The sequence below is a fragment of the Camelus ferus genome, chromosome 2 (genome assembly GCF_009834535.1).
Source record: "Camelus ferus isolate YT-003-E chromosome 2, BCGSAC_Cfer_1.0, whole genome shotgun sequence".
Taxonomy (NCBI): domain Eukaryota; kingdom Metazoa; phylum Chordata; class Mammalia; order Artiodactyla; family Camelidae; genus Camelus; species Camelus ferus.
This window is the reverse complement of record NC_045697.1, coordinates 48,948,354-49,070,249: the sequence shown is the minus strand read 5'-3', so window position 1 is coordinate 49,070,249 and position 121,896 is coordinate 48,948,354. Positions and strand designations below refer to the sequence as shown.

Below are 121,896 nucleotides of genomic sequence, written 5' to 3'. Positions count from 1 at the left end.
GTCCTAGTTCAGAGCTATTACCCTCACTGGTCTGTGGAAGGCCCTCCCTCCTCTGGTTATTTACTCATTCACTCGTTTCCCCCTTATTCCAAAGCCCATTCCTACCCTTGTGCCCAACAAAGACATTCTCTTTAATCTGTTTAAGAACTGGTCTTAATCATGTACCCTTGAAACCTAAGTAGTGTTATTATGAATGCATATGTATTTTCAATGTATATAAATGTTATTGTACTAGAAATCTTGTTTCTTACCTTTTAATTACCAACATGTATTTAAGATTTAATTACATTACTGTGTGTAGATCCAGTTCATTGCTCTATCTACCTCACAGTATTTCATAGGCATCCATCACATTTTACATACTATTTCATGATGGGCAGTTTGGTGGCCTTGAATGTACTGTTGCCCCAAATAACACCACGTGTCTGCTTACAGTCTTGTGCAAAATTTTCTCTGGGCTCTACACGTTCAGGAGTGGGACTGCTGGGTCCTGGGGTATATGCATAACTTAATTTCACAAAATTCTTTCAGATTGTTCTCCAGATTGTACCTCCTTACTCTCCCATCAGCAGCATCAGATCTTTCTCATATTTGCCTTTCTGGTGGATGTAAAATGGTGTAGTATCATTGTTTTAATCTGCATTTATCTGACTACCAGTGAATTTGAACATTTCTGCTCCTTTTTACTAGCCATTCATATATTAAAGAAAAAACAATCCTGAGTGCCTATTATGTTCCAGGCATTGTTCTAGGCACCTGGGAAAAGCATCTCATCTTCATTTTATATTGGACTTCATGTCTTTTTTTTTTTTTTGATCAATTTGTGTGAGTTCATCTTATATCTACATATTAATGCCTTGTCGGTTTTAACAACACAAAAATCTGCTCCCGCTATGGATCTATCTGCTAACTTTGTCTACAGCAACCTCATTCACCAGATAGCCTTGTTTTGACGAGGTCAAGAAGTGTTTTGGCCTCCTGTGTTATGCAATATCACAGTGATAGTCTCCTGGATTTTGCTCTATTAGCTCTGTACTTTTACCGTTTACATTTAGGACTTCATTACATCTGGAGTCCATCAATTTACATGGTACAAAGTAGTAATCTAACTTTATTTTTCTCTGTACAGTTAGCTCTTTCTCCTAACACAGATTTTCCTTTGCTGTAAAGGTTTCATCATTCAGTGTAAGAGATCTCAGCCTTGAGTCTATTCTGGAACTAAGATGAGTCAGAGGTTTGCAAACGGTTGCAATTAGAAAATGTCTCTGTGAAATCTGAAGCTGGGCAGTTCCAATGTGACTGCTTTGCAGAAAGGTTTGACTTGTGGTTAATGTTATGTGGAGCAGCAGGAGCCAGAGGCTTGACAGCAACGGACAGGTGCTGGTGAGTACATCTCCCAAATGAGGTGTGGGCTTGTGGAGAGGAATTACAAACCAAGAGCAAGGCGGTAATTCACCGTAAATGCTGGAATACTACCACAGAGGTTCTCTGGTGTCACATACATCAATTTGCATGCTCACTTCTAAAATACATGCTTTGAAATTTGGATTAATAGCCATTAGGATTCAGCGTAGCTAGAGTTTCAACCATGAGTCCTGGGAGGTCAGCACACTGGGTTCAAATCCCAGTTTGGTCACTCACCAGCTGTATGACCTTGGGCAAATCAGTTCTCTCAGGAATTTATGAGATAATCCTTATACACCACTTAGCTTAGGGCCTGTGTATATTAGGCATTCAATGAACAAAGACAATAAAAAGGCCTATTGCATAACAGACTTTGCATTCTGGGGAATACAAAGAATAAACAAACTCTGGCCCTTAAGGGATTTATGATCTAATATGGGCAAGGATACACTACAAAAATAATTATACCATAAGAGAAAACCTCATAGTTTGCTCTAAGAGAGTTACAAAATGCAATCGGAGTTCAAAGAGAAGAATGACATATCAATTTGGGGGTTGGGGGGGTGGGATTGGGGGCTGGGGAAAAGTCTCATGGAAGGAAGTGCCTTTTGGAAAATGTCTAGACCAATAAGTGAAGGCTCTAGCGCGGGAGTCCCAGTTTGGCTGGAGTGCTGATAAGTGGAAGAGAAAGGCCTGGAGAGGTTGCTGGGCTGTGTCCTGGAGACCCTGAAGGCTAAAATGGGGTTGAATTTAATCGGGCAGAGGGAGGAGATGCCCTGCTCGGGGCTGTACTTGAGGAGGGTTAAACCAGGAGTGGTTGCAGAGAGGGTCACAGCCAGAGCCAAGGGAGGTGCAAAGATGATAGTGGCATCTGAATAGGGGGCAAGGACACTGTGAATGACACGAAGGGAGGAACGCAACAGGCCTTTGACGGAAGAACCAACAGGACTCCCAAGGGCAACCTTTTCTCCCCGAGGCCATTTCCTTCCTACCTGCTCTGCTGTCCTCAAAACCTCAACCGGATTTCCTCTCTCTCACTTAGCCAGTAGATAACCTGACTCCTCCCCATTTATACCTCCAAGTGTTTCTTAACGGCATCCTCTTTTTTCTTCATGCCTGTCCCCTCCCCTCCTTTCATCCCAGGCCGCCCCTCCCGCTGGTGTTCAGCCTCACCGCCTCCACTTCCTCCTCCCCGTGGAATCCCCACGAGGGGCCTCCTGTCTCCTCACATCCGCTCTTGGTCTGAAAGAGCTTCCCCTGGGCTTGTCTCTTCTCAAGGGGCACTACAATTTCTCTCCTACCTTTTGCCTCCAAATTTCTTAGGGGAGGGCTCACTCAACGTTGGCCTTCACCATGTCCACATCTCAGCCTTCCGAAATCGAGCGCCCACCCCCACAGACGCCGCAGAGCCACCCTGACCGCATACGGGCCGAATCCAGCCATTTTCTTCTCAGCCCTCTACCCACCAACTCCGCTGGGCGACACCCCCGTTCCGCCGCCCCACCACCCGCTCGCATGGTTTTCTGTACCTGACTTTGGAAACAAGTCTCCCGAGTCTCTCTTTTCCCAACTCTTCGTTCCCTCTCGCTCTAATCCTCTCCCACCCCAGCCCTGCAAACAACGCACCAGGAGTGTGCAATCTTCTTGTGTAAGGTAAAGGGGGAAAATGTTTATATAAATATATATGTTACCCACTCTGCAGTGTCGGCTCCCAGGGAGGGTCCTCCTGCCCAGTGCGCTCCAGCCAACAGCCCAGTTCAGCAGCAAAGGAAAGCGTTCTTCTTCCACCAGAAGACAGAGGCCTACGAGCTCCCGCTCTAGAGCACAAGCTCTCATTCGTGACCGTCCAAGGGGGGGCTGCTTTATAGGGATCCCGTCAGTCAGCGGGGAGGGGGTGGAGTTCTCGTGCGGCGCAGGCGCAGCTGGACTGCTGCCGCCCCACAGCGCAGGGCCCGCCCAGCGTCTCTGCGCATGGCCCGTGCCACCACCATCTTGAGATGTTCTGCTCAGTGCTTCTGAACAGGGTGTCTGAGCTGAGGTGTCCTGTGCAGCGCTTCTGTGCTGGGAACGCTGATCTGACATGTGGGTGCAAAGCCTAGTGAAATCAGACGAAGCACAAAAGAAGAGGTTATACCTTATCACCTAGATTCATCTTATTTTTCCTGGGGACCCCTGTGGGCTTAGATTTTTAAAATATCCATCCATAGCTGTATCTACCTATTTATACTCTATTTAATAGAATAATAATCAATTAGAAAATAGCCATTATATTATGGCCCCTAAAATATAACACCAAGACATAATTGTGAATAAGCAGCAATATGGAGGCAGCCTTTCAATCTTTATTGAAATTATACCAGGGGCTGAAGTTAGGCTCATTCTTGATTTCCTCTCAGAATATTAATTTCTACCACGATTTAACTGCAACCTCCCTGTGAGGGATTTCCAATATCTCCAGCCCTGATATTCTTCTTAAAGTATAGACCCCCAGTCCCAACTTCCTGCTAGTATCTCAAATTGAACCCATCTCAGCCGACTTACCATCTTCCTCCCTCGTCCCTATTGAATCTGCTTTTTTTGGTTGTTGTTGTTCCCACCTTCCTAGGCTCAAAGGTCTTCCACACGGAGGCAAAAACATTATTTTGCAACTGTATAGTGATAAACACAGTATTGTTAATGCTATAAGTATATTTTTAGAATGTGTGACTGTAGACTTTTAACAAATATGGCAGTGAGTGGAGTTTCCTTTGAAAGCAGCAACATAGTAATCAGAGTCGACGTTTAAGTTTAGAAAAGCCAAATAAATAATGTTCCTTAAAAATGTTGCATGATACATCTGATACAATGCAAAAAGAATTCTGAAGAGTTGGGAAGAATTGTCTTTTTAAATTATATTTTTAATAAATGAAATAGCAATTGATAACAATAATAAACCTTCATTAAGAGCCTTCTAGGTATCAGAAATGAGTAGTGGAACTTGCATCCTAGGACTTTATACATCTTCTGGAATTTCATTCATTAGCACATTGATAAAAATTTTGATGGATGAAGCAGTAGCTGAAGTTATCAGTGAGGAAATAAAATGTTCAAGGATTTTCATATAAAATCACTCTATTGGCTTGAGAGTTTGTAAAATTTAAGGACAGCCTATGTATGACATCAAGTTTTACTTTGACAAAAGGAAATGGAATAATTCTAAATTTTTCAACGAAATTTTGACTGTTAAAATATTAGATCTACAGTAGTCTTACAAGAACCAATTAGTAAGACAGAGTCCATAAAGGAAATGCTATTTTATATACTGACATTCATTTTCTTAAAGATAGTTTTGCTATTACTTTTCATTGTTTTCATATTCATCTCAAGATTTGTTTTGTTATCTTAAGGCTGCTTGAATTGAGATCTATGTGTGGTTGTCAGTAACTACCGGTCTTTTAAAAAGCCCATCATTGACTCCCTAATTAGTGTAAGACATGAAATCTACTTGACAAAAAAGCAACATCTACATTGTGCTTAAAAAAAAAGCAGGTAGAATCTATACAAAGAAGATGATAATAATGCTGCAGACTGGGAATATATGAAGCTTTTAATTCAATTACTCAACCAGTACTTTTTGAGGGACCACTCTGGGAATGTTCTAGGTGCCAGAAATTCAGCAGAGAACAAAGGACAATAAACTCTGCTTTCATGTAGTTTACATTCCAAAGAGAGGAAAGAGAAATTAAGTAGAACAAACCTGTGGTGGAATTAGATTAGTAGAATGTATTAGAATTGATGCCCTAAATTCTAAGGAGAAAGTAAAGCATAGGGAGTAGGGGTTGTAATTAAAATGGGGATTATCAGGGAAGGGTTTACAGGACAGATGACATTGTGTAAAGATCTGAAGCAGAGATGTTAGGTATATGGATGGATTTTGGCAGCAAGGATGACTCTATGCAGGAAGCCAGGGTGGCTGAAGAAGGGAGAGAGAGAGATGAGCTCAGAGACACCCTGGGGGCAGATCCTGTAGTCTTAAAAGGTTTTTGCCAGGAGTTGTGGAGCAATTAAAGGGTCTTGAGCAGAGGCCCAGAAAATGGGCGTGTTTCAACAGGATTATTTAGATTGCTATTTGAAACTATGTAAGGGCTCAAAGGTGGAAGCAGGGAGAGCTGTGCAAGGTGACGGCAGTAATCCAGGTAAGAAATGATGGTGGCAGGCCCAGGGTGACACTCGCTGTGGAGAGAAGTAGAATTCTGAATATATTTTGAAGAGTGGCAGAATTTGCTACTGACTACTGTGAGAGGGGGTAAAAAGAAGAGTCAAGAACGACTCCAACTTTTTTAGGAACGGGAAAGGATGTGGTTGCCACTTTCCGAGATGAAGAAGTCGGAGCAAGTAGCCCGTCTGGGGACATCAGATTTGAGTGAATTGGATTTGAGACATCTATTAGCAACCAGGAGGAGGTGCTGAGTTGGCGCGGTCTCCTCTCCCATCTTCCCTCTCCCCGCCTCTTGATGGTAGGGACTGCGACCTGCACCAAGGCGCCAGCACCAGTAAGTCTACTGGCCGGTCTTGCACCCCTTAGGGGCTGCTGTACCGTCGAGCATGGGGCACATTTAAACGATTTGTCTTACCAGAGGAGCTATTTTAGCTGTTATTCCAAGGCGGATATTTGCCAGCTGTGGCCGTAGCAGTTGGATGTAGGAGTGTGTAGGTCAAGGAAAAGTCTCACTCTGCTGATACAAATATGGGAACCATTAGCTTGACGTTGGAGTGTGAAGCCTTCAGATCAGTAGAGGAGTGAATTAAGAAAGAAATGTGTATAATTCTTAGTTTCCAGGGTTGTTTTGTGGGGATCAAATTAAACGCAACCATTAAACACCTGGCACACTGACAGCGCTTAGCAAAGATGGTTGCAGTTTTTATTGATAAACCCATCCGTAGTAGCTTGCCTCTGTGTAACATCCAGTCCAGTCAGGAGGGCGCGCATTTTGTGACAACCACGCATCCCAAAAGAGGTCGACTGGATGTGGCTGAGGTGACTGGCATTTAGAGATGGAAGGATCCTAGTCTGATTCTTTTCCTTTTACAGCAGGAGGCGGAAGCTTGCAGAAGCTAAGCGCAGCTAACCGAAGGCCAAACACAGCCTCCACTTCGCCCGCTGTGCTCCTGGTCTACCCCATCCCATCCAGCCCGGCTGCCTCTCCAGCTCCAGCTCCAGCCGCAGCCCCATGTGGTCGACACATATCGGCCCCTTCTGCGCTAAGTTTCTGGAAGCTTCGGTCTCTATCCGACCGCGCCACATCTAAGTGTCTGTGAAGAGGAGGAGGCGCCGAGGTGCCTGGCGCAGTCCCAGGCAGGGACTACCTGACGGGCAGCTGGAGCGGGAAGGGGTAAGGCAGCGGGGCAGGTGCGGGTTTGCGCGGCGGAGCCGTTGCGCCCTTGGGTTCTTTCCGCTCGCGGGACGCACCTGAAACAGGGCGCCCGATACTCCAGGCCGCCGGCGACTGGCAGAATCGGGAAGGAAAATATTGGAGAAGGAGGGCGCTCGTGCGTCCGCCCAGCTGGAGCCTGAGGCTGCAGCCTCGGGGCGGGAAGCTGGGCGGGGCTGGGAAAGTTGAGTCCTAGTCGCGGAGGGCTGGGCTCCGAGCGGGAGCCCCCGCCGCCCGGGACCGTAAAAGGCTGGAGCGGGCTGGGTAGGTGTGGCTCCGCCTGCGTGACCTGAGCCCCCGTCTCGGTCGCCGTCGTCTCCCGCAGCTGCGGCCTCTCAGCCATGGGCGCCGTCTGGTCCGCCCTGCTGGTTGGAGGGGGTCTGGCCGGAGCGCTTTTCGTTTGGCTGCTGCGGGACACGGGAAAGGAGGGGGACGCGGAGCGGGGGAAGGACGCCTCTCCAGGGGAGGCTGCGGCTCCGGGAGGCGATAAGGGTGGCGGCGGCGGTCTGAGCCCTGGACCTTCTAGGCGGGAGCTGGTCACCAAACCAGGTATTCTTCCTCCCCGTGTCTCGAGGGGCAGATCTGCCAGGGGGGCTGTGAAGTTCACTGAGGGAGGAAAAGGCACACCTGGAGCTTTCCTAGCGGCCCATTCCCAAGGACTAGCTTCCTCTCCGCGGCCCGCATTTCCCCTGGCTGGTGCGCACGCGCCGGGCGGGGTTCTCGCCCTCCATCGAGGCCCTGGAGATGCCCTGGCGCTGCGTCCAAGGGCCGCGCCCCGCTGAGTCGCTGCCCTCGGCGCCCGCCCCTGAGGACTTGCACCGGCCCCTCCAGCGGGGATGGGCTCCTCCGCTTGGCGGCGCTTGGTGCAGTGCGGGCAGCTGCAGCGGCAGCACCCCTTCAGGGCCTTTGGAAAGGAGTGCTTAGGTCTAGGGGACCTACGACCCTCTCCAATTTCTGGCCCGACAGGGACCCTGTCTCAGTCCCAGTCCCACAGCCTCATGTCTTCCCATCCCTCACCCCATGGAAGAGCCACGTTCGGGAACACTGGAGCAGTGAGCACCTCCCACTATCTGGACGCTTCTGTCAGGGAGGCAAAGTTCAGGTTGGACTCTGGCCATGAAGGCCTCGGCTGAGGCCCTGGGGCTGCGCGCTGGCCGCCCGTATCAGAGCCGTCGGGCCTCCCCCATGCTCACCCCGGACGGTGCAGGGTTGTCTGAAACCCCAGGGAAGAGGCACACTTAATAGGGGTGCTTAATAGAGGACCCGACTCCGATGAGTAGAACTGATATCTAGGTTTTCATCTCTATATTTTAGACCCTGCATGCTGGGCAAAGTGCACTGACAGAAAACCTTACTTTCCAGTGCCCTCCCTGGGCGAGCTGCCCATGCCTGAATGCTAGTCCAGTGGTGAAAATGACATCTGCAAACTTTTAGTGGAGTGGTGTTCATGTGTGCCTTTCCTGCGACTGGTTTTGGATGAGCACAGATCCCATTTATCTTCTTTTTTGTGAAAGCCAGCCTCATGTTGTAGGTTGAAAGATGGGAAACTCAGTAATTTTTATGTCTTACTTCCAACTCCACCATTAGAAAGAGACAAAATTAAACAAAACTTCCCTGTTCCCACCCCAAACCCCCATCTATACTGATTGTATGGTTGTGGAGATTTCCATCTTACAGAGAGCTATTTGGACCATCAAGGAGGTGGCCAAAAAGGAAACTGAGTCTTTAGGGAGCTTGGATTGTGTACTCTTAAGAATATGTATTTTTAAAGTATACAATGGGAGGGGATATAAAAAGCTGAAGAAGTTTCTGATGCACATGGGATTGGCAGGGAGAATCCAGCCCTCTCCCTGACCCTCACCGCCATTTCTGGCCCAGGGACGCACTGCTGTCCTTTGAATTCTCCCACAGTGACAGCTGCAGCTAATCTGCCCGCACCTGTGAGAGCCAGTCCCTGACCTGCATGTAGTTCCTGGGGGTACGAGTGTACTCTTCTGGTTTACAGAGTAACCATCAGCTCTTCGCCACACAGGCTGGACAACATTTTTTGATGATAGGAGCCAAACTTGACTTGGTTGCACGCCAGTGTGGCCTGGACTGCGGAGATCCAGGACCGTGACAGGGTTACACTTCCGCTTCTCCAGCTTGCCACCTCATTTACACTCTTGTGCTGGTATACTGACACTCTTGGACGTGCATTTTATTATGGGATATGCATGTGTATTCTTAGAGCACAGTGTTGTGGCCATACTAGGTAGTTAAGTACTTGATTTTAATAGAGACAGTCTGTGAACTGCAGATAAGTTAGTAGCAAAGTCTTTAATAACTAAACATATTTTCTCAGCCTAACTTGATTCTTTCTCACATGAACTGCCTAACATTATTATATTTTTCATTATTATTATTATTATTATTTTTTTTTAGAGCATCTTCAAGAAAGCAATGGACGTTTGGTTTCTGAGACCAAAGGCCCTGGTGACCTGCAAGCAGCAGCATGGAGACTGCAGAGTCCTTCTGGAGAAGGTGGTAACTGGGACAAGTCAAGAGCGCATGTTCCTTCTGGACAGTTTCCAGACTCAGAATCTCTAGCTACCTCAGGGACTGGTAATGCTCAAAGTCACTCTAATGTATCAAGACATAAAAGCCTTGGATCTCCCACAGGAGAACAGGGATTCCAAGAAGGCCAAAAGACATCTGCTAAAGCAGCTCCACATTCGGCAGAGAAGCTGCCTTCTAGCAACCTGTTCCTGGACAGAGCAAAAGAAGACATGAACCTTGCACAGCTGGACAGTCAGGCCCGGGCTGACCATGAGGACTGGGAGATGATGTCCCGGCACTCATCTTGGGGAGATGTTGGTCTGGGAGGCAGTCCTGAGGCTCCAGTGTTAAGCTCTAACCAGGGAAAGGACTATGGCAGAAGCACTCTTATGGAAGCGAGAGGTCAGGAAGTGGGTGTGAAACCAAAAAGGGCAGTAGCAGTGTCTGCAGAGTCTCGGCAGGTTAGCATCAGGTTCCAGGTCCATTATATCACAAATGCTGGTGTGCAGTTCATTGCAATAACTGGAGACCATGAGAGTCTTGGGAGGTGGAAGGCTTACATCCCACTCCAGGGTAGCAAGGATGGGCTCTGGTCTCGTTCTGTGTCCCTGCCAGCAGACACAGTGGTAGAATGGAAGTTCGTGGTGGTAGAGAATGGGGAAGTTAGTCGTTGGGAAGAATGCAACAATAGATTCTTAGAGACTGGCCATGAGGATAAAGTGCTTCACAAGTGGTGGGGGATTCACTGATGCAGTCTGCGAAGTACTGAAGAGGCTGTTGCAGAAAGTGGAAGAGGCTAAGGTTGTGGAGCACCCTGAATAATTTAAAATAAAGGAAATGTAGCTCCAAACCTAGCCATCAGAGTTGTTTCAAATTTGCTAGTGGCTTTTGTCTCATGTGTAGATAATGCTTCCAGTGAGCCTGGACTTTTTTTCCCTGTGGTATCGATGGATGGGTTTATGCTGATCCATCATTTCTTTAGGGCTTGGTCGTCTTGGGGAGTGGCTGGCTAAGCTTCAGATGTGCACTGGTCAGGAACCACAGAAACTAACCAGCTGCACAGGATTTAGGCTTGAGCTTTTGGGAGATCCTTAAACTAGGGAAGTGAAACAAGCCTCATTCAAAAAGAGCTGATTTCCTATTGATACAGCTGGAGAAACACTCTCTGCTGCATACACATTTTATATTTAAAAGTAGTTAACACCATATGGAACCGTTATTAGAAAATATCTGGTCACTAGATGTAATTAGTAAGGATATGAGGAATGTATTAAGACTTCCCAATGTTTTTGCTTGATTTTACCTGCCACAGATGGTTTGAAGGTAGCAAGTATATTCTTGTCTTAATGATCGAAGGCTGGTGTAGAGACAAGGGGCCTAATCAGAATGTGCCAGAGGGAGCAGCCCAAGAGAAAGAGAAAAGGACGGGGGTTAAGGTGTAGGCTAAGCAAGGCGGCCTGAATGACACCTCTTCGAGGGCTGGGAGGTACAGGCCAGCCTGACTGCAGGGTGGGATGCACCGTCATGTACTCGTGGGGCCTCGTAGGACCACCTCTCCCACTGCCCCTCTCTCACACTAGATCTGGGCTGACACACGGCTGTTCTATAGCGATTGTTTCACCCTCCTCCTTCTCCTTTCATGCCAGAAGCTGTCTTGAGTAACAAAATTGTAACAGAACAGTGATACAGAAGTACATCTTTGCTCTAGGAAGAAATAAACATTTAAACTTTGCCATTATAACTGAAAAAATAATAAAACCTGAGTTTTAATATCTTTATTAAATGTCTGAATTATTTGTATAAATCTTAGTACCATAACAGTTAGATGTAAAATAAAATTTTCTCCACTAAAGACACAGAAAAAAAGCAGACATTAAGAGGCATAGAAGTCTGCTTTTCTCCTTCTTTTAGAGAAAAAGTTTGAGTATTTATTTTAAAACTTTACCTGTGGAGGGATGCCTGTACTTGAAAATTAATTCTACATTTAAAAAAACCTTTTAATAAGTGTAACATTTATTGGCAAAACAATGTTTAGTCCTGGTGACAGATGGTCTTTGTTGAAAAGAGCATAAACCCAACTGGAAAAGTGTTAGAAAGTGCGTAAAGAACTGTTTTTGGCTCATAGTATTTTTAATGTTAAATTCACATATACTTCTTACCTACTTCATAATGAATTTTATATTCTGCCAGTGAGGTCTCCAGAAGACATTTACCACTGCTGCACAGAATGCCCAAGCATATCTGTTAGGTAAAGCAATTCACAATAGAAATCTGTTTAAAGTTCTCACTAGTCATTTTATCATTACCTGATGAAATAAAAATCTTTCAGTAAAGCCAATTGATTTAAGAGATACATATAATACTAAACTTCATATTTTAAAAACTCATTATTTAAAATTGGACGTGCTTAGAGTGAGGAATAGGAGGGCTGGGGGAGGACTTGGGTCCTACTTAGCTTATTACCCGCAGTGGTTAGGCCGAACGCTACCTGCTGTCACAGACACCTCCATGTCACGCGGTGGCAACAGCAGCAGGGCTGTTCCTGGCAGGAGGGCGGTTTTCCTTGCCCATTGCCACCCAGGCTCCTGTCCCATGGCTCTCCTGTCCCCCTAGCCATCGCTGTCCTCTGTAACCAGCTGGTGGAAGGAGAAATAAAGTAAGGAAAGACACCACGCTTACTAAAACTTTAGGCCAGAAAGTTCCAAGTACTGCTGTGTTCATGTGCCTCTAGTGAGACCTGGTCAGGTGGCCACATGCAGGTGGAGGCGAGGGGGGCTGGGGAACAGCCTCTGGCTGGGCAGCAGTTTCTCAGTGACATCTGTACTACAGAACAGAAGTACAGACTTCTGGGGGCAGGCTGGCTTCTGTGACATTGTTCCTGTTGTCTTTGGCACAACTGAAACATTTCTGTATCTGTTCTTCTGGTCTCCTTTTATTTGGTTGACATCCTGTAGTATAATAAATATATTTCGTTTCTGTCCTTGGTTCCTGGCACAGAGCTCCTCAACCCCTTGGCATTTCCTGAGAGACAGGAGTGCCTTTTGTTATTCATAATAAAGCCCTTTAGGTCACCCTGAGTTTCTGCCAGTGAGGTGACTTAGGTGGGCCCCTAGATAGCCTCCGGCTAGGACTGGTCACCAGAAAGACCAAGTGGTTGGAAGCTTGTGACTTTCAGCTCCACAGGCTGAGCTCCGGGATGGGGAGGGGCCTGGAGATGAAGCTCCACAAAGACCCTTAAATGATGAGATTTAATGAGCTTCCAGTTGGAGAGCAAATCAAGGGCATGGAAGCTCCACAGCACCACCCCTTACCTTGCTCTGTGCATCTCTTCCATTTGGCTGGTCCTGAGTTATAGCCTTTATAATAAACTGTAATAGTAAGTAAAGCACTTTCCTGAGTTCTGTGATCATTTCTAGCAAGTTATTGAAACTTTAGAGGGGGGTGTGGGAACCCCCAGTTTGTAGCCAGTCAAAAAGTACAGGTGGCCTGGGACCTGGGGGCAGTCTTGTGGGACTGAGCCCTTAAGTCTGGAGACTCTGACACTAACTCCAGGCAGTGTCAGAACTGAAGTGACTCACAGACACCCAGTTGGTGTCCACAGAGAATTGGTTATTGGTGCTGGAAAACACACCACATACAAATGCCACTAATTTATTAAAATCTAATTAAGGCAGACTGAATCCATTCAATCTGCAGAAGATACCAACTGGCTAAAGAATAATAAACTTTTTCTTTCTTTCTTTATAGTTATTAATATGTAAAAAAAGAAACTTTTCCAAAAGTTTTCATCAGGGGCCCCAATGTTTTGTTGTGTGATTACATTCACTGATATTGACAGAACAGTGAGTTCAGGGTCACAAAAGGAATCCCTGTCAGTACCTTGGAGTTTGTCCTTCTGGGCATGATACCCCATCTTTCACTTTCATGTGAAAGCAGTTTTTAAGCTGAAAAAAAAGAAAAGGACTATTGCCTCAGCACCAGTAAAGATAACGTAAAACACGTAGTTATTCCAACACACTGGTATTAGCACAAATTAACACCTACAAGGTATGAACACTTTCACATCTGGCTAGTACTGCTTGAAGTTTTACTGTGAGAGCATTCAAGAATAGTTTGTTTCAAAATAGTTTACAGGATAGGGTATCTTTTATTAAATTTTCACATAAAAAGAAAAAAGTACACAGGGCACTAATTATACGTAACACCACAATTAATTGGGCATCACCTCTCTGTAAATAGGCAAGCAATGTATCATTTTAGTAACATTTTTTCCTGGTCTTTCACTTTCTGTATCCTCTTTTCTTGATTTCTGATCATTGAAGACATTGCTGAAAATGTTGATAAAACAGTTAGAAAACAACATTTACTCAGGCTTTAAATTCCATAATGTGCCTCTTAAAAGGTCAGCTTGCTACTATAGAATAAACACATTCTGAGCTTAAGAAGTTCTTACCAATTGTAAAGTAGCGTATTTTTTAAAAGACTGAAGTCATGAAACAGAGATAAGGGCAGATCTTTGCTCTTTCAGCTGTTTTAAATGAGCATGATTATCATTATTACAGAAGTAATACACACTAATTGTAAATAATCTGAACACCTCAGGAGGGTACAAAGAGAGATAAAGGTCATTCTATGCCTCTGTTCCCCCAACCTGTTGAACCTCCCCTCCCCAGGTCATCACTGTAAACCCTTCGGCATATTCACATGTACACACACACATAAGTCTTCTTTACACAAATGGAAATATGTGGTATAAATTGTTCTGTAGCTTGTTTTACTCAACAAAATGTCAACATCTTTCCAGTTCAGCTCATGTTTTGTTATGACTGCACAGTATTTCATTATGTGGATGTACCAACATGTTAGTAAATACATTTTTAAAAGTTGCTTTCTTATTCTTGTTTATAAATAATGCTATAGGACATATGTCTGTAAACAGACTTTTATGTGTGTGTGCAATTTTTCTTGCAGAATATATTGCTTGAAGTGGAGTTTCTGGGTCAAAGAATATGTGCCACTTTAAATTTTGATAAATGCTCCAAAAGTTCTCTCCAAAATATTTGTTTTATAATTTCCAAGAGATATTCCATCCAGACAATGCAACCAACAAAAAGTTTTTTAAAAAAATTTTAAACAAATACAACACATCTTCCATTTGGATTATTACATGATAGGATTACTCAGATAAAGTCAGAAATATAAGTCAAAGTGTGAATAAAAATGGTGTCAGTAAGATAATGCATCCTCCTTAAAAAGCTTACAATAGACTTAAAATGAAATGTTTTCCTTTATGTTTATATACACAGAGATCTGGAATTACCATAAAGAATTTGTAATTTTCTTTAATAACAATTTGGTATAGCTTTAGTATATTAAAAAGTGTGGATTCTGGACTCAGAAATTGCAGAGATCAAGCCTCAGCTCTACTACTCATTGTGTGACTTAGAACTTGCTGCCAGTGACTCTTAGCTACCTTATTACCAAATGACGTGATCCTAGTGCCCACCTCCTGGTGTTGTGAAGCTCATAAGTTAAGGCACTGAGTACAGGGCCTGGCACATAGCTGATAAGTGCTCAGTATTAATCCAAGGGTTAGTCATGCTTAAGACCCTCATATTTTGACCAAGGATTATGAATTGCTTATTCAATATCCTTTTCGGTTGGTCCACAGATAGGAGGCCTAACCTGAAGGGAAGGTGGGTATTCTTTTCAGCAAGGAAGATTGCTCCAAAAATGTTCACCATACCTTGGTTCTTCATCTGTAAATCTTCTACCAGAGTCTGCAAGCTTTCCAGTCTGTTCTGAAGCTTCCTGCATGTTTTTCCGGTTGTTTCTATTGGCTGAGACTGTGAAGCTATTAGAAAATTGCTTAGATGTGGTATTAAAAGTCTATTCAATATTTCTTTTTAGAAATCTTCCAATTACAGGTTAAACAGTCTCTGCTTTAAAATAATGGAATCTTTAAAGCACTATTTTAAAATAAAGAAACGTCAAATCTAAATATTGCAATACTAGCTTATCTGATTGTTTCAAACCAGTCTGATTTAGTATTATTTAACTACATAGCATTAAATGGGATGAGTGGGAGGAACACTTCAAGTTTAATGATACATTCTGCATTGTAAATGACAACTTTTCATACCAAATCTGAGTAGTTCCAGTAACTTGGGGTTTGGAAGAGCAAGATTCAATACTGAAACTGGCAACATTTTTGAATGTGTGTGAGGCCAAGCACCCATTTCAGTTGCTGTCACGTGAATGAGGACAGTATTGTATGATGGGAGAGGGCAGTACAGACATGGCCACAGTGAACATGGAACCTAGAATAAACGTGGCAGCAGCAACTGAGGAGGGCCCAGAGGCATCTTGGCTAGTCTCTAATAGGTAGGTATGCGAAGTTTTGTCAACCTCTAAAAACTAGTTGTCAATCTCAAGATTTTAATTTTGAGCTTAGTCTCTGACTTGCTGTATAATCTTGAAAATAGTTTTGATGGCTCATTTTCTTATCAAAAAATGCCCTTTTAATTAAATATATTAAGTCTAAAAGGCAATCATCTGGGACTTATTTTAGTTCAAGAGAAAAAAAAACAATTTCTCAGAGAGATTTTTAACATAAATAATATAAAATTTGATGTTTGATGACTATCTAACAATAGGGGGATAAAAAAGAAAATGCCATGCTATAACGTAACCACAAACTAATAATGAGGTGACCAGCAGCACTGTTCTACTCCTGCAATAATCACTGCTCTAATAATGAAGTAACTTGTTACTCTGTTTTTTAAATATTAAAGAATAACTTAGAAATATAAGAGATGAAGGAGGATACAAATGCAGAAAAAAGATAGTAAAAAAGAAAATGTATTAAAATCTATCATTAGATTCTGATTTTCTTTTCTTTTTTTTTTAGGATCTAAAATATATTGGGTATAAAATTTCAAAAGACCAGAAACTGACTTAACAATGATGCAACAACTTGCCTAGTTTATTCCTTATCAAAGGGAATGATGCCATAGGGCACTAGGGCAGTGTGAGTCATATATGGTGAAAAACATTTCAAATTCAATTCAATATAGAAGTCCACTTATTTATCAGGCACTTATTCAAAATCAAACATTTTTCCCATCCATCTTAGTGAATAACAAATGAACTTAAAATTTAAAAAATGAGAACATTTTGACAAATTTGTATGATAGATACTTGCACTTTCAAAGGCAAAGACTGAAGAGAGTCATAATTTCAGAGAATGTAAATAAGAAAAAAAGTCATTCTCAGCATTTAAAAAAGACCCAAAATCTTATTATAAAATGGAGAAAAAAGTTCATTATTCATATCAGAGAAAGAAAAAGATAATATTTACCTATAACATCTATGTACATTTACTAAGGGATGTGTGTGTATGTGTGTATACAACAGCTATTCTATTTAAATAAGACCCACATAAGCACACACCCACCACACAACATCAATTAGAGCATACATATAAGAACACCGTGTAAAACCTTATTAATTCCGATTATGGAAAACAACTGTTAATTCATCAGAGTAGGAAATTGATTAATCTCATCAATGATGTCAGATCATTCTTACCTTTAACAGAATCAGACGAATGGACAGGCTTGGTGGATCTATACTGTGATGTGGAACCTATAGAATCTTCAACTGAACTAGTTAGGAGTGAGTGAACTGGAGACTTCTTAGGAGAGGAATGGAATGAACGAGAAGCAGGATTTTTCACAGATGGACTTCCTAAAAGTTGACAAGAACAAAAGTAAAAGGACAAAATTAATTAAAAATAGTATACTGCACCTCTTGAAAAATCAAACTTTCATGAGAAAATGTTCCCAATGATGGGGGTGGGGGTGGGTGTTCTAGTAAATACCCAAGGCTTCGAGTTGGAACTGAAAAGGGCTATGTTTTATGAATAAGGAACAAGATCTGCCCTTAGGGATCCTGAGGTCTATCTTCAAATTATCTTCATTCCTGATTGCATTAAATTGATCTGGGATTGCTGGTGTCCTTGGTTGTGTACCAGAAGCAAGCATGAATGCTGTCTGGAGGAAGGTGACCTTATTCTAAGTCGCAAACCATCTGTACAATTTTTCACACATCTGTCATCCAACAACCAGGCATATGAGGAGACAAAAATAACATGGCAGAAAAAACCAAGAGAAAAAATACAGGTAATAGATATAGACCCACAAGATCTGGATAATGGAGGCACAGCCTACCACAGACTCAAAAGCATTACTCTAAACCCCAAACCAGTTCTTCTTACATAAAGAAAACCACACCTAGACACATCAACAAAAACTGCAGTAAATAAATGAAACTCAAAGACAAAAACAATCTTATAGCTGCCAGAAAGGCAAAAAGGACAGATTACATGTAAATGAGTAACAATTAATTTTAGAGCTGACTTGTTAGTAGAGACAATGGAAGCAAAAAAAACAATGATACATTTTCAAAGTGAAGGAAAAATGTTAATCTAGAATTCTATGCTTAGCAAAAATATTCCTCAAAAATGGGGATAAAATAAAGACAAGTTCAGAAAAACAAAAACTAGGAGAACACACTAAAGGCATAAGTAAAATGTTACCAGAGAGAAGGTAAAGTGTGAAGAGGTGGGTGTATCTAAATGGATATCAACTGTACAACACAATGCAAATGATCCACTGTGATATTTACATTTATGATTAAAATGTGACAACAACTGTATGTAAGTTGGAAGGAAAGTGAATGGAGTTAACACGTTCCAAGGCACTCACAATGTATGAGGAAAGGTAAAGGGACTCATTTATATGACTCTAACAAAGCAAGGATATATGTTGTATTCTCTTGGGTAATCATTAAAATAACATGTAAGTGAAGTAAAACCTGAAGGAATTGTTTGACTTCAAATAAATGCTTTTTTTTCTTCACAAAATATTAGTTCTTAAAAGATTTCTCGTAAGTTAAAGGTTATCTAAAAATTAAGAATTTGCATTTATTTTATGAATGTCATGTTTTGATTTTATATACTAATACTCTTCTACAAAAGACAAGAAAATTTGGAAATTTCTCTTCTATCTCTTTCACCTCACAACTGGATTTTCCCTAATTATGTTATTACTGTCCAAATTTATAGCTAAACTTTTGTTGAATAACCATCATTCTCACAGTTTCATTCTTTCCTATTATTTCATTCTCTTCCATAGGAAGGCTTGATTGCTTGCCTGCTGGTTTGCCTTTGCTCTCCAAATCTAACAGATCCTCTCTATTGTTATCTTTCATCTTTCTTAGTTTTAAAAATTCCTTTTCTATATTATCTCTAGGGCCCATCATGTTCTTGAGTATGATTTCAGTCATGTCTATCCTATTTTTTAAAATTTTTCTAAGGCTTTTCCTGTAATGTTTTTATTTTTTCTTCTGCATTTCTAGTCTGAGTTATCCCATTTGGCTTTTCCACAAATTCTGTTATCTTTCAATCCCCTCCTTGACCTTCTCATTTTATAGAGCATTTTGCCTACTTATAGTCCTTGGAAAGTATATGGAGAACCATCTGTCTCATTTCTTTTTCTTTTCTTTCCATCCATTCAATAAGTATTTAATGAGCACCTGCTACATGCCAGGAAGGTTCTAGGTCCTGGGATATATCAGTGAGCCAAACAATTAAAGACACCTGCCCTTGTGCAGCTTTTGTCTAGCAGGAGGTGACACACAATGAACAACATAAATTAGTAAGTTACACAGTAGAAAAAATGCTAAGTGTAATTGAAAAAAAGAAAAAGATAAGGGGGACTGGAATTGTGGGAGGGTTACAATTTTTATATAAGTTGGTGAGAGGTAAGTCTTACAGGGTAAGTGACATCTGAGCAAAGACTTTAAAGGAGGTGGTGGGATTAGCAAAGTGGAGGGAACAGTGGGTATAAGGGCCCTATTATAGAAGCTGCCCAGCATGTTGGAGGAACACTTCAAAGGAGGACAAAGCAAAGTGAATGCATGGGGAGTAGCAGGAAGTGAGACCAGAGAGTTACAGGACTTACAGGCCACTGTCATGACTGGCTTTTACTCTCATGGAAACGAGGAGCCACTACAGGGTTTTCAGAAGGTCTCATTTCTGTGCTTTCATTGAAAACTCACCTGCAGATGGGAATGTGAAGCAACCAGGTGGGTCTTCCAAGTCTCCTGTGTGTAATGTGACTGGCTCTCTGGAAGCATAAGAATGGTCATGCAAACATTCCATTTCAAAACACAGTGCTAAATTTATGGACAGAAACAAGATAATGAAGGCAAAAGTGATGGCTGAGAACATAAACCCAAGATGGCAGTTATAACCCTAAACTGCAGAAGTCCTAAAATACCCTATGAAGGAGATCCAAAATTTCATCATCCTTAAGTATTCAGTGCCCACAAACATTTTGCAAAATGAAAATATAATAATATGTAATCTTGGTTAGAAAATACATGTTTGCATAATAATAGCTATAAAACCCAAAATTTCTCTCATGGATTCTAAGAGAGGTAACCTTTTTTTTTTTTTAATTGAAGTATAGTTGATTCACAATATTGTGTTAGTTTCTGGAGTACAGCAAAGTGATTCAGTTATACATATATACACATGCATATATATATATTCTTCTTCATATTTTTTTCCATTATGGTTTGTTACAGGATATTGAATATAGTTCCCTGTGCTATAAAGTAAGACCTTGTTGTTTACCTATTTTGTATATAATAGTTTGTATCTGCTAATCCCAAACTCCTAATTTATCCCTCTGCAACCCCCTTTCCCGTATGGTAACCATAAATTTGTTTTCTCTATCTGTAAGTGATATCATATTATATTTGTCTTTGTCTGCCTTACTTCACTTAGTATGATCATCTCTAGGTCCATCCATGTTGCTGCACTATTTCATTCTTTTCTATGGCTGAGTAGTATTATATACGTAATATTTATATATATATCACTATATATATATATATATATATATATATATATATATATATATATATATATATATATATATATCTACTATAATTTCTTTATCCATTTATCTGTCAATAGACATTTAGGTTGCTTCCAAATCTTGGCTATTGTAAATAGTGCTGCTTTGGACACTGAGGTGCATGTATCTTTTTAAATTAGTTTTCTCTAGATACATACCCAGGAGTGGGATTACCGGATCATTGGATAACTATATTTTTAGGTTTTTAAGGAACCTCCATACTGTTCTCCATAGTGGCTGCACCAAATTACATTCCCAACCAACAATGTAGGAGGGTTCCCTTTTCTCCACACCCTCATCTGCATTTGTTATTTGTAGACTTAATAATGATGGCCATTCTGATTAGTGTGAGGTGATACTTCATTGCAGTTTTGATTTGCATTTCTCTAATAATTAGCAATGCTGAGCATCCTTTCATGTGCCTACTGACCATCTGTATGTCTTCTTTGGAGAAATGTCTGTTTAGGTCTTCTGCCCATTTTTTGGTTGGGTTGTTTGTTTATATGTTAATGAGTTCTATGAGCCATTTACATATTCCGGAAATTAAGCCCTTGTTAGTCGCACTGTTTGCAAATATTGTCTCCCAGTCCATAGGTTGTCTTTTTGTTTATGGTTTCCTTTGTTGTGCAAAAGCTTGTAAGTTTAATTAGGTCCCATCTGTTTATTTTTGCTTTTATTTCTATTGCCTGGGTAGACTGCCCTAGGAGAACACTGCTAAGATTTATGTCAGAGAATGTTTTGCCTATGTTCTCTTCTAGGACTTTTATGGTGTCCTATCTTATATTCAAATTTTTAAGCCATTTGGAATTTATTTTTGTGTATGGTATGAGGAAGTGTTCTAACTCATTGATTTACATGCAGCTGTCCAGCTTTTCCAATACCACTTGCTGAAGAGACTGTCTTTTCTCCATTGTATATTCTTGCCTCCTTTGTCAAAGATTAACTGACTATAGATGTGTGGGTTCATTTCTGGTCTCTCTATTTTGTTCCATCGATCCATATGTTTGTTTTCCCCCCAATACCATGATGTTTTGATTACTGTAGCACTGTAGTATTGTCTGAAGTCTGGGAGGTTATGCCTCCAGCTTTGCTCTTTTTCTTCAGGATTGCTTTGGCAATTCTGGGTCTTTTGTGATTCCATATAAACTTCAGGATTATTTTTCCCAGTTCTGTGAAAAATGTCCTGGGTAATTTGATAGGGATCACATTAAATCTGTTGATTGCTTTGGGTATATGGCCATTTTAACAATATTAATTCTTCCATTCTAAGAGCATGGGATAGCTTTCCATTTCTCTGAATCATCTTCAATTTCCTTTATCGATGTTTTATAGTAAGAGATGCAATCCTAATGACTCATTTAAAAATGAAAAAAACAAAGAAAAAGAACCTCTCTTAGCAATAATAAGTATTGCTTTACAAAACTGTCAGGCCCATTGAAATCAGTAAGTTGAAATAAACCACAGAGCTCTCTGTGGGTTGGGGTACTAGTATGAAAATATTATGACAGCAGTTCTCAAAGTGGTACCCTTTCAAAGAGGGTTTGTGAGGTCAACACTATTTTTATTATAATACTAAGATATTATTTTCTTCTTAACTCTCAGTCTCTCACAAGTGTACACTGGAGTTTCTCAAAGGCTCCATAATATCTGATATCACAACAGACTAATGCAGAGGCGGATATGAGAATCCAGCTATCTTTTATTAAGCCACGCATTATATTGAAAAACAATTAAAGAAGAAAACAATGTCTTCTCAGTGATTTTTCATCTGAAAAGTAGTTATTTTTCATATTTTTCATAGTTATTTTTCATGTTATTATTGTAACATGTAATATACTGTTATTTTTAAGTGAATAAATATCAAAATGTTTTACTTTTTTTTTTAATGCTTAAAATTAATTTTCCAATACTACAAATAAAAATGACCTATATTGAAAAAAGCTCTTTGGAATCCTCAGTGATATTTTTGGGTGAAAATGGGTCCTGAGACCAAAAAGTCTGAGACTATTAGGAGAAAAGCCCTGGAAAGGAAGGTCATGCTATATTGGGCGAGGAGTTTGTTCTTGCTACAGTAGGCAACAGGGAGCCTTTGAAGGTTTAGGGGCGGGGAACATAGTCTGATATGTGCCTTAGGCAGATCAATTTGAAACTGATGCATGAAAGCAATTGGAACTTGCAAGAGATTGGGGATTTAAAATATCCACACTAAACACTATAGAGGCCACCACAGTGGACCATGAGGATGTCTCAAAGGCCTATAAAGCAGTGTGATAGGATGAATAATGTCTGTCAAACATATCTGCGTCTAAATGCCAGGAACCTATGAATGTTACTTAAATGGCACTAGAAATGTTGCAGATCTGATTAAATCAGGGATCTTGCAATAAGGAGATTACCCTGGGTTGTCTGGAGATATACCTGCATTTCTTAAATGCCATCATATAAAGAGATTTGTGTATCTCTTTATAAGAGGAAGGCAGGGCGAGATTTTACACAGAGCAGAGAATGTGACGTGACAATTTCAGCAGAAAGATTTGAGGTTGCTATGTCATGGGCTGTGAAGATGGAGGAAGTAGCCACAAGCCAAAGAGCAGAAAGAATGAAGCTCTAGAAGCCTAGAAGCTCTAGAAGAAAAAGGTAAGGAAATGGATTAATCCCAAGGGCTTCTGGAGGCAGTATAGCCTTTGCCAACATCTTGATTGGGCTCTTTTTCAGGTAGCTCAGTCCAGGTACACAGAGGCAGAGCACAGGAGTGGTTACAAGCCTGAACTCAGGAACCAGCTAGACCTGAGTTCAAATCTGGCTCCACTGTTTACAAGCTGTATAACCTTAGCAAATAGCTTGGCAATCTGAGTCTTCATCTCTATCCTATAACAGGGATAATAGTGCCTACATCATAGATTCAATTAGACAGACTAAATGAGATTAGACTAAAACACCCAGATAATAGTAAAAATAAAAACAGCAGTAGATAGCTGCAGATATTATTAACAGGAAAAATGTAGTGTTATACACCCAAGTGAGAAGAAAATCAAAACTTGTTTCTTTTAGGCAAAGAGAAAGTAGTATTTAGAAAGATTCAAGTTCACTGAATATTGATCAAACAGCAGGGAGAGTAAGACAATATTTATAATCTGTCTTAATTCATACACTAAACAAATATTTACTGAACAGCTATTATGTGACAGGGGATATGCTCGGTACTGAAGATACAGGAATGAAGAAGTCTTTGCCTAACTGGAATTTAAACAGTAGAATTCATTTTCATATTCTTATGATATTAAGAGGGCTGTGATATCTCTATTATTTATAGGTGGTAAAAATAGAAAAGATAAAAGTAAATCTTTTTCCAGGCAGTCAATCAGTGAATAGACTCTACGACTGTAAGCAACTTGAGGACAGGGCCCATGTTTGTCTTGCTCACTGTTACGTTCTAAGGGCCTAGCACAGTGTACTGTACATCAAGGGCAACTAACAATGTTCTGAATTAAAGAACGAACAGTAGCAAAGGGGATGTTTTAAAAGTTTGGGGCTGGTCAGATCATTTCTTACCTGCTAAGAGTTTCACTTGATTTGCTGCCTTCAGTGGATTCCCTTAATGAGTTGTTGCTTCTGTTGGCAGAGGGTGGGAGAAGTTAAAGACTACGTGATGTTATTTTAACTCAGTGATAAAACAAAACTATTCTTCTGACTATTGATTTTAGACAAATGCAGATTCAAAAGAGTGAGATTGGGGCACTGGCTCTTCCAGGTGGAGGAAACAGTATGGAGAAAAGCTTGAAGACAGAAGGAAAGGAACTTCTGGGGAATCAGGGGTAGTTTGTTTTGATTAGAGCACAATGCAGGAGGAAAGCAGGGTGGTGACAAGTTAGGGAGATTCTTCAGTGCAGCCTGGGAACCTTGTATTGAATGCAGCAGACAGTCAGGAGCTACTGAAGATCTGTAAGCAGTGGCTTCTGTGTCTGACATGAGAAACAAATTAATATCAACTTTTTTCCTTTTTTGCTAAAGTCAGTTCTCAGAAGTTGCTTTGTTTATGGGCTATAGATTTCATTTCTTTATGCTCATTTTATGATTTTATTTAAAACTTCAGCTATTCAATTATTAATAAAAATAGGATTATTTTCAGTGAGGTTCTTACATGCTATATTGAGGTTGTTATAACTTCCTACAGGACCACCTTCCTCTCAAAAGTTATATAAGCTACTGTAAATATATGTAAATGTAAAAAAAAAGTCTTCCATTTTTGGAATGGCATACTATATAAATATCTTCATATGGGTAATGAAGGTAATGTCAAAGGACAATTTCCAGATTCCACGTATTTTTAGAATAATCAATTGCTCACATGTATTTAACTCTTCTTTAACTCACAACAGTAGATTTTAGGCCCCCAAGCAAATTTTGCAAAGGGCTATGGGTTACTCCTGGAGTTCATCAACTTAGAAATGCTTTTGTTCCTGAACTCTTAAAAGCTTTAGGCTGAATTTTGACTTTGGTCAGAAGGTCACTTGTAAGATGACAATGAATTAACATAAATTCTCCAAAGCTAGGGACCAAATATATTCATCTTCAATACAGTCCAATATAGTCAAGCCCATCATTAGTGGTTGAAGTGATGGAAATTTGATCAAGGAAGTCATGGTAATCTGGAATGATTAGAGCTGGAGCCGAAGACTCTAATGTCTACTTCTGGCTTTGCCTCTTTGCCTCATAGGAGGAGGTGACTCAATCTATGTCTAAATTTAATCATCTGTCAAATGAGCTTAATAATACTGTCCTGGCTTAGAAGGTATATATAGAGTTATGACAAAAATGAAAGTGCTCTGTACATATAAGTATTCTTGGATGCAGTGACAATGGAATGTTCCTGACATGTGATTCAGAGACTGAAATGTTATGCTAGGAAACTGTTACTAATATTTTACTACTATTATTAATAAAAATAGATAAATCAAGCTAATATTTTTCTACCTCAGATTAATAAACACTAATTGAACATCTTAAGAAACTGGACATTGTTTATCTATAAGTATTATGAGAGAAAGTATTATTTTGAGATATTTGTCGTATAACTAGAAAATAAATATTACAACAATGGGTTGTTGTAATACTAACAATTGCATACAACTAGCATTATAATGCTAAGAATATAGTATACACCATATTAAAATGCTCTAAGTTAATCTAATAACAGCACATAATAAACATTTAAAACACTATTTGAAAAGAACATGAGAATCTCACTGATTTTGCAGGTATGTACAGGGAGTGGCTGGTGGACTTGTTGAATCCTTTTTGGATTTGACCTTTTATTAACTTAATATAAGTCACTGGCATGAATGCCTATAGAACAAGGACTCTCTTATTAGCTTATACCTGGAGAGTTACGTAGTTCTCAGGGTTCTAGTTTTAGCTCTACCATATGTGGCTTCAGGTAAGTCCTTTTGGAACTTGTGTTTTTCTCAGTTTTAAAGTGGGATAGGTAAATAAATCCTGCTCTGTCTTGTCCCAAACAGTTGTGATAATCGAATAAGATTACGGATGTGAAATCTGTTGGGAACCATAAATTACTCCATGACTAACTTTGGGTAACACTTCGCCCTAACTTCTGAATAGAACAACTATTATTTTCTCTTGATGTCAAGTTGTTTTACTTTTGCTTAACTTCTCTACTTTCATACTGTTTTCCCCAGTGGCATCAGAGAGCCCTCCAAGTTACTGAAACCTCAGCCTCCCAGAGGTTGTCTCACGCAGACGACACAGCGGCAAACCACGGGTGAGAGAAGCCTTCCCCCTCTGAATTACACTCAGTCTTACACAGCCACATAGGAGACCCCCAGGGACGGCGTTCTCCCATCTTCCTCGGTCTTGCCCAGAGGCATGGCTGGCTCCTCGTTGATCACACTTCTCAATTCTTGGAGAAGCTGTTTCAAGTCCCTTGTTGGATCTTCCTTCATTGTGTTGTGTTTCATAGAGTGCTGAATTAAAACAATTTACAAAAAAAGGACACTTTGTTTTTTCATATTCAAATGCCATTTCATATTATAAAATTAATTTATAGAGGAAAAACAAGAGGAAATACAAAACCACCTATAATTCTTACTACTCAGAGATGATCAATAATAACCAATAAATACAGTGCTATATCTAATTTATAAATGTTTGCATACTTATATGTAAGCATATTTATAGAGTATGCAAACACAGGATCAAACTATACACAACTATTTTTAAATGTTAGTTTATTTTTTCACTTTAACAATGAGGTATGGACATCTTACCATGCTGTTAAATATTAACAACTACATTCAGGCCAAATAATTTCAATATTTCGCTTAGGGCTGAACTAATTTTATAAAAGTACAAAACTTTAGAAGTAAGGAACTCTCTAGAGATGAGTTAATCTACCCCCACATTTTACTGATTAGGAAAGAGACAACCAATATTTTCAAACTGTGTTAGCTGGTATTTGAGAACAGTATTAAAATTGTATATTTTTCAATTTTCAGATATATAATATTCCTTAATGAATATTTATAATGTAATAACATGTATCGAGGGGAATCAAATGATAGTCAGAAGTTGTCCTGTTGAGCAGGTGGACTTCAAGGATGTTCATGGCTAGAGAGGCATCAAGCATCATCAAGCAGTCTTAGGCAGAAGTATCTGTCCCAATGTAGAGTTGTACCTGCTACACAGATTGGTTGCTGAGGGATGAACACTGCAAGATTTCTGTTTTTGGGCTTTCCTTTTAGAGAGCCCATGCCAACCAAGTGTTGATATTACTGGTATAACTTTCACATTCCCCTCCTCTTCCTACTCCCACTGATAAGCCACATGAAATATCCAGCTAAAGATGTCAAGAGTTTTACCTAATTGAATGTGTGGCAAGTAAGGTCTTTCCAGTTTACTGATGGAAATTACCATGATGAGTTCAGAGTTTCATAAATTAAACTCCATTAACTTATTAAGTTTGACTTCATTAATTTAACATATATGAAGATGTGAACCGTTTTTTTAAATAGACTTTAATTTTTAGAGCAGTCTTAGGTTCACAGCAAAAATGAGTATAAGGTACAGAGATTTCCCATATACCTGCTAATTCCACACATGCTGAACCAGTTTCTTAATCATGAATAAGACATTTGTCTCTAAGCAGATCCAATTTCACCAAACACTGGCTTTGTTCTTGCCCTGGCCCTGGTGGACATAATACCTGTTGTGGAATAAAACTTCAATAACCTTATCCTACTGCAATATTCAGTCACTTTAGTTCTAACCTTGAAATCTCAATATAACACCTAGATCTTCGTATCTTCTGCCCGTTAGAAAGTTTACTTAATAAGCTTTGTCAATTATTAAAAATTTTAATCCCTTGATATTTATTAAAAATTATCAATATAATAACCTACAAACATACAAATATGCTCCTTCTCACCCTCAGGATCATGACACTCAGGTTCTTTGAGAGTAACTGGTGCTTTGCAAGACAAAAAAGGTTGAAAAGCATTCAGCTCTAACATTTACTTAGCAATTAGTCATATTCTCTTATTGTGATTTCACCCTAATACTCTTTAAAACTTTTAAAATTTGTGTTGCTCCTCCAATTAAAATGTAAGTTTCATAGAATCAAAGACTGGTTTGATCATCACTGTATTCATATACTGCATTTCAAATAGCCCATACTTTGCCTGTGTATGAAATCACAGAAGTATCAAGTTGGAGGGATCTTGAAGATCAGTGAAGCTCTAGTCCAATCTCCAGTCAGAAGTGATGATGAATTTTCTCCATGGCCCTCCCCCCCAGTAATATATTATCTTGCTTTTGCTTGATCACCAAAAACCAAGGTAGGCAGTTTAATTTTTATATAGCTTAATCCTTTGCAAGAAAGCCTTAAACTGAGTCTCCTCCACACAACTTCCATCCCTGGTCATAGTATTATCCTCTAAGGTCATGAGGGAACAAGTCTAACATGATAACTTTTTAGAAACTTACTTATCATTCCAACATCCCCTCCCCCATCTACACTTTCTAACACACACCCTAAGCTAGATCTCAATTCTTCTATTCTTTAAATGGCATGAGTTCATGATTTCTCACCACTTTGTGCTTCTTTTCGATAGACTCTGGTTAATCAGTGGTTCTCTTAAATGCTCATGCCCAAAAATGAAACAGAGAATTTAGGGAGAGTCTGACCAGAGCAGAAGAGAGAACTGGCTCCTTTCTTGACAGTTGTATTATTTCCATTTTCCACTATTATAAATAATGCATCAAATGAATATCTTCATGCACTTACCTTTATACCTATCTCTAATTATTTTATCAAGATCAAATTCTAGAGATGATATTACTGAATCAGAGCATTTTAGGACATCTGGTAGCTATTTTCTAGAAAAGTCATAACTAACTGATAATCATCAACTCTCCTTAGATCCATCAGAGAACTGAGGACACAGGGCAAACTGCTGCTCTCAAAACTGGAGGCAAATACACAGAATTACAACTTACTGGAGCAGAAGTCCAAGAGCAGAAATCCTCCACTGAAAACTTTAATGAATTTGCTAGAGGCTCAGTGAGAACAAGCTTAAGAATTAAAAACTCCAGGTTAGGGCCACCACATCTTTGTTTTACCTCCAGGAGCCTCATCAGATTCTCAGAGTGAAGATTGGAGAAAAATCCCCTTGTGTTTCCTGACAAGAGTAAGGGAAAAGTAACTATTCTGAAATATGCTCAGAGCCTTCTGTTCTTCTTAATAAATCCAGCCATCCAGGGATAGTATCAAACCAGAGCCTAAATAACTTGGGTTTTACTAAAGCCTGACCAACTCAACTCCCTCTAGTCTTCCTGTCTCACCTAAAGGTGGTAGTGGCGGTGAGGTAACAAAACTGAGAACTTAGGAAGGTTCCACCCAAGGGGCACAGGCTCACTAAAAACCAGACCTAATTATAAGACTATACAGTGCTTCCCTGCCCACCCTCCCAGCCCTGCCAACACACACATCTTACCATGATATCAGTAGGGCTTCTGTATAATAATGAGATTACAACAAAAGAAGTACATGTCAAAGACCTTAAGAAAAAGTCTCTAAGGAAACCCAAAGACAACAGGGGAGACACAAACAAGGACACCTGAGGAAATTTTAGCCTCAGACACCTACAACTACAGTAAAGAGTAAACACAGCCCAACTCCTAGACAAAAACATAAAATCTCACACTAAAGGTCTATTTTTTCTCAGTTCTTTCTACCCAGTACACCATGTCTAGCTTTCAACAAAAAAAATCACAAGACATATTAAAAGACAAAAAACATAGTTTGAAGAGACAGAGCAAGAATCAGAACCAGACTCAAATATGGCAGAGATTTTAGAATGACCAAACTAGGGATTTAAAATAACTATTATTAATATGCTAAGGGGTCTAATGGAAAAAGTGAATAACATGCAAGAACAGATGGGTAATTTAAGCAGAAACATTGAAATTCTAAGATAGACTCAAAAGGAAATGTTAAAAAGAAAAAAAAAACACTGTAAAGAAATGAAGAAGGCCTTTGTTGGACTCATCAGTAGGCTAGACATACCCAATAAAAGACATAGTGAGCTTGAAGATAAGTCACTGGAAACTTCTAAAACTGAGACGCAAAGAGAAAAGGATGAGAAAGATAGTGTGGAATGTAGAACTGTGGATTAATTATAAAGGTGTAACATAAGCATAATGGAGATATCAGAAGGAAAAGAAAGAAACAGAAGAAATATTTAAAGTAATAATGGCTGAGAATTTTCCAAGATTAATGACAGACACCAAGCCACAAATCCAGGAAGCTCAGAGAACATATCAAGCTGTATAAACACCAGAAAAACCAAAACAAAACAAAACAAAAACAAAAAACTACACATAGGTATATTATATTCCAACTACAGAAAATCAAAAACAAAGAGAAAAATTTTAAAGAAGCCATAGGAAAAAAACACCTTACCTATAGAATAGCAAGGATAAAAATAACATAAGATTTCTCTTCAAGCCACGCAGAAGACAGCTGAGTTAAATATTTAAAGTATCAAGGGGAAAAAAACCCCACCAATGTAGAATTATGTACCCTGCAAAATTATCCTTCAAAAGTGAAGAAGAAATACTTTTTCAAACAAAAATTGAAGAAATTTGTTGCCAACAGACAGACCTGCTTTGCAAGAAATGTTAAAAGTTCTTCAAAAAGAAGGAAAATGATAAGGTCAGAAACTTAGATCTATATAAAGAAAGGAAGAACATTAAAGGAGGAATAAGTAAAAGTAAAATAAAACCTTTTTCATAATTGCTCTACTAGCAGTTTGTTCAAATAACAATAGAAATAATATATTTAATACAGTACATGTATTATCTATAATATATAAGAAAATTTATACATATTATGGTATGTAATACTATGCATATATGCTTACGTACAAGTGAAATGAGTAACAACAATTCAAGGGACAGGAGAGAGGAATTAGAATTATTTTGTTAGAAGATACCTTCACTATCCATGACATGGTATAGTGTTATCTGAAAGTGAATGTGAATTAGTTGTAAATGTATATTGCAATCTCTAAAAAAAAAAAAAAAAAAGGAAAGAAAAAAAGAAAGAAAAAATAACATATGCTACAAAAGGAGAGAAAATTAAATCATACAAGATGTTCAATTCAAAAAAAAGCAGGAAAAGGCTGAAGGACAAAAACAGGAGCAAAAACAAAGGCAATAACAAAAATAGTAACAAATATGATAGATATTAATTCAGCTATACGAATAATCTTTTTAAATGTTAATGGTCTAAATTAACCAACTTAAAAAACAGAGATTGTCAGCATCCATCAAAAACAAGACCTAAACATATGTTGTCTAAAAAAACCCCACTTTAAATATAAAAACACATGTAGAGACTGGGACATTGTGCTGTACACCAGAGACTGACACATTGTAATTGACTTTAATTAAAAAAAAAAGCACGTGTAGAAGGAAACAAAAGGTGTACAGATTTGCAAAGAAAAAAAGAAAACTGTCTTTCTTCACAAATGACATGATTCTTTATGTGCAAAATCCCAAACAACAACAGTAACAAAAAAACTTCTGGAACAAATAAGAGATTCTAACAAGGTGTCAGGAGACAAGGTTAATGTACAAAAGTCAATTGCTTTCCTACATACCAGCAATGAACAATTGGATTTTAAAATAAAAAACACAATACCATTCACATTAGTACCAAAGACATAAAATATTTAGGTATAAATCTAACAAAATATGTACAAGATCTACATGAATAACACTACAAAATTCTGATGTAAGAAAGCAAAGAAGACCTAAATAAATGGAGAGATATTCCATGTTCATGGATAAGAAGACTCAATATTGCTGAGGTGTCAGTTTTTTCCAATCTGATTTACGAATTAAATGCAATCTCAATCAAAACCCCAATAATCTTTATTTTGTGGATATTGACAAATTGATTCTAAAGTTTATATGGGAAGGCAAAACTCCAGAATAGTTAAGACAATATTGAAGTAGAGCAAAGTTGGAGAACTGACAGTACCCAAGTTCAAGATTTACTGTAATAAGACAGTGTAGCACTGGTAAAAGAAGAGACAAATAGAACAATGGAACAGAATAAAATAAAGAGCCCAGAAATAGTCCCATACAAATACAGTCAACTGATCTTCAACAAAAGAGCAAAAGTAATTCAATAGAGAAAGGGCAATATTTTCAACAAGTGGTGCTAGAACAACTGGACATCCACATGCAGAAAAAAAAATAAATCTAGATGCAGACCTTACATCTTTCATAAGAATTAACTCAAAGTGGATCACAGACCTAAATGTAAAATTCAAGACTATAAAACTCCTAGAAGGTAATATAGGAGAAAATTTAGATGACCTTTTTAGATACATCAAAAGCATAATCCATGAAAGAACAAAATCAATAAGTTGGACTTTATTAACTTTAAAAACTTTTCTCTGTGAAAGATAACATTTAAAAAATGGAAATATAAACTACAGACTGGCAGAAAATCTTTTCAAAACATGTATCTGATAAAGGACTGGTATCCAAAATATACCAAAAAAAACCTCCCAAAACAAAAAAACCAACCTCTCAAAATTCAACAACAAGAAAACAATTTTAAAAGTGGGTAAAAATTTGGAACAGACACCTCCCCACAGAAAATATGTAGATGGTAAATCAGCATATGAATATATGTTCAAGACCATATTTCATTAAAGAATTTCAAACTAAAATGGTAAGATATCACATTACACTTCTATTAGAATGGCTAAAATCCAAACACTGACAATACCAAATGGTAACAAGGATGAGGAGCAACAAGAACTCTCATTCACTGCTGGTGAGACTGCAAGATGGCACAGCCGCTTTGGAGGACAGTTTGGTAGTTCCTTATAAAACTAAACATGCCCTTACTATATAATGCAGCAATCATGCTCTGTAGTATTTACCCAAAAGAGTTGAAAACGTATGTCCATGCAAAACCTGCACACAGATGTTTACAGCAGCTGCATTAATTTGCTAAAACTTGGAAGCAATCAGCTGGCTTCCAATAGGTGAATAGATAAACTGTGGTACATTCATACTATTATTATTATTCACTGAAAAAGAAATTAGTTATTAAGGAATGAAAAGATATGAAGGAATCTTGCAAGCATATTGCTAAGTGAAAGAAGCCAATCTGAAAAGACCACATACTGTAGGATTCCAATTATATGACATTCTGGAAAAGACAAAACTACAAAGACAGGATAATGATCACTGGTTACCAAAGGTTCAGGGGAAGGGAGGGAGGGATGAACAGGTGAAGCACAGGGTATTTTTAGAGCAGTGAAACTATTTTGTATAACACTGTGATGATAGATACATGTCATTATACATATGTCAAAACCCATAGAATGTACAACACAAGGAATGAACCCCAATGTAAACCACAGACTTTAGTTAATAATAATGTTTCAGTATCGGCTCATCAATCGTAACAAATGTACCACATTAATGCAAGACGTTGGTAATAGGGGAAGCTGGGGTCTGGAGGGCATGGCAAAGGAACCTATGGGAGCACTCTATATTTTCTTCTCAAATTCATGTAAGGCTAAAACTTCTCTAAAACTAAGGTCTATTAATTTAAAAAGAAAAAAAGGAAATTGTGAACTTAAGAAGCAAAAATGAAAACAAAAAGTCATATCAATGTTTATTAGTAGGGTATGATACAAGAGTGGTCATTATGCCGTGCCCTTCCCATTATCATCTGACCATTTTATAGGCAAAATTGGTAGTTTGTTTTTGCTTTAATACATAGTTACTATTATTTGTTTATAAAGAATATGAATATTTTTCATGTTTATTGGCTATATGCATTTATGTGAATTTTGTATCCATATCTTTAGTATACTTTTCTTTTAGAGTATATGCTATTTTCATCTGGAATGTAAAAACTCTCTATATTATATACGTTAACCATTTATTTATTGGGAGTATTTTTCCAGTTTGTAATTTTAATTTTTTGTTTATGGTAGTTTTGTGATTTAAGAAGTTTCATTTAGTCAAAATTATCAATCATTCCTTTAAATGTTTATAAATCTTGTAATACTTTTACTGATTCATTTTTAATGCTTTACTGTTTGATTCATATGGAACATATTTTGATTTATAACATGATCAAGATACACTTTCAGAAATTGGGAAATGAACAATTTAGAAACATTCTTTACATATGACCCTTGACTGATAAAGAAACAGCTACACACAAGCTCCACCTGAGGTCACTGGAGCCCACCAAGGACCCTGCTCTCCCTGACTCTAATCTTTGACTCTTAGGATACACTTACAGGCTATTTCTAGGGGACATACATTTTCAAGTAAAACTTCTACAAGCTTTTTGGTTTCAGGGAAAGAATATAAGCTTATACTGTTGTTAAATTTTAGGTTTATTTTGTGATTTGGTTAGCTTCCTATTACATTTGACTCTGAAGTCATTTTAAGTTAGATTCCTTTTCAACATAAATCACAAATTATATCTCTAATGCACCATTATCTTCTCCAAATAATGTTCCCTCTAATGGCTTTGAGTCCATTACAGGCAAACTTATGAGTTACGATGTAAGATAAGTAATGTCTCAGGAGAGTGTGCGCTTCTCAACTAGTCCTGCTGCCATTCTCCAAAGACAGAAAGAAGATAAATGTAAAAGCTAAAAATAAAAGCTTGATCTCATTCAGTTTGAATTAGACTACTCTATTTTGAGAATGGCTAACCATATCCATCTCCTATAATACTTATATTCCTGTCAGAAGATTATAATAAAAATGTAATATAAATAAACTATTTAGAATATAAATATATTATTTATATTGTATATTAACAATGGGTGAGTAAAAAGCAAGATGAAAGCTATAAAGTCTTGCTGAAAATCCTGCTCACATCATGGGTACTTCAGTGACAAAGATCAAACACAGCTAGTACAAATTACAGTGCATGTGTATGGAATCCGATATATAAATATAATATATCATCCGGAAACTATTTTATTTTTATGTGCTAAAATAGCCTTTATCTGAAACACTAATCTGAAATACTTCTTCTATGTCAAGCTGTCAATTATATGTGTGTGTCTTAGGTGTTTAAGCTTGGATCAAATCACATGATACAATTTTTCTGGTTCTACCATTTTCTCACCTATTAATACTAGGGCAATCAATTGGATAATTTTTAACGCCTTTGGACCTCTGAAATGGTATAATCCTCATTCACAAAGACCCAGCAGACTCAGGAAAAACTTTCACTGTCCCCTTAACTGCCTTAAAGAATTTAGTTAGGGAGGCTATACCAGAAAGAGAGCTATTACCAGAGATAACATTTTTATCTGAAAGACTTACCTGCGTGGCAGGGAAAACATCTGATGACCAAACACCAGATCTTCTTATCATCATGTGAATGACCTTCCTCCCCCTCTGAAGCCCAGGCCCCATCCCGTTCCTTAGCTGAAGATGGCATACAATCCCCAAGTGCTTGACTCGCCTCGAGTCTCCCTGTCTTTGTGGAACTCCCATACATACAAATTAAGTTTGCTTTTCTTCTGTTCATCCTTCTTAGGCCAATTTAATTATTAGACCAGCCAAAGAACTTAGAAGGAAAGAAAGAAAACTTTTCTGCCCCTACACTTGGCTCATACAACAAGTTATATAGTTTTTTTCCAGAGGATTTTGAAGGATAATTATTTCTAGATATCTAGAAAACTAAACAGAGTAAAACAATTATTAAATTGAAGGCAAAAAGTAAATATAGTCACAATTCACTGTATAGTTCAGCTAGTGAATAATATTCATTTAGTCATAATAATTTGAACACTCAGTGTGACTTAACCAAAATTTATGATACGATTATGTAGAGGGAATTAAATAGGGAAAAGAAATGTGTACGTGTATGTGTGTGTGATAAAAAGAAAGCTACATTTTAATGTTCTGTAGAAGTTCAAGGTGCTATCTAAAATTGTATGAGCAAGGAATATGAGTAGAGTTCTTCTTCTGGTACTGGTAGACCAACCCTTCTGCTCAGAATTCACTAGAAAAGTACACAAAATTTTTAAGTCTTCCTGACAACATTAGAGAGTTACTAATGCAGTAAAGAATTATGGAGCCAACACCTGGAACAAAAGCAAATCCAGAGATTGGAGGCATTTGGGGCCATTTTCTGCTGAAGCATTTGTCAATTCTAAAAGAAGCAGTTGAAAGGCTGAATGGGTGAAATGAACTTTTAGCAGAATCAAAAAGTTAGAGGGATAAAAACTGGAGCTGTATCAAAGAAGTGGAGAATAATAGGTAAACCTCAGGCTTTGGGATAAAAGCCTTAATCCAAATAATCTCAATCCTCAGATGAATTAAGGTGACACGGGACTGTTAGTGTTCTTAATTTAGCTACCATTGAGAAGCAAATACAAATCCTTCTTTCTATGAAGAAAAAAAATATCATCTAGAATCCAAAATTATCTCTGTAATTTTTCACAGCCAATGTTCAGAAGTCAATTATTTAAAAAGGAAGCAAATGATTAAAGAATGGTCCAAACACCTTAACAGACACCTTACCAAACATATACAGATACTAAACAGCATATGGAAAGATGCTCTACAGCATATGCCATCAGGGAAATGCAAAATTAAAACAACAATGAGATACCACTACCTTTATTAGAATCTCCAAAATCCAAAACACTGACAACATCAAATGCTGGCGAGCTCTGTAACAATAGGAACTCTCATTCATTGCTGGTGGGCGTGCAAAGTGGTACAGCCACTTGGGAAGACAGTTTGGTAGTTTCTGACAAAATTAAACACATTCTTACTATATGACCCAGCAAGCATGGGTTGCATGCTCTTGATATTTACCCCAAGGGAGTTGAAAACATGTCCACACAAAAACCTGCACATAGATGTTTACAGCAGCTTTATTCACAATTACCAAAACTTGGAAGCAGCTGAGATGCCCTCAGTAGATGAACATATAAGCCATGGTACATCCAGACAATAAACTACTATTCAGTGCTAAAAAGAAATGAACTATCAAGCCATGAAAAGACATGGAGGAAACTTAAATGCATATTTACTTAAGTGAAAGAAGTCAATCTGAAAAGGCTACATACTGTATCATTCCAACTCAACAACATTTTGAAAAAGGTAAAAGTAGGAGACAATAAAAAGGTCAGCGGTTGCCAGGGGTAGAATGGGGGGAAGGATCAACAGGCAGAGCACAGAGGATTTTTAGGGCTGTGAAAACACCCTGTAGCATACGATAATGATGGATAATGTCAATAATGACATATGTATAAACATTTGTCCAAACTCACTGAATGTACACCAAGAGCAAACCCCAAGGCAAACTATGGACTTCAGGCAATTATGATGTGTCAATGTAGGTTCATCCTCGATAACACATGTATCATTCTGGTGAGTGATGTTAATAATGGGGAGACTGTGCTCACATAGGGACAGGGAGTATACGGGAAATCTCTGTACCTTCCTCTCAATTTTGGTGTGAATTTGAAACTCCTCTAAAAAATAAGGTCTTGAAAAACAGAAACCAAAAAGACTAGACAAAAATATGGCTACAAACAAAGAGAAACAATGATCACAAGTCCATAGGAGATTCAGATAATGGAGTTATCACACACCAAAGCCTCTAATATTTCAACTAAAGAGAGTAAAAATGTTTTAAGAGTAATAATCTTTATACTATAAACAAGTTCACATATAGTTCATGAAGAGACAATATATAGCAAATCATTTTCATCCTGGTAGAGTACTAAATGTCCCAATAATTTGCCTTTGGCATTTGAAGTGATGTTTATTTTAGCCATCTCAACATTTGCTTTGTAATCTGAAAATGCTTATGATGGAAAATAATGAATATAGGCTATTAAATAATTTACTTTAACAACTATTGTTAACATTAATCCTGAGTATTTCATGTTCGTTTTTCCAGAGAAAACACCAAACAGGGAAGAAAACTTTTTTGTTCATCTCGTCTATTTAAATCTAAAATTGAGAAACTGAGAATGTCACAACTATAGATGTATTTTTAAATGATATTCTTCTCAACTTAAAATTATTTACATAGTATCCCATTTGCATCATGGACTACACGACTAGGTACTTACATGAGACAGGAAGCTGGCTGTAGACTGGGAAGATGGTACATTAGAATGGGAACGGGCAGCAGATGACGACTGCAGAAGGCGTGGTTTCACAGAAGAATTTGAAGTGTATCCAGGGCCCTGAAGTTCCTGGAAGACAATATATATGTGAGCAAAATAACTGTCAACCTACACTTAGAACTGTGAAATCAAAATGTACTTTTATAAACATCATTTCAGTCTTACATATTGAACTTCTACAAAGTTTTAAGCCAAAGTATTAAGCAAGATGATTCTGGATGTATGTTACTCTTTGGGGAAGAATCATGACCTTAGGAAGATGCCTTCACACTTCTGATCGATAAAAGTACTTCAGATGTGAAAACAGGTCTCGGATGGGATGCACTGGATTCTAACTTTGCCAAGATTCCACCCTAGTTCTGGCATACTACTGAATGAGATCCACCCACCTAAGGAGTGCTCTTGCCTGTGAAAGTATCCAGTATTGAGACTTCAAAGTATGTATGCAACTTTAAAATACACTCAAAAAAACAAACATATATTTCAGTGGTAAATGTACAATTTTTAAAGAAGATGTGTTTTGTCATGCAAATTACATCATGGTTGTTATGCTCCAAACAAGCCAAACATACTCTCACTTCAGGCCTTGCTTGACCCCCTTCTGTATGCAAACCTCCAGTTCCCCAAGGTAGGTACTTCTGTGTTTCCCTCACTCATTATAACTTAACATAAAGCATGGTACTTCAATTTGTTACTATATATGAAAAGGATAGGTATAGTGTATAACAATGTTTGTACAGATTTTCTAATTGCTAACCTCAGATAATGTTAAAAGTACACCTGAATGTATCTAATACATGAAGAAAATATAAAGGTATATCAAACAAAGGCATAATTTTTGCTTAAGCTACTATTTATGATGAAAAAAAAAAAAAAGACCTTACTTTTACATCCAAAGTGTGTTGCAGTTTTAGGCGCACAGATTCTTGTTCCTGACGTTGTATTATGTCTTGGCATTCTGCAAACTGCAAAGATGCCTACAATCAAGCAACCACATATGGTTTGTCCTCCATTCTTTATGCAGTTTTATTTTATTAACCTATAAATGCAGTCACGATCTCTTCAAGGAAAGATCCCCCATTCTTGGCACACTCTTACTACATTTATCTATTGATTTATCTGTTTTATTCAGGAAACAAAGAGTAAGTGGAGGCCATGTCTTTATCCTCTGCATCCCCAGCATCTACATGGCATTTAGTATGTGGAGAGCACTCGAAAGAATGAAAAATTAAGGATGAAATGAGCAAACAGTTTCAGCAATGTAAACACATCTGCATAAAGATAACCATAACTCAAATTCAAGTCAGTATATCATGTTCTAAGATCTAAGTTTGCATAGGTGGAATCACAGATTGTTTTCTGTCACTATGAAGGCTCTGATTTTTCAAGAATAAAGGACTAGTTCTGGTATATTTTTAGGCTTCCAGCGTTTTCAGGTGACACAAAAAGAGATTTACTCCTCTACAGCTAATGGCAATGACAAAAATATCCTTCTCATGATTTAAGCTGTGTTTTCTGCCTGTACTTTCTGGACCCCACAAAGTGCCAGACATTAGCATCACTTTATCTTTTCATTGATAATATTAATAGACTGTATTCTACCTAGCATTCAAGTCCTTCCTGATGGTAAGTTAGATTGGTGGCATTTTTAATTATTCAGACCATGAAGGATACCAGGAGCATATGACTTCTTATATCTCACTGTTCTTGTGACTGTGTTAGCCTGAAAAAAGACAATTTTGTAAAAAGTATGCATTGCGACTGTGTTTTTAAAGCTCAGCCTTCTCTATAAGATAAAGTTTTTCCTTGTAGGACATGACTGGGATACAATATAATTTGACAGATTTGGCTCCTATTAACATAGGGCTTTCATCCAGAATGATTCTACTTAGTTAATAACTATTTAGTTGATAACTACTTAATATATTTAGCTAATAACCACCTTATCAAGAGCAACTTCCATATTAGCAACCTTTTCTTTCAAACGGCGTTCCTGAGATTTCAGGACTTCTAGCTCTCCAGCCATCTTGTTTTTCTCTGTTACAACAGTACTCAATTCCTGGCTTAATTTTGTCTTCTCTTCTTTTAGAAAATGCTTTTCCTACAATTATAGAGAAGCAAATATCAGAAATAATATGCTGATGTAGATGCTGAGGTGTGATGGAAATATAAAACTATTACATAAATATCTGAACTATAGTTTAATTCATATGCCATTTAATTGCTTCTGAGTTGAAGTTGGGAGCTGCTAGAACTGTTACCATGTACTATCTCATTTTAATCTGTACTAGTATTATTACTTCTTTCTAGGCTTAATAGATCTTTGAAAAAAACCTACAAAATACGTAATAACTATGTTGTAGTAAAAAGAGACAGTGTTATGGTGAACTGAGATTGGGTAACCATATACCAAATCTATTGAAACTTGTTTAAATGACACAGGAGATTTAAAGAAGATGCATTTATTTAAAAGCTTTGTGGGCTTTCTATTTTGTTTCCAGGATGAATATTCATGTCACAAATGCCTACTATAGACCCTTTGTCATAAAAAGAAATAGGACTCACAGTTCCCACCCTCAAAGTCACTATGGTCCAGTGATGAGAATGAACTTGCTGATAAACTTATGAAGAATCTTTGGTGTTCAACAAAATTTCATTAATACAAGTTCATTCCTTTAAAAAAACATCATGAAATAGGGAGGAAAAAACAAATGCATAGCAGCCAAGTTAAAATATAGACCTGAACTTACTGAGTCTACATTTCTTTAAATATATATTATTTCAGAAAGAAAATGCTTAATATAAATAAGGAAATAGGGTATCACAACTGTAATAACACATTTTGGATGCCAATAATTTTTCCTTTTCTGCTTAGTTAGGTAGAAGAGGGTGCACAAGGAAAGAAGGATTAACTTTTCAAGCTGCCTCCTTCCTGTCTGAGGGAATGTCATTGAGCTTTGATGAGTGCCTTCCTTTAGTGGGGGCAGGCGTCTCTAATTATAGCAGCAGCGACCTCTTAACGTAAGTACACTCATGGAGGATGAGGGTCAGCCCTGCTTTAGGTTCCAAATAGGCAAATAATGGAAAAACAAGAAAAGAGCAAATTTAGGATAAAAGAAAAGGAGGGGAGAAAAAAATAGGAAAGAGCAAAAACAAAGGAAATAAATAAGTCCATATGATGACGGGTATGCACAAATGTACGTACATATTTGTTAATATTTAGCCTCATTCTAAAAAAGTTACCTTGTTTGCATTTGTCATTGCCTCTTCCAAAAATTGTATCTTGCTCTGAAGGGCATCTATCTGACCTCTTTTAGCTGTGATTTGCTTTTGCATCCCCATTGCCACTTTCATAGCTGGAAAAAAAGGAAGCAAACTGTGCCTTAGTTTTTAAAGTTTCCAAATTTTGAAAGGTGACTATAATATGATGGTCAAACATTATGAGAAAGTGACAAGTGAGATTCCACCAAGGCACCTGGCCAGTTTCAAGGAAGTGTTCATTAAAACGGCCTTCAGATTTCACAATTTTGGGATATAACAATTTTCAGCAATTACTCAGAGATTTTGAGCCAAGAAATGTATATATGAGATGATGTTTCGTGATTTCTGTAATTAATTTCATTGACCATCGTAATTTGCCATAAATCCAACGTAAATAACACTGACCAAATTCACACTTACACATATAGGAAATATACACACAAAAATATATAGTCATATAATAAATAATGTATATAATATTTTTACTGAAGTAATTTTTCTAGAAATTCATGTATAAAATACCACACAAAACTACTATTAGTGATCTTCTGAAAGATTCCAGTGATATCACAAACCATTCAATTTCCAGTCTCATGGATATTGTCATGTGCTTGGAACTCAGTGTTTCAATGGTCAAATTGACAATATAAGCATATATGTGATTATTTTATTAAAACTGGTGAATATTCTAGACAGGTAGTAGACACTGAATACTTAAGACATGGCAGGCCACTGGAAGGATAAATAAAGCTCAACCTTGCTTGGAGAGTCAGATGATCCTATGTTGTTTCTTACAGTCAGCTGAGAAAGAGGTTTGAAAATGCCACTACTTTGAGTCAGGTCCAGGTCCAGCTTAGAGGTTAAGAAGAAAAAGCAAACTTGCCACTCTTTAAAAACAAACCACTGAAGGATGAAAGGTCTGACTTCTTGGTAACAAGATGCAGTTCCTATAGCTAAACTGTCAGAAACAGGGTTAGTACAGGCGCAGTGCATTGACTTATTACATCAAAAGCCTGGCATCATTTGCTCACCACTCTGAAGAATTCTGGTCTGATTAAGTGGATCATAGCTGGCCTTCAAAGGTAATTTTCTTGATAATCTTTTTAATTTTAAGATGATTTTAACAATGAAAATACATATTCAACAGCAAATACAGGATTACCTGCTTAGTTTAATAATTGTAATGTGACTGGGGCAGTTTTGGAGATGCCTGGAGGGCACTGAGGAAAGGACTCTTTCTGGTGGAGGAGGGAGGAGGGAGCAGACTCCAAAGGGCCTCCTGAGTGCCCTTGCCAAGCCCCATCATTTTCTTGGTGTTAACCAGAAAAGAAAGAGCTGAACCTCTAAGAACCACACAAAATATGGATGCTCTAAGAGTCTGTGTGCCACCTTGGTGCAGGGGCCATGATAATCTTTTCAGTATCATTCCAATTTTGGTACATAGGCTGCTGAAGCAAGTACAAATATAACATTAAGATAGAAAAATGTAGCCTTTAGTTTAATATTATATGAATAATACAAAACAGCAACTAACCTTTTCTCTCTGAATTAATATGGGCAGTAAGGTAAAAGGGAACAGGTGTAAGTGGTGAGAAGGGACCCTTCATCCTATTAGTTCAAGTCCCAGGGCTCCTTTCCATTTTTATCTCAGAGAAGGAATCAGGAACTGACAATTAGCCACAGATACATAGTTTATGTAAATAATGAACACGTGAAAAATAAGGGGTTGAATGAAAATTATCTGTAACCTATATTTATATCAACACTTCCTTAAAAGCAATTAATTGGCATTTATGGACGTTGAGGTCTGTTAGAAATTACTGAAATAGCTACAGAAAAGGAAAGATTCAGATACTTTAGGATTAAATTAAGCACATGACAATCCCCCCCACAAAACTGAGAACTTTTGCTACGTAACACCCATCACTGACAACTCTTGTATGTCTCTCACATCATGTCACATTGATGTCACTGAAGAGGTGAAAGACAGTGTATCTGGGCTTGTGTTGTAATAAATTCAGACCTAGGGAATTAAAAACAAAAGGAGAAACATCTGCTAAAGCGTACCGTGACCATCAGATCCTTCCATTGACTTTAACGTATTTCTTGTTTGTTCTAGCTCAGACTGTGCAGATTTTAACTGCATCTTCAGCTTATTTGTAGTAGTTTCCATTTCTTCACTTTTGTTTCGAAAATTCCTTTTTAAGACTTCATAGTCCTCTGTACAACATAATAATCAATCATAGACAGTTACTTTTTTCTAAGCCATTGTTATAAAGTGTATTTTATTTGTAATTAATGATCAGAATTTTAGAGCTGAAAGAAACTCCATTTAGTTACATCATCATTTGTTACAGAAATTAGATGTACATACACATTTCTAGGGATCTAACTTTTTTTAATTTGCTTGGGTGGGTCTTCTTTTCCTTTCTTACCAATAACTGCTTTTTTTCCAGCCGGTGTAATTGGCTCACATCTATTTCATCTTGAGCCTTTTTAGATAGTCATATCCACCACAACAGTAGGTGGATGAACCTCTATCTGTAGGTAGAGGAATCTCCATGACATGATGAGTAACCTGAGGCTGCCTTGTGTCTTATCTGATTTTTCATCTCCAGTAACTATCAAAATACCTGATATTCGTCATTCATATACAAGAATACACACACACTTATTCAATTATCTATTTATTTATATTTATATTTTTATATGTCATCGACAGATTTACATATAAAGGAAACAAAAAGAACCAAGACCTCTCTGCTGAGATCTGACTCTGTCTATCCAGATATTTCCACATGGATGTCCTGGTGCCCCCAAATCAAAGGTCTCCACTGACTACATGTCTCGCCCTCCTGCCTGCAAGCCCCCCCCACCTCCTGGTTTCCTTCTCTCAGGTGCTAGTATCATTGTTTTCCCTGTACTGCAAATTTAAAACCTGAAACACATACAGCCCCTATGATAATTAAGTACCATTGATTCAATCTCCAAAAATATCCTTAATTCTTTTCTCGCCTCTCATTCTCACTGCCACTGCCTCAGTTCAAGTTCTCATCATCTTTGCCTGGGACCACTGCAAAATCCTTAACTGGCTGGCCTCTGTCCCTTAAGGCTTGCCTTTCTTTTTACCTGCTGACACTGTCCTTCTAAAACGTAAATTTTATGACAACAATCTCTCATTTAACACCTTTGCTGGCCCCACACTGTCTGGCTCTACCTATCTATTCCGCCTCATTTCTTAGTCCTCATTCCTTTCACTTTTACTCCCACAAATACTTCTGAGGTCGCGTTATATTATTTCATGCCTTCACACTTCTGCTCATAATGTTCTCTCTGCCTGGACTGCCCTTCTACCTCTTTTTCACCTGCCAAATTCCTTTTCCTCCATCAAACTTAGTACAGATGTCACCTCCTACCGGAGGCTGATTCTCCACCCTCTGCTACATCTGCACCCAGCACACGTCCACTGTGCCTCACCCACTGTACTATAACCCGTTTACACAGGTCTGCTCCCACCTAGCCCGGGGCCTCACTGTTGTCTCCGGGCCTGCCAACATCTGGCAACGTAAATGCCCACGAACCACTTGGGGGTGTGTGTGTGACGTAAACGATACCTATACCACACTGATGGTGAACTAGGAGTGTTTCATTTTAAAATGTAAGGCCTTGGGTTTCTCTGTTTTAATACATTTGCATAAATTTGCATAAGTATTCACACGTGCTGCTTCATTATCAAACTTCTAATCAAAGCTATTTGACTCAAAAGACTCAAAGTTTTCATTTCCCTCACCCTTCTCTTGGAAACTCAGTAGAGAATTTCACAGACTCTGAGGGCTGATTGAAGTGAATGGTTACTAAGTGCAAGAAACAGAAGCACTTCAAGGAGAAGAATCAGGATTTGGTGATGAAATATCTCCACTGGGGCAGCACGATTTTCCATGTTTGTAATGTGGGAAGAGGAATCATTTTTTTTGCAACAGTCCTAGTATCCACCCTGAACCTCACTGAGAGCACTCCTATTCTTTAGCAGAATTTGAACGAGAGTAACATACCTGTAAGACTGTTTAACTCATTCCTACTAGTTTTCACCTCACTTAGTAAATGATCTCTCTCTTGTTTGATGTCCTTCACTGCACGGAGCCGCTCAGAGCCTGCATTCACCAGTTTCACTTTTTCCAGCTCCAAGTCACTCACTCTGGCCTCCAGCTCCCGTATCTTTGCATCTTTTTTATCTTTCAAAATCTAAATATAAGTATAAAAACAAAAAACAGAGTAAGAAACAAAAAAATGTATATAGTTAGAACTGGCATCATATTAATATCCTACCAATATTTAATATTTTTTCACTATTTTCCAGGATATCGAATTTATATTTTATTATAAAGCAGCAATAGTTAAGTGGAAACACAAAAGGAATAGTTTACCTTTCTTTTAACCTTAGATGTCATTTCCCAGTATCACTGGCCACAACCCTTCATTATTCCTGTCCTATATATTCATTCATTCAAAAAAATGCACTGAGCACCTGTTTTGCGCCAGGCCTGCTCTACATGTGGTGACAGCGTAGTGGGCGAGGCTGGCAAGGCCCTAGAGTGCCTGCTTGAGCTCTGCGCTCAGGCGCCTCCCTGTCCTTCCCCTGCCCTGGCCGTCTCTAGCCTTAAACAAAACAATGTCCCTGTCCTCTTGGGGCTTTCACATTCTAGTGAAAGACAGACTGACAACAACAAATACTTAACAGCCAGATAATAATAACAGACAAACAAACAAACAAAAAGAATAAAAAGGTGAGGGGGTAGAGAATGACACGGGGAGGAGTTGCTACTTGAGCCAAGCTGGAATGTGGAAGACAGCCTGACTGCTACCCTTCTGAAAGCCTGCAGGCCGGTCAGGAAGCCTGGATTTGGAGAGGGTTCCCACCAGTCTAATGGGTAAGAGTGGCCCGCTGTGCCTAAACTGTTCTGCAAACAAAATGATTTACGCTCAAGGCCTGCTTTCCTTTTGGGAGACTGCTCCCTTGCCTATATGACCAGCCCCCAATATAAAAACCCTGCACGTGCTTTTTCCTTTTGCTAATTTTGTTTTAGATGCTTCCAACGTAATAAATCCTATCCATGAGCATGACTGTCTGCTGAGTCCTGTGAGTCCTCCTAGTAAATGATGAACCTGGAAGTGGTCTTGGGGACCCAGACACAGCTGGTCAGGAAAGGCCTCTCCGATGAGCAGAAACCTCAAAGCAGTGGAGCAACTTCCCCTCCCCCTCCCTCCCCCGCCTCTGAAAACCACAAATTTTGAATAAACGTTAGAAGTTGAAAGAAAAAAATAAGCTGTATGTGATTTGTCTCCTACTAGTTACCAGGCAGATACAGGTAACATAAAGCTTAGGAAATCAAATTTTTAAAAATTCCTTCAGTAGCTTTAAATTTTGATAAGTATTCATTGAGCATCTGCTGGGTGCAAGGCACAAAGTCATGGGGCAGAGATACAAAGATGAATAAGATATGTATCCTGCTTGAAGAAGTCTGCAGTCTTACAGGGAAGAGGAGCCACTACTATTTACACACACACACACACACACACACACACACACACAGAGTGCAATACAGAATGTGATCCAGGTTATAACAGGTATAAACAAAGTGTGGAATCAGGGAAAGGAACTAATATTATCTAAACATCTTCTACAGACCAGGAACCAAGCTAAGTCCTTGATATACATTTTCTCATTTAAGCCTCAAGTAACCCCATAAACTTCTGGGGTTTTTTGTTTTGTTTTTTGGTTTTGGTTTGGTATACAGACATAGAAGCCAACATTCAGCAAACAGTCCAGTGTTTTACAGTTACTGAGTGGTGAGAGATGGGGTCAAATTTAGGTCTGTCTGAAGAGGGAGAAGATACTTCTTCAAACTGTGGGATTGGGAAAGGCTTCATAAAGAAGCTGCATTTTCTGATTTTTCTCTGAATCTGGAATTCTGCACCATTTGGAGGCCACTCCTTTTGAAGTCTAACAAAAGAATGGATCCTTTCTAACAAAAACACACATTTGCACCCTGACACAAACACTTTTGGAGTGTCCACAACTGTCCAACAGAACCTCCTTCCAGGAAATGAGGTCAACCTCACCCAGGGGAAAAAGGTATTCCAGCAGCCAAGTCCGGAAACCCCGGAACCCCGCACAGACCTTGACCTCCTGCAGCTCCAGCCTCCGGTCGTTGATCTCCTTCTCCAGCTGGGCTTTCTCCACCTGCATGGCGCCTGCCGTCCGGCCGTGCTGGCCCACCAGCTGCGTGATGTTTTCGATCTGCTGGCGCAGGATCTCGATCACTCTGTCCTTCTCTGCCATCTGCAGCCTGAGGGCCTCGCACTCCGTCTGCACGTTCCTGAGGTGGTCCCCTTCATTCTTCAGGTGCTGCAGCTCCTGCAGCTTCAAGTCCACGCGGGAGCGCAGCTTCGTGATCTCTGCATTGGTGGCTTCGATGGCCCTCTCCTTCTCCTGTAGGGAAGCCGTCAGGTCCGACACGGTCCTCTCCGAGCTCTCCAGGGTCATCTTCTTGGCTGTCAACTCTTCCACTACCTTGCGGAGCATCTCTTTGGTGGATTCAAGCTGAGCAGTCAAGGAGGACACTTTTTCTAGACTTTCATTCTTTCCCTGAATTGCTGCCATCTGATTGTTAAAGAAGAGAAATTTCATGGATTTGGCAGAGGTAGAGGCCTTGAGAGATACGACAAATTAGTTCAAAAACATGAAATCATGAATCTGATAATGCTTCAGGTGGTTTTGCTATCAGACTTCATACAGATCACAGACTGACGAGTTAATTAGACCAACGTGGAGAGGCCTTGATTAAGTAATAACGCTCCTCCAGAAAAGTTTTCTAGGGTGGGGAGGAGTCTGGCAAGTTTCCTCGGAGGATGTTTTCTGTACCAATTTAAGTTTGGACAACAGGCAATAGGGGGAAGTGTGGGATTGAAGACAACAGCTCTATTTCCCTGCAACCTGCCCATTAATTCTGCTTCTGAGGGAAAAGTGAATAATGGCTTTTATCCAACATACATTCTCTGGTCCTTGTGCGGAAAAGAGTAAGATTCCAACTTCCAATCACTCCTTCCGTCTTTATTCTTGGCCAGGTTGGGCCAGAGAATAAAGAAAGGGCTTTGCCAGGGGCTAAGCCAAGGCCCTTTGGTTTGCTCTCTCAGCTGGGGAATCTTACTCTTTGGTTTTTACACATGGTCTCTGTGGTAACTACTGACACTGGAACCATGCCCTTCCAGTACTGAAGGTCCCCTGCTGTTCATAAAGCATCCCACATCTCACCACTGGTGCACTGAAATGGAGGCCACCCATCCTGCATGGGTATCAGTCCTAGTCAGTCTGGGGGAAAAGGAGAGGAAAGTTTCTTTTGAGGGAAAAACAAAAACAAACAAAAAAAAAACATCTGTTGGAAACCGTCAACCCTGCTGTTCCCCAGATCTCCCCATGGTTTGATGCTTTTCTGAAATAAGCAATTAATTAGGTTTCCAATTTCTAGACCAAAGTGAAAAGGCAATTGGATGGGAGCTTCATTACTCAACAATGTACAAAAATGAGATAAAGCTTAACGTTTTTAATGTAACAAGTGGTTAACAATATAGAAATAAACAACAGGTCTTTATCACTTGCTCACAGAATCCACAGCTCTACTTTAGAGCTATTTTAGGCGCACGCGTTTTAAACAAAAGCTCTACCAGTAAGACACAGAGTGCATTTTTCCCGGGAGAGACCCTGGAGGGGCCGCCCAGCCCTGCTGACCTGCCGCTCCATCTGGCCCTGACACTCGCTCTTCATGGCCTTGAGGAGGGCTTCCAGGCGCTGCACCTCCATGTTCCTGTCATCCAGCTCCCGCCGCAGGTGGTCGATGGTGATGCTGTTGCCCGTGTCTCGGTCCCACAGACGCTTGTTCTGCTCCTTCTCCAGACTCAGCTCCTTCTCTCGTTTATGGAGATCAGCCTACAAGAAATGAGGTAAGCTTTTCCCCCTAGTATTAAATAGTTAAAATAAAACCCAGTTTCCCTTACATCATCTTTGGAGTTTTTATGTGATTTGAGAAGCCTTTGATTTTGGAATCTGATTCCTTTTTAATGGCTTGGTTAAGAACAATGATTTCTTAGAAAAATAACATTTTATTCACTTATAATTTCTAGCATTATAAGTAAATCTCAACAGACTAGACCCCAAATAACATATAATGAAGTGGAAAATACTGTAGATTTCTGAAGTCATCCTGTTTTCAATTTTCTAACAAAGGCATTATATTTCACGTCAATTGTATTCCTTTAACAAAGAAATGCTCAAAAGCTTGAAGGAATATCAATAGTAATTTGGTTTACTGCTTAAGAAATGGCAGGATAGCGTTCAGTACTGGGATTGGATTAGCAACTGGGCTGTGAATAGAATGACCTCCCTCTTCAATCACTCAAAAAATACATAGTGAGTGTTTACTGTTGGCAAAAACTCCATGGTCAGAGAAGGAGAAACAAAGACACAGATCTTTAGAGGACTTATCACCCGAGAGAGAGAAGACACAGACACAAATAACTGGAGGTGTTTTTTCATTAAAGAGACAGAGGGACAGCAGAGAAAAATCTCTAAGGAGCTCAAAATGCTTCAAGAAGGCATTTGAGCTGGACCTTGAGAACAGCTTGGAGATGCAAAGATGAGGAAGGAGGGACTAGAAAGGAACGCATGAGGTTTGCTCGGAGCACTGGGTGTATGTAGAGAGAGAAAGGACTGGAAAGGTAAGCTGGAGCTGGACCATGAGCAGTTTTGAAAAGCAGAGAGTCTGACTTTATAGGATGAGTAATTTGGGGGTGGGAGACGCACTGGGAGCTGTATTTCAGAAAGATGAATATAGGCTGGACTGAAGAGGGGAGAAACTGGAGTTAGGAACCAAGTAAGGAGATGCCGTCCTGATGCAGGTATAATGAGGGGCCTGGATGAAGCAGTAGCCACAGCAAGAATGAAAAGGAGCGGATGGGTCTGAGGATCTTCCAGACAGTGAATCTCCAAGATTTTCAAAATAGATACGAGGACATTGGGAAGCACACAGTAGGAGAGAAAGATCTGAAAGATCATCCGAGGTTTAGAGCTTCTCGCACACCGTTGCCAGCTCTACCTTTAGTGCACACTTGGGAAGCCCCTCGTCAGCCTGTGAAGGATGGCCCTACCTAGAGTGGGGTTTGCTGGGGAAGAGGAACTTACTCTGCAGTACCTCTAATAAATATCACATAAAGGGGTACCAAACATGTCCTTTCCCACATTTCTCAGCCTGGGGTGCCTCTAACAGAGGGCAGAGGCTGGTTCACTACTATCAGAATCCTATTTTCTTTTTTTCAGAACATTTTTTTTTTTACCTAAACTTGCACTCAAATTTCCTTTATACATAATTTGTATGTGTCTTGAATGTTGTTTGGCTTTAAAATGAACACTTAACAAACTTCAATTTAGAAGCATGAAGTACCTAACTGAAAGACTATGGCTGTCCCAAGATCAGCTTCACCTAACTTTTAAGTCATTACTGTTCCGCTTGAGGAAAAAGAGGTATAGAGTATTATATTTTTACATGTAAAACTTGAGTGGTGTCTAGGATACCGTGCTATGTATATTTGAACAAATATGTTGTAAAATTTGTAACATTACCAATGAAACTAGTTTTGGGAAGTATTATGGTAAAAACTTCCCAGAATCAATCCCATTCATATTTTAGAGCATCATCTTACCAAGAGCTTTTGAAGTTGATCGTCCAGATTTCCAGATTCCTGACTGAACTGATCACGTTCCGTCCGTGCTTCTGTTAACTCTGAGTTGGCAAGAACTAACTGCTTCTCCAGCTCTTCTATCTAAAAGGAAAGTACAAATCTGTCTGACTATGTCAATGGGTAATATAAAATAAATACAGTCTTTGGAAAACAAATGGTATTATTTTGGGGGCAAAAATAAAAGTTTATTGTGAAGTGTTTTGCAAAGTTTTCTAAACTTAAGATCTATGTAGAATTTAACCAGAGAAATTGACCAAAATGAAATACTTGGTACTCTTAGATTTAGCCGTCATCTGTAATGCACGGCTCTCGTTTCATTCAAGGTTCATTTTCTGTGAATATGTGTTCTATAATGTGGTATTTAAGGAAGCTTGATGTGGCATAAATAACACTCTGCAGAGCCCACACAAATGAACTATATTATACTTAGCAGAGCTATGCTGTTTCAGAATATCAGTTTCAATAATAAAAGGCATTGAATATAAGAGAATGAAGGGTGATAACAAGTTTATAGCCACTGTCAGTATTTTATAGTCACTCTACTTTAAAAGGATAAGTGAGACTATTGCTATGTAGTGATAACTGATCTTTAATATCATACCCACGGTAATATTCCATCATCCACTTTCCAATAATAAGAAACCTCTCATGTCTGCACAAATGCTACATATTCCTTCTTACGTCTAAGGGATCTGTCAACAGGCTTCCAAATCTACTGTCAACAATAAAACTTACTGATTGGTTTGGGTGATAAACTGTGATTAAATCTTCTTAGAGAACATATGGATGAGACTAACTTTTCTTGAAGACTATTTTAAAGTGGACTAAGTTCATTTAAGATCTTCATTTATTAATTCAGCACATACTTATTAATCATATTATACACAGCCATATCTGCAACTATCTCTTTGATAAATGGTATAAGTATGAATACATAGAAGTTATACATCATATATATATATCTCCTAATCTACACATACACACATGACTTAAGAAAATACTAATATAGGACTATCAAACAGTTTCACATCTACTAACAGAGGAGTATCACAGCCTACAGGGATCAGAATATAAATTTTAATATTTACATTGGATGTATTTTAAAACTGACTTTGCTTTTGATTGCATGTTATATATAAAAAAAAAGTTTCACAGGAATTAGGTAAAATAATCTGTGACCGACAGAAATGTGCTCAGAGATTCTAATAATCCTACAAAGAAGTAGTTTCATTCTTATGCTCCTTGGGGGACATATACAGAGAAAAGCCCTATAACAGTTCAACCTCTGCAGCACAAGAAGCTTCATAAGAAAAATGAGTGAATAATATCAGTTGATACAACCTTCTCAGCTATGTTATTAGGAGAGCCTAAGTTAGCCCACTTCGCAAATACATTAGGAATACTTAGGAAAAAAGCCACAAACTTTTACTTTGAGTAGACAAATGTGATCAGAGAGGCAACACCTTGGATTCTGAACCAGCTTCTGTCACATAAGCTCTCTAAGTCTATAATTTGAGTCTAAATTATAATTTTTCATCTATAATTTGAAGAGTGTTCTAGATGATCTTTCAAATTCCTTTCATTTCTGCTTCTAATACTTTTTCACACAAGATCAGTATTAGTAAGGCTGAAATTCTGTTTTCCATTGTCTTTGGAAACAAAATATGGTCAAAGGAGCCACATTTTGAGCTATAAATTTAACAAGAACACTTTCAATTTGAAAAGTTGCTCATATGACTAAAACAAACATTTTCTACTCCTACTCTGGCACAAAACCATTTCTGTCTTTGACCAAAGTATTTGTAAATGTGCTTTAAAACCTTAAATTAAGACTCGCGATTTTATGTCTGTTTTCACTTTTTAAAAAATTCTGGATAACCATTTGATGTTAAAATCTATAATACCAAAATTTTGAAAAGAAGAAAAAAAGAAAAAAAAAAGAAAAAGAGCCAACTCTTGTCTTTCCGTCTAAGCTTAATATCAGAAGTTCCTCCAGACCCCTGCAGGAACATGTTTGTAGTTGTCAGTACTGACTCAACTGCTATCGCTCTGCTTTTACCTTTCACTTTTTAGAGTAAAAATATTTATATTGATTAATCAATCAAAAGATAAATGGAGAGTGAAAGGGAAAACCATTGAAGTAGCAGCTGAGCTGATACAAACAGCTGTAAAAAGCACTATGAAGAAAAGCCTTTTAAAATGTCCAGAATAAATACCGACATCTGAGATATAGTAAAAATTTTTTCTTTCTCTTTTCTTTTTAAGTAGCAGCACTGGTTTTCCCTTTCACCATCTATGAATCTACTGTTTGTTTTGGATCACTGGACAAATAAGTACTGGGATCTCATTCTAAAATTACGGTCATTTTAGATATTACCAATCATGCCAAATTGTATCTTTTGTTTTCTGTGTGCAAAAAGACACAGTTATGGGATAACAAGGGATGCTGCAGGTAGGCATGGAGGTGCGTTGGCAGAACTATGCAAAGAGGTTTGCACAGAATCTTCCCGTACCGTATATAGCTCCAGCCAGTGCTACTAAATCTTCACTTTATGAGTACGAAATTCAGCCCCAAATGCTTTCAAAGTATGAAAAATAAACTTAGAATCAAGATCATGAGATATTTTTGTTGTCAAAAAGCGAAAGTTAAGAGTAAAGCCAAATCTACAGAGCCAATAGTGACAGCTTCTACTGGTCCAAATTCGTATAGGGGAATTCTGGAGGTTCTCCTAAAATGGAAAGAGAAGAATAGAAAAAAAAATACATTACAGTAAAACACTTTTGTACATCCAAAAGCTATGTCTAAAATCTTTGAAACACAATTTCTATTTTCATCAATATGAACATATTTTTATATGAAAAGAAACACTGTCCTAAGTAAGTTTTCTCTTAATTCATGCATTCTAGTTGGAAAAGTTTTGTTCAGACCTGTCATGCCACCAATTTTAAAAATAGTAAACACTTTTTTCTTATGGAATCTGACCTCTGGAGAAATATGGCCTGCCTCTCATAAAATACGTTTATGTATAATATCAAAATACCCCTATAAGTTTCTTTTCTCACAAATCTCATTTTTTATCATAGCTTTTAAATATTTTTTTCCTTATTGTTATTTGGACAGTATATACTAAAATGTGCACTGAAGCAGTGGAAAATAAAATAGACTTTAAAGTTTTAATAGGCTTTAGCAATGTAAAGTCAAAGTACATGAAAATGAAAGAAATTAAACAGAATCTGTGTTTCCTTAGATTCTATATTCAATTTAATACAACAAAAACTTTTCGTAACAATAGAATTTTTCATGAACCCAAAATGCAAAATTTTTTAAACTTGCTCAGTTACATCGTATATTAATGTCTTTCAGGATGGTGTATACTCAAATCTGTATTAATATGGCAGGATAATCATCTCTCAGTGTCCCCTGACTAAAAGGAGTTACTATTAAGAGAGCCTAGTTAACCATCAACTAGGTGCCAACTCAGTTAGATTCAATATGCTTTATTGTAAGTCTCAGTGATCTGGATTAAAATTAATTAAACTAATATGTCCCCTTTATTTCCATTAAATATTGACTTTGAGACTCAAAATTCTTGGTGATCCATTGTTTACATCACAGCAAAACAAAACAATGAGTATAGTATTATGTTTGTATCTCTGTGGACCTCAAGAAACACTTATCTAAAACGTGTGCAGTCATTTATCTGGATGCTTATGCTTCTACACTGCTAAAGAGATAGATGTTTACAAGCACAAAAGCTATTTTTCTACTGTTTAGGTGTTAGTATTTGTCAAAATTTCCCACCATGGCCAAATTCAGAATTGATCAGCATGATGCTATATATCAGACTGTATGCAGATTAGCAAACAATGGGTGATAGTTTATGAAGGGGCAATTTTTCCAAGCAACATTACAATGGAAAGTTGTAACAATTTCAAATTATGTAAGACAAACAGGTGAGCTGAGTTTTATTTAGTGTTTCTTGGCTTTTCAAAGGACTTAATTTGTCAATAAACAATGAATATTTAGTCTTTTCAAAATGGTTTGAGTAGTGCTGAATTAACAGTTATTGTACTGAACTATAATACAACAGCTCTCCTATTTCCTCTCTCGTTGTCAAATTGTCAGTGCTCAGGTCTCCCAAAGTGCCTACCTGCGCTAGACCTGAGTGATAAAGCACCTTTTCACCCCATGCTGTACTGAAATCATGGCCATCCTACAGGGTGAGACCAAGACCTTCTGTGTAGGCTTGATCTGCCAAAAATGGGGTGGATATTCCTGCTGTTAATCTTCAAGGGAAAAGCTCATCCTGAGGAAAGAAACCACAACACAAAAAGCAGGCCTCAGAGAAGCAGGAAGGAATAAATGTTTCTCTCTGGGCTTTTGTTTCTTGGGTTTTAGCCCTTAAGAAGTCTAAAGTTCCTTATGGCTGCTTCCAGGTGGCAGGGGTTGAAATGACCTTGACACGAGGATTTAGCCAGGCCAAGAGCTAAGGAAGAGGTTTGGGAGAGCAGTGTTATTCACGCTGCAACCCACCAGTGAAACATGAAATCAACTTAGTGAGCATCAAATCAGCATCTGACGAGAACAGAAAGGAACCAGCATCTAAGTAATAGTAATATTGTTCAGTGAAACATGCTTCAAGTTGTACGTGTGTACTAGACCATATGGTAAACTGTATTTCTTGCTGTGGGTAGTGATCAAAAATGTCTGAAAGCCCCTGTAGAGGACCCAAATCTCATAACAGATTATATAGTTTCATGTTACTCTTTATTATTTAGACTTTTATAGTAAAGTCATGTCTAGATTTTCCATTCTTCTTCTAGCTGTGCCACAAGGAATTCAAAGTCCAGGTCTTACAGTCCATGCAGAAGAAAGAGCCCCCTCCTGTGGCCAGCACAGGGATGACAGTGGCAATTACAGAAAGGGTTGCCCAACAGCAGGAAAATATCTGGAAGAATTAGTGCTCCAACTGCCTCTTCCCATAGGGAGCTTTTTTCTCGTACTGTTACCTTGTAGATTTGAGTTATTTTTATAAAGAAAATCTGACAGCTTCCTTATACTCTATTTCTTCCCAATTAACTAAGGTATAAGAAATTGGCTACAAGTGGTTAGAACTTAGTGGTTAGTGGTTGTCTTACAGGTAGGACAATTATATATGGAATTTACCTTCCAAACTAGAACATTTTGAAGATGAAAGGTGGTATTCACAAAACAGAACACTGTTTTGTGTCCTTGAAATTAACAAAAACCTAAGGTCTGGAAAAATGGTTGACAATAATAATGAACAGCTTCTCTTTAGCTATGGAGAGTGAGAGAACAGAATACTGTAACAAATATTAATTAATACTGGGTTTTAATAGGAACTGTGTGATGAGATATGAAGATTTAGCTTCCTAATTGTTTTTTATTTAGACTAATCTTAAAGTGAATTCAGTTTGCTCGTCGTACAATGATTAACATGTAGGAGCTGAAGTAAGAGAGGAGGTAAGCCCCTGAAATATTCAGTGGTAGAGGGAGACCAGCTGGTACCAAGCACTTGCTGAAGCTAACTAAGCCTTGAAAACAAATTAAAATGGCCTCATTATTTATTTTTTAGAAACTTACTTGAAGTCTGCAAAAAACTTTTCTAAGAATGAATTAATTTGAGCTAACTTAAAAATTCTTTATCTAAAATTTAACATGTAGATATTTAGCATCCAATTTAACATGTAGATATTTAGCATCCACTCTATAAACTGCTTTTAATCTTGATTGCTTCAATTCCTCATTTGCAAATAAACTACTAAAGATTATGTAATTGATTCTGTGTATAACAGCCGCTGGAAGCAGAGCAGCAAAGCCTAAGCTCACCTTGTCCTCGTACATCCTTTTGGTTTCCCTTAATTCAGAACGTAGTTGAGAAACAGTAGATTCCAGGTCACTGAGTTGACGCATATACATTGAATTCTGGTTTCTTGCTTGTTCTCTAAGAAGTGTTTAAAGGGGGAATAAAAGCAAAGAGCAAACTAAGAATAAGTGTGATACTTAAGGGTATTCTAGCTTTTAGATACTTCCACTAATTGTTTTATATGGCATTATTAGACCAGTAGTCTCTTACTTTCCAAAACTGCTTCTTAAAAGCTTAAGTTCAAAAATATTAACTATTAAAGGTAGGTGATGTGTACACAGGAGTTCATTACACAATCTTCTCTCTACTTTTGTGTATAACCGAAAATATCCATATACAAAGTTTCAACATAGGAGCTCAAATTATGAAATTAATGATACATATGTATTTATTTTTATATATTTATACATACACACACACATATATATATATACATACACACACACACACACACACACATATATATATACTGGGTGTTTTATCCTTTCAGTTGAAATACAGACAATATTTAAAATATCTAATCCCCAAAGGTCCAAATACTTGCAATAATACTTCTGGTAGGGTCAGACAGCATTATCTATACATTAATTAATTTTTTCTATTCATTTGAATGCTAGAACTAAGTTTTACTTTCTTGTAGAATCAATTATGAAGCAATTTTTAAGATCTTAGAACAAAAAATTAATAAAAATAAAGTGAAATAAAAGACTCAATTTCAAACCACCAGGACACACATACTGAATGATTTCCAGTTGACTCTGGATACTATTGGCTTGGCTCCGAGCACTGCTAGCTTTCTCAGTAAGTCCTGCTATTTCAACTTCATGTTCACTTATTAACTGCTCAATCCTATAAAAATAATGTGCTAATTGTTATTCGATACAGATTTTCCCGACAATGAATTTATTCCAAAAATTAATAACTTCAACACTCTCAACTTTCGTATTTTGTTTTAGCTTTAAATATGCTATTCTTTTTATGACAAGAATATAAGTTAGATCCAGAATCCTTTATTCAAATCCTTTGGGGGGCCAGTTCAGTTAGAGAATTCAGAATTTTAAAAAAAATTTTTACAATTGTAATAAATAACTGTACTAAATACAAATTGACACCCCCAGAGAGATCTAGGGAAGTTTTCTAGAAGACAGACATATTACTAATGCAATAATAGGTTTTTAAGTATTCACACTGAATCATAAAGACTATACAGAGCTTTATATTAGCTCAGACCAGGTTTTGTCAACAAATGAGTGACAAAGATTATCACCTTGACCAAACTTTAGTCAGACTCCTCTTGGCAGTCCACACCCCTACCCGTGTTAGTAAGAAGCCTAGGCTTAGTAAAAACTTTGCTAAGTCAGTTTAGTGAGAATCCCCCAACCCTTGATGCCTTCTCTTCTAGTAATTTTCCATCTGCTAACCTCCTCACCCTGCTTCTTGGCTATGAATCCCATTGTCCTTGTACTGGGAGTTAAGTCTGACTAGTTTCTAATGCAAACTCCTATTACAATAGCAATAGCCTCGAATAAAGTCTTCCCTCCTTTTTAAGTGTCAGAATAATTTTTTCTTATCATGAGCCTGCCAGAAACCTATGAAAAAAATTCTGTTTTAAAGCTTTTTAGATTTTGGAATTGTTAATGAGAGACTGTAGACTTATGATACAGGTTCACTATGGTTTTCTATATCTCAGTCAGAAACCTACCTATCTTGATGTTGTTGAAGAAGTAGTTCCATTTTATTTTGTGAGTCAGATTTCAGTGCTTCAAGCTGATCCTCTACCTGGTTATAAAAAAAAGAGACATTGATTTAGGAACTGGTAAATCTAAAGCTTGGAAAATTTACAGATTTCCTAACTAAAGGAATGCTTTAGAAAGATGCAAATACTAGAACTGGATACATTCTATTGCTGTATTTTATTAAATCTTTCACTTTAGCTAAACTCTCATGAAACTATACAAGTAAGTGAAGTTAGTTCCCTTTATTAAGAGAGAGCACTGTGGAAGTAACTTCTGTTATTTTAGAGATCAAGAATGAGATACTGGCTTACTTTTAAGAATTTAAAAAATTATATGCTTCATACTATTGTCTTAATGAATTTTAATATAAAATTGACGTAGTGTTCTCACCACTTACTGGAAATATCCTCCCTTTAAGAAAAGAAATCTCTGTGTCTAATTCTCTTAGGATTTTACTAATAGCTGGGCCCATGCTGCGGAAGTGGATGGTAGACATGCTGTCGTGTTCATATATTTTCTTGCCTGAGGCTTCTTCAAAGTCAGCTAGGATTGCTCGGATTTCTTGAAGCACTCCCTCATGACTAAGCATCATCTTTCTTAGCTGCTCTATCTGTGTGTTGCTGTCTTTCAGCATATCCTCCTTAAGGCATTTGGCAGCTTCAAGTTCATGAACGGTATTTTGAAGCTGATTTCTTAAATCCTCCTGGGACTGACTCTCCCTTCGTCTACGAAATAAATAAAAGAGAAGAAATAATATTGATAAAACTCAAATTCACACAAGTGGTTTCAAACTACAAAGAGTAAAACTTTAAGATAATTTCAGGTAACGAAACCCAACCTGATGTCAGCCACGGCATCTCTCTCCATCTGCATCTCTTGAAGTTTTGTTTGCAAATCGATGACTGACTGTCTTAGGTAAAACTTCTGTTTCTCATGCAATTCATTGCTCTGAAAAAAAATGTCCTGCAAATTAGTCTTCATTAGAGGGACATATTTTCTCATAGCTAATAATTTCCCAAAATCTATATATCAGTGATTTATTGTTGTGTGTACCCCCTTCCCCTTTTACCACTGTTTCATGCCTAATTAATTATTTCTCACCTAGATTTCTGTAATACTTTAGTCTCACTGTCTCAGCCTTGCCCCCTTTCAATTCACTCTCTACTTTACAACCGAAATACTGTGTCTAGAACAAATCTGACTTCTGGCTCATGACAGAGATAGGAACAAGCTCCACTCCTGAGAACAGGAGAACTGGTTGAAATTCTATACATAGAAAAGTCACCCCCTACCTCCAACTGACTTAAAATACTTGGCAGCTGACAACCGCCATTCAACAACCCAGGTGTTCTACTGCAAAAAAACTCACCAAGATCTCTAAAATCAGGCACTGAGAGATCTCCCAGCATAACAGCTGATGCTCTACCTAATTACCCTAAAGTAAAGGCATCAAGTTCTGCCCATACATAGAGAGACGCCATCAGTTTTTTTGTTTGTTTCTGTTTTTGTTTTACTGTTCATGCTAGAGTAAGAACAAAAAGCCAAAACCCACTGAACACTTGAAGGAAGATCACAAAATAAAAAAGAAATCAAGATAAACAAATGAGCAAATACCAAGAAGAAAACATTTAAAGAAACGAAGGTAGACATTGCAGCAATGGAAGAATACTTCCAAAAACCTGCATTGCGGAGAAATCTGAGAGACATTTTAGCTATAAAGTAAGAGCAGGACACCATGCCAAAGAACTGATCAGAGGAGAAAAAAGAGTTCCTGGAAATTAAAAATATGGTTGCAAACTAAAAAGTTACAATAGAAATACTGAAAGTCAAAAAATGCCCCACAATAGTAGAAAAAAAGACACAAATTTTGAAAGAAAAGGTAAGAGATTTAGAGGTTCAACCTAGGAGATAATATCTGACTAACAGGGGCTTCAGAAAAAGAGAGCTAAGAAACAGAGGGAGAGAAACTATCAAAGGAAAAAAAAAACAACTGAATTCCTCAAAGCTGAAAGGCACAAATCTGCAGACCAAAAGGGTCTGCTGAGTCCCTGGCACAGTGAACGAAAAAACAAAAATCCACACCTAAGCACATTGTAGTGGAATTTGAGAGAGAAAGAGAAGACCCACAAATGACAAATGCTGGAGAGGCTGTGGAGAAAAGGGAACCCTCCTACACTGTTGGTGGGAATGCAGTTTGGTGCAGCCACTGTGGAAAACGGTATGGAGATTCCTCAAAAGACTAGGAATAGACTTACTGTATGACCCAGGACTCCTGCTCCTGGGCATATATCCAGAAGGAACCCTACTTCAGGACGACACCTGCACCCCAATGTTCATAGCAGCACTATTTACAATAGCCAAGACATGGAAACAGCCTAAATGTCCATCAACAGATGACTCGATAAAGAAGATGTGGTATATTTACACAATGGAATACTATTCAGCCATAAAAACCAACAACATAACGCCATTTGCAGCAACATGGATGTCCCTGGAGAATGTCATTCTAAGTGAAGTAAGCCAGAAAGAGAAAGAAAAATGCCATATGAGAATTCTCATATATATGTGGAATCTAAAAAAAAACAAAACACATAAATACAAAACAGAAACAGACTCATAGATATAGAATATAAAGTTGTGGTTGCCAAGGGGGAGGAGGGTGGGAAGGGACAGACTGGGAGTTCGAAATCTGTAGACAGTGACGGGCATATGTAGAATAGATAAACAAGATTATACTGTATAGCACAGGGAAATATACATAAGATCTTGTGGTAGCTCACAGCGAAAAAAATGTGGCAATGAATATATGTATGTTCATTATAACTGAAATATTGTGCTCTACACTGAAAATTGACACAACATTGTAAACTGACTGTAACTCAATAAAAAAAAAGTTAAAAAAAAGAGAAGACCCTAAAGTTTCCAAAGATGAACCTCAAGTAAAAAAACATCACCTACAAAGGAATAAGAATCAGATAGACATCTGCCCATCAGCAGCAATGCTTTCAAAGGGCTGAGAGAAAATGGCTTTCAACTTTACCCAGCTTAAGTCATTCTCAGAATGAAAAAATTCATGAAATGTATGTACCATATACTCTTTCTTAGGAAGTTTCTAAAGATGTGTTTTGACTAAATGAAGAAATAAACCAAGAAAGAGAAAGAGAAAAAACAGTGAATCCTGGAAATTATGAATCCAACCAGGAAATTAGTGATAGGAGTTTCAAGAAAATAGTTATACAACAGACCTAAGAAGAAACTCATCTAGACTAAAGAACAGAAAACTCCTAGTGTCCTGGGTCAAAGGAGGGTTTGATAGAAAACCTATATGATAATTTTTTAAATGAGGGTATGAAAAAGGTAAATAGTATACGGAAAAAGAAAGGCAATTAGGAACCACAGGAAAAACAAAAACTACACAAGGAAGGAAATGTAATAGGACACTACCTGATTCTGCAGCTGACACTGTTTAGATAGTCACTGTAAGGGAGGTCCCTTACCTTCTTCTCCAATAGTGCAAGTGAATGACTAGAGTAGTCTGAACCTTGGACAGTAACAGTGGAAATGAAAGCAGATTTAAGAAATATATATGAGGTATGTTGGTCAAATCTGGTAGTAAAGTGGATATCAGGTTAAAGGAAGAGATATCAAGGATGAATCAGGTTTTTACCTTGTGTGTATAGCTAGAAGAAAGGTTTGGGGGAAAGATCATGTATGCATTTGGAAATGTTGAGAAACATTTCATGTAGAACTGTCATGTAGGAACATATAGATATACTAACTTGTGTGGAGATCAGTTAAAAGGTTTGACTTAAAATACAAAGCAAACATTCACTGGCATAAAAGTGGGAACAGAAGCCATGGGAAACACTATGTCTGTTACAGAGGGTTTTGCTGGAATAAGAAACTGGAAAAGAACGAGCAAGAGGAAAATCAAGAGAGGTGTTTCCAAGACACCTAAGAGAAAAGAGAGTTTCAAGAGAAAAACAATTGTCATGTGTATCTAATGTCGTTGAAAAGTCAAGTAAGATGAGGAATGTAGAGCATCGACTGGATTTAGCATCATTGCTTAATCCTACTGTAGCACCAATGTCCTGCTACTATCATTTTCTGTTTTAAGTATCTCAGCCATAAGACTGTAGGTGTGTACATAAAAAGGACCACACCTTTTCCACCTTTATATATCCATGCTGGTATAATAGCTGTTAATAGGAGGTTTGTGCTAAACATTACAAGTACCCAAAAAGCCCTAACATTTACTGGTTTAACAAATTTATTGGGACCAATCAAGTGTTACACACACTGCTAGAGGATAAACATGAAAAATTAATTAAGACACTGTTTCTTCTCTCATTGCTACCTCTGTGTTTCATCTAGCTATCTATCTATGTATCATCTGTCCATCTTTATTAGTGTACTTATCATAAAGTATTGTCAATATTTATATGCCAGCTCCCTTTCAAGACTATGAACTCCTTGTGAGTCCTATCATATTCGTCTTTGTATCCTCTGTACTTAATACAGTGGCACATCACTTTTAGCACTTAAAGTTGTAGTTTTTTTAAGGGCTCACAGTCTTATGAGGCAGGACAGTGTATTAATGACTACAATAAAGTGTATTAAATACTACAGCAGATGTGCACACAAAGAGTAATAACTGTGTACAGGAGGACAGACCTACTTGTGTCTAGAAGGAAGGCTTCAGAGAAGGAAATGCTTGAGCTGAGTCTTGATGGATCGTAAGTTGCCAGGCAGACAGGTAGAGAAGAGGAAAGAACCTGGGCAAAGGCATGAAGGTCTAGCACAGTGCAGTACATCCAGGGAAGAGCAAGTAGCTTGACATTGCTGGAATGGAGGGTACACACAGGGAACAGGTAGCAGAAGAGGCTAAAATGCACAGGGAGAAATCAGATCACAAAGGCTTCTGTATGAGATAAGTTTGACTTCTAGGCTATAATATATGTCATTAGTTATAATATTTTGAGCTATTCAAGTTTCATTAAGATTATACCATGAGCACAGCAAAAGAAACATTAACAACATGAAAAGACAATCTATGAAGTGGGGAAAAATAGTATCTGCACATCACACATCTGATAAGGGGTTAATATCCAAAATATATAAAGAACTCATACAAATCAATCACAGAAAAACAATCCAATTATAAATGGGTAAAGGACCTGAATAGAGATTTTTCCAAAGAAGATATACAAATGACCAACAGGTACACGAAAAGATGCTCAATATCACTAATCATTAGGGAAATGCGTATCAACACTACAGTGAGATGTCACCTCACACCTTTTAGAATGGCCATCACCAAAAAGACAAGCAACAACAAATGCTGGCAAGGATGTAGAGAAAAGGGAACCCTGTGCACTGTTGATGGGATTGTAAATTGGTACAGCCACTATGGAAAACAGTGTGGAGGATCCTCAAAAAGCCAAAAACAGAACTCCCATATGATGCAGCAATACCACTTCTGGGAATATATTCAAAGGAAAGAAAAACACTATGTTGAAGAGCTATCTGGACCCCCATGTTCATAGCAGCATTATTTATAATTGCCGAGACATGGCGACAACCTGTGTCCACTGACAGATGAATGGATAAAGAAGTTGTGATGTGTGTGTGCTTATATATATATGAATATTATTCAGCCATAAAAAGGAGGAGATCCTGATATTTGTGACCACATGGATGGACACTGAGGGCATTATGCTAAGTGAAGTAAGTCAGACAGAGGAACACAAATACCAAATGATCTTGCTTATATGTGCAATTGAAAAAAACAAAAAAGAACTCATAGAAAAAAAGATCAGATTTGTAGTTTCCAGAGAAGGGTGGTGGGGAGAAGGGGAACTGGATGAAGTGGTCAAAAGGTACAAACCTCCAGTTATAAGATACCTAAGTACTGGGGATGTCATGCACAACATAATGACTACAGTTAACACCATTGTACAGCACATGCAAAAACTGTTAAGAGATTAAATCCTGCGTGCTCATGACAAGGAAAATAATATTTTCTGCTTCTTTTTTAAAAATCTATATGAGATGATAGATGTTAACTAAATTTACTGCAGTAGTCATCTCATGGTATATGTAAGTCAAATTATTATGCTGTACACCTTAAAATTCCACAGTGCTATATGTTGATTTTTTCTTAATAAAACTGGAAAAAATATACAATTAGGTCAAGAGATTATGACTAGTTATTAACAAAAAATAAATAGCCATGTAGACTTTTCATCAGCCCTATTTTTAATACTGAAATAGAACACATAGGCCAAATTAACCAGTTTAACCAATAAGTCCATTATTAAGTTTTTCTTCCAGGAAGTTTAGGCTCTGTTCCAAATCACTGTGTCTCACTGTCTTCCCAAAACAGCATCAGGTACTGGAGGAAAAGAATGCAACTCACCTCATTTAGTCTTCTCTGCAAATCTTTGACTTGATGTGAATATTCTTCCAAAACACGTTCAATGTGCTCCTTTCCAGGGTAAGGAATGGCTTTTCTGTGAGAATCAAGTTCCACTTCATATTTAGGGAAAAAAGGAATCTGTGTCAAAGTCCCAGTTGAAGACGTGTTTTCAATTACTGTTCCACGAATAGAGGACACAAAAAATGGACTCGAAGAACCTAAATATTAAAGAATTAATTAATTAACAATAATAAGATAATTTTGTGGGAAACATCGTCCCTGGTGATTCCTTTACTGAACCCTGAAGGAGCTCGAGGTCTCATGGGGTAACAGACCAGGGAAAATCTCTCAGAGAGCAGAGCACAAGGCAAAGAGGAGGAGCAGGTCAGGAAGGAGGAAGGGTGTTTTCACCTGATAGTGACCAAGGGACACTTGACGGAAATGAGCCTTGAAGCATCTCTGATAAGACTAAACTAGTCTGGGAGGCAGGAGAAGAGGAAGGGTACTCCGGGCCCTGGGAGCACCATCCTTATTGGCCGAGAGTCTTGAGGCGCCATGGCACATTCTAGGTGAAAGGAAAGTCGTGGCCAGATATGAGAATTAAAACATAGGACAAATCATGAAGGGCCTTTGGTCACGCCAAGCAAGGAGTCTGGATTTCATCTTGAAAGCTCTAGGGAATCATTAAAGGACTTGGAAGTAGAGGGTAACCTAACTAGACTCTCTGGCTTCCGTGTGGAGAGTGGCTGGATGGGGACAGAATGAGGTAGAGAACCCAAGTAGAAGGCGGCTTTCCACAGTGCAGGCAAGACACAGCAAGGCTCTGCCCTAAAGCAGAGGCAGTGGTGACAGAAACAAGGGCGTGGATTTAAGAGGTATGGTAAGTAAGTAAGAGAGAAGGAGACGTCAAAGACTTCTCTTCAGTTTGGGGTTTCAGCAACATTCAAGTAATGATGTTGACTTGCAAATACTGTACATGGACTTGGCGTGTGGGAGAGTGTTTTGCTTTAGAGCTCAGGATTTGTGAATCATCCTCATGTGAGATGTGAGTGCTAGTGAACCCCTGGAGCCAGTGGGATCACCTAGGGTCGGTGAACAGAGTGAAGAGACAAGAGCAAGAAGAGCGCTCTGAAGAAATACTGATATTTAAACAGAAGACAGAGGGAGTAAAACCTAGTAAGATTTTCAGAAGACGCATGAAGATTTTAGAGTATTATACTCAAGAACCACCCCTGGCTTGGACTGAGGGACAGAGGCAGTGTGAGATGGAATGAGGCTTTTCCACAAGCAGGCTGAGAAAAGCCACTCAGCTGAAAACATATGCTACCTTTCATGCAAAAGGAAGGAGCACTCCAAGTCAGACCCAAGCGTCCAGTAGATAGAGCCAAGAACCGCGGAGAACTACTCCCAGGCCTGAGTCCTAATCAGGCAATGGTCACCTCGTGCCCAGCTGGCTTTTAGAACTGTGACAGACACATGTGCTTATGTTTACTGCTTTTCCAATAGGAGTGTGGGTAGTGGTTATCTTATGCCTGGCTCCCACTGGATGTTGGGTGTCTCAAGCCTTCAGATAAAGAGGACCTCTACTCAAGGAGCTATATTTAAAGGACTACAATTGAGGAGTTTCATCCATACTTGAATCTAATTTAGATTCAGTGATTCTGGCGTTTGAGTGAAAGCTACAGTGGGATCAGACTGTTCGGGGACTTTTTAGGGGAGTGAATGTATTTGGCATGTGAGAGAAATGTAAATAATTTGTGACCAGAAAGAAAACTGTAGTGGTTTTAAAATATGTCCACAAATTCTTTGATATGCCCTCCTTTAATAGGTGGAGGTTAATTTCCCTTCTATTTGTAAGAAAGGAGAAACAAGAGTGTATATGTATGTGTATGTGTATGTGTATGTGTGGCATTTGCTTAATTTTGCAAAAAGGAAACAACGTAAGAATAAGACAGAATCTCACTAAAGCAGCTATCTATGGGGTATAGGGATGGGTGGAAACAGAATGGAAGAGATAAGAGATGGTAGGAAGACTACTGAACATACCTTTTTATAAAGCTTTCACCTTTCAGCCAAATACATGTTATACACGTTCAAAAAATAAAATGAACTTGAATACTAACAGGAACAAATAAACCTAGGTGCACAGTAAGTTGATAACATAACCTCACAGAGAAAACAGTTCCTTCTAGTAACTTTAGAACACAGCACCTAACTATATGTGAACTTAGTAGATAAGCTGTTAATGAAGTATTGTTATAATTCTGAAATGATTTTGTGTGTACTGTAGAAAGAAAAAAATGAGTAAATATTCTGAAGGTTTTTGAAACTTGAGTTTTCACAGTAAGGGAGATTACAGATATGGAATGGGGGAAGATGAGGAAGAACCCTATGGTACTGAATTTGAATTTGAACATACAATAAAAAAAATCTAATTCCAAGCTTTAGAAACTGACCGCTCCTAGACACAATGACATGTCAGTAGCAATATGCACATGACATCTTGGTGTCTGAACACTGCTTTCTACTAAAAGAAACCAGGGCTCCTTAGCGAACGGCTGATTCTAGGTCTGGTGGAACAGGCAAAGTACAATGTGAGCCTGGAACATTTTGATGTGCCAGGAAGCAATGAAGTGGGTCATGTTTTAAGACAACACAGAAACTGGCCTAAAGGGGCTGGCCAAATTTGATACAATTGAGCATCAAAAACAACAGTGACAGCAATGCATTCCAGCACTTTGAATCGAAAACAATCTATGGATCTATAGTGATAATAATGAAAAGAAAGGTTTTATTTCCTGAAAAATGTAAGCTGATAACTATTCCTAAAATTAGAAAATCATCAATGTAATAATTGATTCAGGTGAGGATCTTCAATTCTAAAACCATTGGATGAAAGGTTATTTAGTACTAGGATATTCACAAGGTCTCAAAGGGCCTCCTATAGGTGACTTATTAATTATAAAGGGGAATTATAACTTTAAATTAGTGAGATCTGGCATTATGCGCTCCCTGAAGTATGATGTAGAAGTATACAATGTCACCTATATAAAACTCTTGCCAAATGAGTTTAATCTGAATCTAAACATGAGAAACAGTCAGAAAAATCTAGAATGTGGGACATTCCATAATACAACTGGTCTGGACTCTTAATTAAAAGAAAATGTTGGTCAAGGGGAACAAGCTCACTGGACTTAGCAAAAAAGAGAAAATCTAGTCACTGCAGCCAGAGTGATTTCATTGGAACACTAGGTTCAAAAGTCCTATGGCAGTAGTTCACAGAGTGAATGGATGGTGAGGATGTGAAGGCAGTGAACGCAGACTTGTCTTGCAGAAGGCACAGCTATGAAGGAAGAAGAAATAAGGAAGCACAGGTTGAGGAGAAGGTTTTATTTTTTGTTGTTTTGATGTGGTATATTTACTTGTTAGTATTTTTAGACTGGGAGCGATTTAGCATGTTCACTTTGATGGGTAAGTGCAAATGGAAAGGGATGGAAGAAATCAGAGTCAGAGGGGCCCAAGATTCTGCAGAGATTCTGGAGCCAAATCTCTGAGGAGGCTGAGATGGTGAGAGTGGGAGTGGGAATTAAGGCATGGAGAGCAAATTAAGAAGGTCCCTCCCCCACCGAACTATGAAGAGTCGTGGCTGTGAAAAACAGTGACATTTTCTCTGGACATTAGGAAATGACGTTATCTGAGAGTGAGAAAGAAGGTGGGAGGGTAAGGGACTAGAGAATGGTATAATTTTGAAATAAGTACTGTGGGAATTTAGAGAGAGAACTGGCTAAGATCATGAGAAAGATCTCCTCAGCAGCTTCAAGGGCCCAGTCGGGATGGGAGGCTATGACTCTGAAACGGCAAATTGGTGGAAAATCGACATTTGTGTATTTTCTTCCAGCAGCCCAGTACAAAAATGGAGATGGCAGTCAGCCTGATAAGGACTGGGGTTTTCCTGTAAGAGTGCAAAGAAGAATAAGAGGAAAAAAAGGAGGTGAGGATCCTGGCAAATAACTGGCTGGAACAATGAATGACGCAAAACAAAGTGAAGACAGGAAGAGGCTGATAGTTTAAGGGAAAACAACGGGAACCACAGCAGCTGTGCTCCACCTCGGCTGTGAATCAGGGTCATCTGCAGAGCTTAAACACACACGCAGTGGTGCTCCAGTCCCCCTCCACAGCACTGACTCAGGATCTTCAGGTGAGGGTCTAAGTCATCTAACAGTTCAAAAATCTCAGAAAGTGATTCTGACAGGGGACCATGGTTGAGAACCACTACCTTCATGAGGCAGAGAAATCAGTGCTGTAGGAAGAAGGGAGTGAGAGTGCTGGGAGATAGGAGGCTGGACTACACAGGTCCAGCCCTTCTCGGTCATAAGATCCAAGACAGGGAAGCGAGTAGCTCAAGTACAGGTCAAAACGATTAGAACTAAAAAGGCCTGGAAGCTGCGAGTCTACGTCTGAGACAGTCATCCACGAGGACAACGACATTACGGGACGTGATGTGTCTGAGGATGGAGCCACAGCCCATGTGCTAAGGACCAGCACCCCTGATGGAGATGAGGGACCCAGTGCAGGTGGGGAGGTGAGTGAGGGGAACCAGCAGGTTAAGGGGCACAGTTGGGTGGAGGTGGTGATGGCATGAGCAACCTAGGAAGCAGAAGCTTTTACAAAATAAGGGTGCTAAAAGAAAGGTTTTTAAGGCCAACCAGTGAAACAGCGGAACTGTAACTGAAAAAACAAACTTACAACAGACCCGTAAATTCTAGATGCATTCTTTCAGATGACAGCGACAAGACAAGGAAAGCAGCCAGGGCTGTCAGGTCATCTGCCTGACTGCCAGAAAACCCATTCTCTGTCCCATCTCTGTCCTGCTGTGTGTTGTAGAGAACTGCTTTTCCCAGGCCCCTGCCCAAACGTTTCTTGGTGGGTTAGCAGAGGGAGGTGCTGGGAAAGATGAGGAGGCAGGAGGTGGGGAGAAGCTAAGGGACTGCTCCTCTCTCTGGCCTCAGATGGGCTTCGGGCAGTGAGTGTGGCTTCAGCTCCCGCAGGCGGCCGTCCCGTGGTTCCAGCTCCGGCTTCTAGGCTGTAGAGCAGTTCCTGTTCTCAGGGCCCTGCTAGCCCACAGGCTGGGGCAGCTCCCTGCAGCGGCTCATCTCTGGGTTGTGTCATTCTCCATGAGGCTTCTCAGCTCTTTCAACACCTGTGTTGTCAGTTCCCTGTGTGAAATGCCACTTACTTACTCTACCTGTTAGTTTTCCTGCCTGCTATCTTCTGATTGAAATAATTTTCTTTAGAGTTGATGGGGGCCTGAACTAGGACAGTAATCACGGGAATGAAAAAGAAAATGCATTCAAGAGATTTCTGACAACAGAGGGAGCAGGACCTGGTACCTGACTGGAGGAGGGCAGGGGTGCAGTAAGGGAAAAGAAGCCAATGATGCAGAGTGCAGGCTTAGAGCAGACCGAGGAAGAGGAGGCATGTAGATAAACACAGAACATGCTTCAGTGCCTCAATATGAAAGAATCCTCATACCAGAAAAGTAATATAACAGATATGCTATTTTTAAAGGACTAAAAAACTTCTTCCTCAAAAAGCAGAATTATAAATCATCTGGTAAACATTCATGACTGAGGTCTGTGCCCTGCAGTTAAAACCAAAACGTACTGAAAAAAATAGCAGTTTGTATGAATATTATGAAGACTGCTTAGTTCTAATTTTTCCCCATTTAGGTTTTTTTTTTGTATTTTTTTCTTTTTTTAATTGAGTTATAGTCAATTTACAATGCTGTGCCGAATTCCAGTGTAGAGCACAATTTTTCAGTTATACATGAACATACACATATTTATTGTCGCATTTTTTTCGCTGTGAGTTACCACAAGATCTTGTATGTATTTCTGTGTGCTATACAGTGTAATCTTGTTTATCTATTCTATATATGCCTGTCAGGATCTACAAATTTCAAACTCCCAGTCTGTCCCCATTTAGTTTTATAAAAAACACATACCTGCATTGGATGTAATGCCACTACCTGATAAAAGATCTTCATTATTTGATTCACAAGGTTTTTGTTCCATATTAAGTATCTGCTACGTCTTCTTAGAGATCTTGAAGTATGAATGCTTCCCTACTTAGTTCTTTTAGTTCTTATCTATAAAGACAGGGATGCAATCTTTAATAAGGTATTATGAAAAAAGTTCACAGAGGAGGAAATGACTTTGTTCATATTTGAAATTTAGTAATAATTTTTCAACAGGAAAATATTTACACAGAAAAATTTTATTATCTAAAATTAACAAGTGAACAGAATCTTACTGTAAAATTTGCTTATTTTAATGGCCAAGTAGCTGACTGAAGACAACCTGAAAATCAAAAACTAACACTTTAATTATTATGAGTATCAACACTCTGATTTGGGGAAGACATTTTCTCTTCTTATGTCTGTCTCTCTCATAAAGTTGTATTGTCAAATAATAGAAGAAAACACTTCTCAGTAAAAATCCACAAATTAGGGGGGAAATCACAAATCAGCAAATTGGAAATCATTAATAAAAGTTTAAAAACTACTTTGCTATCACGTAGTGCTCAGAATTTTAGATTATGCCAAGAGAGGACTTCTGGTTTGGAGAATATGTGTGGTGACCTGGTTTCAAATCTCCCCCCTCATCCTCTGAAAAAAACATAAAATCAACAAGAAGAACAAATACATAAAACCACATGGGCTCCAAGCCTTCGGCATTCCCAGAAGACAGAGAATACCACAATCTTCAAATCACCTGTCAGCAGAGGGGAATTTTTTCCAGAAGTGCTCCCACACTCTACCTACCAGCACCACAGGCCTGTGGGTACAGACAACAGGAGAGGAGAGGTTGAAAAGACTACAAGGAGCAGAGGGCTGAGAGGAAGCACAAAGTCACCTCCAGAAAGTGAACAAGAAAAGCCAGGACACCAAGCACAGGTTGGAACTTGACAGTCCAAAGCCGCGGCTGTGCAGAAAGGGCTTGAGAGTGTCAGCCTCAGAGAAGAGTGTTGGGGGAGAATCAGATACAGAGAGAAGAGGTGGTCTCCCCTGAAGACATGGCAGTAAAGGCAAGAAGGAAATGAGAAGGGAAAAGTCAGGAACCAGCAGAAACAAAAAGAAGCAAGATAGGCCGACAGTGCTCCTACCTCTCCCACCCAGCATCACCATCATCCATACAAGAGGAAGCGCAGAAGATGGCTCTGTCAGACGAGGAGTCCTGTCCATGAAAGAAATAGGAATAGATAAGCGTAGACCATAGACCACATCCATACAAAACTACCGCAAAATGTCAGGAAATGTGATAAAATCTTTTCTGCTCATGAGAAGTCCCTCCCAACCCCTCCCCACCAACAAACACGAAGTCAAAGAAAACTGTAACACACACTCCAAACTTTACCAAATATTCCCAAACAAGCACTTGGGGATAAAGTAAAGTCACCCTTGAATCAGAATTATAAAACCTAAAAACAGAAATGGACAAGAAACAAAGCAAGCAAACAAAATGAGAGTTGATTAAATGAAAGAAAGAGAAAAAAAAAGACAAAATTATATCAGAAATGAAAACCAAATTACAAAGTACAAGGGAGGATAGACATGATGTAAACTTAACAAAGACACTGAAGAAAGTCAGGAAAACAACCAAGAAGATGAAAACTGAGATACAGAAGAAAAAAGGGTGAGAGAGCAAATGAATGAGATGGAAACAGGCAAAGGAGGTTGAACACAGCTGGTGTCCCTGAAGAAAAAAAATCAAAGCAATGAAACAGAACTATTGTTTAAAACTATAAACCAAGGAAGTTTCCTAAAATAAAGCAAAAGACTCAAATCTACACATTTTTCATACTAGGGAAAAATCAACCAAGAATGATCAACTCTGAAATACATCCTAATAAAACAATATTAAGACTTTAAAGATTATGAAAAAATTCTCAGGGTCTTCAGGCAAAAAAGGATGAAATAATTTACAAAGGCAAGAAGATTAGAATGGTATCAGATTATTCAAAAACAATATACAAAGCAGGACAACAGTAAAACAGTGTTTTCAAGAAATATAAGGAAAGAGAGTACAATTAAGGACATTATATCCAGCCAACACCTCCTTCAAAAGATTCAAAGCCACAGAAAAGCAGTTCTGAATGTGCCAGAACACGGTACACATGTGCCCCTCCAGGGAACCTACTAGGTGGTGAAGCTTCCTCCAACCAGTAGATGAGCAGCAAACGTGGCAAGGTGGTAACAACTGGTGAAAATCTCTGGTTTTTCCGTAGGTTTTAAATTTTTCAAAGCAAAATTTGGAAAACAGGTAAGGATGAGTATTTTTTTTAAATGATGACTGGGAAAACTTTGAAAAAAGACTGATGATGATCACTTAAATATTCAGCTGCAGAGCTGAGACTAAAACATGGGTGGGGCAATGGCACTGAAGAATAACATATCAATATTATATATGTGACAAAGGAGAGCAGAAGTAACTAAAGATGGGAAGAGAGAACAAAAGGGAAGGTAGAAGACCACTGGTTGTAAAGAACGCCATTTAAATTTGACAAAAAGCAAAAGGGGTTTCTTACTTTAAGAAAAAGGGTTTATAAGTGCAGCATAGACAGCATTAAGGCAAATGTAACTACTAGAAAAAATAAAGAAGAAATACTAAATAGACATAGTAAATATAATACATGCAGTAATTACACCATAAGATAATAATGTAATAATAATGTGACAGAATTTACGCAGTCATATCAATAAACCCAAAGGGACTTAACTCGCCTATTTAAAGAATAGGATTTTCAAATTGGCTCTTAAAAAAATTCAACTCTGCTGTACACAGAGGACACTAAAAGGCAATGATTCAAAAAGATTACAAATAAAGTGATGGGCAAACATCTGCCAGGCAAATAAAAACAGTAAGAAAGCACCGGTTAAAATCCTGACATCATGCTATACACCTGAAACCAACATTGCAAATCAACTACACTTCAATAACATTTTTTTTTAAAAATCCTGACACCAAACCAAGTAGTCTTCAAGCCAAAGGGTATTAAATAAGACAAAGGGCACTGAAAGTTAAAAGCCACAATCCACAATAAAGATACACTACTTCTGACCCTATGTACCATTTAACACAACAACCACTTAGATGCAGTAAGAACTGGAAACACAGTAATAATGAGACTTTAACAGGCCATTCAGTAAGTCAAGTGGCCAAAAAATTAAATAAGGATATAAAAGATTTAAATGAAATAATCACTAAAGTAGACTTTTTAGATATATATTGAACACTACACTTGGGTAACAGAGAATATACCTTCCTTTCAATTGCACATGGAATATTCATAAAAACCAATCATATTCTAGGGCACAAATAAAAGATCAGTAGGTTCCATAAAGTAGAAATGTTACAACCCCCCCCCTTCTAGTCACAATGTAATAAAACTAGAAATTAAAACTCAAAAGCAAAAAGCTCTCTCCACTTGGAAATTAAAGGGCCTTCAATTAAATAACCCTTGTGTAATAAGAGAAATAAAAATATAAATTTTTAAATCTCTGAAAAATAATGACAAGGAAAACACCATATATCAGAATCTGAGATACATTAAAGCAATGCAAAGAGGAAAATTTCTAACCTCAAGATATTTAAACACCTATTTCTATTTTAAAAGAAGAATGAAAATAAGTGAATGATTTTTAACACAAAAAGGTAGGGGAAAAGAGTATAACAAAAGAAAGCACATGGTTTTCTTCTTAATGAAGAAAACAGAAAAATAATACATCAAATTAATGAATCAGAATCCTGATTCTTTAAAAAACTAGATATAGGCAAGGATCATCAAAATGATGGAAAAAAGATCACATATAACATACTGCTTATCATTTTTACATTAATTCACAATGTAAGCACAGTGTTAAATTTTTTTTAAAAAAACCTGTGAGCTAAAAAGATTTTTTTGGAATAGAATTCCTTTTTATTTCACTCACAGTTTTTCTCTTTAGATTACTGAGGTGCCATCTGTCAAAACTACAATTAGATAAATTCTACCTTAATATGTTTCGTGCTATCATTTTTAGGAAATAAGTACTAGGTAGGGAGACATTCCATAAAGAATTATAACAAATGGAATGTTAACTCAAGATTGCTAGGCAACTTAAACATTCTAAATAGAAGAAACTGCTGTTTGGAAAAAAAAACTCTCATTTAAACAAGTTTTATCATGAATGTTTGCTAAGTAACTTAAACACTAAAATGATGCATTTCGAGATTCTTCAGGGTGATGAAAGACACTAAGAAAATGTAAATTACTAAATAATGTTATTACCATAAATTACAGAAAGATCAAAAGCATGAAGGAATGAGCAGGACAGGCAGAATCATAGCCCAGCGCTGGGGGACCATACACTAACGCCCTCTGCTTGATACCAGAGTCGTATCAGGAAGAAAACAGAACCTACAAGCAAGGTAAGCTGAGTGGGAACTAGAAGTTGGAGAAGAGAAAAGAGAAGAAAGGAAAAGGTCTGACTTTGGAATATTCCATATGAAAACCATGTTTTCCTTTGGCGTAAGATAATGACGATAAACTCATTAATTCAGTATCCAATGACTGGTGGTAGGCCATTGAAGAGCTGCAGTCTTCAGAGGGAAATCTTTTTCTTGGAAAATTAACAGTTTAAAGAAGACAGCATAGGCTTATTTACTTAAACAAGAATTTAAAACCACCATTTATTTGTAAAGAGGCTTAGCACCTCTATTTGCCAATGCTGCCAGTTCCTTTATGTACCTTAGGGTAATGAAGCCTGTCTTTAGAAGTATTTGCAATCTAGATTTTTCACTATTTTAGACTGAATATATGGTCAAATCTTTCTGTGTTTCTCTACTTTCATTACACCATAAGAACTGAAACATTATTCCTATTCTCAGGCATAAAACTTACTAAATTACTAAGGATTCCTGGAAAAAGGAAGGTCTTTTTGCCTCAGTAAGTTAAAAATTGTGAAAATGCTGCACTTTTTGATTTGGGGATCATAACATGAACTTACATGTGTTTGATTTAAATCTCTGAGTGAAGTACACAGATGAGATCTTGGCCTCTTCTAGTATGCCCAAGATTATTAAGAACAATTCTGCCTGATTTAACATTATGGACAGGTTCACACTGAAAGGAGCCTTAAATTTCTGACAGGTAGTAGCTAAGGAAAAGATTCTACTCTGGTTATTTAATTGAAATGTTGCAGGAAAGGCTTTAGAAACCACAGACCACAAAAAGAGGACTTTTGGAGGAAAATAATTTATGGGCTTTACTTTTTGTTACACAGTTCACCTACAGGGCTTAGAAGTATTTCCTGGGTTCTTATCCCTTCTCCTTGGCTCCCAAAAGGCCGTAGTGACTGTGCGCCTGTACTTTCCCTGATGTGAACAGTCCTCACCTTGCCTTCTTTCCTTGTGGCTACTTAAGGTGGATCTCTCCTGTGACTGGGGTAGAATGTGACAATCTCTGTAGTAAGTCGATTTAGAATCTATGCTCTATTTTGATCAGGAAAGATTCCTTTATAATGTGTGTTATACTTAGGTTCCTGGATTCATCAACAAATGACTGAAGCCCCTAGGATGCTGAACCACTCTACCTTTCACAGAAGTCTGAGACTAGTGATTTTGTAAAACTGGTTCGTACTCTCGTAGAACCAGTCTGCAGGTATGTTTTCCTAGGAAATTCTCAGGTACCCCAAGATTGATCCAAACACCACATATCTGGGCTGGTACAATCTCAGAAATGCAATGAGGAGTTATTGCTGAGCAACCCTTTACTGCCTGAGTTATTGCTAATTGTTACTATTAACTTCACATCACTCCCGGTGTCTGCTTTCTCAATCACATTCCTTCTCTCTAGATGTTGTCATTGACTGTTAGGGTTCAAATCCTAGCTCTGTGATCTACCATCTCTGTGACCTTGAGGACAATATTTAACCTCTGTAAGACTATAAGATGGAGATAGAATATATACCTTAAAAGAGTAAGAGTTAACTGAGATAAGTCACTCAGTCTCACCATACAGTATTTGCCTCAATCTATCGGTACACAGTGCCACACAATGGGATAGTAAAACATGAAAATAACAATGCTGTCTTTATAATTTAAGTAGTGTATACCAGCTCACTTTCTCATAATAAATAGCTCTATCTTTTTATTTATCTAGGAAGAAGATGTAAGTTTCATAAAGGTCCACTAACAGCAAAGTAGATTGAAACTGCATTGAGTAAATACAGGGACCATTACAATGCAATATAGAATTACTCTATTTAAGATAATCTTCATCAGCACATAATACCATCTCGAAGGGAGGCAGTACAGAAGCAGCACATCACTCAGAATCAGGGAACCTAATTTTGTTATTGGTTACCTGTGAAAGCAGGGGCAATCTTTTCACATCTCTGAGCCTCAATTTCTACCATTACTAAATGAGATTACAGTTGTGCTTTCCAAACTTTTTTTTCTTTTTTTAAAAAATTTTATTTTATTGAGTTATAATCAGTTTACAATGTTGTGTCAATTTCCAGGGTAGAGCACAATTTTTCAGTTATACATGAGCATACATATATTTATTGTTGCATTCCAAACTTTTTTTAAGCAGTGGAAGCCTTTCTTTGAATCTTCAAATCCCAGACTGCACACCCGCCTCTCTGCCCTCGAAACACCTTTATAGATTGCAGAAGGCTCCACTGAGCAGAGTTTGAAAAAACACAGAGATAAACCCCTTGTAATTTTATCATTTCAGATATTCCAGCCTAGGCATTCATCAAGTTCAAGACTTCAAGCTCTAAAATTAGATACAGATTAGTGTATCAGCTGTATATATTCACAATTCTTAAATATAATCCAAAAGTAAAATAAGAAATACCTTAATATCTGGATATTCTTATTTTCACTTATCCTATTAACACCTGAAAAACATAAAATATTTTAAAATCTGCTTTTTAAAATATAATACTTCATTACCTGAAATTTATTATTTTTAAAAAGTTCAATCAAGTCACAAGTTCATTTTCATCACTTAAGATCTTGACAACACCTAAAACACCACAGCAACAGCAACAACTTTAAATCTTTTTTCTTTAGCTTATCTTGCATATGAAAATTTATTTTAATTAATAGCCTATGGCACTTAATCTAGGCTATGTTTGTACATCAGAACATGTTCAATTATATGCTCCCTGCTGGTCCAATGCCAATCTTGTTGGTACAGGTCTCACAGACATTATCAAGATAACGTAGCAAGTAAACCTACAAGCCCCCCATATCTACATTCCCAGATCTGACCTTTCTCCAGGTACAGCTCACACTGACTTAAATAGATCCCTGAATGTCTCTGACCATTTAAACTGTTTTACCCTTCTTAGAGATGCTTTGACCAGAAAACAGATCTTGTGCTTGGTCAGAAAAGTTACTGGGTAGAGGAACTTCAGATATAGGTCTATAAATTTTAAGTAATGGAACTAAGATAAACAACTAGGATTTTTGGAATATCTCAGGGGACTCTACATGAGCAGATGTCTCACTAGAAAAATGAATGACAATACAAACATGAAAACATTATGTAATACACCTGAAACTGATATAATGTTATATATCAATTATATCTCAACTGAAAAAAATAGAATGACAATACTCTATATGCAGAATTAGGACTAATGAGCAGAAGTAAAGGGAGGTAGGTTCTAGCTGAGGGTGGAGATGGACATTCCAAAAACTAGAGCATGTTGAATATATACTTGTTGGACTTCCTTGTGAGCTGTTCAAGCTGAGAGTAGATGAGCATTTGTTGGGATGACAACCGCCACTGGCTGGCCTCTCTTGGGCACAGTGCTGGACTAGAAGATCTCTAAAATCATCTCCAACCTGGACATTCTGTGATTTTGTATGGAGAACATTCAGCAAAAAGATGACCAAAACCACAATGACTTCTCACAAGTGATTTCAGTCACCAGCAAGCCAGATAGGGACAATTCCATCTTCCAGCAAATTTCATGCTCTTTTGCTAAAAAAAATGGGGCTCTAGATAAATTTTAATGAGCATCTGTTCTTTAACACCTCTGCGTGTATGTTTACAGTCACCTTAAATTCATCTTACCCTGAATCTGGTCCCTTCACATTCCCACCTAACTTGTTTTCTAGGGTGTGTTCAGAGACGCCAATAAACTCAACTTCCCAAGTTAGACATTTCAGAGTCTTTATTTGTTCTTCATCCATTCACACTCCACACTATGCTGAGTCTATCTCTGTAATATCTTTTAACTCAGTGAAAGAGACTTCAATGCAATCATAAGGAAGAATCTTTGAATATGCAATTTTGTTAATGTTAGCCCTATTGTATTCTTTCATGCTTTAATGAACTCTTGCTAGACTGCTACAAAATACCTCAAAATGATTCTTCTAGTTTCAGTTTCGTATAATCTTTCTTTAAAATCAGAGCCATTTGCCTTAACTTTGCACAAAGCCGAAGGTTTGAACTAAGACTGGCACTCAAAGCTCTCTACCATGTGTACCCAGCCTCCCAGCTTCATCTCCATTTTCACTCCCTGACACATACTGTGCCCCAGTCCAAGTCTACTTGCTGTGTCCTGAGCATGTCCTGCTCTTTTAGGGCTCTGCTTTTATTTGTACCCTTCTTTTCCTTCCTCCTTTCTTCCTAGCAAAAACTTCCCTAGTTTAGTTTTTAGGGATGTGGAGAAAGAGGTTCAATACTAGCTAGCTGGTAGGAATGTACATTGATCCAGTCTTTAAAAATTAACATTTCAATAACAAGAGAAAGAAAACTGCCCAATGCCTCTGAAAAATATAATTTAATGTAGGGACTATATTTGGAGGAAATGTTCCCCTAACTCTTCCCTCATCAAAAGTAGTTAAGTTTCAATTAAATCATTCATGCATACAAAGCGCTGTGCACAGGGCCTGGCACACAGTAGGCATCTGGTAATCATTAATTACTGCTGTTTACAATGTATTGCTGCTATGAATAGTGCTTCTATAAGTACTAGAGCTGGAGCTATCTAAGATCAAAACCAACCCAGTTTCTACCCTCACAGATCTTATATTCTAACAGAGAAAGAGAGACAATAAAGAAACAAATCAAAAATACAATTCTGGAGAGTGGTCAAGTGCAATGATGAAAAGGAGTTGAGGATACTTAGCTAGGGGAGGTCAGGGAAGGACTTTCTAAGGTGACACGTGAGCTGGATGACAAACAGCAGTCAGCCCCGCAGAGGACTGGTGAAGATCCTAAGAGGAAGTACCACGTGCATGGGTCCTGAGATGAGAAGGGCTCAGTGTTCACTGACTGACAGGCAGGAGGCTGGTGAGGCTGCATATAGTCTTGGGAGGATGAGAGGTCTGCTTATGGACAGCCCACTGGGTACTATGCCCAAAGGAACCCCGTGCTTATTGCCAATTCCTTCCCTAAATTATCCTGAAAAGCTGCTGGTGAGGTTGGCAGGAGGTAGAGCTCACAGGACCTTGAAAAGGCCATACTAAAGACTTTGGGGTTTATTCTAATTGCAATGGAAAGCCATTGGAGGATGGGAAATACACTGAGTAGAAGCAGGGACCAGCTGTGAGGCCACTGCAGTAGCAGTAGAGGGACTAAAACCTAACTCTAAAGTAGGCCAGAGATCATAAATGGATTGGGAATGGGGATTGGCTACAAATGGGTGCCAGGGATCTTCACGGGATGATGGAAATGTTCTCAAACTAAATTGTGGTGATGACTGCACAATTCAAAATTTACTAAAAATCACTGGATTCTACACTTAACATTGGTGAATTTTACAGTGTGCAAAGTATGCTTCAAAAAACAGTTCAAAAAGAAAGCTGATTGGCTAGTCTATGTACATTTTTGTGATACTTTGTGGGGTAAGAATGGGGGTGCAAATTAGCTGCCTGGTACCCAGAAGTTAACCAATTAAATCTGAACCCCTGGTTTTTTCCTGCACACTGAAAATTCCAAAGTGTCTTCATTTCAAGATGATGAGAGGCTATTTTGGGCCAGATATTAACATCCCCTCACATGGAAGCACCTTTGCATGGTCTCTTTTCCCCTGGATTGAGCCTGGAACTCAATCCCCAGGTATCTGCAACTCTTATTTGATATACACATGGTAGATACTCAATAACATCTTAGCTAAGGACCAAGCTTAAGTCACTTCGTACCTTTATTCTCTTAACTAGAGCAAACACAGTGATATATTTATAGGAATACAATGAAAGTTTTAAAATTGTTTTAAGTGCTAGACTACCTCTTTCTTACGCACCTAATTTATTTTCTCTTCTCACCAAACCCTTTGTTCAAATCTCTTCCTTAGGATTTACAGGGCTCAGGAAAATATTTAATGGTCTCTGCTACTATACTTGCCACTGTCCCAGCTAGAGAACTTTAAAATACTCATCAATACAGGATTGAGTCTATGTGACTTATAAGCATAACCATATAGTTTCCTACAGTCACCATAACAAATTACCACAAGCTTAGTGGCTTAAAACCAGAGCCATTTATTCTTTCAAATCTCCAGCGCCAGAAATTTAAAGTCAGTGTCACAGGGGCTGTGCTCCCTTTAGAGGCTGTAGGAAAGAATCCATTCTTGGCCTCTTCCAGCTTCTGGTGGCTGTTGGCATTACTACAATCTGTCTCTGTGGTCACACTGCCTCCTCCTCTCTGCCTTCCTCTTATAAGGACACTTACGTTTGCATTTAGGTCCCACCCAGATAATCTGCTCATTTAAGATCTTTGACTTAATCCTGTAAGAAAAGACCCTTTTTCCTTATCACATTTACAGGTTTCAGGGATTAGGACCTGGTATTTCGGAGTGGCCCTTATTCAGCCTACTATACCATATAATTTGGGGCCATTTAGCTTGGGAACAGGTGGCTCACAGAAGCCCTATTTAATGAATTGTGGATTATTACAGTAAGTGGCCCTAACATAGTAGATAGTCAACACGGAATCCTCTTCGTAAAACACAACAGTAAGGGCTTTGCACATACCAAATAAACTGTCAATTTCTACCCTCTATTTAGTTGTGTAATAATATCTCTATGGCATAAAAGCCATTTTACCCATGACACAAATAAAGATAACTGTACAAGATTAAAAAACAATAAACGTGGTACAGAGGTGGGAGGACCAGACCTCTCCCACCACTCCCCTACCCACACCCCACGACTTTACACACAGAGAAACAGTCTCACCCAGCTAATCTCTGAGATAGTGGAAGGCACTGGCACTTTCCTTCCCGAATCAACTGCTGATAAAGCAAGAAGCCCCCTATGAAATCGCCGACTTCACTCTTCTTACATTTTCCTTTGATTTAAAGTACAACAATATGCACGAACAAAACAACCACGGTGGGGACTTGGAACAGAGTTTTGCAGAAGAGGCTGGACTCATCTGAGAACTCAGTTTCTGACTGATGCCGATAACCGTACAGAGCCAGGCTCCTGCAGTCACTTCCAGGGCGGGCTCCAGCTGAACGGGCCCTCGCACAGCATTTACTATCACCTCATCTTGGACGAGCCTGTCCAAGGCTACCCGTCCTCTTTATCTCTCTGTCTTCCCCATCCCTCCTCCCTGGCCGCCAGGAGTAGGAACAAGAGTTAGTACTGTTGGGACAGGATCCCCAGTTATTTATACAGAAATGGATACTGTGCACAGGGCCCTTTGGTCCCAGAGTTCGGCCACCGTCCCCGAAAACAGCAGCCCGTTCTGGTAAAGACACATGTATTAGGCATCTACCATGTGCAAAACAAACACAAAAGTCTGGAAGGTTCCAGAAATGAAGACGCGCTGCCCCAGGTCCTGCGAAGAACGACCCACTACCCCTCACCCGGTCCCCGGGTCGCGCCCGCCCATGTACCTGCGACCTACGCCTCATCCTAAGAGACCAGCCCCATCCCCGCGGGAGCGCCGGCGGGCGCGGCGGCCGCACCTGCGTCGACCAGGCGGCGGCAGCGTCGGCGGCGTCGGCGGCGGCGGGGGCGGCTCCTCCTCGGTGGCGGCGGCGCTGGACGCTGCCCCGCCCACCCCCGCGCCCGCTTCCCGCGCGCTCCCGACACCGCCGGCTCCTCGCGAGCCGCGCGGGCAACGGTTGGGCACCTCTGTGAGGCGTGGGGAGGGGGAGGGGTGCTGGATACCCCCGGGGTTGCCCCCGACTCCTCCCTCAGACGCGGTCGCCGGGGCAACCGAGCGCCCTTTACCCCCCGTCTCCCTCCCCCACCCCAGGAGCCCTAAGGGGACGGCGTGCACGCAGCAGGCACCAAGTCCCGCCAACCCTACCCCGGAAACAACCCTAATTCTGGCCTCTACTTGCTCTCTCTGCCCCTCAAGGCCTCTCTTTCTACGGCCTCTTCATCGGTCTCCAAGTCCTACTCTTGCCCCGCACCCGAACGCCCCGGGCTATTCTTGAAGTTATTCCTCCAATGATCTTCCCCAGTTCTTAGCCATTCCCCGAGAGTCAAGCCCAATCTTAGCGGTGCCAGTCAGGCCTCTCCCCAGCCCCCCTGCCCCGCCTCCTGACGCTGCCTCCATCCCCACCCCACCCTCAGTTCCCCTTTGACTATCTCATTTAACATAATTCACATTTTACACCTCTGCCTTCGGTTATGGTTATGCCGATCCTCTGTCCGGAATGTTTTCCAAGGTTCAGATATATTCTCGGGGTAGCTGACCGTTTTGCCTCCGGAGAGTTGTTTCCTCCTCTGTGCTTCGGTTGCTCTCTGTCGTCATCTCTAATATAGAATTTATCAGATTATGTGATTACACACTCAAACCTCCCGGTGCTGTCCAAATTAGTGCTCAAATGGAAGGAATCCAGAACCGCCTAGTGTGATAGATGCTACCTGTCGCGTTAATATTGTCAGCCGTCACGTTGTACAGACACCTACAAATAACTTTTTAATGTGTAAATTGATTGGAAATATTAATAAATCCTGTTATATAATACAGTTATAAGTTTTAATCAAATTAGTATTAAGTACCACTAAAGATTGCTGTTTATCGTATTTATAATTTAAATTATTCCATTTATTAATTCGGAGAGATCTAAGATTACCTATAGAATCAAGCACTTCTATAGGCAATGAAATGTAAGTACTAAATGGAAAGGTGAATGGTTTAAGTTTTGTGGCTAGACAGAAAGCAATTTTTAATTATTCTGTTTTAAAGTTTTATTCTATCAAAGCCTGAGTGTGTTCCTATGGCAAGGAAAGTTTTTAGTTACCTAATATGTGATATCCTTTGGTGTCTTAATATTTGTATGGTGGGCCCTGAGAACCAAGAAAGTTCCTTTTTCTTTTCTTGTCATTTCAACAAATATTTATTAAACACCAACTACATGCCAGGAATATCAGTGAACAAAACAGACCAAACCCTGCCCTCGTGGAACTCATCCTAGTTGGGAGAGACAGATCACAAATAATCACTGTGCTAATTAAGATATTAGGCCATGGTGAGTGCTGTGGAGACAAGTGAAGCAGGGAAGAGAAGGAAGTGTGGGATATATGGACATTTAAATAGACCAGGGAAGGACCCACCTGATTCCCCGGGGCCTTTGTGATTGGATTTCTAGAAGCATTTCCTGACAGGGGGAGCTGAGGACATGAGCAATTTCTAATTTGGGGTTACTTTTGAAACGAGTTTTAAAAGACTTTCCTATACCATCCTAAGTATAGGAATATTTTTAATCTTTAGAGTTGAGGTTTTTTAAAATCAACTTTATTGATGTACCCTTCACTTACAATGAAGTTCATTCATATTAAGTGTACAGATTGTTAAGTTTCAAGAAATATACACACTGAGTAACCAGCACTCCAATCAAGATGTAGAACATTTCCGTCTCCCCAGAATGTTGTATCCCTTTGTCTTCCCCGCACCCCACCCCCGACACTGATAGGAGTTGAGCTTTTAAAAAATTCAAGATGTTGAGTTTGTTTGGTTTTTTTGAGGATAGATTCTTTTACAGAAGAATGAAAAAAAAAAAAAGGGATAGAAGTAAGAGATCGAAGCCAAATAACTAATAAAATAAGGCAGATTGCCTTTTCTCCTCTAGGCTATGTCTGCCATAAAGGCCAGTTACCTTTGTCACTAGCATCTTTGAAGCTGGCTCTGGCTCTTCCAAAATAAAGAACACTTATGTTCTTTATCATAGCAATCTATTGTTTGAGATCTTAACACTGCTATTTCTGCTGAGCTATGTTCTTATTAAGAAGATTCTTTATGTCTCATCTAGGAAATAAACAATAAATTTGTGGATATGTTTCTACCAGTTTTTAAACACAATAACTTACTATGATAACTCCCATAACAGTTACAACGTTTGCCAGACATGTAATATTTAGTTTCTGCTATCAGATATTACTATTATTTGGTTCTTTATGCCTCCTGCAGTTTTTGTGACACTCACCCACAACCACGCTCAGCGTGGTGAAGTGATGTACTGATTAATCATAGTGTCATACTTTTCAGTGTTTCTTTACCTTTTACAAATACTTTTTAAAAACTTATTGTGGCAAAATATACAAAAGAAAATTTACCATTTTAATCATTTTTAAGTGTATAGTTCAGATAAATATATTCACCTTGTTTTACAACTGTTGCCACCATCTGCCTCCAGAACTTTTTCATCTTCCCAAACTAAACTCTGTACCCAATAAACTCTAACTCTCTATTCACCATTCCCCCATGCCCTGGCAACCACCATTCTACTTTCTGTCTCTATAAATTTGACTATTCAAGGTACCTCATATAAATGGAATCATACGGTATTTGTCCTCAGTGACTGGCTTATTTCACATAGCAGAGTATCCTCAAGTTTAACCCATGTTGTAGTGTGTGTCAGAATTGCCTTCCTTTTTAAGGTTGAATAATATCCCATTATTATTATATATATTATAGTAATTCCATTATGTATTATAAATTCATCTGTCGATGGAATCCTTGAGTTTTTTTTAAACTAACTTTATCGAGGTATAATTTCTGTTTAATAAACTGCATTTGTTTAATAAAAAGCATACCATTTGATGAGTTTTGATGGATACGTTTGACCCTTGAACAGTAAGTGTTTGAACTGTGCAGGTCCACTTCTACACATTTTTTTTTCAGTAATAAACTATAGTGCTACATGATCTGTGGTCGGTTAAATCCTTGATGCAAAATCGAAGAAACAGAGGGTTGACTGTAAACTTACATACAGATTCTCAACTGTGGGGTGGAGGGGGGATCTGTGCCCCTAACCTTCATGCTGCTCAAGGGTCAACTGTATACACCTGTGAAGCTACTGTGTCAATCAGGACACAACGTTTCCATCATTCCTGAAAGATTTGAATTGTTTGTGCTCTCATAGTTTGTGACAGTCCTTAGGACGGTTGGTGAAGCAGATGCTGTAATCTGCATGCCCAGCATCCATTTCTCTTTCCTCCTTTCTCAGAGAATCCCACTTTGTGTATTCAACACAACATTCTGCAGAGCCATGACATTGCTGCAGGCGAAGTTCTAGCAGGTGCATCCTGATGATTTTAAACTAATCTTTGGGCTTTCAGTTCTCTTTCAAGTGGCTGTTTTCAGGTGAGGTTTCTTAGTATTTAGCAGTGAGGGAAGGTCAGCTGGGGAAGTTTTTCTCGGTCCTAAGAAAGAGACAAATGTGGAGATGATTCTTTTTGCTTCTGAAAGGTTGCCTAGAGAGATTGTGCAAACTTTAAAATAAGGTTGATTTCTGCCTATTTGAGTGGTTCTAAGACGCTCTTTCTGAAAAAGACTAACCTTCCAAACCTACAGTTTAACAACACGTTGTCTACAGTTACTTTCATGGTTATTTAATGAGCCAGAAGAACCACTAGATGTCACTCTGACTTTAGTTTTTATTTTCAGAGCTGTGACATTTTCAATCTTTGAAATATTAAATTTAAAGGCATTCAAAAAATCCAATAAGTTAAAAAATCACATTTTAGCATTTAAGATTCTAAAAGAGATAAAGATATGGGTTACTGTGAAAAATTAAAATCAAGAAATGAGAATTTTGAAAATGAACAGATTAATTTTCCCTTAAGTGGCCTTAACAAATAGAATGATGCATAATTCCTAAGTCAAAAGAGTGATTAGGCAAATGACATTTATAAGAGTGTTTGGTACAGGCACGCCAGACAAAGAGGAGAGGCAACATGATTGAGAAATTTTTCTACCCTGGCGCCACAGAACACAGAAACAGAGTAACATGAACTTAATTACAACAATGGGAATTTTTCATATAAAGACAGAAAGTAAAGTTGTGAGCTGTGTTGGATCTATTTGTCTTGAAGGAAGTACTTGATAAAAAAGAGTAGAAGTAATTCTAAGTCAGAGGCAGATAGAAGGCGGGAAGAAGTAGAAAGAGAGAAAACAAGTTTCGAAGCCCCCTCTGTGAGACGACACTAAGCTTCCCTAAACTTTTTCCTAAACCAGGAAGATCCATGAAGGGTTTCATTGTGTTTACTCTGAACGCTTGTAGTTGCAAGTAACAGAAACCCAACTCCAGCTGTTTAAGGAAAAAATACATATGTGTTTATAGGCTTACCATGCTGGTAAGAGTGGGATAGCTTCAGGTATGGCTGTATCTGGTAAAGGCAGCAATTCTCAAAGTGTAGTCTGGGGATCTTGGGGAGTCCCTGAGACCCTTTTGGGTCTACAAGATCAAATCCATTTTCATAATAATACTAAGACATAGTCTTAGTCCCTTCCACTGTCAGCAGCTTGAGGAAACAGGGTTGTTTTTCTCTCCCTGGAGAGGAAAGAGAGTCCAATTTCATTCTCTAATTAGAGTTTGGGTCCAAATCACATGCCCAAACGGAAGTTATCCTTATGAATTAGCAATGTCAGTTACATAGAAAGTTGTCTTTTTGCCAGAATTATGCAAAAGACCTACCTTAAACTGAGAATCCATTCCTAAGTGTCTGAAGATTTTAACTTAATGCCCACTTATGCTGCTTGCAGGAGTCATCTGGTCAGATTATTTAACCTTTTCATGGCCTCTATGTCCTTACTTCTAAAAATAAGGATGCATTCTTTGATTCTGAGCAATGGAAGATGCGGAGAAATGTTATTCCAATCCTGGCCTATCAGTTGCTACACTGAATATCCATCAAATGAAGTTCTGCATGTTCTTTTTTTTAGATTGTATCTTGATTTTCATTAGATATTTATGACTTAAATATTTTTGGTGATAATGTAAATGAGAGGTTTCATCAGTCTACAAGCACTGAGTTCTGTTCTTCACTGCTTACCTTGTTCTTAATTTCCTTTGCCTTTTGTTGTTAGCTTCATTACTTTTAAAATTAAATGTTGATTCTGTGAAATTCCAGTTTTTGCAAAATGAATTAGGACCAAGGTCATAATTGCCACAAAAAATATCCAGAAAAACTATTTACTTAGGGTCTTATTTAAATAAATATACATATTTGAAAACTCAGTGAAAGAAAAGCCAAAATTTCACCATTTATTCTTAATTTATAAATTAATCTGCAAAAGGAAACCCAGTGAAAATTGCATAAATTACTCTTAAGAATCTGACAGTGTTTACCATATATTTTCATTTTGTATATGAAACCTTTTGTTTCCACTAAAATAGCATCATTACATAAAAATGAGATTTTACTTTTTTTGTCTTTGAGCCCTACAGAGGAAGTCACCACTGAAAAGCAAATAATACTTGTCATGTGTTGTTATACATTAAATATTATCTAGACTTATTTGTATATTATGTCTGCTTCTCTGTTATATTAACTTTTCATTAACTATAGGTACAAACACCAAAATTAAACTGATATCAAAACCTCAGTTTCCAACATAATTCATATTATCACATACTTTTTAAAAAATTCAAGTATAGTTGATTTACAGTGTTGTGCTAATTTCAAGTATACAGCAAAGTGATTTAGTTATATATATATATATATATATTCTTTTTCAGATTCTTTTCCATTATAGGTTATCACAAGATATTGAATACATCGTGTGCTACATAGTAGGACCTTGCTGTTTATCTATTTTACATATAGTAGTGTGCATCTGCTAATTTCAAACTCCTAATTTATTCTTTTCCCTTTGGTAACCAGAAGTTTGCTTTCTATGTCTGACATTATCACATACGTTTTTGGGGGGCGGGGCAATTAGGTTTATTTATTTATTATTATTTTTTTTTTAATGGAGGTACTAGGGATTGAACCCAGGACCTCGTGCATGCTAAGTATGCGCTCTACCACTGAGCAATACCCTCTCCTCCCATTATCACATACTTTTAAACAGAAAAAGTTTTAGCAAAATATCCCTTGGAAATAATTCTAAATTGTTTCAATAACTTGACAGCTGAGGCTTCTGGATAAAAGAAAGTTTGTTACCGAGCAGGACCCTGTGGGGCCTTCCTGGGTCAGACCCCTCCCCCATATTCTCTGCCATAGCTCTTCTCTGAATATTTCCTGAGTTTTCCAGATGCTTAATACCACCACCAAAGGGAAGAAATTACTTAATGAGCAAGAGAACGTGGCCCCCAGACCTTCTGGCACCTAGGGGTTGATAGCGTTGACCGCCTGGTTACCTCCACATCAACCAATCAGAGAACTGTGCACGAGCTGATCACGTACCCTGCGACCCCACCCTTACCTGGCTTTTAAGTATGCTTTGCTGAAACCCTTTGGGGAATTCAGGGTTTTCTTGGGCATGAACCACTGCGTCTTCCTTGCTTGGTCCTGCAAAACTTCGACGTTTCAGTTTGTTTGGCCTCGTGGTGCAGGGGGCACACAAACTTGCCTTCAGTAACAGTATTAATGTTAAATTTTATATAGCATTATTACAAAATTCCACTGCTAACCTGAAATCAGGACAACATTCCACCTTGAGTGCCCATTACTTGCCAGACATTTCTTTACATTTAAAGAATGGGTAACAGTCTTGGAGTAGATAACAATTAAAAGACAGAAAAAAGTCTGCGTCCTGTTTGTATTGAATCAAACAAGCAGAAATTTGGTTGGAGAGTCCTATTTCAGGATGAGAGGCTGGTCATATATTTTACTTGGCATTTTCTTCTAGTGAACAAAATAAAGCCCTTGCGCTGTCACCTTAACACTGACTTAAATGTTTACCAAAACCGCTCAGGGCACTGCTTCTCAAACTTGGCTGCACAGCGGAATCGCCCGGCGTTTTTTAAAAAAAATGTCAATGCCTGAGTTTCACCCCCAGAGATTCTGCTTTAATTGGAACAAGGTGGGGCTATTCTATCAACTATTTTTCTACTCCTTGCAAATTAGCCATCTGTAAGGTATTTCTAACTGTCTACGTTTTATCAACTGTAAGACTGTTTTGATTGGCTGGGTCTCTGTGGTGAACTGAATTCCGCATAGCAGTGCTTATTGTGCAGAAAGGTTGCGGTGCCTCTGTTTGCCCTAATCCATTTCCTCTCCCTTCCTTACTCTTTCTTTCAGATGAGGCAAGTGGCTACCGCGGCAGCAGCAGTGTCTGGTCATCCCTGAAAATACCAAAGAAAGAACTAAGCTGCCTCCTGGATAATTTTTCCACTGAATGTGAATTTACCAATGCTTTTTTTTTTTTCCATTTTTCTCTCCATCCTGCAAAAACTTTTTTTTTTCTTCAAGAAACAAACTATGAACTTATTGCTGAAAAATGCAGACCAAAAGTTTTATCAAAGCTTCTCTGTCTCTTTGGGACAAGTTAGAAAATTCTGAAGCAAGCAGAAGCATAGTAAGTGCTTTCTTTCTTTTAAAACTACTGGGGAGAGGGGAGGCTATTGTAATGGTAAATTTCACTCGGAGAGGAAGAAAGGGTTGATAATCAAAACTGAGGTATTCGTTCAAGTTGCTGCAATTTCCTTTCTACATCGTAAGATGGCTTTAAGTTTCTCTGTAAAATCTACAGGAAAAGTTTTGGTGTGTGTGTCTGTGAAATAAAAGCCATCTTAAGAGTGACATTGAAAGAAGTTTTTTTTTTTTTTTGAACAGAGTGGATAGACAGACACCACTTAGGGAGCTTCCACGAGGATTGGAAATTCCAGGATGAGAATTTACATTCAGAGATGTTGAATTGGAAAATCCTCCTGGTTCAGGATCTTGCAGTTAAGCTTGGAAGGACATTTTACAACTGAAAGAATTATTTTCTGAAAACTTCCCTTTTGACTGGCGTGCATCCTGAAGGGTGGAATAATGTGCGGTAGAGCCACTGCTTTCCTGAATCTGCTCCAGGCATTTAAACTTTAACTCGAGGGATCATGTATTTGGCATGATGAGGACCACAGAGAACGTCGAGGAGCCTAGTGCCACACTAAACCCTAACAGGACCCCCAGGGGAAGGTACATTTATCTGGAAGCGTTCCTGCAGGGAGGAGCTCCCTGGGGTTTTACTTTGAAAGGTGGCCTGGAGCACGGAGAACCATTAATCATCTCTAAGGTATGTTTATTTTTCCAATCTTGTCTTTATTCCAGTTGCTTTTTCAACCTTTCAACTTTTGTCAGATCTGTCAAAAACACAAAGATAATGCTGGGGATTGCCTGGATATTGCTTAATTTGCTGTTTCATACCTTTCTGATTATATCTGGAAATACTTTGCATAGCTTGGAGTTTGAAAGAAAAATGTGTCTAGCTCGTTTATTCTGTGAAATCCCACGGAAAAATGTGCTTGTTTGATCGATAATCTCTTTTTGTGAATGAAATAGTGTAAAACCAGCTACCACATGATCTCTTCAGTTATAAATCGGATTAAAGGTTAACAGCTTGGTTAAGGTGGTGGCATGGTGTATATCTGTGTACGTGCGCATTTATTTAGCATGTGGCTAGGAAAATACCCGCTTTCTCCTTTCAGTGGAAAATATCTAGCATTCCAAAATATTTTAGAATTTGTAATTCTGGATAATTGACTGCATAAATATTATTTATTGCTTTTTGCACACTCACAGAGAATTAAATCAGCTTTTAGTATAATTCAAGGGCAAAACAGCATTTCTGCCTCTTCTATTTATCTGCGTATTTAAGCCAATTTTTAAACTTTAGTCCTCCTGCAACACTCCTCAATTCTTCATTTATCTTTGGTGTGAGTAGGTAGAATGAACCCTTTTTATGCATTAGGCTTGTAGTTTTGCTTTTCTCTTAAACTACAGAGATTAAGAAAGAATACAGAGATTTCTTTTAAAATTTCAGAATACTAGCAGTCTAAAACAAGAGAGTATAAGTGCTTTTCACACATAAACATTACTCAAGAAACATATGTAATTGAGGGGGAAAATTTATTTTTAGTCTGAGGATGGGAAAGAGGTAAATATACCTTTTGCCTGAGCTCTGTTACTTATTTAAGGTTAGTTTTCATATCCCACCGAAATCTGTGTTTTGAGAGGGACTGAAATGATTTTTACTGTGGATAAGCCAGTGGGAACTGGTTTCCAGCAGTCAGCCAAGAGTGTGCAGAATGTCACTGTAAGTTGTGTAACATTTCCTTACCTTCATAAGAAAACAAAAGATATGTGTACATATATATGTATCAGTTAGCAAAGATTCCAGCTATGTTACTGAAAACCCAATTGATAATGGTCTAGGTAAATTGGGGTTAGTTTTTCTCATATTACATGAAGTCTGGAGTTAGGCTGTGCAGGCTAGGAGCCCCAGCTCCTAATGTCATCAGTAACTTCACTTATCTCTCCACTCTGCCTTCCTCATGATGTTGGCTTTTGTCTTCATGGTTGCAAGGTGGATGCCATACCTCCAGCATTGCAGCTTCATTCTGGGTAGGGATTTGGCTTTTTACTTGGAAAGGGACAAGCTCCCTATCTGACTTTTGCTTGCATCTCATTGACCAGAACTGTGCCACAAAGCTATCCTTAGACCAGTTATGGCCAAGGGCAATGAGGTTTCTGTAACTAGTTTAGACCAGTCAAGATTTCTCTTCTGGTTTGCAGTAGAAACCTAACCTTCCTGTTGTCGAGGAATCTCTGTCTACTATTTGAACAAATTGAGTTTCTGTTTTCAGGAAGAAGGAGGGAATGGGTGCTGGGTATATAGCTGAGAATGTCTGCCACAGACATAAGTATCATCTCTGCATTTTAAAACTCTGGTTGTACACTCATTTTGCCTGGTCTTTAATGATAAGATATGTATCTGTTCACTAGAATATAGTTTGCTGTCAAACAGCCCTAATCCTACTACCAATGAGCCACTCTGCTAAGGCTCCATTTTATCTGCAGAATGGGAGTAAACGATTATCTCCTTCATCAGACTGTGTAGGGGGGATTAAATGAAACCATACATTTAGAATAGTTAGCATAGGGGCTGGTATGCAGAAAGAGCTAAAAAAAAAAAAACTTAGCAAAGGTTGTGACAATTTTCCATTATTCGAGGAGACATTTGTATTAGGATACAGATTTGGCTGCTGTACAGAAATCCAAACTAACAATAGCTTAAACAATGTAGGAATTTATATATGTCTCACATGATAACCTGAGCATAAGCCAAACTGAAAGATGGCTGCATGGGGTCAGGGACCCAAGTCCCTTCTGCTTTCTTACTTCCATCTCTGGGGGGATGCCCCGTCTGCATGGTCTGAGGTGACTTGCCACAACATCTGCTTTCCAGTCAGTAAGAAGTGGAAAAAGAGCAAAGAGAAGGCCATCTCCTTCCTTCCAAGGGTATAATCTGGTGTGGTCTGCTCTGTCCAGTATGGTAGCCACCAGCCACATGTGGCTATTTCCATTTCAATTAAAAGTAATTAAAGTGTAATTCAATTTTAGATTCTGTTTCTCATATCCACTAGCTAGATTTCAAGTGCCATATGGCTTCAGAGTTCTTGAATATCTCTCCCCACCCTGTCTGGCAAACTCATATAAATCCAAGCTCCATTTCTTCCTCTTTCTGTGGTTTTCCTGACATCAAGGTGGGTTGGGTGGTCTCTCTTCTATACCCCTTAGCTTGCATTTATTACGCCAAGTCATTATTTTTTTAAAAATTTTGACTGTCTTCTCAGAAGTTTATGAGCCTCCTGAAGGGCTGGGACTATTTCCTTTTCATCTCTACCATATCTAACTCAGACCCCGGGTACACAAATATTTGTTGAGTAAATGAAAAATCATGGGCTATGTCTTACTCATCTTGCATTTCTGAGATCCAGCAGAGTGCCTAGCACAGAGTAGGTGCTCAGTAACTTCTGTTGAATTAATAAGCCAAGACGAAACAGAGCAGGAGGCAGTGTAGGCAGGGAGGCAGAGTCCCAGGAGATGAGGTTGCCAGGCAGATCTCCACAGGTGGAGTGTGTATCAGTTTCCCATTGCTGCTGTAAAAATTACCACTTAAACAACACAAACTTAGTGTCTTACAGTTCTCTAGGTCACAAGTCTAACACAGGTCTCACTGGGCTAAAATCAAAGTGTCAACAAGGCTGTGTTCCTTTTTGGAGGCTGTAGAGGGAAAAAAATCTATTTCCTTACTCTTCCCACCTTCTAGAAGCTGCCCACATTCCCTGGCTCCTGGCCCCGTTCCTCCATCTTCTAACCCAGCAACGCAAGTTGAGTCCCTCTCACATTGCATTATTCTGATCTCTAACTCTTGCCTCCCTCTTCCCATTTTAAAGTACCCGTGAGATTACATTGGGCCCACCAGGATAATCTATCTCCCTGTTTTAAGATCAGTTGAGTAAAACCTTATTTCTGTCTGTGGCCTTAATTCCTCTTTACTATGTAACCTAATATATGCACAGTTTCCAGAGATTAGAACGTGGATGTCTTTGGGGAGAGAGGGCATTTGAACATTGATGAAAGTCCACATAATTAAGACAGTACCAGGGATGAGGCAAGTGAAATTAAGTGGCTGATTGTGTGAATCCCAGATCTTATTTCTATGGAAAAAGTGCACAAGAGCTCATACACTGCTAACCAAATGTTCACTATTCCCCTAATGTAGGGTAACCCCCACTGTAAGTGAAGGGAAGGGACAGAACACACTGAGTCGTACCTATGAAAGGCACGTACACTTATACAAAGCAGTTATAAGCTGCCAGTCATGGATGACAATATAATGAATGAAATATCATTTTTCTTTAGGTACAAATGAGGCAGGAGAATGAATGGGGGAAAAGGAGCTACAAAAGGGTGGCCATAAAGGAAATCATTTCCAGATCATTTTCTTTGGGATTTAATGTCCTTGAAAAGGAAAGGTGGAGTTAAGAAAAGAGCCTCTATAATCTGTGAACTTCAAAAAGAAAGGGTAACTATCTTTTTAACAGGGATTGTCTGCAGAAGCTCAAGTAATTCAATAGTTCAGGAAGTTGGCAGCATGACTTTATTATGACTCACTCTGTATTGTGACTGAGAAAAGCAGTTTCACCTGTTGTGGGGATGCACCTGCCCCTAGGATTCATAAATCAAGTAACGACTACAACACCAACAAACAACAACAGGTAGCAATCACTAGTAAATGCTGGCACTTGCTAAGTGCTTACTCCGCCAAGCTCAGTGCCAAGAGATCCGCACGTGTTAACGCATTAAATTTCCACAACTTCGTGAGGAAGGCAGCATTATTATGCCAACTTTATACATGAGAAACCAAGACACGGAATCTGAGTAGCTTTCTGAAGTCCTCACAGCTAGCAGTAAATGCTGGAGCTGGAGTTTGAGTCCAGGCATTCTGGTTCTCCAGAGCCCGTGCACTTAACAGGCTATGCCACTCGGTCATTGTTGCCTACCAGATATTTGTCTCTGTCTAGATTCCAGAGCTGTTATCTGGGGGAAATACGGGATTAATATTTTGTTACATATGTTTCTAAATTTATTAGAGGGAAAGGATATTTTAAAATCTTAGTCCTATAAGGTCCCCTAAAATAGGTGTAAGAACTCCTTTAAGTTGTTCAAGTCCCATCAAAGGAGGGACTGCTTAACATTTGTTAATTAGTGTTGTTGTGTTGCCTTCACTGGAGGAGGCATCATTTTCGTGCACTTAAAAGGAGTAAAGCCTCCACATGTACTTCATATGCCTACATGGCCTAAGGCTCCCTAAGAAGAAGACTAAAAAGTGCAGCCCAGCCAAAAAGAAGTGTGAGTGGGCCAGTTCAGCCTTTGGGAAGAAGAGGAGGAAAAAGGAGGCTGATTTTACTTATATGGGGGAAATCCTAAAGCAAACCCGCCCAGACGTCATGGATGCTCCTGGGTCCTGGGCGCACTGGGCTCTCTGGACCACTGGTGACTGGGACAGATCAGCCTGCAGCTAGATTGCTCTTCGACAGCCACAGAAAAGCTATCACCAGCAGAGACCTCCTTGAAGCGGTCAAGCAGAGAAATTCTTGGAAGAGCTTTTAGAGAAATGAAGTGTTTGTGAATGGCCCGGTTGTTGGAAATGATTGCACTTGTCCAAAAAAAATTCAATGTGTCAGAGGGCTGGGTTGGAAGACAAGGTATTTAAGAAGTACTGGCAACAACAGGAATCTTGGTGCTACACAGCTGGTCTCTGGGTCCTGTGTTTTTTAGCCTCTGATGTCATTTGTAGGAAACAAGGACATTTTCTCTTACATGTTTAAAAAAAAAATCTGGGCTTCGGAATTCAAGGTAAGTCATTGTCTCTTAGGTCTCTTACATCATCAACACTCAGAGCACATATTACTGATTTCTGCCCTCCTGAGAGGTATCTTTGCTCTGGCTGGACTCTCTTCTGTGCCATCTCATGTATAAATTCTGTTGGTTCTGTCTTCCACACCGTTACACCTCCCTCTCTGAAACTGCTCTTGCCACCTATAACACCATCATCCTCTTCCTGTCAGTCTGAACTACAGCCTTCCCCTACCAATCCCTATCCCAGCCACACCTTTCCATTCTTTATCCATAAAGGGGTGCGTTTGCAAGGTGACATCAGAGATAACCTCAAACATATGTCCCCTGGCTTCTTGTTGTCTGACACTACTGATTTTAAAATGGATTCTTTCATTGGGTTCTTCTAGCCTTAGTGATAGGAGCTAATCCCTGAGTCCTCCTCATGATTCCTCCTCTGAAGAGAATCATCCAAAACATCTCAATCAACCTGCCATTTCAGGGTGAAATGAACTGCTTTACTGCATGTGAGCAGCCTTGGAAGTAGGAACAGTCCACAGGTTAGATTACTCACTTGGAACATACTTAAATTGTCTGGATGACCGTGTTGAGATTCTGGATTTTCGATATCCATCTGTCCAACCTGAGCACCTTACAGCCTTCTAGCTTCCTCAGTGATCCTTGATTGCAACACACCAACAGCAGCCGCACAGTCTTTCTTGGCCCATTTCTTCTGCACTAAAACAAAGGTTATCTTACAAGGTTATGAGCCACGGTCCCTGAGTTCAATATGAAATTGAATTTTAGGCAGTTCTCCCAAAACCATGGGTTGGTTGATTTCGTTCATCCCAAAGTCATCTTTTTCATCTCCTTCCCAAAACCAAGCTAGACTAGCTTGTTACTGACCTTTTAAAATAGCCTGTCCTTCTAAGTTTCTCTCCCTACTTCTCTTACTCTTTCCTGTAACATTCTTTGCCCTTCATACCAGGCTAGCCTCATCTCTCTGCTGTCCTCAAACTAATTTGTTTGGTCCCTCATTGTTCCATCCCCCTCTGTCCTGCATTTGCACTTAGTCTTTCTTCCTCTCATCTCCCCTTTATTCATGCCGTCTTCTGGTACAGGGAGTGGTTTGCGTTTGGCCAATAAATGGTAATCACTTTGAAATGAGCTTTACTGAGGCTATATAACTTGTTTCTCCTGGCAAAATACTTCTCATTCCACACACAACAAATGCTCAGTAAATGTTGAATGAGTTATAGGATGTTAGAGCTGTAAAGAATCTGAGCCATCGTCAAATCCAACTTCCTTATTACACAGAGAGGAAACTTAAGCATGATAAAGTTCATTTACTTGTCAAGATGGTTTCTACCATAAAAAACAAATGTGTGTGTGTGTGTGTGTGCACGCATGTGTGTGTGTAAAGCTCAGCTGGTGAGGAAATGATTGCTTTCTAGTTGTGCCATTCACAATTTTGTATGAATCCTAGCTCCCTGTTAGGCTGGTCTAGAAGCTAAGGACCTTTCTTTCCTCCCTCCCTCCTTTCCTTCCTTCTTTTCTGTCTCTTGTCCACAGTGCTTAAACTGTGCTTAACAATGATGAAAATGAAAACATATTAATGAAGAGAAAGGCAAATGAATATTAAGGAGGATCTTCTTTAAAGTCTTTGTTAGAAAGATGTCAAGGCCATGATACTAGAAAACCCTGTTTAAAAAATGAAAGTAAGTAGGTTGAGTTTGACCTTCAATTTAGTGATGGCATGCACATATTTAATGTTTGGTAAATGTCTATTGAATTGAACTGATTGGAAAAATGGCAATTCATGTTTTTAATTTAAACTTTAAGAAATTATCTAAACTTTGCTTAAAGTGTTCTCTGTTTTTAGACAAAACCTAAGCATGTGATCCTATCAATGTTGTCAGTAATAACTTTCATTCAAGTAGCATGCTTTCTTTTAAAGCTAATATAGTCCCAAGGCACTGCCTCCTATACAGAGAGCATGATATAAGAAATGTTTGTCTCATTGAGCCCACAATGTGATTGGAGACACATCATAAGAGACTTTCTATCAATCTTTGAAAAAATAAAGCCCCAAAGGACATTCTGGATCTTACCTAACCCACAGATTCTTCCACGTCTGTCCCTTTGATGTACTTCCAAACAGTGAACATCTTCATCTAAAGAACTACAGAGTCATTGTTCTCCTAGTTGGACCATCCCAGGAGTCCACCCATCTCTCATGCTCTGACATCCCCGGCTCTTCTCAGTGAAACGAAATAAGGCAAAGACCCTCTGCTAAACCTGAGCACTGTTTCTTCCCCTCTTCTAATGACTACCCCCACAAAAGAGAACTTGTGTATCTCCATCTCCTGCCTTCAGAGGAGGCTTTTCTAACTTGGCAGACTGAGGTGCAGAGCTCTCTGTCCTGGGCATCTGAGCCTGAATTTGCTTTTAAGTCAACTGCAATTTTCATTTCTCAGCCTTTAATGCATCTACTCATTATCTCCTTCTCCATTTTGAACTGCATCTTACCTTAGAGATTAATGAGATCTATCTTTATTTTATTTTTAAATCTCTTTATTTTTAAATGCTCTTTAGTATGTCTGTATTGATTTATCTTTTTTCTTTTCCATGTTATCTTTTTTTGCCTTCATTTTAGACCAGGCTGTCCAGTGTAGCAAAACATATATCCCAAACACTGTAGAGATTGGAGTGAAAATAAATGAGTTTCATTTCTACCGTAGTGTTAAGTGGCTGTGCGACCACGGGCAGGTAACTTGGCTTTCCTGAATCTGTGTCCTCGCCTTTAAAAATGGAGCATTCTTGTCTGATGGAGATGTTATAGTATCCAGTGGATTAAGTTATACGACCGTGTTTTGAAATGACAAAACACATTCAGAACTTAGTCATGATATGATGTTACAGACTACTGAATAGAAGTTAGCAACTCACATAACAGAGGTGATGTTTGGCTGATTTTCTGTATCATGAGCAACAGTTGCTACTTGAACAGATAATACCCTGACCCTCATGGAGCTGATAGTCCAGTAGAAATAAACTGGCAGTAAATACATTGTTAATGATAATTTCAGGGTTGGTAAGTGTTATTAAGAGAAAAAAAGGTAGGTTCCAGGGTGGCATTGTCTGTGAAGTATGGGGAGCAGGGTTGACTTTAAATAGTGTGGTTGGAAAAGAGTTTTCCGATAAGATGACATCTGAGCTAAGACCTGAAGGATGAGAAATAAGAAATCAGACATACAAGAGGTCTGTAAGTTAGGCTGAGGCAGGAAAGTCTTGGAGTGTTTCAGAAACATGAAGAAAGACAGTGTGGTTGGAGTATAGTAGGTATCTTAGTCTGTCTGGACTGCTATAACAGAATCCCATGGACTGGGTGGCTTATAAACAACAGAAACTTATTTCTCCCAGTTCTCAAGGCTGGGAAGTCCAAGGTCAGGTCGCTGGCAGATTCAGTATCCAGCGAGGGCCCACTTCCTGGTCCATAGATAACATTTTCTCACTGTGTCCTCACACAGTGGAGGGACAGGGGAGCTCTGTGAGATCTTGTCTATAAGGGCATGAATCCTGTTAATGAGGGCTCCACCCTCATGACCTAATCACCACCCAAAGTCCCCACCTCCAAATACCATCACACTGGGGGATAGGTTTCAACATATGAATTTGAGAGGGACATATTCTCAGTATATAACATTAAGCAGGAGAGGGAGTGGTATGGCAGCAAAATGGTAAGATAGGCAGAGGTCAGATCATATAGGACCTTGTAGGCTGTGGAAAGGACCTTGGACTGGATTTAAGTACAGGATGTGAGGGAGGATGTATCACACGACTACTTATGGTGGGATGGGCTGATTGCATGTAATTAAACTGTGGGAGATTTTTAGTGCTGACTGTTTAAAAAAAAAATATATATATATATATATTCTTTTAAATTATAGGCTATTACAAGATATTGAATATAGCTCCCTGTGCTATACAGTAGTACCTAGTTGTTTATCTATTTTGTATATAGTAGTTTGTATCTGCCAATCCCAAACTCTCCCTTTCGCCTTCGGTAACCATAAATTTGTCTTCTATGTCTGTGAGTCTGCTTCAGTTTTGTAAATAAGTTCATTTGTATATCTTAGATTCCACATGTGAGTGATATATAATATTTGTCTTTCTCTGACTTACTTCCCTTAGTATGATAATCTCTAGGTCCATCCATGTTGCTGCAAATGGCATTATTTCATTCTTTTTTATGGCTGAGTAGTATTCCATAGTGTGTGTGTGTGTGTGTGTGTGTGTGTGTGTGTGTGTGTGTGTATCTCTCTCTCTCATCTTCTTTATCCATTTATCTGTTGCTTCCATGCCTTAGCTATTGTAAATAATGCTGCTATGAATTGGGATGCATGTATCTTTTTGAATTACTAGAGTTTTCTCTGGATGTATGCCCAGGAGTGGGATAGCTGGATCGTAGGGTAAGTCTATTTTTAGTTTTTTAAGGAACCTCCATGCTGATTTCCACAGTGGCTGCACCAATTTACATTTCCACCAATAGTGTAGGAGGGTTCCCTTTTCTCCACATCCTGTCCAGAATTTATCATTTTGGACTTTTAAATTATGGCCATTCTGACTGGTGAGGTGATACCTCATTGTAATTTTGATTTGCATTTCTCTGATAATTAGTGATGTTGAGCATCTTTTCATGTGCCTATTGGCCATCTGTATGTCTTCTTTGGAGAATGTCTATTTAGGTCGTCTGCTCATTTTTTGATTGGGTTGCTTGTTTTTCTGTTATTGACTTTATGAGCTGTTTGTATATTTTGGAAATTAAGTTCTTGTCACTGGAATTGTTTGCAAATATTTTCTCCCAGTCCATCAGTTGTCTTTTTGTTTTGTTTATGGTTTCCTTTGCTGTGCAAAAGCTTGTAAGTTAAGGGGGGACGGTGTAGCTCAAGTGGTAGAGTGCATGCTTAGCGTGCACGAGGTCCTGGATTCAATCCCCAGTCCCTCCTCTCATAATAAAGAAAGAAATAAACCTAATTACCTCCTCCTCCAAAAAAACCCTAAATAAATCACTCTTCAAAAAAAAAAAAAAAAGCTTGTAAGTTTAATTAGGTCCCATTAATTTATTTTTGCTTTTATTTCTATTGCCTCAGGAGACTGATCTAATAAAACATTGGTACAATTTATGTCAGAGATTTATGTTTCATCTGTCTTCTCTCTTAGGAGTTTGATGGTGTCCTGTCTTATATTTAGATCTTTAAGCCATTTTGAGTGCATTTTTGTGTATGGTGTGAGGGAGTGTTCTAATTTCACTGATTTACATGCGGCTGTCCAGCTTTCCCCACACCACTATTGTGCTGACCCTTAAAGCCATCTTCTCTTCTTTCCCTCAGACATTTCTAAGGCACTTCTTGGCTCTACAAGAGGACACCACCTTCCAAAAGACAGCTGTCGAAATTCATTGTGATTTACGTAATGATGCACAAATAAACAGTAAATATTCTTTTTTTTATTAGTTGGGAGGAGATTCTTCCCCTTCACCCTATACCTGTTGATCTCTTGGGTTATTTTTCACTTCAAGACAACAAGATTTCCTGGGTTGCTTTTGTCATAGCAACATGACTTATTATTATTTTTTAAAATTTTTTATTGAAGTGTAGTTGATTTAAAATATTAGTTTCAGGTGTACAGCAAAGTGATTTAGTTATACATATACATATATTTTCCTTTCAGATTCTTTTCCATTATATATTATTACAAGAAATTGAATATAGTTCCCTGTGCTATACAATAGGTCCTTGTTATTTATCTATTTTATATATAGTAATATGCTATGTTAGGTTCTTTATTCTTTTTTTGGAGAACACAATTTGTCTTCAGATTTGAGAAAAGAGGTTTTTCGCAAATGATGGAGCCAGTATGAAAGTTAAGTTATTTCATGCATCCACTCACACATTCAGTTAACACATTATTTATTGAGTGTCTAAAATATGATAGAATTGGGGAAACAACAGCAAACAAGGTCCCTGCAAGGTCCTGCACCTAAAGAAGGAATGGGTTCCTATTTCTTTTTATACCACTGGAGCTGACCCTGGCACGGCCAGCCCACATTCCCTCGCCTTCCTTGGCTGTGCACAAAGGCTTGACTTCCCACTGTCAGCATCTGCATTTCTTTGCTTAAGGACTTTATTTTGCCTCTGCTTGGATTCGCAACACTGGAGCACCCCTCAACCCATGACAGTGAGGAGGAAGAGCCCAGCTCTCATCCCCTGCAGGGGCTAGCTGAGGCACCAGTTTCCACTAACTCCTAGGGGGCCCACGGTTGCAGCTGACTTGATAATAGGACTGCCCGCCTCTCCCTGCCTCCTTTGCCCACTTCCTTGCCAGTTTTCTTCACTTCCCAGAGAAACTCCTCACATTTGAGTTCTCATTGCAGAGTCTGCTTCCGGGAAAACCCAAACCCAGATAACCATCATCTATGGACTGCTTACCAAGTGAAAGCTGGATCCTAAAATCTAACCTAGATCTGTTTCCAAAGCCTATGCTCCTTCCACTTGGCTATGGAGGAATCCTATGGTTTCTTAGACCTAACATTTCCTTGGGTGCTAAGAAAAGGAGAAATTCATTCCTAGGCGTGATGTTCTGCAGTTCTCTCCCTCATCTTCTCCCTATCACACATGAGCCTGCCTTTTGCTTTCTTCTCCATTGAATGGATTGATGAGCATCACAGTTTTTACCCTCACTTCTTTTTTCTGTTACCAATCCAGCACCAAGAGACTTCCCTTCCCCTGAGGGGAGGATCCACTCTTTCTTTTGTTCCATAGGTTCTTTTATTCTACAGGTTCTGTAGGTTAGTGCTTAAGGAAAATGTGACCCCCCTGAGCAGAACAGACAGCGAAAATTATATCTGATTTGGGGGGAGCGGGGCTCACTGAGCCTTGTTTCTTTTCTAGAATTTAATTTACATTGCTTCTTTTCTTTCTCAATTCATGCTATTAACATAGCACAAGAAAAAAAGTGAACAACATACTATTTTTTTTAGCATAAAATGTGTGACAGTTTAACCTGGCAGTGGCTTGAAGTTCAGCACCTAAGCAAGCAATAAAATATAACATAATTTCCAACCCATAGCAAACCCCAAAATAACAGAATAAGTTTCCAATACTGAACGGCAGTTTCCCGGTATAACTTGTACCGCCGCCAATTTCAATACAAGAAGCTTCTTTTCTTTTGGAGCTGTGTCCCCACAGTATGAATATTCTTTGACTCCCTCTGTTGTCCATTCCCAATTTCCTTGTTTTTTGCTTGAGTTCACTGAAGATTGACAACCGGTAGCCTCATGTGACAGCCATTAGTCGGCCTTAAACCTCAGCTTGATCTTGAATAGATAGAATAATGAATAGGTTTTATGTAATATAATTCATGTTGTCAGCTATATGAAATTGGCAGCTCAAGAGAGACTAAATATGCTTCTAGTCTTCTCTTTTCTATGTTCCTATTTGAATATAATAATGCAGAAGGCATCGTTCCTTCCTTCAATTAAAGCACTTTTATAGCAGTCTGAACTCTGAATCATAGAGCAATAAACATACATTCTATCAAAAAAGGAGAAGGTAAAGAAGATAAGTGTTTTCTTCTTCGTATTAGTGGGAATTAACAAGCATTTAAAAAACTTGTGTTTGTGTGTGTGAGCCCAGGGAGGGGCATTTAATCATAACGAAGGAGGTCTTGGCAAGTCAGTGTTCATTTTACTCTCATGGCATTGGTTGCTGAGCACATATATGCCCACTCTAGCTCCAGGGAGCCTGTGGAACAGAAAAGACTCAGAAAGTCACACAGAAGAAAACCGTCTCCTAACCTTCCATCTCTCAAGCAGGGGGAAAGATGCATTCTTCTTGGTCAAAATTCCTTGGTTTGTCCTATTTATGCTGTCATTTCATGGAGGTTAAAAATATACCTTTCCATACATTGCTGGTAGGAATGTAAAATGGTGCAGCCACTTTGGAAAAACAGATGGCAGTTCCTTAAAATGCTAAACATGGAGTGACAATATCACCCAACAATTATACTTCTAAGAATATACCCAGGAGAAATGAAAACATATGTCTATACAAAGACAAACTCAGATGTTCATAGCCGCATTGTTCACAATAGCCATGAAGTGGAAAAAAATCTAAAGTCCTGTCAACTGCTTAAACGAAACATGGTATAGCCGTATGACAGAGTACTATTTAGCAGTAAAAAGGAACTGAATACTAATACACGTAACAACATAGATTAACCTTAAAAATATTGAGCTCAGTTAAAGAAGCCAGACACAATAAAACACATATTATATAATTCCATTTATGTGAGATGTCCAGAACAGGCAGATCTATAGAAACAGAAAGCAGGTTAATGGTCGCCTAAGGCTAGGGATGGGAATGGAGAGTAACTATAGATGGCACAAAGATTGTTTCTGAGGTGATGGACATGTTCTGAAAGTACATTGCAGTGATGGGTGCACAAATTTATATTAAAAATTGTTGAATTATAAAGGAAATAACCCCCACTTTTATTCTGGTAATAAAAAGTAGAAGAAACAAAAAAAGAGAAAGATAGAAAGTAAAAAAGAGTCACAAAGGAGCTATTCCTCACCGTGTTAAGTATTCGGTATTGATTTAATTAACTGAAATTTAAAGTAGTAGAGGAAGATGACCAAAATGAAGCTCAAAAAACATTACAGAGCCCTAATTATTTTAGGAATCAGGACAATCTAAGAAATTGTTCATAAGACAACTTAGGAAATGAGACAGATTATGGGACGTTCAGGGGACTTTGGCAGTGGATTCTAGGATTTTCTCTGAAGGAGGAGTGCCTCCCTTGTCAGATATCAGGATCTCAACTCTCTATGGTTAATTCTGCCCATATTTTGAGAAATGAGGGTGCAGTGTCCTGGGACAAAAAAATAATGTAAAGTATGGCAATTTTTTTGCTAAATTGCAAAGGATAGAATTTCATTCTTCAGTAGAGTTTGGAGGCAAGTAGGCATTTAACGTTACAACGGGAAAAATGTTAATACCAGGGAAGCACAGGGGTGCTGGCAATTCAGGTTTGAGGAAGTTTTGTTCATTGAGATATGGAAATCAGTGAAGTCTCAGCACTTTAGAGGTGATAGAAGTGGATAAGTTGCTGAACTGGTTAGGTTATAAAGAAGGAAAAGGCGCACTTTGGAGTGAGGGGTGAGGAAACATTTCACAGGGGCCATCTTTGCGAAGCCATGTGGGGAGCGTGAGCCACCTGAGAGCAGGAGCCTCCCGACGCTGATGATGCCCATTTGCTCCCTCTGCCCCATGGTATCTATGCTGGCTGTCCTCTCCGACTTCTAGCGGGAACCCCTGACGTGGGGCACAGGGGCAGGGGGAGGGAGAAGAGTTTCTCAAGTGTCTACAGAATTCCTCGCTGTCCTCCATTCTAGTATCTGCTGATCAAGCCTTTCTCAGATCCAAGGGACCTACAGTGCATGTTTACATGCTTGCTGCTGAGGTGTAGTGGCTGCTACATTGTGGAAAAGGATGATGGATATTTGTGTAATTAACTAATCAATAACAATCTTTTTTTGTCATAGTCTCTAGCTCTTTCATGCACCAGACTTAATTCAATATGTGTTCTTGAATGGTAGAAGTCACACTTTCCTATTGACAGGTGTCTTCTCTAAAGTCTTCTGACTGACACAGAGTAAAGGAGATGGTGGTTGGGGTTGCTGGTAGGGCAAATCATTCATAAGGGAGTATGATAGTGAAAGCAGAATTGGAAAGCAATCCAGCGGGGCTTTAGAAAAATACAATTTTCTTTCTATTCTCTTCTGAGAAGAAAATCCTCCACAAAGTAAATGTTTAAACTTGTTCATAATAGAATAACTAGAAAAATAATTTAGTGAGGCTACTGGGTACAAGATAATTTAAAAAAAAAAAGCCAAGCTCTCCCCTGTGGAAAAGCAGTAACAATGAGAAAAAATAATGGGTAGGGGGAAGGAGGTAGGTACAATTTTCAATAGTAATAAGAAATAAAACCACCTAGGAATTAACTTAGCTAGAAATGTGCAGCAGTTTTTGATAAACGCTACAAACTTTTCTGAGGAACATAAAAGAAGACCTGACTAAATGGGAAAATGTAACATGTTTTGGGATGGGAAGATGGAATGTTATCAAGATATTAGTTTTTCTCAGATTAATCTATCAAATTCCAAAAATTCCCAAAGGCATAATTTTTGGCAGCAAAGTGTAAAAATAGCCCATTAAAAAAAGAAAGTGTAAAAATAATGAGTGAAGAATTTCTCTAGTAAATATTAATGCTTATTATAAAGCTATAGTAATTTAAAAGTATGGGTCTCCAAGGAAAATGGAAATATATACAGTATTTGTCCTTCTGTGGCTTATTTCATTTAGCATTAATGTCTTTAAGGTCCATCCATGGTGTAGCATGTGTCAGAATTTCCCTTTTTAAGGCTGAGTAATATTCCACTGTAGTTTGTTTATCCATTCATTTATTGATAGACATGTGTGGGGTTGTTTCCACCTTTTGGCTATTGTAAATAATGCTGCTATGAACATAGGTGTACAAATATTGCTTGAGTTCTTTCTGTCCTAAACTGCAGAAATGTATTTTCTCACAGTTCTTGAAGGCTAGAAATCCAAGATCAAGTTTCTGGCTGATTCGGTTTCTGGTGAGAGCTCTCTCCTTGGCTTACAGAAAGGGATGGAGTAGGGTGGGTTTGGGGTGGAGCTGTCTGGTTTCTCTTCTTATTAGCACACTGATTCTATCAGACCAGGTTTCCACCCTTATGACCTCATTTAACCTTAATCACTTCCTTACTCCAAATACAGCCATAGATATGAATTTTAGGGGGACACAAACAATTAGGCCATTATACCTTCTTCCAATTTGGGGGGATATATGTCTAGAAGTGGAATTGATGGATCACATGGTAGTTCTATGTTTAATTGTTTGTTGAAGGAATTGTCATACTGTTTTCCACAGTTGCATTATCCATCAGTAATGCACAAATGATTCCATTTTCTCCACATCCTTGCCAAGACCTACTGTTCTTCTTCTTTTCTTCCTCCTCTCCTTCCTCCTCCTCTTCCTCCTCCTTCTTCTTCCTTTCCTCCTCCTCCTCCTTCTTCTTTTAGATAATAGCCCACCTAGCTGGTGTGAAGTGGTATCTCATTGTGGTTTTGATTGCATCCCCTAATGAGTAGCAATGTTGAGTATATTTTCATGAGCTTTTTGGCCATCTATATACATTCTTTGGAGAATTGCCTATTCAAGTTCTTTGCTCATTTTTAAATTGGATTGTTTAGTTGCTGTTATTTTATAGTTTTTTATATATTCTGGATATTAATTCCTTATCAGATATATGATTTGCAAATATTTTCTCCAATCCTGTGGTTGCCTTTTCACCCTGTTGATAGCATTCTTTGATGCACAAAAGTTTTAATTTTGATGAAGCACACTATTTTTTCTTTTGTTGCTGATGCTTCTGGTGTCATAGCCAAGAAATATTACCAAAATTAATGTCATGAGGATTTTCCTTTGTATATTATTTTAAGAGTTTTATAGTTTTAGCTCTTACATTTAATTATTTGACCCATTTTGAGTTAATTTTTGTATATAGTGTAAAGTAAGGGTCCAACTTCATACTTTTGCACATGGATATCCAGTTTTATCAACACTGTATATCAAAAAGACTGTCTTTTAATTGAACACTGAATGGCCTTGGCACCCTTGCAGAAAATTATTTGACTTACATGTAAGAATTTATTTCTAGGCTGTCTATTGTATTCCATTGGTCTATATGTTTTCCACTACAACACTGTTTTGATTACTATAGCTTTGTAGTAAGTTTTGAAATCCAGAAGTATGAGACCTATAATTTTGTTCTTTTTAAAGATTTTTTTGGCTATTTTGGGTCCCTTGGGATTCCATATGAATTTTAGGTTGGAGTTTTCTATTTCTGCAATAAATGTCATTGGGATTTTGATATGGATTATATTCGATGCATAGATCTCTTTGGGTAGTGTTGACATTTTAACAATATTAAGTCTTCCAATGCACAAATATGGGCTGTCTTTCTATTTACTTATATCTTCTTTAATCTTTCAACAGTGTTTTATAGTTTTTAATGTACAAGTTGTTAGCCTCCTTGGTTAAGTTTATTCCTAAGTATTTTTTCTTTTTAATGTTGTTGTAAATGGAATTGTTTTCTTAAATTCCTTTTCAGATTGTTGTTAGGTATAGAAACTATTTTTTGTATGTTGATTTTGTATCTGGTAAGTTTGATGAATTCACTTATTAGTTTTGTGTGTGTGTGTGTGTGTGTGTGTGTGCCCTTTGGGGTTTTCTATATCTAAGATCAAGTCATGTGCAAATAGAGATAATTTTACTTCCTCATTTCCAGTTTGGATGCCTTGTCTTTCTTTCTTTTTTTTCCTATTTGCTCTGGCTTGAACTTCCAATATTATGCTGAACAGGAGAAGTGAAAATGGGCATCTTTGTTTGATTCCTGATCTTAGAGAAAAAACTTTCAGTCTTTTACCATTGAGTATGATGTTAGGTGTAAGTTTTTCATATATGGCCTTTATTATGTCACACTTAAATTTATAAAAGGACTAAAATAAAATACAGATATTTATATCATTTTGAGGAAGGAAAGCATGGTAACTAAAAGCAAAAATTACAAGAGAAAGAAAAGATAATAGATTTGATTATGTAAAAAATGAAAATATTTATATGGAAGAAGCTCTATAAACTGAAATGATATGATAAATAGCTGTAAGATCCTTAATATAAAAGAACTCTCACATATAAATAAGAAAAAAATGCTACAAAAGCTGAATTTGGCAAAGGACATGAATGTACAAAACACAGGAAGAGAATAACAGGGAGCCGGAGAATATCTAGGAAAAGGGTTTATCCTCCCTAGTATTTAAAGAAATAAAAATTTATATGAGATAGAATTTTTTTTTTGATTGAAGTATAGTTGACTCACAATATTATATTAATTTCAGGTGCACAAAACAGTAATTCAATATGTTTATAAATTACATTTTATACAAAATTATTATAAAAGATTGACTATGTTCTCTGGGCTGTATATTACCTCCTTGTAGCTAATTTATTTTATAACTAATAGTTTGTAAAAATCCCCCTCACCTATCTTGCTTGTCTCCTCACCATACTACCCTCTGGTAACTAGTTTGTTCTCTATATCTGTGAGTCTGTTTTTGTTTTGTTACATTTGTTCATTTGTTTTACTTTTTAGATTCCTCTTCTATGTGAAAACATACAGTATTTGTCTTTCTCTGTCTGGCTTATTTCACCAAAAGCTTTCTTTTTAAACCTCTAAGACTGACAAAGATGAGGAAGAGTAATAACATGCACTTGGTAGTAGTAATTCCATACATTTTCTTTGGGAATACAGATTGGTTCAGTCTTTCCAGGAAGGCACCAAGTATTAACTCTTAAAAATGTGCATACTCAGAAATTATATAACTCTGGGTTTATCCTACAGGAAAAAATCATCCAAGATGCATGTACAAGAATGTTCACTGATACATTATCGAAAAGAGCAAAAAGTGGGAAATAACCTAAAAATGTCTAACAACTATGGGGCCACTAAAAATGCTGATGCAGACCTTCCCTTGGATACTGAAATCCTTGAAAGTTCAAGTTTCTTATATTTGCATAGAACCTAGGTACATTCTCTTTTATACTTTATTTTCTTTTTTATGTGTTAACCATTTATATTGTTTTTTTAACTGAAGTATAGGTGATTTACAATTTTGTATTAATACCTCTCATATTTTTTTTTCGGGGGGGGGAGGTGATAATTAGGTCTATTTATTTATTTATTTTTAGAGGAGGTACTGGGGATTAAACTCAGGACCTTGTGCATGCTACGCATGTGCTCTACCACTTGAGCTATACCTTCCTCCTAGTACCGCTCATATACTTTAAAGTACCTCTAATTTATTTGTAACACCTAATACAATGTAAATGATATATAAATAGTTGATACAATGTAAATGCTCTGCAAATAGCTGCCAGCATGCAGAAAATTCAAGTTTTGCTTTTTGGAACTTTCTGGAATCATTTTTTCAAACATTTTTGATCCATGATTGGCTGACCCTGAGATATGATAGGCTGACTGTACCTGTTTATCTAGCTATGTAAGCATGGAAAGATGATATATATATATATGAGGGAGAAGCAGATTGCTAAATAATATACCTAGTACAACCCCAGTTTTATTTATTTATATGTTTTTTGACAAAATTGAGGACACTTTATATACAAAAGTATTAAAAATCGTTGTGTCAGATAGTGGTATTTTAAATGATTTATATTTTCCTCTTTTTTTCATTTCCTTTTCTAAGGTTTCTACAACAAACAAACGTAGTCTTGTTTATAGTAATCGTTTTTGTTTATTAAAAATAGTGGCGACTTTTTATCGTGGTAAAATACACAACACATAATATTTACCATTTTAACTATTTTTAAGTGTACAATTCAGTGGCATTAAGTACATTTATGTTGTTGTGCAGCCATCACCACTGTCCATTTCCAGAACTTTTCATCTTCCTAGACTGAAACTGTACCCATTAAGCTGTAACTTCCCATTCTCTGCCCCCTAGTGATGTCTCTTAAAATCAGGAGTATTCTGTATTCAATCATGTTTATCCATTCTTTCTCCCTCCCAACTACACATATACTTAAAAAAAATTACAGTTTTATTGAGATGTAATTCACATACAAATCTTCCATCACACATACACTTTTGAAGTATTTTAGCACTCTTTGTCTTTCTTTTTTAATTGGAACCATTTTAACCATGCATGAAGTACAACATTGGAGGTGAAAGCTCTTGAATTGCTTTGGAAGAAATTCTAGAGGAAAAATTATAAGTGAATTCTACCTGCCAGAAACCCATACACAGTCTTTGGAAACTGCCTCCGGGTACTTTCAGAAACTATTTAAAATGGTGTTAGTTAGGTCCAGCTCCCCTCTGAAAGTTGAGTTAAGCTCAAGAGCAGGAATCCATTAATAGGTCAACAGCAGGAGAGAAGCGGGGACTGGAAGGGGCCTGGAGCAGCTGCGGTCCATTCGGTAGTTTAAAATTGGCTTTTCTTTTATTCTCTTATTCCTGCTACCCCCATAGAATCCACGAAGAATAGGGATGTTTTCTCCTGCACATCCGATGATAATAACAGGCCCAGATCTCTTTGAACATAACCAGCAAAGAAAAGAAACACCCGTGGCCATCAAACCGGGTAAAATAGTAACATAATCTCTGGTTTGTAGTTTGAATCCTATTAATGATAATGGTGTAGAATTGTACAGTGAGAATGCTTTGGGAGTTTTTAAAGCTCGATTTTTTCAAAGACTGCATTCCTCATTAGACCTTCCCCATTAAGGCATGCTTGAATGATGCTACACAGCCGAATAGTTGGGATTTTTTTCCACTCTTGTCATAGTCTGAAGACAAAGGATTCTTCCGCCTGCCCAAGTTCCCGGGAGCCTAGGCTGAGCGGCTGTGACAGCGGGTCAGCAGGGAGCTCTTTGTGCCGGCTTCGGATTGCCGTCAGGCCTCATTCACTAAACAGGATCAAGTTGGAGCAGGGGATGGAGGGGAAAAAAAAATGAATGAAGGAAAATCCACGCAGCCAGATACGGCGCCATGATCCGCTTTTCCCTTTCACTGATGCTGAGTCACGGTGCCGTCTAAGCCAAAGCACGGAAGACTAAAATCCTCCTCTTAAGTACACTGCGTCTTCTCTGTGCTTTGGCTGAAGTGATGTCGCTACAGTTGAACAAATGTGGCTACAGTTGAACAAACGCTAACATTAGTGTGGCAGCTTACTTGACGTCTTCTGAGCAGCATTGAGGCTGGTGTAATGGAGCTGGGGCCCTGCAGTTGGTACCGAAGGTTCCTCCTCATGGCCTTACAGTCTAGCTTGTCCTCAATGTCTACTGGCCTCAATTTCCTCATCTGTTAAGTACGAGGATAAAGAGGGTTAACACATATGTTTGTTACATATTGAGGTATACTTCTAATTCATTATCATTAGAACTTCTATATTTGAATTTAGAAGTTGTGTGTATATGCCTCTTCTGGATTATGTGTGTATGGATGTCAGCCATTACCCAAAGGGACAACTGTTTAATATTACCCAAGGGAAAGTGTTGAGGGCTGTATAAGTTAAAATTAACATTTCAGGAATGGACATATCCACTGGCATAGCATAGTGATTAAGCACCCGTTAGAATCTGGGGCCTCTAATCTGAGCCCTGTCACTTGCTAACCCTGTGCCTTGGACAAGTTATTTAAGCTCTCTGTCCCTTGATTTCCTCATTTATAAAACTGGGATAAAAGGGGATAATTACTTCATAAGAGCATTGTGAGGTTTTAATGAGTTAATAGAAGTAAAACTCTTAGAGCAGAGTGAGTATCATTACTATTATCTAGTTAATTGGAAGAGAGTTGGAGAGAGGAAAAAGAAAGAGGGAGTCAAATAAAACCCTCCTGCCCCCAGTCAAACCAAACCAAACCAAAGAGTCATCAAGAGAGGGAAAGTCAGTGGGGAAGGCAGGGACCCAGATAAAGACACAGATGCACAAACACAGCAAAACAGACACAAAGACACTTTCATCCTTGTCTTGTGACCTTTCTGTCTCTTACCACTGAAAGGTTTAGAAGCCATGCTACGTCTTTACACTGTAGGCTGTGTGTTAGTTTGCTAGGGCTGCCATAACAAAATACCACACACAAAGTAGGTGGCTTACACAGCAGAAATTTTTCTTACAGTTCTGGAGGCTGAAAGTCTAACATCAAGGTGTCAACAGGTTTGGTTTCTTTGAGGCCTCCCCCCTTGGTTTGCAGATGGCACCTACTTTCTGTGCCCTCATGTGGTCTCTCTGTGTGTGCACATCCCTGCTGTCTCTGTGTCCAAATTTCCTCTTAGAAGACACCAGTCATATTGGATTAGGACCCATTCTAACAGCCTCATTTTAACTTAAGCACCTCTGTGTAAAGTTCCTATTCCAAATACTGTCATACTTTGAGATACTGGGACTTAGGACTTCAACATATGAATGGAGGCTGGGGGAATACGGTTCAGCCCATATAGGCTTTTTGCTTCATAGACAATGAGAAATTAGCCACAGAACCAGAATTTACTCCAGTATCATATAAAGGAGTCAAAAGGAGTTGTGAAGCCAGTAATGAAGTTTGTTTGAATATCTCATGTGATACTTCTATCAGTTGTATGAAAGATATCTGATGTTTATGGAGAAAATTAGACTTTCATGGAAAAATGATAGACATTTGGCAATAATTTTTGGTTTGGTTTAGACATTTGATACATAAGATTTTGGGTTTGGAAAGTGGGTTTGAAGTTATGTCAGAGAGGAAAGTAGAATCTACACTAGTTATGTCAGCAGAGGAAATTTAATATAGGGAATAAACATGAATCTATTTAGTACCATCTGCTCACAAGGAGCAATTTAGCATGATATCATCAATGAGGGACACATGTGATGTTCTGTGGGACGTGAAGATGGTCCTCTGGGGACTCTGACGGAGACCATGACAGAGAGCAGAAGGGTTGACCTAGCCCTGAGGTAAGACAGTGAGAGTGTACTGTTGTCCTGTTAGTGGAAAGCAGAAGACTTGTGATCCTTGAGAATTGTTTTCAGGGAAGAAAAATTAATATCAATAGCTGGGTACCAGATGCCAGATACTTGTGTTAATTTGCTCAAGTAAAGTCATCACATTGGAAATAGCAGCTACAACTGGCATCGCCTGATTACGTTTACAATAATCCATAATCACCATCCAGGTTGAATACATCTTCTGCACAGGCCAAGCTGGTAAATTAAATGGGAATGTTAGGAGTTGCCATTCCTGCATCTTCTCAGTCTTTGGTGGTGGCATTAATCTTTCAATTCTCCTGGGAATGTGATGTTGCTTTTAGTTGACTGTTGAGGGTAGGGTGGAAGGAGTTTCAAGAGCTTCTACTTGGCCTTCCAACAGCATTTTGCCACCTTCCAGCATGGAGATCAGACCAGTTTCCAACGTGTATACATCAATTATATACTCAAGAACTAAGGAAATAACTACAGGGTGGGTCCTATAAAATAAACTTGAGCTCAGATCTCATGTATCACCCAAGTACCATAGTCTTCTCTTTGAATACTGATCTCCAGTGGTGTTTTGGGTCCCCAGGAATTAGCATCCACTCAGAACAAGTATCTAGAAAATTTCAAAGATCTATAGACTCTTTAATTTCCCTCAATTAAAAACCCAAGACTTCACTTGAATCTTATTAAAAAAGTTGATCCACATCACTTGCTTATCCAAGCTAGTGTATGTGTATATACTGACTGATGCTTGATACCTGCTATGACAGGCATCCTTTGCTATGGGGGCTCCCCAGAAGCCTGGCCAAGACTTTCTCAGAATCACATCACAGGCTGAAGCTCCTCCCACTCAGGACTCCTTCCCTCCCTCTCCTTTCACAGGTGTCAGACCTGCACAGCAATCAGAAGGCTCTCTCCTCCTATCCCCAGTCCTTCACCCCTTTAAATTCCACAGGTGTTCCCCCCACTACATGTCTTTCACAACTTGTTCCACTTTGGCATTTATTTCTCAGAGCACCTGAGCTAACACAGAAATCAACTCATCATGCAAAAAAGCTTGAAGTCCATTGAATAGTAGATTGTTGACAAGTCTGAGATTTCTGGGCCTTAGGGAGCCTAATTTTATTTTCTCCCAATAACTGAACGTTTAAAAAATTAATTAAATATGCCATACAAATAAGTCCTGAATAGAGTTGGTTTCTTTCCCCTAGAAAAATGTCTAGGTGACAAAGTGTTGCTTCTGGACATACATTTTTAAAGTGGATCCAGGGACAAGATGAAATTCCTGAGATTGGGAGCAGACGCTGGGAACCTGGGCAGCATTTAAACGTTTGTCTGTCTCTGCTCTATATTTTGCTTTCTATTTTATATCATGAAGTGTTAACACAGGATCTAATGTGTCAAAAATGAAAAATGTGGGTATCATGTGGTGCTCTCAACAGGCTCCTTGAAGAATGTTTTTTCCTTCTGTCAAGGATCAGCTAAAATTGAATTTGGCTTTGTTTGCCCTTTGTCACCCAGGCATTAGGGTCAGACTCTTGTCTGACCTAAGTGAGGCCGTGATGGACAGTTCTGCAGAGGGCATTATCACAGCCTAATCAGGTAGACTGAAAGCAAAATTGTTCTTCTCTTCTCCCACGGCATCTGCTCCTTCGCGCTCTTCCCCTTTCGTGTTCTCGTCTAACTCGCCTTGTGAATTTTCAAGGTGCAGTACTATTCATTGTTAATAGTGAGAGAGAGATTTTGGTTACAGAGCAGTTGTAGGAATCAAGTCTTCTGCCTTGTAGACTGACTTCCTCAGGGACAGAGCAATGCCAGGAAGCCTTGGCCACTGAGCCACCACCAAGTCTGTAATATTTTTTTATCTGATGCAGAAGGGGGACCCTGCTATTTCCTGGATGCTTTAGGCTTTCATTCAATAGTAATGATGCATTTAATCTTGGGAGAATCTAAAACATTCACCTTGTAATAGTAACAATAAGTCTAAGTCTGGAACCAGCAGAAGTCTTGCAAAAAATGATCAAACTAAAACAACAAAACCAAGGCCTCTTTTTGTTTGTTTGTTTCCTTTCTTAATTTTACATCTTAGCAATAATAAGAGACAAGGATGAAATGCCTAGTTTGGGGGCTGAGGATGCAATGACAATATAGGCTTAAGAGAAAGTAAAATACTGCTAAAATAGTATTTTGTTTCTCTGCCAGAGGAGTAATAGAAGGAAATAATTATCTGTTGCATTTATGCTTTGTGCCAACCCTTGTACTAAATGATTTTTATGTATATGTATTATCTGTGTCCTCTCTAGAAGCCCGAAAGGGAAGCGTGTCATCTCCATTTTATTGATGAGTAAACTGAAGTTTAGAGATGTTAAGTTAACCCGAGATCACATGGCTTGTTAGTGGTCCCTCTGGGATTCAAACCCAGGTCTGTCTGACTTTAAATTATGAATGAAAGTGAATGATCATGGAACTCTAAAAGACAGAGCAAATGCTAGTAAGAGGGGCTAACACCCAAGGCAGCTAAGCAATGGGTTTGCGCTCCTGGTGATCACCCCTAATGTGCTTTGTGAATCTAATCAGGGTCTGAGAGACCTTGCAAATGAAGACACTGAAACTTCCACCAGTGATCTTCAAGGAACTGAGGAGAAAGGGGAAGTGTAGAAAGACATGAGATGAAGAGATGTAGTCCCCACTTGCCTAAACCTAGTTGTAATTTGACTAAGATTAGCTCTGAGGCACACTGAACCCTCATTTGCACTGGCTTGAGGAAGTTAGAACCAGAACTTAGGGAAGTGACTTGGTTGTAAGGCTGACTTCCACGGACGATACCCTACTTCCCAGTAACTAATATTAAAAATGGAAATGAGGAGTTCAGGCTTGATTTGGGCTGTCTCCATTGTTCTAAAAGGTGGGACGTGAGGAAGGACAGATAATGGACAATATCTGGATTAACATGAAGGAGCATGAAGAGACCCCCTTGACCGCTTAGAGGACCAGATTCAGCCCCCTGGAAGAGTGTGCTCTCAACTACAGGGCAGAGTGATTGGGCTCCAGCAGAAGGGCTGGGATTAATTTTTAACCTATCCTATTGGCCAAGATTTGGCAAGAGTTGAGGGGAACATTCTGCACAGGAGACACCCCTCCTATACATTGCTAGTGGAAATGTAAATTGATACAACATCCACAGAGAGCGCATTTTGGCAGCATCTATGGGAAGTACAAATTCACATTCTCTCTAACCCAGCAATACCATTTCTAGGATTTGAACTTAAAGCAGAAATACTCACTCATGTGCATAGTGGTTGTACGTACAAGGACATTCACTGCAGCATTCTTGGAAAGAGCAAACAAATGGTAGAATTTCTTGTCACTTAACTTGGATTTTTTACACCATTTTTATAATTCCCTCTTAGGGCTTTCAGTTGCTATCACTTAGCTATTAATTTCTGTAATGAACTTGGGTTCATTTAAAAATTGTGAGATTAGTTCATAGTTATTATGATAAAGCCAAAACAATTTTATATGTATATATACATATGTAAAAAATAATAAACACATATATAAACTAATTGCACATGTTAGATTAACCAATGCTGTTAAAGCTATTTCTAATTTAAAGTGGGTCAGTGTTTTGTTCATGATGATTCATTGTAGGGAGTAGTATGTGATTTGCAACATATAATAAAAGAAATTTTGGTTGTGCCTATAGGTCATGTTCCACTCCTTCTGGAAGTGGCAAGACCAACCCTTGCAGAGTCTGGTGGGTGTGGAGGGTGAGGAGTGAGAAAGGGCTGCTCATCTGAGGCTGCGTAATAAGCTATCAGAAGCAAGTTGACCCAGGTCTCCCATTTAAATTCCCAGTCATCTCCTTTTGCTCTCTTCTCTTTTGCCCCTAACCTGTTAACCTAGTACTCTGGATGAGTGAGAGGACTGGGGTTAGAAAAGATTCCAGTAGGTCAAAGTAGAAACTGGGTTTAATTTGAGGAGACAAGACAATGGACAGTTGAAGATACAGAGCTTTATAGGAAGGAAGATTGAGATTTAAGACGAAAAATGACAAGAATGGATCAGCCAAGTTTTATTTATTTATTTATATTTTTATTGAATTATAGTTGCTGTACAATAGTCTATGTTACAGGTGTACAATATAGTGGTTCACAGTTTTAAAAGTTATATTCCACTTACAGTTATTATAAAATATTGGCTTTATTCCCTGTGTTGTATAATATGTCCTTGTAGCTTATTTTAAGCCTAATAGTTTGTACCTCTTACTCTCATCCCCATGTCTTGCCCCTCCCTATTCCCTCTTCCCACTGGTAACCACTGGCTTATTCTCTGTATCTCTGAGTCTGCTTACTTTTTTGTTATATTCACTTGTTTGCTGTATTTTTTAGATTCCTCACATCAGTGATATCATACAGTATTGGTCTTTCCCTGTCTGATATTTCACTTAGCATAAGGCCCTCCAAGTTCATCCGTGTTGCTGCAAATGACAAAACTTCATTACTTTTTGAAGCTGAGTAGTATTTTACTACTACATCGTATCTTGGTAATTCTAAATAATGCTGCTGTGACCAGTGATAAACAACCTAACCTTATGCCTAAAGGAACTAGAAAAAGAAGAACACACAAAACCCTAAGTTAGTAGAAGGAAAGAAATCATAAAGATCAAGGCAGAAATAAATGAAATAGAGACTAAAAAAAAATAAAAAATAGAAAAGATCAACTAAAAGCTGTTTCTTTGAAAAGATAAACAAAATTAATAAAACTTTAGCCATATTTATCAAGAAAAAAAGGAGAGGGCCCAAATCAGTAAAATCAGAAATGAAAAGGGAGACATTATAAGCGACACCACAGAGATAGAAAAGATCATAAGAGACTGCAATGAACAACTACATGCCAATAAAATGGACAACCTAGAAGAAATGGACGAACTCCTAGAAAGGTGTAATCTCCCCAAGACTGAACCAGGAAGAAATAGAAAATATGAACAGACCAATTACCACTAATGAAATTGAATCAATAATTTTAAAACTCCCAACAAAAGGTCAGAACCAGGTGACTTCACAGGTGAATTCTACCAAACATGTAGAGAAGAGTTAACATCTATCCTTCTCAAACTATCCCAAAAAATTGCAGAGGAAGGAATACTTCCTAACTCACTCTATGAGGCCTGCATCACCCAACCAAGTTTTATCTTCTGATACAATTCTTAAAAGATCTTATTTAAGCTTCACTCTTCCTTGACACAAACAGATTTTAAAACATTCTTTAAAACAAAAATTACAGCTAACTTGTAATTAATACTTAATGTATACCCAAACTTACTGCTCTATATTAACTTGTTTATTCTTTACAGCACATCTATGCAATAGGTCCTATTACAAACCCCATTTTGCAGTAAAGGAAAGAAAGTTAGACTAAGCAATTTGACCCTAGACTCAGAGTTACTCACTATACTCTGTCTCTCTACTTCATAGAGTTTCTATGAGAATCAAGTGAGTTTCTGAGTGTGAAAGTACTTTGAAAACCACAAAGCAGTAGATACTTGAAACCCAGTTCTCAAGAGATAGAAACTGTTATTCACCCTACTCAATTAAACAACCCTTTTAATATAGTACTTGGAAAGCAAGTTACTGTCAAAACTAAAATAAAATTAACCACATATTAGAGGAACACTTTTGGACGGCAGATTAAGTATTAAGAAAAACACAAGGATAAAAAGAAAAAGTGACATATAATCAAGATAAGTTGTAACCAAAAAATAGTCTTTTTGGTGGGGTGAGAGTTTTCCACACAGCTGAAAAGTGCGATTGCATTGCCACGTTGTATGGAACGGTCTCTGCAACAGGGCTGACCTGACTATGAGAGGATAATTGCATGGCCTAATGGTTTGCTCCCACCTTCAATTGCTAATGAAGCTCTTGGAAAATGTATCCCCACTTAACGAATGTGGCTGAAAATGCCAAAAAGCTGTTTGCCAAGGATGTGTTCTCTAGGCCCAGACTGAATTCATTATTTTGTTAGAGTACTGCCACCAAGCCAACCATGGTCAATTTAGCATGCCACATTTCAAGCAGAATTTAATTCATCTAATACATTTGCTTTGTGCGCCACAAATGAAACGAATACCCTATGATCAGGTGACAGCCTGTTAATAATGCTGTAAACAGAAAGTGGTGATGTTCACAGAGAATTCCTCAGTCAAGTCTTGGTTATACTCCCTTTAAAAGCTGGTCCAAAAATTTGCCAAGGAGATCATGTTCCTATCTTGCTTTGTGTCTGTGCCTTTTTAAGAGGAAGAGGTAAAAGGTTGTGTGTGTGTATATACACTGCTTTGTTATGAAACATCACTCACCTTTATACCAAAAAAAGAACAACTAAATGTCTTGACCAAAGAAAGCAACTCTGAGTGACCCTTAATCTGCTATGGGTAAATTTTAACAAAATCATGCAGCTCTTAAGGTTACCTGAAGATTGTTCTCTCTTCTAAGTACGAGTTTCTTCTTTCTTTATGGCCACATGCTTCCATTTTTATAGCAAATATGAATGTAGGAACAGTTGGAATGTTACCCAAAGTGGGAAGGTCTGTATTCAATTGTAACACCCACAGAGCCTGCTATCCCAGGTGGAAAGTGACACATGACTGCATCAAGAATGGGTCCAAGATGGCAATAAGAAAATGTGTTATCATAAATACCATTTACTGAACACTTCTTGTTTCAAGGCTCTGTACATCTAAATGAACACCTGAGAAAGACACCAGGGATCCAGTGAGCATTTAAGGGCAGCTCTCAGGCACTTTGGGCCTCAGAATTACCTGAGAAGAGTTGAGGACTGTATCATGTAGGCTCTGGAGTCAGATTGCCTGATTCTGCATTCTTTGTCTGCCGTTTGATAGCTGTGTGACCTGGGGCAGGTTACTTCATTTTGGTAAGCCTTGGTTAAAAATAAAAGAATGGGAGTTGAAGGGCTACGGAAGGTAGAAGGGGAGGGATAAAAATATACATCTCATTAAGGGTGTTGTAAAGATTGACATAATTCTAGGCACAGTTTCAGGCATATGGTAAGCATGCAGTAAATAATTATTAGCAATTTTATTACTGAGATTATTATTTTCCTCCCTCTACCTGGAATGAGCCATTACTTGATCAAAATGTGTCGTGTACCCAAGATGAACTGGGGCAAAACAAACAAATAAAACACAAAAGCAGATTGAGAAACACAGCTTTGTGTAATTATGCAAATCTCTTCACCAATCAAAAATTTATAGGTGATGCTATTAGATAGTAAAATTAGCTGATTTTCCATTCTTTGCTAATTCACTCAACAATTTTTATTATCAAGTACTGTAATAAATTCTGCTTGAACATAAAGATGGGTCTAATTTAAGATTTGCCTTCAAGAACCACAATCTTGCCATGGTTATGATTGGGAAGCAGTTGGGGGGGGGCACTGAGGGAGCCTGC

General features: G+C 38.6%; 3 protein-coding genes, 1 long non-coding RNA gene and 1 other non-coding gene across 15 annotated transcripts in view; 3 read left to right on the top strand and 2 right to left on the bottom strand.

The window, feature by feature from the left end:
- The first annotated feature begins 7,029 nt into the window (after positions 1 to 7,029).
- STBD1 (starch binding domain 1) lies at positions 7,030 to 11,131 on the top strand. Its single transcript, XM_032457635.1, has 2 exons — positions 7,030 to 7,364; positions 9,240 to 11,131. Exons 1-2 carry the CDS (start codon positions 7,157 to 7,159, stop codon positions 10,100 to 10,102), a joined length of 1,071 nt encoding a protein of 356 aa, XP_032313526.1. The 5' UTR covers positions 7,030 to 7,156; the 3' UTR covers positions 10,103 to 11,131.
- A 2,327-nt stretch (positions 11,132 to 13,458) lies between these two features.
- On the bottom strand, positions 13,459 to 83,182 carry CCDC158 (coiled-coil domain containing 158). 10 transcript variants are annotated; one of them, XM_032457568.1, is made up of 25 exons: positions 83,077 to 83,182; positions 78,072 to 78,114; positions 72,333 to 72,403; positions 71,173 to 71,316; positions 65,169 to 65,386; positions 59,589 to 59,698; positions 59,148 to 59,475; positions 58,717 to 58,793; positions 57,753 to 57,863; positions 56,978 to 57,092; positions 51,088 to 51,207; positions 49,121 to 49,318; positions 47,513 to 47,995; positions 45,387 to 45,576; positions 43,402 to 43,554; positions 41,317 to 41,429; positions 40,016 to 40,174; positions 38,958 to 39,050; positions 38,017 to 38,142; positions 26,162 to 26,322; positions 23,894 to 23,953; positions 19,476 to 19,543; positions 16,944 to 17,102; positions 15,100 to 15,199; positions 13,460 to 13,681 (listed from the first exon to the last, which is right to left on the bottom strand). In XM_032457568.1, the coding sequence occupies exons 4-25, from the start codon at positions 71,240 to 71,242 to the stop codon at positions 13,564 to 13,566; spliced, it is 3,330 nt and encodes a 1,109-aa protein (XP_032313459.1). In that variant the 5' UTR covers positions 71,243 to 71,316; positions 72,333 to 72,403; positions 78,072 to 78,114; positions 83,077 to 83,182; the 3' UTR covers positions 13,460 to 13,563. The 10 variants fall into 10 exon arrangements, with proteins under 10 accessions (XP_032313483.1, XP_032313499.1, XP_032313513.1 ...); XM_032457592.1 differs by lacking the exon at positions 72,333 to 72,403 and having other exon boundaries at positions 13,459 to 13,681; positions 38,958 to 39,038; XM_032457557.1 differs by lacking the exon at positions 72,333 to 72,403.
- LOC116659349 lies at positions 42,688 to 42,791 on the bottom strand. The gene has a single exon (XR_004314700.1). It is a non-coding gene; the product is annotated as a U6 spliceosomal RNA (small nuclear RNA).
- Positions 83,183 to 90,825: 7,643 nt separating the features above from the next.
- Positions 90,826 to 121,896, top strand: part of SHROOM3 (shroom family member 3) — a 297,161-nt gene continuing 266,090 nt past the window's right edge. Inside the window, exons 1-2 of one of the 2 annotated variants that reach the window (XM_032457483.1) lie at positions 90,826 to 90,941; positions 91,199 to 91,643. In XM_032457483.1, the coding sequence (XP_032313374.1) occupies positions 91,476 to 91,643 (168 nt within the window). In that variant the 5' untranslated portion in view covers positions 90,826 to 90,941; positions 91,199 to 91,475. Of the gene's footprint in view, positions 90,942 to 91,198; positions 91,644 to 121,896 lie in introns of those variants that run through there. The other variant, XM_032457490.1, reaches the window with a different exon arrangement.
- The window catches only part of LOC116656804, a 20,434-nt gene continuing 9,780 nt past the window's right edge, over positions 111,243 to 121,896 (top strand). Inside the window, exon 1 of the long non-coding RNA XR_004311778.1 lies at positions 111,243 to 111,400. This is a non-coding gene — a long non-coding RNA (uncharacterized LOC116656804). The remainder of the gene's footprint in view (positions 111,401 to 121,896) is intronic.

Bases quoted from the DNA above. Each gene is read 5' to 3' on its own strand.
- STBD1 (XM_032457635.1), top strand. From the start codon at position 7,157: ATGGGCGCCGTCTGGTCCGCCCTGCTGGTTGGAGGGGGTCTGGCCGGA. The intron at 7,365-9,239 runs GTATTCTTCCTC...ATTTTTTTTTAG, and splicing joins GGAGCTGGTCACCAAACCAG to AGCATCTTCAAGAAAGCAAT.
- CCDC158 (XM_032457568.1), bottom strand. From the start codon at position 71,242: ATGGAACAAAAACCTTGTGAATCAAATAATGAAGATCTTTTATCAGGT. The intron at 59,476-59,588 runs GTTGGGTTTCGT...TTTATTTCGTAG, and splicing joins GATGCCGTGGCTGACATCAG to ACGAAGGGAGAGTCAGTCCC. The intron at 51,208-56,977 runs GTGAGCTTAGGC...CTTTCCTTTTAG, and splicing joins AAAGGATGTACGAGGACAAG to ATAGAAGAGCTGGAGAAGCA.